Raw genomic sequence first — 144179 nt, 5'->3', positions numbered from 1 at the left:
AGCAAGGGCAATAGTAGTAATCCTGTAAAGTGGACAGAGATAGATCACTTTTGCTCAATATAACACAGGTGAAGTCAGCAGTTCAGTGATTGAATTGTAGGACTTTGTATCACTTATGAAATCCTTTTGTAAAATCTGAGTGGGCTCTCAGGTGAGTAATCAACACTCATCTCTGCTGCAAAATCACAGCTAATAGTTGAGAGTTAGTCTGTGTATATTTACATGAACTGAAGGGGAACAGCACAGAAATCTGGTCCAAACTTTGTAATAATGTGTACAATATTATTTTAAATTACATGAAGAAATCTGAAATAGATTTTCAAAGCTGCTTTGAATTTGATGCAACTCAAACTATCTCTCCTACTAGACAGTGCACAAGAACAACCCATGTTAAAACTAACAGATCTCAGATTTCACAGTAATGGTACACCAAACTCTCTCCACAACAGTGCTTATAAAAGAGGACTCACTTTTCTCTGACATATCACCACTGACTCTTTCTCTTCCACCTCTTCTTTTAGTTATATTGGCAAGGTCTTTAAACTGGGAAGAGTCAACTAGCTGCAGCTCCCAGGGAGCTGTTACATATTCTCGCAATTCGTTGGTGGAGTCTGTGATTTCTTTTCTCCATATCCACTAAATATTTGGACTTCTGCTGTTGTTGATTGTTTTTTCTTGGTTCTTGCCTCCAAATGCTGTTAACTACTTGCGCCTTCATGTAGTTGCTTGGATGTTTTGGAAAAGGATTAGTTTTTCTCTGGGGTGGTTTGAGTGCTTTGGTACTCCAATGTATTTGGAGTGAATTTGAGGAAGAGCTTTTCCCCAAGCATTGTTTGGCCTCTGCTACCCTGAAGCCTTTCTTGGAGGTAGGAGGGACTGTCCTTCTGACCTGTACATGTATCACTGTTCTTCTCAGAGGGGTTGGATGTTTTCTCTTTATTTTATTTTGTGTATAATTTCTTGGGTTAAAGCAAATTCCATTTTAGCCCATGATCCTTCCTGTGGAGGGCCTATATTTCACTGCTCACCGGCCTCTATGTGACTTCCTGTAAGTTCAAAATAAGGACATAAACTATATCATTCTAAAGAAGTAAATACTTAGCAAATTCTGTAGAAGCACTTACAGTCTAATCATAGCCTGGTGGCTGAATATTTGTGATTTAACTCTGTTGGTGCTACACAAAATAGTAGCATTAAATGAGATGTGTTTGATAACGATTCTTTTCTTCTATTGACTGTATCTCCTTAGTATTTTCTCTTTCAGTTTAGTAGGGGTCACCAGGTTGGCTTGGATCTAATTGCCAAGTTTTGTCTTGATCTGGCAGGTTCTCATTTATTGTCCTAATATAATACTGATAGTGCTTGGTTTTGTTACTTTGTTACTGTAATATATACAATATAACCAGTCAGAAGGATGTAGAAAAGAGAGCCAGCAACATGGGCAGTAATAGATACAAAAATGACCTGTATTTTTCCAGTGCAAAAGGCACAGGAAAAGGCTACTTTGTAAATCTTCTAGTAAAAGACTCTATAACTAGGGTGGGGGTTTTTCTGAAATCCAATGTAAATTTCTTTCTGAATCTAGCCTAAATCTTAATTTTCAAAACATATATAAGTAGGAATCTTAGTTGGCAGAGTTATACTTATTACCCTACAAGAGGCCTAGTTATTGTCTTTTTTAATGGAGGATTATATATTTATTAAGACATTACAAATAATTGGGAAGTGTCAGAAGAATTGATTTAAATTCCACAGTCAGTTTAATCTAGCATGTGTTTGTGCTGCTGCTGGAAAGGTAATTTCTACTCTTGCCTTTGTGCTGCAGCTGATCTTTGTGTGGCTTCAGCATAGCTAAGCAGGGGGAAGCTTGTTCAGGATGAGCAGTGGTTCCTGGAGAAGATTGACAGTGTGGCTGCATGAATGCCAGCCCTGGCACATAGGAACACAGAGAAGGAGCTGCCAGACACGATGGCTGTGACAGCTTCTTTAGGCACTAGCCTTTGCCAGATTTAATCCTGAACCTCTGAAAGACAGACATCTATTTCCATGGCCTATGTTGTGTTCTGCATTGATTCTACTGCCTCAGAGATGTGACTAAGTTTGTTTCCTTGTACTGATCCACCTAATGTGAAAACAAACAGCACTTAGCCAAGAAGCAATTTCTCTTGTGGAGAAATAAAATGGAAATCTTGATGTAGCACACTGGTTTTGCTTGTGACCTAGAAGACAGTGTTCTATGTAATGTCATTAATTTAAGTGATTTCTGACCATGTCAGTTTTGTTTCATGGTAAACCAAACATAAAATTTAACAGTCCCAGTAAAGGGAGGGTCTGCAGAAGCACAGCTAATGTTACTGTAAATCTTCATGAAAAAATTGCAATTATGTGTCCTAATGTATTTGGGATTCTATTTTAAGATAACACCGCCTGTTTCCACTGTGTTTATTCTTCTCAAAATGAGCATAACAGAATTTTAGCTTTAAAGCCTTTTCAAATTACAGACATGTTTCTTTGAAAAACATTTTTGGAGTTTGAATATCTGTTCCTTTTCTAAATCATAATCCCATTCCTCTCTCCAATTTTTGAGGTTTTTTGGTCCCATGATTTTAGAAAAACATAATTTCAAGAACCCTGTAGAAGTATAAAATTGTACTGTTCCATTCATTAAAAAGTTCTCACTTAATTTCCTACTTTGGTGATATATAAGAACAAAGAAAAACATCTGTTCACTACACACGAAAATCCCTGATGAGTTAAATTTTTTCTAGTTATAGTGCTATGTTTGAATGATTTATTGTCTAGGATGCATGGGAGTACACACACAAAATTTAATAGGTCTTTTCCAAAACCCAAACAACATGAGAAGGCCTCTTTATAGATTTAATGTGCTACATATTGTGGTCAGTGTTTAATCTTATGTGTAGCAAGACCATTTCCTTACGACAGTGGCTGATGTCAACACAACATGTCCTGACACACAGAAGTTTTTGTTCCCAGTATTGCAACCAGAGATTTTTACTTTTTTTTTTAAGTCTTGAAGGAAGAACATACTTCTGTCTGTGCTTACAGTGGAGGTGTTGTCAGTATAAACTTTTTTTGATCTGAATTTTGAGTACGGCAGTAAAGGGTGAAATGTGCATAGTTTTACTCTGCGACATTGTCTCCCACCTCACTCTTATTGACATTACAGTGCCTGGTGATGGCTCTAACATTAAAAAGCAGTTCTGTTCCAGCACCCTGTGTGTTTCCCTTGTTAGCCATGGGACAGCCTTCCACAGAATCATAGAATCGTTTAGGTTAGAAAAGACCTCTAAGATCATCCAGTCCAACCATTACTTTCATTTGTTTCTGCAAAACCATAGTAGTAATATCTTATGTGTCTTTTCATAATTTTCATTCTTTATTTACAGCACGTTAAACCATTTTTAATGTTCCTGATTGTCTCTACGTACACATGTACATAAGTACTTCCTTCTCTCATAGTTACTTTATTATTGATGAAATTATAGCATGGAACCAATGAAAGTAAGTAATTTTTCCACTTATAGAAATGGTTATGTTTATATCTATGGTCTAGTTAAAAAGTTAGTATTCTATACTATCTGTATTGCACTGCACACTCTTCTTTTTAATACACCCACACCGAAAAGAAGAGCAGGTAGCACAGTAAATGCATACAGAACCATCGATACTTGAAAGGAGTGAGGCTGGGTCCAAAAAAAAAAAAAAAAGGAAATCTTCATTTCTCATTCAGTTTGAATCAATGTTTCTATTCACAGAAGCACATATAGTAACTTAAAAAGAAACAAATTACTCATGGCTGCTGAATATTAGCATGTTCTCCTAAACTACAGCAAAGAAGATATTCTGTGGTGCTGCAAGGTTAGAATCAGTCAGCACTTTTCAGTCCTCAAATAGGAGGTGCCATACAAAATCAGTGTTTGACCTTAGATGTTACACCTTTGAGGTACCTTCTGACATTGATAATTTTGTGATTCTAGCCCTAGTTTAAGCTATCCATGCTTACAGTTTGTGTCTGTCTATGTCAGCATGCAGACACATTGGATCTAGTAGAAGTGATCTCCTGAAATGTAGTCCTGCAAAATGCTTTAGAGTATGACTGAAGCTGAGGAGACAGAGAGTTCCTATATTGACCCTACGAGCTGAACCTTTAGAAGTATTGCGATTATAAAGTAGCCATTGGTATTTCATTGATGACGAGCAGAAAGCACTTCCACACACGCCCCTCATTTGAAACACTACAGATTGAGAAAGAGAATGAAGTGCCCATAGCTGAACCTTGAATTGATCCCATACTGCTTGTATGTATCATTTGCTTTCATTCTTAGAATATGTTTATCAAATTGCTTTGTATAGATGGGAGCGGTACAAGCATGGGAAAGAATTATCCACTTAATTCTACACTGTGAACATGATCAATATTAATTTAACAGAAAATCACACTCTCATGTAAATGTTCTCTAGGAGATTTAATAGAGCCTGTCTACAAACATTCAGGATTCTGAATTGGGTCCTTTGCTTCATATTATAGCCAGAATATATGATTATGATTATAATTAAAATTTGCTTATTTCAACAATAAAAAAATCCCTTCCCACTCAACATGCTTGTGATAGAGATTTCATACTCAGAAAAACAAGGCTTTTAAAATGCCTTTATACCAGATGTTGCTGTTAACCAAGAATCCCAAGGATCCATGCATTATGAAACAATCACCTGGAAAGGATGTAAACTGAGAAAGGGAATTTCACTGCAGAGTCGTAATTATCTCATTCGGCATAGACTAACTGCTTGTTATTGCTATCTATATAAAACTATGGCTGTAACAGAGGAAGAAAAACAAAAGTAAAACAAATTAACCATAAACACCTGGTCAATGAGGAAAATTGTTGTCAGGGCTAAAGCAAGTAAAACAAAGCTACAGGCAGGTCAAGAAACCTTCCAACAAGACAGGTATGACAAGCCTCAGCCCTGAGTCCCTGTAAACTCATTACAAAGTACTGGCAATACTGTATTACAGGGCTGCCTGGTTATATACGTAAAGTAATCATATTAATGGGTGAAATTTAACAGTGTGTCAGGAGAACGTGTAAGGACCACCGGTTCCTTATTAAATTAAATGAACAGATTAATGTTTTCTAATATGCGATTTTACTTCTTGATGATGGTAAATGTGGAGTCTAAAATTGACACGCATAATTCTGACCCTATAGTTATTCTTACAGTTGATTAACTCCTTAATGCAAGTCATGATCTTAAGTCTCTCTGGATATGATTGAATGGGCTTGTGTTTTAAATTAGCACTACTGAAATGTTTCAGGTGAAACAGAATTCATTCCCATCTGTATTTCAGGGAATAACAAAATAAATACATTGCACTTCTCTGCACTTCACCTTGTTTATACTTTTATATCCCTCAAAGAGAGACTGGTCTTCCATGGCCTTTATAGAGCCAGAGAGCACTGGGAAAGCCAAAAGAAAATCTAAAGAGGATCTCAATGGCAACACTGATTCAAGCTCATTAACCTCTGTAAGCTCAGAGGTCTTTTCATGAGCTTGTCAGCCTTTCTCTTTTCTGTAAAAATGAGTTACATTTCTGTAAGGAAGCTCTATCTCCATACACTGTCTGCTTGTAAAAGGCAGTAGGAAAACTGTCTTTGTATTCTTGTGACTCACCTTGACATGCAGTTTCAGGTTCTTACCCTTCATGGCTGCCAACAAGGAACAATACTACATAAAAGCTCTAAGAAGTGAATTGTTCTTTTCCACTTTTCATTGTGCCTTTCTTTCCCGTGGGTGCTTCACAGTGCCAGTTCATTAGCTTCTAACAGAAAACTCTCCCCTACATTTTGATCACATCTTAAGCTGCCAATAAAGTGCTCTTGTTTTGGTGTTCTGGAGTCTCCTGAAATCTTCCACAGGAATAATTCCAGGTGTTATAGGAACTTAATAAACAGCTAGGTCTTGACCTTCATCTCTCACAGTCTGCTTTTGGGATCCTTTTTAAACCTTTCACCGTCCCTTCCATTCGGATATTGACTCTCTCCAAATACTTGAAGCCTACTGCTATAGCACTGGCTCCAATTCTTGAGCTTTCTCTTTCCTAGGACTATGTATGAGATAAAAGTCTAAGTTCAGTGTTCCAGCAGTAGTCTCCATAAGTGAGCTTATGCAGAACTCCAGAGCAAAATATGCTGTGTCTTGAGATTTAAGCACTCTTCACTTGGTGCCTTGTGCTCCCCCACTGTGTGGCTTCTGGTGCACTATCTCTGCCCCTTCTTGCTCTGGGTCTCCATAAGCCAGTTAAATGTCTAGCTAGCAGATCTGTCATGCACCAACCAAGTGGGGTTGATTCAAGGACCCTGAAGTAAAGCAGAGAAAGCTGAAAGAATATTTTAAGAGGAAGTTATACTCCCTAAAAGTAGCTTAACACCCAGACTTAGATATGATATATAAACTCATATGATACATAAAATCAGTATACAGCCTTTCTGCAACAAGACATCCATGTCAAGTGTTGAAATTCAAGTCTCACTACTCTTCCAGTAGTTCAAGAGACATTGGCTTCCCTTCAGTCCTATAAATGGAACTGTAGTACCTCTAACTCCATGAGAAATGTATGAGTGCTTCTGTTATGCTTTATGAGACTAATGTAATCTCTTTGGTATGGTGTTAACTCATCTTTTCTCCACAAGAAGCTATTAGGTTTGAAATAGGGAACTGTTACGCAAAATGGAAGTACGCAGAAGGTGGAAACAGGCAGACTGCCAAGGAGCAATATAGAAAAACCACCTAGATAGTGTATACCTTGATTTTATGAAGACCATGGTCTTTCATAGTGTCTCTACAGCCCAAGCGATGAATTTTTACCTGAAGAAGTAGACAATAGGTGGATGGAAAATTGGCTGGACCATCAGGCTCAAAGCATGTTCATTAGTGTCACAAAATTCAGCTGGTGCCCTGTTACAAAGGGATAAATACTGAGGCCAACAACATTTAATGTCTTTCTTAATAACCTGTATAAGTTTTCAATTCTGTGAATGGCAGTAAAATGGGCGAGGGGAGTGTAGGGGGGAGAAGAGGATGGGGTATGCTATGCTGGGGGCAGGATTTTTATTTAAAGGGTCCTCCATAACAACCTATTTGACTTAGTCAAAATACTTCAAGGTCCTTAATTTTTAATTTTCTAAAGCATTTTGACTGAGTCATGATTTTCCAAAATCAGCTCTATGAGAAAGGAAAGTGTGAGGACTTTATGGAGAACAGCAACATGGGAAAATAGCACAACAGTTTGGCAAAAGCTGACTCTAAAGAAGCAACAAAGAAGTTGATCGAGCTGCAGGAGCTGTACCAGCAAGTACTGATTTGGCTGTAGGAGTGAAGAAACTATCCTCTTCTCTTCTTCCCTTGCACACATCTCTTACTATCTTTTCTTCACCTGATGATGAGGGGAACAATAGAGGAGAGAAATAGTTATAAAATTTCTTTAATCTTGAGTCTTGGGTCAATTTCCTCACTTTATCTCATTCTCTATTCTTTTTCTTAGTCTCTGTTTAGGAGATTATCTTGGATTTACAAACGACAAAATCTCAGTTGAAAAATTAGTGGAAAGACCTGATCTACCATTAAGGATAAGTGTAGCACTAAACCTGCATTATATGGGAAAACTTGTTTAAACATGTCTTAAAATGGCTTTTGGTGGTCTCTTTGCAAACACATGCTTCTTCTTCCCAACACCCCCCACGGTAATGTTATCTCAGGAGTGTCCTGGGAAGGTGTCCTTAGGTGTTTCCCATTGGCCTTTGTTAACCCCTTCCTGTGATTGGGTGTTCCTGTAAGCCCCTTGAGACTTCTAATTGGTTACTCTGTGAATCCTCCTAAACCCTATAAATGTAGCATCCCCAACAATAAACTCTCTCTTGCCTCCTCTCCACGCCGGTGTGCTGTCTCTGTGCCTGCCATGGGACCACGTGCGTGGGGGGAGGGGAGGGTACCTCTCCCCTCCAGCCTCAGGGCCAGAAGAAATCCCTGAGAAAACCCCTGGAGTTCCCTTTCCCCATCCTTCAAGACGTCGGAATGGTTCTTCAGATGGAAATGGAACTAGAACTGGGCCACCCCACACTGTGGGTGGAGAAAGGGATCCAGAGATAAGAACTAAATCCCTGAGCTAAGTCTGGGGTGAGAAGACAACCTGTTTGACTACATTTATAGTTTTATGTACGATATCAGCTTTGCTTGGTTTCATCTAAATTCATTTATTTCTGTGTTAATTTATTAATAATGCAGCAGAAATCTTTAAAAACTTTTCCTTTAAAATTGAAGCATTAAACTAGAAGAAAACATAGATGATTTGATCTGTGGACTATGTATCGATCACTGTGCCAGGAGAAGAATGCAAGATCCATTGCAGGATGCTTATGCAGATATGAAACGGTACCATATGCAGCAGTTTTATTGCATTAAATACTTTCAGTTAATTATTATTTACCCATGGAATTTAACAGTCAGCAGAAGGCTCTGAAGGCAGCCTCTGGAGAACTGCTGCCTCTACTCTACTTGTTCAGTGATTGCCTATGTTTAATATAATCAGCTGGTAGCATACGTTGTGGCAGAAACAGCAGTAAAGGATTCATTACATGTAATTGGAAAAAATTCCATCCATGTTTAATGTCAGCAAAGTGATGTATTTGGGTATCAGTGCAGTCTCTGGGTATAGACAACAAAGTCAACAAGTGATTAGGAGGGTAAGTGTGCAAGATCTTGAAGGAAAAGCTTCTAACTGAGAAAAGGATATATCTGTGGGGAAAGGGAAGTTACAGAGACTCTCTGAACTGATAACAGTCTTTGATTTAGAGATGGAGATTATAATTTGAGGAATATCAGCCACAAAGACATTGTAAGCAAAACCCCAAGGGGCAGCGTGGGGGAGTGCATCTCCTAGGTAGCAGACATAATTAACACCATCCTGTCCAGATTGTAAAGGTAGGCACATGTCTCTCAGGAACATCTCAGCAGTGGGTGCAGCAGCACAATGCTCATAGCAGCTGTACTGAATGCAGTGAGCTGCTGGACTCACTAACAGACCCAGTTCTCACAAACCTGCACAAAATGGTACACAGTAAGAAATTATTGAGCTCATGGAGGTAGTAACTCCAAAGCTGTGCAGCCACTTTAACATTGTCTTCAGAGCTGTGACTACGTGTTGCAATGCAGCCTTCAGCATGCGTAAGCACTTCAAGAATGTTAAACACTTTACAACTGGTAGAATCTAGCAATATTCAATTGCACTCTACTTAATCCAATGAGTGGAATATTTGTTTCCTTAATGTGAACATGTTTTGTGGCAGAATATGCTCATATTTCTGTGGTGACTGGGCTTAATGATTCTTTCATGTCAGAAACCATCATCATATTATCTTTTCCGAGATACATACTCCATGCCTCTTGGTCCTTTTCTGGCAACTAGTGCCCACAATGTCATGAAAACTGGCATCAGGCTTGTTGCCAAAGCTGCTGTGGCTTGGAAGCTTCCACATCACACCTGTGTGTCTGTGTGATACTACTTCTGCCTGAAAACCTTCCCAAGTGCCAGAAGCTGCTGCCACATTCCCAGCAGCACACAGTTAACCTGGGGGGAGTTACTGCTGCAAGCTGCAATGTGGAGGGAGTGTTTCCAGTAAGGCTGACTCATTCTGAAGTTGATGAAAGAATTCATTGTTTCATAGGATGAGATTCTCTCTCCAGTGCTATCTTCAGTTTAAGAAGAAGGATGATGGTGTGATGCTGGAAGTGCTAAGCTTAGACTGGGAGTACTTCCTACACCTGTATTGAAAAAGGAATGAACCATCTTTTAGGGCACAGTACTGTCATCCTGCGAAACACACTGTGAGGAAGAGCAAAGGACCTGGAATGGACCTGGTACAAAGGAAGTTATAGTAGGCAGGGCACTGCAAAGGTGGAGCAGAATGGACAATGGCAGGCCACTGGGAGTTAAACTGAAGAGTGTGAAGAGGAAGAAGAAGGGAAGGACGCCCAAACACCAGCTAAACAGATGGAGAATGTAAGTCAGCAGGGAATTTTCCTGGGAAATGCAAGCACCCTTGCATGAGAAACAAGGGAGCAGAGCTGATATGTAAAATGTTAGTCACCATCCTATTTTCACAGATCTCTATGAATCTATTTTTTAAGGATTTAGCCAAACCTTCAAGGACATTAAACAAACTGAGAACAGTTCATAGGATATCCTGACACTGAGCTCAGAGAATAGAAAAATCAGTATTGACAGCAGCTCTACTTCTCACACTCTCTAATACACCACGTTATCTATTCTCCCTCCCACCCCCCAGGCTTTTAATCTACTTCAACACTATCATAATGGGTAGCATTATATCAGAACAAGGAATACATAAAGATTTAAGGCTTTTGGCTTCTGTGGGGGTTTTTGTTATCTTTCTTTAACAAGCCTCTCCTCGTTACTTGAAAATGTCATTCTAGCCAAAGATCTTCTATAATTAAAGAGCAAAACTGTCCAAATAATTAGAAGTTTTCTCTTGCCCTGAGCATAGCTCTGGGCATAAAAACAGGGAGTTTAAGGCAAACTGCACAGCAATAGGAGTAATTGAATTATTTAAAATGAATGTCTACTTTCTAAACCAAGTTTAGAAAAAAATAAACAGTAAGATAATGAACAATGGAAAAATTATAGGGGATTTTCCTTAGGAAAGTAATCAGAGCAAAAGTAACAAAAATCCTCCGTAAATTGCAGTGAAACAGTGGGATTTTGTGAAAGTCACTGACTGTCAGATCCCTAGGGCTTCTGGCCTTGATTATGCAATGGCTGCACAGGCAGGACTGGCTGCCAACAATGGCTTTCACATTCATTTCCTGAAAAAAATACCACAATAAAATACACATTAGGCACTTTTCATTCAGAACACACTGCCTGTGGTAGAAATTCTTGAGTCCATTCTCACTTTCTGATGATGGAGAGAGAGAAGAGTCTTGTCTAATTACGTGTATCCCCTCCAAGATTCCCTCTTGCAAATCTCCCATCTCTGATAATGAGGTGTTCCTGCTTCCTCTGCAGGGGCTAAGTAGGCTGCAGTTGTCAATCAGCTTTTGCATGCCTGAGAACCAGGTGAAGGTACAACCCTGACCACAATGATCCTCTCATTAGTGCTGCGTTGAAAAATTTGTTCAGTTGAATATTTGCGACAAATATTGTTTGGGGTCTTTTATAATTGCCTTTCTCACTGGTGTTCATTTGGTTTTTGCTGTTTTGGTTTTGGGGTTTTTTCAGTGTGATAATGATAAAAAACGTAAGTTATTTTATTTTGTGCTTGTGCTAATTGCATTTTCTGTTTCTCTAGGCTGGTTTTCAGAGTATGGGATGGCATGGCATCCTTCGGGACCAGCAACTTACCCTCTTTTACCGGTGGAACATCAATGCTATTAATGGTGTTTGGTAGAAAGGAGACAGATAACTGTGATAGAAAAGAAGTAATGTGTAAGCATACCTGTGCTAGCTGCAGCAAAAGCTCCTTATAGCAAACTTTGAATAAAACTCTGGCAATGTGCAGTCAAAATTCTGGACCACACCCATGCACTTCAATAGAATTTCGTTCCTTTAATGAAGCTGCACTTCACTTATTTACCTTAAAATACTTATGTGGCTGTCACCCAAGTGTTTTGAAATAGAGGTAACAGCTACTCCCCTTTCTTCTTCCTTGGAGACAGGAGAAATGACATGATTAATTTATTATAGGTTTTTGTTTGGTCTATGTTTGTTTGTATGGATGACTGGACACAATGTGCTAGAGACTGGGTGGGAATAAATTATCAAAGGGGAGCTGTAGCAGAGCTGAAAAAAGGGAAATTTGCGGTTGTTCATTTCACCTCAGGGTGCTTTCCCTAACCTGAAGTCCTTTTCTTAGTGAGTTCTTTTACTAACAGGATGTATTGCTGCATTTGCTAACAATTTTGAATTTTCAAGCTGTCTGGCTCTGTATACTTTGTTTGTTAGCATAAATTCTTTCACCCATCACACATATCTCAGTAGTTTATACTCTTCCTCATAGCCATCTTGACAATTTTTTTGTCACTTGAATTCTTTGACCAACAAATAATGTACATACTCTTAGATGTTGTAGGAAAATAGACTTACAATTAAAATTCTTATTTTTTTCTCATGTAAATACAGTATTCTTAGCATAGAGGATAAAAAGGTATTTTTTCTTGTAACACCTTAGATGTAACAACTGAAAGAGGAAGTTTATTTCGTACTCCCTGCTGTGGGAAAGGAAGAGAAGGCTTCCATGAGAGTATAGAAAGATGTCCATCTGCCCTGGCTCTGGCCAGGACAGGGTTAATCTTTGCAATAGCCAGGAGGGGGCATACCTAGGACCCAGAGGTTATTCTATACCACCTTATGTCATTGCTGGGGGCTGGGGAAAGAGATTCCCTTCTGGGGAGAAGGGGTTCCTTCCAGTTGAGGTAGAGCCGCTGCAGTCAGGTATTGTCTATTTTTGAGGGTTTACATGGTGAACAGTAACATTTCTTTTCTTGTACACTCTGTCATTAGTATTGTTGCTGTTACTGTTCATTTTCTTGTCTCATTGCTGTTTCCAGTAAATTGTTCTTATTTCACTTATCTTGACCTGAGATCTTCACCTTTCGTGCCTCCAATTCTCTCTCCATCCCATTGCAGGTGGGAGAGAAAGGGAGGGGGAGAACGAGGAAGAGGCAGCATGGTTTGGAATTTCAGTGGGAACATTAAATTGGGGAGTACCATTCCTAAACCACAACACCATTTCCTAAGGGAACTTCCAACTGGAAAAGGGCAATGTTAAACGGGTGTATAAATAGTGTTCCACAATTTCTTGGGTTCAAATTGGTGGAATTTAGTTAATGAACTCGGTGAAAACATCATGACTTTGACTTTGAAGAAAGTGTCTTCATCCAAAGCTAATAAATTCCTTTCCAGCAGTGAACAGGCTGTAATGATGAGGTTTAGATTTGATATTAGGAAAAATTTCTTCACTGAAAGGGTTGTCAAGAATTGGAACGGGCTGCCCAGGGAAGTGGAGTCAGACAAATAGGTGTAGCACTGGGGCATATGGTTTAGTGGTGGACTTGGGAGTGCTGGATTAACACCTGGACTCAGTGATCTTGAACATCTTTTCCAATCTAAACCTACGATGCCTCTAGGGTAAAGAAAAGTGTAAACTGGCCAGAGACACCTTATCATGATGAAGTGCAGTGATGGGAAGGAGGGGGCAAGTACCATGACAAACCATACACCATTGCAAAGGGCCTTAACTGCACATAGAAAATTATGTAAATGCTCATTCTTTGCATCGTTGATGTCTCTTTGGAGTATCATATGCAGGTACAGTTATCAGCCCACTGCACACAAGTGGCATGAGACAAAAATGTCTAATCTGGCACCAGGTGGAGCCTGGAAGCAACCTGCTGATAAACACTGTTGAAATCTAATGCCTTTGCCTCTTGGGGTTTTATAACACTTTAAGGTCCCAAACTGCATTCACCTGAATGTCTTCACATATATTACATTGCTATATGCTTTTAATTGTTTCAATATTCTCCTAAAAGCTGAGGCAGGTAACTGCTCAGTGAACATTCTTGCCTGCTTTCCAAGATAGCAAAGATGACTGATTAGTATGAAGTGAAATTGTGTAATCATATTAAACCTAGAGATGTTATAGACTGGCTTATCTTTGCATTACCCTTTGAAACAGTTTGTGATTTCCTTTAGTTAAAAACCAACAAAAAACCTAGTTATAATTTGATGTGAAGAATAGAATAAGGATAGACATTTTCAGGAAAAAAGGACCTTCTGAAAGGTCAGACTTAAATATCTGGATATTTAAACACTAAACAGATCTGAAAATTTCAGGCCACATTTGTATGATATGGTATTATTATCATTTTTGTCTATGCCTTAGTGGATTAGGGAAAACTATTTTGAGACCCAAAAGATTCTGTTTTCATAGTCAGCCTTTTGGAGCCCAGAAACATACCCTAAAATTCAGGATGCTCATTGAAACAGCCATCTAAATTTTCAGTTACTCTCTCAAAGGACTGGAGGTCTGCATTAAACATGTGTTTGAATCCTTTTGTGGAGAATCTAGACACTTATTTCTGATACATCTGTTCTTCCCTTGAGGAGTCAAAAGAGATCTATAGGTCTGTTAGGGAAATGGTTGACTTTATAAATTATTGAGGCATAACTGCAATAATTAGCTGGCTTTTGTCATCATCATACTCCATATATAGCAGAGCTGCTAATCTCTGACTGTTTTTCAGGGCTTTTGTCTCCTCAGTAGATTATATCTGTATGATTGGTTTTGATCACTTTGTAATGAATATTGTATCACAGTCTGCTAAGTAGACTAGTATCAACATGTCACTAACTTCTTTAGGATTAAAATGTATGTGGGAAGTTTTAAAAGGCATTCACATTGACTGGAAAAATCTAGTGTTTTCCAAACAATTTGATTCTGCAGATTAGGACAGTCTTTGCTTGTATTGATACTACTCTGATGTTACTGAGCATAGTAAGTCCACATGAAGCTGTTTCAGTTCTAAATTGGCTCACAAAGACAATTCATCATTGTCTCCATCCTGAGGTGCACACATCCATCATGTGCTTCAGGGGATGGTAGCAAGTATTTTAATCCTGCTTTGCAGATAACAAACCTCAACAATGAGAGCTGAATAGGTTTATCAGACATCACAGCACAGCACAAGTGAAGCAAGAAATGCAGCTATAGAATACTCTGATGTCCTAAGCATTAGAAGTATATGGCCTTCCTAAAAAAACTGGGTAAAGATGGGACTTCATTTTATTTAATTATCTGGACTCAACTTTTGAGAACTTATGGCTGAGAAATTAATCCAATTTACTTCAGCATGCTAATAGCTGCAAATGTCTCAGATGTAGCTCACTACATCCACCCTCCTGGCTTTTCTCCATTGCTCTCTGTATGTATACAGGGTTAGTTTGAGTTGGTTTATAAAAACTCTGAGGGCATGTACAATTCCTCTTCTGTGGCAGATGTTGCTAGGTTTACATGTTGCAGGGTCAATGCTGCAAAGTGATCTTGCTGAGTGTGGCTTTATAACATTCCAGAAGTGTGCTTCCCCAGTCACCATGCTTCAATGAGCCACAGGAAACAGCTTTGGGCAGACTGTTTGCCATCCTACATGCTCTGAAACACAGTAGAGAGTCAAATGTCAGATATGATGTCCTGTAGACCCCTGATGCATCAGACAAAGAAAGATCAGGCCAATGAAACATCTGTCAACATGTGCTGAACTGAGCCTACACCTTCTCTATCTGGTTTGTACTTTCTTTTAGACCTGAGCAGACATTGAAACAGAAACAGAGCCATTTGTCACTCTTCCAACACAGAAGGCCTGTGAAATGAATCAAAATGCTGCACTCAAAGTCTTGAAAGCATTTCACTCACAGAACATTAACATATTTCAAACTACAGTAACTGCTAATAAGAAAAAACCAGTAACAAATAAGAGGATATCACCTCAGACCAACATGCATGACTTACCATGGCAAACACATCCTCACTGAGTAAGGAGAGTGCTCAGCGTCTGTTTCAGGCCTCCTGCTGCAGCCTTTTATGCTTTTTATTTTTATCCCATTTGTCAAAATAACAGTCCTTTATCAGTGCTGATTGCAGAAATTTTGACTCCTCGCCTGCTGGGTTCCCCCTCTGCTCCATAGGAGTTTCCTAATTGAATATTTCCCTAGTGAATAGAAAAGCTTTGAATAAGAATAGGAAAGAAATTATTAACAGTCTTGAAACCATCCCTGAATTTTCCCACACAGTCCTGCACACAAAATCGCTTTCTCTCCCCAAAGTGGAGAACAGTGAGCAGCATCAGCTCTTTTTCTGAAGCTACTCACATTTATTATATGCTGAACATTGTAAATGAACAGTAGTAAGAACCTAACATGAGTAGGAGGGGAAGAAGAGAAGGATATTAATTCAAAATAAGTTATAAAAGGTGTCTGATTCACTGGTGTCTCATTTCTCACACTTGTAAATCAAAAACACAGAATCATTTACTGCCTGCATTGAGACCTGGCATTAACAATTTCTGCCTGTGTCTTGGTGGATGGTGTAGGACTTTGAATACATCAAAAAGTGATTTGTAAACTCTCTTTTCTGGCACTAAGCACCAGCAGGCTGCATGCTGAGGTTCACTCGAGGGAAGACTGAAAATACATATTTTAGCTCTCAATGTGTGTGGGACATGATGTTTTGGCTTGAGACAAACGGGTGTACATTGGCCTGCAAAGCCAGAGCTGGTACAACAAAAAGGGAAGACCCAGAAAGAGCCAGGTCAGCAGCAGATACAGCTCAGGTGTTTTTAAGCAGGTAGGTAACAAAGGATTCTAGTTACAGGGCAGATTCAACCATCACATTAGGAGAAAGAGGATGGGCTGGGCAGGATGACCAAAGCCGAGGGCTCCTACAGCAGCAGGCCAAGACTGCTCTGGACAGTAAGGTTCCAGGGAACACCAGAGCAGATGAGCCTTCTGTGTCTCCTGTCAAGGTGAGGGTCTGAGACAGGTAGTGATTGCTGCTGGGAAGCACTAGAGGAAGGCTGCCATTTTATTCCCCATCTCTGCTTCTGTCCCTTACCTGAGTAAAGCAGGAGTGGCTCTGGCTTTGCAGGGTGTCTGAGTTGCAGGAAGAACAATGTCCTGGGTGTTTAGCTGCTCTTGAGAGCTTATTGCCAGTTCTGACTATACCTGGAAACAGCCCCAGTTGCAGACAAGAAAAAGAAAATAATTCTTTTGTAAAATAAGCATTTTGCTACAGGTAGGTGTAGCAACTAAATGTGGGAGTGGGGCTTTGAATTTCCACAGGTGTTCTTCAGAGTGGTGTGCCTCTTCTTTTGAGGCTCCACCAGGTATGTGGAAGAGCACAGTAAATGCACTGTGTAATTATGTTGAGTAACAGAGAAATGGTAAAAGGCTGTAGCAGAAGGATGTGTAGTGCTGAGTTGCTGCACTTCTTCTGGCTGTTCACAAGCTGCCCGGCAAGCGCAGCACAAGGGAGAGAGCTATTAATAGTTCTGCTCATCATGGCTGCACAGTGAAACAGCATAATCCCAGCACAAGGGAATATAGGAGCCATGAATTCTAGAGCAAAAACTTCAGGCACAGAAGACAGCCTCAAAATTGCAATAATTAACAAAAGAGGGAAAGCATATGTTTAATAGAGATTATTTATGAAGCTACAAAAGAATGCCTCTGTATTAAATAAAATTTAAATGAAGCCTTGCACCTGAGCCTGAGAGCTGAGTGTCCCAGCTCACTCTCACACTCTATAAATATTTTTCTGAACAGATCAATTAAATTGTTTGCTATACAGGTGTCTAATAAATAGTATATGTGCAGGAACATGTTCATCTCATTTTAATACATATCCATTTCTTCCCTAGGGTTCTTGTGTTCTTCTACAGCTATCAGCTACTTCTACAAGTTATATGCTTTTAGAAATTGTTGGCAGAACAGTACAGGCCTAAATTTCTATCAAAGGAAAATTACAGAAATGAATATAAGTTCAGTTTGACAGTGTCCTTGGATAGTTAGCAATTTCCAGTGAAGCCTGTGATAAAACAGTATGTCTTGCTTATTTGTACGTGCCAAACACTTACATAAACACATATCCAATTTTAGTGCATGAAGTGTATTCACAGTTCCCTGAAATTACCAATGCTATGATCATGACTCTCAGGCAAGAAGAAGAAGATCCTATTCATGCATTCCCACAAAGAAAAATGGTATGTTTTGGAATAACAGTAGCTTCGGAAGGCCTTGAAGATAATATACGTAGAACATGATATTTGAGAAAATATCAATATTTGCATGTGCAAATTATTGCACTATTTATGAAGAAACCTTCTCCGTTAAATGCTTGTATCTTGATTAAATCCTGTAAAGAATGCTAAGTGTCCTTCCAGGCATATTTCTATTACCACTTTACAACAATTGGATCGCTTGTATTCAGAAGGTATGCAAATGGCTTTAGCCGGTATTTCTAACAAATATAGTGCCATGAGGTATTCCTCTTGTCAGAACACATTGATTTTATTATCTAGATGATTATGGCTGTATTTTTTCCTTATGTGTTCTACCTTGATGATATGCTGAATTCTCAGATTTTCAAAAAACGCTTACAATGCAGTTACCCTAAATATAATACAGTGTCTCCTACCCTCAGTTTTCACAGAACTTTAAAATTCTTAAGTTTCTATCAAAACTACCAGAGAAAACAAACTGGTTATGGTCCCTCTACATAGGTGTAACCAGCACGGATACAGGGCCAAAATATTGTCATAAATGTTAAAAACATGTACAATAAAGGATGCAAATGCTTACACACAGGTTTTAAGGAAGATAGAGCTGTAGGCTATTTATTTCACTGTTTTCATTTAATTAAGAAAAACAATTCCAGCTTATAGGCAATGTTTTTTGTTAAAGAATTTGTTTTAATTCAAGGTGTGGAACAAAAGGAAAAGGCAATTTATATTTTAAAAACAGGGAGTTGAATGTGAGCTCTCACCCTCTCAGATGTCTTATTAATCAATCCCAAAATCGAGGTGTCTTAACTCCAGGTGAGGTCCTCTCAGTACAGTTGTTGTAGATGTCAGTATGAGAGATGCCCTACTTGGGCAACTTTAGTTCAAAAGAGCTCTTGACCATAAAACCAGATTAGATGGCTTTGGTCTCCTATCTGGCAAACGTAGTATAGCACATACTTAAATGTTGTCATTTTATAGCTATTTTATCAGTTTGCCACACGTAGTATAAAAATACTGGAAAAAGGAAAGTCTGCAATGATACTAGAACCAAATAAAAGTTTCAGAAATGGATCCTGAGTGTCTGGATCTCTACTTCTATTTAATAATGATTGCCAAGCATAAAGGTTGAAACAACGGTACTACAAGAAGGCTACATTTCTAGGGAACCCAGTCTCTGCTCTCTGCTAGTCATAAAACATTTACATAGGCAAGAGGAATTCCTTTGAATGTGTCATGGGCTTTTCCACATTAATAATACTGCAGGCCTAACGCTTCCATCAACGCTGTCTCCATACAATCCTAAACATCCACTGGTCAGATTATGTGACTAACACGTCTGTTCTAGAACAAGCAGCAGTCACAAGTATTGAGGCCATGTTGCTGAGAACACAGCTGCGTTGGGCAGGACACATCTCAAGGATGAAAGATCACCACCTCCATAAGATCTTGCTTTATGGTGAACTTGCCACCAGCTGCTGCAAGAGAGAAGCCCCAAAGAGGAGATACAAGGACTCCCTGAAACAACATCTCAGCCTTGGCCATATTGATCAACGTAACTGGTCTACTCTGGCCTCCAACCGGAAGGTCTAGAGACACACCATCTATAACGCTGCTGATGCCTTTGAGAAAGCACACAGGATCACTCTTGAGGAGAAAAGGCAACACAGAAAGAATTGTGCCTTGCAGAATTTACCACCTAAGGAGTCTTTCTGCTGTGCCTTTTGCAATCGGACATGCCTGTCTCGTATTGGCCTTTTTAGCCACCAGAGTGCTTGTGACAAACGCGGGTAGAGCCTTTCCCAAATCTTCATTCACAAAACCCAGCCATGATAATACTGCAGGCCTTTAACTCCTTAAACACCTACTGCCTTTTGATTGAGAAGGAGCTTAATGGAGGAAAAATGAGGATGAGACTGTATAGGGCAGCACCTCTGAGAGTGGGGGATGATGCTTGTGTCTGCCAGCATCTGTCTTTGTTCAGCTGCCACCCTACCTGTGTGATACAGCACTGCCTTGTGGGTATGGTCCCCTGAGATCAGCAGCAGGAGAGAGGCTGGCACCATTTGGAGAGGAGCAAGGCAACTGGCAAACCCCTTCGATTTTCTTTTGATAGCATAGCATGTTTTCTGCAGAGGAGCACACAAGCACTAACTACACACCTGTTAGCAAAAAATTTAAAAAAAGTTTTCATTAATACTTTCAGTAGTGTAGATATATTAATCCCCACAGCTTACACTGATATCAGTTCTTCACACATTTTTTATACTATCTCTGCTTATCGGGGAAAAAAAAAGAGGGAAAGAAAAAGAAAAGCCGTGAAATAAAGTCATGTGCTATTGAGCTTCAGCAAACCCTTCTATGCAGGACTTGTTGCTGCTTGATGTTAGCCAAAAAGGGAAGAGCAACCACACAGCTGCTTTAAACTATTCACCTAAAACTCCAGATAAACTGACTCTCCAAAGAGAAGGAAATCACTGTGTTCTCTGATACTGGAAAGAGAAATTCTGAGCTTGAAAAAAAATAATGAAAACCTTCATTTGCCTAAGGTTTCTACTGAGAATTCCTCCTGTGACAGTTGGGTATATACATGAAGTGCAAAACAGGGATTCCATTTCTGGCAGGAAAGATACGGCCAGCAGTTCCTCCTGCACGCCAGACTTGGTCTTGTATCACTAAGGGAGAAATTATGTGAGGCCAATGCCTCTGTGCAATAACATGCAATACCATCATCTCTTTGCCCCAACATTCAGGGACAGTCTTCTCTACTGCTAAAGAGGAAAAAAAGTATGAGCGCTGGACTAATCTTATTTCCAAGGGCCTGGAGACTGTTTTCCCAGAAGGCACCTGAAGTCTGGAGAACAGACTACTGTTGTCCTGGAGAACACAAGAGGCCAGCAGAACACACTGCTAAGTTGCTTAGAGGTAAGAAATCAAAGGTTTCATACCTTTCCTACCCGCACACGCGTCATACTATGGTTTTGCATCTCCTTTATACTAATGCAAAAAACTTTGCAGGAAACTCTCCTTTCCTGCACAGAGTAGCTGTGCAGCAATTACCTGTTGATGGAGACAGGTAAGACATCATCAGACAAGGCAAAAGAGAAATGAAACGGCAAGAAGACATTTACCTACTGAAAGTCAAACTGCAAAGGGAGTTAATTGCTGCTAATTAAGGGAAGGAGTTAATTGCTGCTGAAGTTGTTTATGGTAAGTGGTGTGGTTTATTTTTCATATAACTAGTCCCTGTGTTTCTGCAAGTTGAGGCTGCATTTTCCATAACAGATTATTCTTTGACACTCCAGAAACTAATTAGGAATTAATTTCAAAGACAAAAAACAAGATGTAGAGAGCTAAAATTGTGAAATCCTGCTTTTCTAAAATATTAATCAACAAGACTCAGCCTTTGAGTATAAATTTTTCAATTTACTTTTTCCATCAGAAGATGCTAGAAAGCACATGTCCCCTTTTGGAAATATTTAAAGTACATCACAAGAAAAGCAAAATCAAAATCAAGTCAGAGTGAATTCTGAAACTGGGCTGAGGAGTAATGCAAGACCAACCACTGAAGCCTACACAAGCCCCTTTGGCCCAAAGGATCTGACAGACAGTCTTCTAGGCTGTAAAATAAAGCTGAAAAGAAAGTTGCATCGTTGACTTTTTGAGTTCTGTGAGAACAGAAGTAATTTTCTCGTACTTGACAAAACAAACACAAAAGAGAAAGTGACAGTATAGCAAAAGTAGGGAAGCATGTTTCTGTGTTCATATTCTCAGGGTATGTGGCAGCTGGTCAGTCACAGATGGTTGCCCTGGGCTGGCAGGTCAGCCATGACAGCTGTTGCTTTAAACCTTGGCTTGCTTCCCTGATTTGCAGCATTATCAGGATCAATCTCTTTCCTTCCCTCATTCCTTGCAGGCTAGGCCCAAGTGAAGAGGTTGCTCTGTGTTATAGCAGTATAGTACAGCCCACTTCCAGCTCAGGAAGAATGACAAGAGAGGGAACAGAACAAGGTGGGGGCTGGTGAAGAACGACATACAGCCCTGGGATGATAGAAAAAGAGCTCATGCAGCTCAGAGCATCCAAGCTGCATAGCCCAAGAGCTGAGGCTTATGCATAAAGATCAGAATTACAGAACCCTGCTAGCCTTATGCCAGTGCATCCTGCAGCAACTCACCACCTTTGTTTTGGTCTCTAGTGTTGAGTTACCCTTTGACTGTGTATATATAAAGCTCCTCAGCCTCTAAATAATAGAGCTATTTTTTGTCATTCACTTAAAGGTATTGATAATACCATAGCCCTTGAAAATTAATAGCTTATTATGTTTGAATTTGTCTTCTCTTTGTATTCCTTCTGTCAATAGCCATTAGAAACTATTTAATGACTATTAACTACTGCCATAGGTAATGACATATGATGAGCTTTCATCAGTTTCCTCCAGGTGAACTAACAGACCAGTGGCCTCAGTTAATATCAGTATCTTTTTCTATTACACACAATTGCAGAATCAACCATTTGTTCATATGACTGCCATCACAAAATGAAGAAATAAGAAAAATATAACTGATAGCTCTGTGTTCTTCGCCAGATGGCCCCAGAGACAGTTACAGACCAAACATCTATAAATGTCCTTTTCATCTTTTGAATGCTTGCAAAATTACTCCCTGAGGTCACCAGGCAGGACTAGCTAACTATCAGCATTTTTAAGTCTCAGCTTAAGCCTTCCTAAGCCCTAAGACCTATGGTACACACCTTTGCAGTGAGGCATGCTATATGTGGGATGTCTGATGATAGAAATGATAGAAATATCAGCTAGCTGTGTTTCCTGGGTAGGAAGTCCCATGAGGAGAAACTTCCTTCCTTGTATGCAGAGCTGTAATTTCTTTATTGCCTGGGAACCATAAGAGCAACTGTAAGAATCTGTGGAAGGGAAGGGGAAATATAAGTCAGGGACAGTTAAAGGAACACTATGTTCACGGTATAGGACATAGCCTCAAGATGCACCAGGGGCGGTTTAGATTAGATATTAGGAAAATTTGTCCACCGAAAGAGTGGTTAGGCTCTGGAACAGGCTACCCTGGGAAGTGATGGAATCACCATCCCCGAAAGGGATCAAGTCTTGTGGATGTGGCACTTGGGGACACGGTTTAGTGGTGAACACAGTGGTGCTGTAACACTTGGACTCAATGATATTAGAGGTCTTTTCCAACGGTAATGATTCTATGATTCATATATTGAACACTGCTGAACAGAGTTGGGAAATATATGTGTACTCTGAGCTTGCATCTTCCAAGAGAGAAATCCTTTATTCCTAATTTCTAGTAAAGTCTGAGAGCACAAGCTGTAGAACTGGGTGAGGTCCATTGTCTCCCGGAAATTTAAACAAAGTTTTGGATTTGGGTGAAATATGACTGGGAAGTCTTAAAAGAGATTTGCTTCCATATGCTGTACCAGGGGACAAATGTAACTGTAGTGTGCTTATTTTCACCACCTAAAATGTCATCTCTCTCAGTGTTCTGATAGTAATTGATGGAATATAGGTACAATCACAATTAATGTTTTCTAAAACAGATTACACAGATGTCAATCTACATACATAAATACAGCTACAACGTAGCTAGTTTTGAATAAAATAATTTTCAAGTCTTATGTTAGTCTGAAATTGGGACATATTTATTCACTTGTATTATTTAAAACTTTTTTTTCCACAAAAGCACTGACTAGAGAAAGAATGCTCTGTATGACTAAAGAAAGGATCTTAATAATTAATCTTAAAAATTTTATATATATATATGTGTCTCTAATGCATGTATTCATAATATTTATGTATGTAGAAAATTCTATTATATGTGCAGATTTTTAATATGGAAATTCAGGAATAACGCAGTGTTTTCAGTTCAAATAGCATGAGCATATTAAATTTGAAAGCACAAACAAGAGTAAAATATAGCATTTGGTTTTCCAAACATGAGAGAATATTCTAGTTAAGTAAAATGGAGGCCAAAGCATTTCAGCACTTGGAGAATGCAAATCATCTTGTACCTTATTTACCCTGGCCAAATGAGCCACTGTAATGGGTTTGTTATACTCCCTGAGAGGGAAAAACGGAAATAGGATAAGTCCTTTGATATGTATTTTGCCAATAAGATATTCCATACCATGTTATGTCAGCCCAGCTATTTAAACAGCTGGGAATACTGCCAAGAAAAATTGTTTATAAAACAACTGCCTCACTTATCTGTTTGTTTTTGCTAAGTCGGGAACATATAACAAAAACATGGCAATTTGCCCAGTTCTTGTGGGGATACCTGTAATTTTACTAACAGTTCTGATGGGGTGTAGAACGTACTCCTTAAAAGACACAGAAGGGAAAGAAATCAACTTTTTTTTCTCTTACGTTTGCGGAGCAAGGCAATTTCAGAAAGAAAGTGTCAGTTGTTTGGAAAGTATCTTTATTTTTAGCTCTTCTTTGTATACATATTGCTTATAGTCTTTCCTATCTTCGTGTAATATAAATTCTTAGCAGTTCCAATTCTAGTAGGTTTTTTCCTTTCCACCCCCCCCCACCCCTTCCTCTGGAGGGACTTGGGTGTAGGCCCAGTGGATACCTGGTGTTCACCCAAAGTAAACAATAACAGCCACATTTTCTAAAGGGTAGGTCTTCTCTCTAGACTAAAACCCATGCAAATTAGATCAAGTTTAGATTTATGAGAAGGAAAAGGTAAATTTGTTTACAAAAACTTTATTTTCTTTCCTTGTATAAAAAAGGCAAAACTGTGCTTCTTACAGTGTTTTCGTTAACTGAATTTTCGCATGTGCACTATACAAGTATGTCTTCTGATTTCGTTGTGCATGTTCTTTGCTATGCTGGGAGCCAGGAGCTAAGCAGTGCTTTTCTCTGCTCCTCTAGGCCCAAGACACACGAGGAAATTGTTGGCACCTTTCAGCTCCTCAGGGACCACTGTGGAGATGCTGGCCAGTCTGCCTGTTTAGTACCAAAGATAGACGAAAAATATAAAGACAAACTGGGATTCCTGGAAGAGCAAGTCTGATACCCCAGCTGTGATGACAGCAGAGGAGAAATTTAGGTCTCTGCCACACATTGCAGCCAGGCTGTCCTGCAAGATGCAGGAAGAGGGAGATGTACACTACACCAAAAGCTGTGTGAACTACACCACAGAGCAGTGCTCTGTCCAGCAGAACAAAAAGAGGTAAACACAGCTTCTCCGTCAGTGACTTCAGAGCCCTGCTGACAAGCAAAATAAGTTGTCAGTGCTTCAGTTTAACAAACCTTTGGCTAGACATCAGGAGAGCAATGTTTTCCACAAAGCAAGGCTTCCTTTGCTGTCTTTCTGCAGGTTTTGTGTGGCAAATTTGCTGGGGAGGCAGGGAGTAAAAGCAAATCTAGATTAATTTCTCTGTAGAGAACAAGATTACACAGGGTTAATTTCTATTTCAGAGAGGAAGATGAACTGAAAAATGCTGAAAGTGAATACATGTATAAGAATTTCTTTGGGGTATATATTCCTCCACAGCAGATTGTGCAACCAGGCTGTGTGTAAGACTTTGCCTGCTGAGGCTGTGCTTATTTTTTCAGTTTTATTTTAGGTAGCATCCATAGAAATCTTGCCAAGCAAGATTTTATGCCAACTCATATGCTGCATATGGCCTGAGGTGCTGGGCTGTTTGGGGGTTTTTTTGGACATGGGGAGGAGAACAACATTGTTTTGGTTCACACACACAATCCCCAAGTCCTCCCATTTCACTGAGTTTTCAGGAAATGAGCATATGGCTTTGAAAAATCCAATTCTTATTCTTGGGCTATGTCAGCTGTAATGAGCAGAGGAGCAGCACAGAACAGAGGTAAGTCTAGCATGGGAAGAGTACCTTCAAAAAAAGCTGAAGGAGTTGGATATTCCATTTGGGAAGACAGCACTTGGATTTGGGTACTAAAAACCATCATCATCTTTTTGGAAGTCATAGCCAGCCGTATGCTTTCAAAATGTGCTGCAGAAGATGCTCTATTGATCTGTTGTGCAACATTAGCAAGCAATTCTCACAAACTACTAATTCTCAAGGTAAAAATTGGTCTTCAGTAGAAATAAAAATGTTCACTTTTATGAGGCCACAATTGTGACTTCAAGCCACAATTTGTCTGTGACACTGCTCAAAAAAAGGGCACAATTTTTGTTTTTAGCATAAAACACTAGGCTTTCCACCTCTCACCCACCAGTGGCTGAAATTTTTATATTTTCAGACTTCAGAAGGCAAGAAGTATAGATAAACAATTGAAAATCCAGGGATTTTCTACATGATAGCTAGAAATTTTAGCAAGTTATGTAAAGAAAGTAGTATTACTTCATGTGCCTGTGCACTGCAAAAGTGAAGGGGAGCTTTGTTGTTTGCTGTAATGGGTACAGATCAGGCCATCCATTAAAGATCACTAGCCCTGCTGTTGCATGCTGTATTAAGAGAGCAGAAGTCTTCAAATAATAAGAGAGAATAAAATTATTGTCTACCTAAGTTAACTTTGGTAATTATTTCATTTCTGCTTTTCTTCCAAACTCCCTGACTGAAAACTCATCACAAACATCAGGAAAATAAGCATTTCCTCCCCAGGGACTTCTAAGGTTACCATAAGTGGGAAGTACTGTATTGTAAAATCCATTGTCATTAAGTTAAAACTCAATAACTGATAAGTCCCACTATTACGCAAATTTTTGACCCCAGTATTGGAGGAAAATAGTTAGTACTTGGTTACTCTGCTTCAAGCCTTCAAATGGCTATAACTTCTTGTCCCATGCATAGAACACAACTTCTACCCAGTGAATTTACAGGGTGGGCACCTGAAATGAAAATGTAAATGAATTAAGTCAAGTTCCCAGCACCAGCTAGGCAGTAAAAGACAGCTGCAGTTCTGAGGACTACAAACCAAGATCAATGACATTTCAAAAGCATCCTGAAATTGTTTACTGCCATTAAAGCACAAATGCCTTTGCCTGGATATAAAGCTAGAGTATTAGATGTCTGCTCTTGTCCCAATGTCTGTTAAATGAACAAGCTTTAAATACATTGCTTTTTATATGCTTCGCTTTTGTTTCCTTTTATGTAATGGATTATTCAGAACACTTTCTTTGGGATAGAGTTTGTCAGTCAGATGGAAGTTATTTGATTTTGCAAACACATTCACATAGCAAGATGCGTGCCTTTTATACTGAACATTAATGCAAATACATGCACTCTACCTAATTCAAGGAGACACCATTCTGTTAGAACTCCCATGCTAATCTGCAGCTTTGCTCTGACCTCTTTACACAAAATCAAAGTGAAAAAAGGTATGAAGATGTTCAAAAGTCCCTGACAATAGCAACAGGGGGACTTTTCTGACCAGGCACAGCAGACAGCAGTCATGAAATTGCTCTTTGAGTACTTCTTGCAAGCTTAAACATGGAAATGATAATTGCAGGACTTGAGAGACAGGTATCAAAGATTATAGAGAGTTTTAGGGTGAATCTGGTTTAGATGGGACAGCCTCAGGGAGGTGACTGGACTTCAAACATTCCCAGCCTCCAAGGTAGACTAAAATGCACAAGTATTTATGCCCTATTTTAATGACCTGATATCAGTTTCAGAGCCCTGTTGGTCTGCCTACCTGTGGACAGCAGAATGAAGCTCACTATGATTTTTTTTTTCTCCCCATAGGGATTTTCTGGCCAGGAAGAGGAAAAAATCAAAACTGCTGCAGTGTGTTACATAACTTTTTTTTTTTTTTTCTTCAGATGAAAAAGTGTTGATCCTTTCCTTTTTCACAGGCTGGCTTCCCAGCAGCTGGCTTCCTCACTTTATTACTAAGCTCTACCATGTTAATCTGATCCTTTCTCTCTGTTACATCATTCTCTCACTTTAGCCTGAGAAGTTTGTTCCAAGTGGACTTCATTCATTTTAAATGAATTGACTGTTTTCAATTTTAAACAGACTGAATTTGTGATTGTGTGTTGATTACCCATAGTATGAATGGGGAAAACTCTTCTTGCTTGGGAGAGATCAGAGGAGATCACTTAGCCTGAACCGCCTCCACTCCTAGGACTGAGACTTCCTTAGGTAAGCTTGCTGACATGTGGAATATTACTTTCTTTACTCATCTGCATTTTTTCCTCTGTCATTGTAATGTTATACCCACAACTCTCTACCTAGGTTATACACTACTATCCTGAGATATGGTTTATTTGCTGCTGCAAACAGGTAAAGATCTGTTTCTTTGTTCATTGAAGGCACAAGGTAGTATATTTTCAAACAGTTTCACTGCTTATAGCCGAGAGATTTCCATCAACACAGCTGCTTTCTATGTAGCTACAAACATTTGAAATGTAAGGCTTATGCACAGCAGCCAGAGTCACTTGTAAGAGGTGCTTCATGGCCCATTAACGAAACAGTCATATACGGCTTGCCTTTAATTAAATATTGACAGGAATTTAGTCTTGGTACAACATTTCAGACTAATATGGAGAAATCTTTTTTAATCTGCATAACAGATCAACATGTCACTACACGGCTCCCCCCTGTGCTTCTGACTGGGTGAACCTGAGGTGTGCAAAATGTGAAGGTTGTTACACTTTTGGTGCCAGTTGAGTCCCTACTATCTTTTCTAGCACTATAATTAAAGATGCCAGTTAATGTCAGTGATGGTTTATGTGAATGGTGGTTTATTTAATCTCCAAACTGTTTCTTAACAGTTTATCAATAGTTTTTTCATGGGTTTGAAAAAAAAGAAACTCATGAAAAATTGAGGTCTGTAAAAGTTTCCCAGTTCAGTATCAGCCATAAGCAATTCAATAAATAAACAGTTTTCCAATTGGATGGTTCTCATCCCTAGAAGAATTTCACTACATGCTGTTCACTCCTTTGTGCGTGGCAGGTATCCCTGAAGATCACACACCTCTTTGCAACACTTGCCTGTAAGTGAGATTCTTTCACTTTTAGGCCTGCCCTTTTTCATTAGTTGTTTAATAAGTACTTGTGGCTAGTGAGCTCTAAGCATTTTTTTTTATTGCTTGGAAAAAAAAGATAATGGCTGTCTGTCAATCAGAGTGCAGCATTGAAGACTTCTTTTCATTTCTTTAAGAACACATTTCAGGCTCAGGAGACAATCCACAGAATCAGCACATTCTGACAAGTATGAATGATTCGCTTATGCTGTATTTTTCTACTATGTGGTGCTCATTTCTTCTGATGCTCAATTTTACTGGCAAAGTTGTCCTTGAACAGTACAAACAAACTACTACCTGGGTGTACAATGTGTTGCATTGCAACTTTGCATGAATGGATCAGTCTACTTCGAACATTGACTTCTTCTGAATGTGGTTTACTTACACCCACTTAAATATTTTCCTTTCTGAATTGACACAGGATTCAATGAAAGAAATACATTAGCAAGCTTTCTTCTATCACACAGAGCATTTGATTCTCTTCATATCTCATCCATACAAATGGGATCCTTTTCTCATCGTTACGCTTATAAACATCGGCTACAGCAGAGTAGCACAACGTAAGCCTAAGGAAAAAACAGCTCAAAAAACATTTAACTTTAACAACAGACAATTTCAAGTAAGTTACCTATTGGAGTCCGGTCTGTAAAATCTGGTCCTGGCATTTTGCTTAGTAACTGTTTCAGGCCAGTGGTGCTTGATAGAGGTCCTGTTTGCTGATGCATTTCCAAGTGCTGTTATAACTAGACCATGTAGTTCTACACCTGTCTTCCTTCAGCAAGGAAACTAGTTTTTTTAAATGGGAGATCTCCAATGCCATGGTCAACAGATTCTATTTCTTAGTGCACTTACTATGTGGTTTTGAGTTGTGCTGAATGAACAAATACTATAGCACCAGGTCTTCATTCAGGGCCTGGCACTGGCTGGAGGAAAATCCAGCTCTTCAGATGTTTTCTTTTGGCAAGGTGCATATTGGAAGAAATAGCACTTTGATTATTGGGAACACCTCTTTCACCTCTCAGATCTGAGTTGTTAGTCTGAGGAACACTGCCCTGAGATATAAAGGGTCCTTATTTTATTGCCAAATGCCTGGGCCATGGGTACTCTTTACAACTGTTGCAAAACCCCTCACATTTGTGTTCTTTAGGCCTGCTCTGCATCTGAATACATCAGCATGACCTTACATTATGGAAGTGGAAAAAAAAGCCAAATAAAACAAACAAAAAACCCTTCAAAAACCCCAAGGTACCTCAAGAGGTAAAGACAATGGAGCAATTGAATAAATGCTATTTAAGCATTACTTTGTATTGGGGAGTCACAGAAATGTTAGGCAAAGAGGCACTACATGAGTATATCTAACAATTCTTCAAGGCATAATGGCAATGTTGGTCTATTTAGCAGCTATTACAGAGCAAGGAACCTGCAAGAAATTTATAAGAAGCAAAACAGGTGGTAACAAATTCTTTTCAAGAGTTTAAGAATCATGCTTATTCTGTAAAATCAAATTTTATTTAGTGATGAATAGCTCCTGTAAAGTGCCAGAGAGGATGAATAGCACAGCTTCAAGAACATATTGATTACTGCAGTGACGAGACAGGTTGTGCCAGTGAAACTGTGATATGTTCATTCTTCTGAATCCAAATAATGGGACTGTGTATTGTGCCTCTGTGAGAGGTATTTGAGCACATGTAACATTCACTAATGGATCTGAATCATCCTCAAACATGTATGGGATAGATAAACAGTTTCCCTGTGCTGTACTCATAGAATTAAAAGGTAGGCTAGATTAAGCGTCTTGCCCAAGGGCACAGAGGAATACAAATCCAACCATTGCTCTTATCAACTGCTGCAGCATTTATCAGGTTGCTGATTAAGTGGAGGGTCCTACATCCTATTATTGGTGATGCTGGTGTGACAAGGAGTCCTGGTAAGGTGGCATACAAACGAACCATGTTAATTTACGTATCATTAGAAACACAAGACAGAAGGGAGAAAATCAATGCTTTGTTTTATACTAAAGAAAAAATCAATGAGGAAAGAAATGGTGTTTTCTGGGATCTCAGAAAATGTGTTGGACAATGGGGAATAGTTAGAGGGAATTAAAACTATTTAATATAAGTTGCCAGTGTTCTTTTAGAGAACGTTGGTCTAGAGCTATCATCCTGTAAAAAAAATTGAGTAAAATCCTAAAGTTAAATGTTGTGAGAAGGAAGCAATATCAAGTAGAGACAAGTTGCTGGTTTTTTATTTTAAATTAAACTGGCAGCCAGTTGCATTGAATCTGTGAAAATTGAAGAAAATATGTTAATAAATAAAATTTAAAAATAAATACATATAGCAAATGAGAGGCTACATGTAATCTCCAAACCCACAAGATAGGTTTACCTAACAAAACTGCCAGAGGTCCATTTGTAGTTTTGTTTTATTATCTCTTACAGTGGCATATAAGAGATTGCTAGGGAAAAAGTGTAAAAACAGGCCAAAAATGGAATAAAATTTTCATGGTGTTGACTCTTGCTCTTGGCAGTCTGCAGTTTAGAGACACTTTAAACCAGAGGTTGCATTGGACCATCCTATTTAATAGTTTTTGACATAACTTTCATAATTTTAACTGTTCTTTGAAGTCAATACTCTGACAAAAAAAAACAAAACAAAACAAAACAAGCCACCATTTAAGTATGTATAATATTAAAAATCAGGGGTTTTGGTTTGATTATAACTTGTTTACTTTTCATTGGGTACCCCTACTTTCTATAGCACAACAAATGCTGAAAAATTGTTCCCTGAACTCCTTCCTCATATAGTTTCACAGTTCACAGAATCATAGAATCATAGAATATGTTGAGTTGGAAGGAACCCACAAGGATCATCGAAGTCCAAATCCTGGCCCTGAACAGGACGTCCCAAGAATCACACCATGTGCCTGAAAGTGTTGTCCAAATGCTTCTTGAACTCAGACAGGCTTGGTGCTGTGATCACTTCCTTGTGGAGCCTGTTCCAGTGCCTCACCACCCTCTAGGTGAAAAACCTTTTCTTGATATCCAACCTAAACCTGCCCTGACTCAGCTTCCTGCCATTCCCTCAAGTACTGTCACTGGTCACAAGAGTGAAGAGATCGGTATCTGCCCCTCTGCTTCCCCTTGTGACAATGATGAAGACTGCAATGAGGTCTCTCAGTCTCCTCCAGGGTGAACAGACCAAGTGACCTCAGCCACCTTCCCCTCAAGGCCCTTCACTATCTTTGTTGCCCTCCTTCGGACGCTCTCCAATAGCTTTATATCTTTCTTATATTGTGATGCCCAAAGTGCACACAATATTCAAGGTGAGGCCATACCAGTGCAGAGCAGAGTGGGACAATCCCCTCCCTCAACCAGCTGGTGATGCTTTGCCTGATGCCCCCCCGGACACAGTTGGCCCTCCTGGCTGCCAGGGCACTGCTGACTCATATTCAACTTGCCATTGACCAGGACTCCCAGGTTCCTTTCTGTACCGCTGCTCTCCAGCCTCTTGCTCCCCGATCTGTAGGTACACCCAGGGTTGTCTCGTGCCAAGTGCACTTGCCCTTGTTGCACTTCATATGGTTGGTGATTGCCTAGCCCTTTAATTTGCCTAGGTTATCCAACAGATTTCAGCTTCCCCTTGTTCCCTGTGCCCAATAGTAATTTCTCTGTTAAATTTTTGTGGCCTTTGATGTTTATTTTATCTGAAATATAAATCATTCAATAATTCTAAATACAATTTTATCCTTATGATACTTTTGGGTACCATAGTAACATTTGGGATATGAATTTATGCTGTATCATAATGATAGTCTGTATTTGTTTCCTGTTTCATCCTAACAGTTCCTTACATTTCTTTTTCTTTCTTTTGACTGCTAGTGAGTTTTGTAGAGATTTTGAATACCTACTAACAGTGCCTCAGGAGTCTTTCCTAAGTGATAATATACCTCATGTTGAGTCCATCAGTTGTTTGCCCTTTGTTTTAATGTTGCTTGTCACATTATATGAAACTTAGTCACTCCTTTTTTCACCTCTTCTACAGATCTCTCATATTATGGTAAAAAAAATGATCTGGCCCTAGGGAATGGTGCCACTCCTGTCTGCCTGTACTGTTTCCTTCCTTTTAGTTAGTTTTCTACACATGAGCAGATCTTTCTTCTGTACCACAATAGTTTATTTCTTAGCACCTTCTGGTGAAGAACTTTGTCTAAATTTTTATGGAAAACTGCAAGTTAGTCCACTTCCTAGCCGGATCATTCTTTCCAATATGGACTTTTTTTTGGAGAATTTTAGGAAATTTGTGAGGCATGATTTATTCCTCATTATAACACATTTTCCATCTCTTTATACAATCATGTATCTATTATGGTCTCATATAATTTTCATGTCAGAAATATCAAATTGCTGATCCACAAGTACTTTTGGATGCCCTTTAAAATAGGTAACTGTCATTCTAAAAGTATATTCTATTTCTCAGACATCAAGGCCAATATAAGTGATATACAGCCAACAGTACCTAACTGCTACAAACTTCATATCTAAATTCTTCTGGAATTCCTAGAATTCCATAAGAAATCTTAGAAGTCTGTTCTGATGGTTTATTAAGAATTTTATATATTTATTGTAAAGACTTTTTTGCTGATACTTCTTCATGTCTGTCTGGACTACCACGTTCTCATAGGTTCCTTTATAGATTGAAGACTCCTGGTATATAGTCTCTCCTTGTTGGTTGAGTTCCTGGTTTATCCTTGTCACATTTTGCCCTTCCTTTCCTCAGCCAACTGCATTTATTAGGAGATGATGGGAATCAAAACTGTAGGTATGACAGTGCTCTACACTTTTCAAAAGAATGCCTAGCATCTTAGTCTCTCTTTGATTAGCATCAAGATAATATTGTCTTAAATCTACTTATTATAATTAAAAAATCTGTTTCCTAAGTGGTAGCAGCTACTCTGCAGCTCATGATCAGGGACTAGCTGGAATTCTTTTTCTTTTGTTTTTTTCCCTCATGATTTACTTTGCTCTACTGATGCAGAATTTTATCTGCTATTTTATTGATGATTTTTTTCTTTATAAGACATCCTGTCCAATGGCTTTCAATCAGCTTCTGTTTTTACCCTTCTGACTACTTTCTTCCTGTCCAATCCCTTTTCTAGATCATTTCTGAATGCAACAGAGAGAACACATCCCAGTACAAATATCTATTTTTTTCCACTGTGAAAACTAATGCTTTATTGCCTTTTTTTTTCCTATGCTTTAGTCCATTATTAGCTCATGAAAATGCCTTCCCTTTTACCCATCGTAGTTAAAGTCTTTTGGGAAAGACTTTTAAGAGACTTCTCCCCTCCAGATTAGTGTTATCAGCTGGATCACATCAATCTACACCCTTCTCAGTTTCCTCAAACAATGCTAACAGATTTGTGAGGCATAAATATCCTGCCTGACTCTCCCATAACATATTACTTTTTTATATGCCTACTACTTTTATTCTTCAGTATTGTTTTACCCTGTACATTAGTCAGATTTTCTTCTACAGATTTTCACAGTATGTCAGGCTTTTCTGGTAAGTGCTATCTGTGGGACTCCATGAAACCCTTAGAGTTCACATTACAATCTTCTGATACAAAGGCTGATGTGAGAAACTGCACATTGATGTTAAAGTTAAGTATTAGGCTGGAACTCTTGGCTGAATCCTGAGAAATGTTTCCTGTACTTTATATCAACTTTGTTCTGAAACAAAGATACAACCTCTGATGCACCCCTGTGAAGAAAGATTCTTTCACAGTGAACAGATAAGAAAAATTCATTTAGTTTGTCTGTTATGGCCTCACTTCCTCCCAGAGCTTCTCATGTACTTTGCTCCAAAAAGACGCCTAGCTTTCTATTTCCTTTGCAAAACTAAAATATTTTACTCTCCAGTGAGAGGACTCAAGGAATAGAATACACTGCATAATCCTCTTATGGTCGGTACCAAGAACATACATGCAAGCTTGGGTTGTACCTACATTTTGTATACTGTGCAGAAGGGTATATGGTATAAAAGAGGGAGGATTCATTCTCTTCTTATACACACTCTCTCTCTTTATAGACACACAGGAGTAAATCTGCTGAAGCAGCTCAATAAAACCAATATTGCAACTAAGTTGAAGAACAGTGAAGGATAAGAGGTCTATCTTGAGCTAGAAAGCAAGAAACTGAAGAGATTCTTTTCTGCTACAAATTAGGTCTGACACGAGTTCTGCACTGTGCTGGATGGAGACTTTTTAACAAGATGTTTCTCTCAAACAGTTCTGATTGATTGAGTCAGAGTGAATGCAGTCATGGAAGTGTAGCTGCTTCATGGGGTATTTGGGTAGCAGTAGAATAACTATTACATAGGGGTTGGGGCAATTGCACAGGATGCAGGAAATCTTTATGTTTAGTCTTTACTGCCCTTAGAAGTTGCGAGTGAGTCAGTCCCATTGGGTGATCTTTGTATTTCTTTCTCCATACCTAAGCAAATAATCCTTGATTTGGAGAGAGATGTTGGGATCTATAGATTATAGATGCGGGTCTGGACAATATGAAAATGCAGCACTGAGAGTGTTACTGAAGTATGGCTTTTGGGAATGAAAATCAGACGTTCTGGAATGTCATTCAGCCCTTCACCATCGAATACATTTAATAGGAATTATTTAACTTGATCACAATCCAACTATTTCTTAAAAAGAATTGAAAATCACTTTATTTTTTATATGTCAGCAATAAAGAAACACTGCAGAAGTCTTTCTCAGATATATTGTCCCTCCTGAACACATCCTTTCATATTCTACTTTTCATGGTGTGACGATCTCAAACAAAACTGTAAACAGAGAAAGCAAACCAGTAAGACTTTACTGTGTGAAAACAGAAGAGATCAGAGGAAAGAAGAGGATTTTTGTTTCAGTATTTGTGGGGTTTGGGTTTTTTTGTTTTGTTCTAATGTTTAAAATATGTAATTCTGGGGTAATATTTTAAGGTCTATTTCCCAAATTCTTCTTAGATCACTAGAGGTAAAATAATTAATTATTTCCTTATGATAGTTCTGTTTTGAGTATGAAAAATCCAAGTTGTGATGCTCCAAGAAGTTGGGCAAAGCACTCCAGCTTTGCCGGCATTACTACTTCTTTCTCTCCTTGACGCAGCATCAGTGCAGTTGACAAAATATGGCATGTATCTATGCTGGGAGATTTGACCTGAGGCTTGTCATCAGGCTCCTGCAGGCTTGATATAATTGACTGTTTGGCTTTGACAGTCCTTTTCAGCAATTGTATGAATTAACCCTGGGAACTGAGGGGTCCTCACACCAGCATGACACTCAATTTCTCTCCCCTAGACAAGAACTTAATGGATTATGTGATGCAGGTTTCTTCCTGAATCACCTACTGAAACATCTGTTTAAGATGAAGAAGAATTGGGGAACCCATTTTCCATAGTTCAACAACCAAATAAGAAAACATTTCTAATAATTCAATAAGTCTTGATCATGCAGCCACCAGCTGGCAAGTAAAAAGAGTAACATATATATCCACACATCTTCTTTTATCCCGTGGTGTGTTTGGCAATCTTGAGTTGCTAAGAATAAGGGAAAAAAGTTATTCTTTAATTTGAACCCAACTTGCTGGCAAATTAATCTCTGTCAGGTACACATCAAAGCAGAGATGCTCTTTCTTGGATAATCTGAACACTGCAGCACAAAAGAGAACAGAAATTAAATTACAGTTGTGATCTGTGCAAAGACTCTAAAAAGCAATGTAAACACGAAACCTGGAAACCAAATGTATGAGCTAAGGCAGCAAAGGAAGCTGTGAACATATTCTCACTAAATCTTGCTTCTATCAAAAGCCTGAGTCAACCTATCAAAGAAATCCCATTAGTACCAAAGCAAGAGCCTAGATACAGATCCGGTGAACTACTACCGGATTATTTGCCTCTGCTTCAGGGATTTTTCTTCCATCTACAATTCACCATGGATTTGTTTAACAGCAGGAACTGTTTGTTTAAAACCTCAGGTGTGCTTGATATTTTCTTTTTCCAAAACCAGTTATAACCTCTCTTTTTCTAAAGAAAAATTAACCCCAACTGAGAAAAAAAGCATTGGAGATTGAAAAAGGTTTGTTTTTGGGGGTTTTTTTCCCCGTTTATCTCATTCAGTTCTCTTCAATTGAAAACGAAGAAAAGTTCTGATAGCCTGTTCCTGTGTTTACTTCTTACTTAAGGCTTCGCTTGAAAAAAAAATAATTTTAAAATAAACTCAAGCAAAAACTTTTGAGAAATAGAGCTGGAAGTTTGTGCCATAATCAACCATCTCACTTCTGTGAAAAGCATAACAGTGTTTTTCACCAGGCTTTTAGCTAAAGATAGCTAGCTCTTATTAATAACATGTTCATACTCTGGGAGAAATCCAGCCTAGGGGTCTGAGCTATAGAGGCACCGGTCACCTGCAGCTCTCATCAGCTTCAATGGGAAGTAGATGTCTCTGTAGATCAGAATTTACTGGAACAGAATTTCAGCCTCAGGATAAAATGAGACTTTTTAAAGAAATTTAATTTACAGAGAGAAATATGACTGCTTAGGGTGGTTGCGAGCTGCTATGTAAGGATCTCTCCAAAGGCCCGAGCCAGTGTTTGATGGAGTAGTGGCAAGGGCATCTACTATTGTGGCTACAACTCATATCAATCGTTACTCTCCTTAATTTAAAAACATAACCAACCAAAAAAAAGCCCCAAACCAAACAAAACAACCCTCACAATTGGAAGTGATTGATTTCCAACAGATACAGAAGGAAAATTAAACTCGAACAGAGTATAAGGTACAATATGAATGGTATGATAGTTTTAGCACTAGGGAATTACTTAGGTTCCCAATTCTTTGAATGTTCTTTATGTAGAAGTTACTGGTGTAAAACAAACTACTTTTTTGAATAAAACATCAAGAATTCCTTCCAGTCGTACATGAAAATTGTAAATGTGCACACAAATACTTGGTTTTGAATCTGTTGTAAAATGAAATTTAAGTGAAACCTTGTAAGAAAAGGAAGGCAAAAGATGACATGAGGCAAAAAGAATTGTAATTGCCTAGGTTTCAGAAATCAAACAGCTGGTGAAACGAAGCTCATTTTAATGTCAAAACCTAGATTACTTTCTAAGTAGAAAGCTATTTTGGAGAAATAATGATGGGGGCTGAACTGTGGTTAGAAACCAAGAGAAAAACAAGGCCATTTACAAGACATGCTAAGGGCTAAATTTTCAGAAGTCCTGGATATTAATTTATTTCTAGTGTAATATTAATTCCCATATTATTTATGATTTCTCAAGAGGGATATGGACATATTTGTGAAATACTGTTTTCCACTATTTACAGCTTCATTTTTTTCTGTCATGTCCTGAGTTATACACCTTGATTACTTGCAAAATTACGCATCAGATAAGTTACTACTAAGCAAAAATTTTTTTGGAAATATTTTTTTTACATGGAGTTCTGAGACTGTTTTCAAATAAAAGCAAAATTACTTTTAGCCTAAAGTGAAATAAAAGAAGAAAAAAGCAAACCATGATATTTGATTATTTTCTTTCCTCCATGACAGGTGTCCCTTCCCACAGCAGGGAGGGTTGGAACTAGATGATCTTTAAGGTCCCTTCCAACCCAGTCCATCTATGATTCTATGATTTTTCAGAGCAGGCTGCCACTCTGAGGATTGAGTAGACTGAGGACCTTCGACAAGCAAGCTCCTTGTTATTTGTAGTCATTTGCTTGGCCAGTTAGGACTGTGAAAAGTCCTAGCTAGCCAAGTCCTTCCTGAGACTTGAAGGTACCAGATACACTGATCTTTCTTTTCTTCTTCAGTACTGCTGCTGCTATTCTCAGGGAGAAGCTGAGGTATAGCTTTTAGCTTCCTATGAAATTACCACATTGGTTCAGCAGCCTGAATCTGCTTTAGGAAACAGTAATCATGTTAAATCTGCTTTAATTTTAATAATGGTAGAAGGAAGGATGCATTTTGAAAGCCTTTGAAGGCAAGAGTTTAACACTGTGAGGATTACCAAGATAAGGATGGTTGATTCAGGCAAACCAATTTATGGCTGATTCAGTTTAATATCCTTATATGTCTCCAACAACCATTTTACCTTAAAGCAAGATGCGACTTCTCTTTCTTTTCTTTTTTTTAGCCAGAGTTTTTGTCAGTTCTTAGTCTATAGTTTTTGTTCTAAAACCAAGCAGAAGAACAGGCTTTGCAGCAGTAGGGACTGACACCTTAGGGCACAGGGCCCTGTTTATTTGGGTCATGTTTAGAGAATATTTTCTGATTATGGTTAAATTTCATAGACATATTAGAAGAAAACACATAGAATCATAAAGTTTGGAAAAGACCTCTAAGATCACAGCTTGAATCCAATCTGCTTCTAAGCTCTGAGCAAAGCTGTAGACCAGCATTAGATAAGGTTTGCTTACCTCTTCCTGCTGAAGTTGTTTGCATTGACGGTGGTGAAGACTGAGTCTTGGTCTCCTCTCCAAGAAAATATTTCCTACGTATAAAGCAAAACAGTATTAAGTGAGACATTGGTTACCAGTAGCCTGGTGATTAAAGAAGGTAGGACTATGGGGCTAAATGTCCTCAGGTAGGAGAGGGAGAAAATTTGTAGCTCTGTATGGTGTTTGGTCCCTGATTCACTGTCACTAGTGTCACAGGGGAGTTTTTGTGAGCATCTAGGCTGCCACTTTCTTCATTGATTTTGCAAGGACCTAATCTGAAAAGTCAATTACTTACTAGGCCCTCTCTGTAATAACTCTCAAGCAGTACTGTGAGTAGCAAGGGACATTGAGTTGTTCCCTCTTATCTTCTTCCAACAAACAGTAAACTCAACTGGCATGACCAGCTGGCATTTGTTATCACAATTACAGAATACCTCTATTTTTTTCACGTTAAACCTTGTACCATGGTGCTTGAGTACCCTGCTTGCTACTGTCAACCTAAGGACATCAGTACATCAAGACTTGGTGGTAACAAGCAAACAAGGCTCCAGGTGTTTTGCACAAATGAACACCTAAATTTTTGTACATGTATGAGGGACTTAGTATGCCAGCTATGCAGTCAATATTCTACTAGAGAATAGAGTCAACATGGACTAGTAAATGGTGCATTGAAAAGAGGAGAGAGAATCATTAGGTTTACACAACTTCTCAGTCCAGTGACTGACCTTCTGTATGACTTCAGGCCACTCATTTCTGCTCTCCTTTCCCTTCTTTCCTGGTCACTGAAGGATATGCATCTCTAGGGATACCAGCCAATTCATGCAGTGGGCACCTAGTTGCACATGTGGTGTCTCGGTCCTGTGTGCAAACACAGCAAAATAATCCTTCTCCGTTTCCCAACTCAAGTTCTAGCCCAAAGATTGTCTACTCTGACTTTTTTGCTCTGCTCTGACAGCCCAAAGCATAAATCATGATTTCTGAGCCACATAACTTTTTCATTAGAGAGAAAACTCTATCATCAGCCTCTGTGATTGCAGAAGGTCCTGAATGTAATCATCTCCAGTAATTAGATCTAAAGACAGACCACTTGGGATTCCGTAATTCATGAAACTTTCAATATGTTACAAATCATAATTTGCTCAGTTTTTAAAATGATGACACTATCAAATGTATATGAATTATTTTAAAGGCCTCACTGGGCCTTTATTTTAAGAAGACAAACAAAATAATACATCATTTACCTGGTCCTCTATCACAGGTACCTGATAAGGGACATAGGGACTTCTACAGTAGTGTAGGGAAGGGTAATGACAGGAAAGCAAAAGCATTCAAACACCATAATTAGCAGAATTTTCTTATATGTTGGTGCTTTTTTTAATCTCCACTCTACGTGCCTAATGTAGCCTGGGCACTTATATGAGTACTGTCTCATGCAGAGTCACTGGTGGTTAATAAGGCATGAGGTCACAGCACATCTTCAGGGACAGCTATGAGGTTGCTCTTCTCTATTAATCCGCCCTTTTTTGTGAAACTTTCAGAATTCAATTCCTTCATCAAGTTTGGTTGAACTTAGCCAGTAGGTTCAAAAAGTAAGGAGGGCTGCAGGATCAGATGTGTATGCATTATGCAGTAAGTGTCATTGCAAAAGCTTCAGTTTTTGCCAACTGGATAGTAACAATGATAGAAAAAGAAGGTAAATAATAGGAAAAGTTTGAAGATGTGTTCTGGAGAGCATATCTCTAAGGGCTTTCTATCTAGGGGTTTATGCTCACCAACTTTTGGAGAATATCTCTTATGAGGTAAGACGGTTCTCTGAGTCTGCAGACAGTTGGTTTTGGTTTGGTTTTTTTGTTTTTAATATTACAGGATCAGATGTCTGGGGATTATACTCTAATTCTATAAATTGTGGGAAGAAGACAGGCTTTTACACAGATACTGTGAAGTCCTTACCTTTCCAATTCTTGATTTAGCAAACTTAATTTCATTGTTTTTTAAGGAGTTGTCTTTGTAGAAGACAAGAGTTTATAATTATCAACCATATAATAAATGTTTTTACTCCACACTAACATCAACAAGGTATTTGAATAAGAACAATGTGGTTTAAAACACTTTTATTTCATATACATATGTTGTTTTTCAAATAATTTAAAGGAAAACAAATACTAAACAGTACAACTTCTGTTATTGAAGTTTTAAAGAAAGTTAGAGAATGAAAGCAAATATTTGTATAAATTACAGTGCTGAATCAATTTTGACCATAATAACTTTTCCCTATCTTCCTGTAAGGTACATAAGAATTTTTCTTCTTCAATTCCATTTATTCATTAAGTTTAGGTTAATTTTTAATACAATAAAAGTGAAGAAATCCTGTGAGAACTCAAGAGAGAGCAATGCTGTGATTTTGGTTTTACAGGGTTGTTTTTTCTTCAGTAATATTAAAGAGTAATGGAAGGATGAGATCTATTAACTTAAAATGCAGAATAACACAGGAACCAAATTTTTTTAATAAATCTTTTGATAGTTGATATTATCTTTATTGAAAAACTTTAATGTAAGTAAAAATGTATCTAGAGAAACTTAAATATTATAAGTATATAAAACACAAATGTAATTATAAGTAATAAAAGAGAAAGTAATACCGATCTGTACTGTCAACTGAATTTCAGATTCTATGTGAAGAGAGCTAAACACAAGGTTAAGAAATACTTTGTTCACTTTCCCATCACGATGACAAACTAAAAAAATTGGTAATGCATCCCTTGGCTTTGCAAAAAGGAAGAGCAAGGTGTAGTATTAAGACTTGTTTATACAAAAGATTGTGTATTTAAATGTTTCATGTTATTTGTGGATGTCCATGTCTATGTACCTGCAAAAATGTTTTGTTACCTCTTTTTGAGCAAAAAGGCACAAATATCAAAAAACCTTGTCAGCCGTGATTAACATCCATTTTCACCAGGCTACTGAAATTGTAGTAAAAATAGGGGCATCAAAATTCATTTACGAATGTCTCTCATGTTCTGTAATTACAAACACAAAATACTGCGTTGTGAATAGAAAATTATTTTTTCCTCAGAATGAGCCCATATGTACAAGTCCTGAATTGAATCCTCCTCACTCTCCAAAGGTTTCACTGTGCACTTTTTAGTATTATTTAAGTGTTATGATTAAGATGGTAATAACACTTTTCTAGGAAAACCACCATTAGAAATGCCACAGGCATGTAAGAATAGAAAAGTGATTAAAAGTGGTAGAAATTGTAGACATCTCATGTACAAAAAAGAAACCTGTACTTCCCTCTCTCTTTCATGGAGCTAGAAGGAAATGGTTACCGTGGTAAATATGTCCATTAGAGTCTCCGCAGAGCTTGCAGGACAGAGAAATTGATCTTGTCAAAGAGAGAGGTTTTCAGAGTTATTTTTAACAAAGTCAGTCTTCTTTCCAACATTTTGAAACAAGTGTCATTATGGATACCTTTAATTAGGATATTTTACCTTAAATTAAGTATTTTATTTCTATTTGTCATGATTTACCTCCAGATGTCAGTTCAACCCCACACAGTCACTTGTTCACTCTTCCCTGGTGGGATAAGGAAAAGAATCAGAAGAGTAAAAATGATAAAACTCATGGGTTGAGATAAAGACAGTTCAATAGGTAAAGCAAAAGCAGCACACACAAGCAAAGCAAAACTAGGACTAGATTCACCACTTCCAGTGGGCAGGCAGGTGTTCAGCTGTCCCCAGAAAAGCAGGACCCATCACATAATGGTGACTGGGGAAGACAAATGTCATCACTCCAAATCCTCTCCCTACCTTATTCTTCCCCCAGCTTTACATGCTGAGCATGACGCCATATGGTATGGAATATCCCTTGGGTCAGTTGGGATCAGCTGACCCGAGTGTGTCCCCTCCCAGCTTCTTGTGCACCCCATGCCTTCTCACTGGTGGGGTGGGGTTAGGACTAGAAAAGGTCTTGGCTCTGTGTAAGCGTTGTTCAGCTATAAGGAAAACTTCCCTGAATAATCAACACTGTTTTCAGCACAAATCCAAAACATGGTCCCATAGCAGCTACTGTGAAGAAAATTAACTCCACCCAGAAGTCAAAAGCAGCACAGCATTATATTTATATTTTGCTTAATAATAAGACAAATCATAAGCTAAAGGGGGAGTTCCTAGAACATAAATCAGTAGCAGCAAAAATCTGTTTTAAAAGATGTTTCACAACGTTAGGACTTCTAAAGTTCAAATCTCCCCTTGGTCTACAGAGATCTTTTTTTGTATTACAAGGAATAAGGAAAACTTAAAAATCATTATTTATTTCCCAACATGCAAACTGTGATTTACAGAAGTGTAAAGAGTCCTTGTACTGAAGATCCTAAAGTCTAAATGACAGAAGGTTTTTTTAAGTTTTGTTTTCACACATGCAAAGGAAAAAAAAAGTTATATCAGCATTTGTGAAAAACTAAATAATTTAAAAATAATTAATGAAGACAACTGTAACTACAGCTTGTGTAATACTGTGTAATATTTCTTCAATAATTACTTATCAGTCAACTAAAGAGGCATCAGATAAGTGAAAAAAGGGGAACTGTAAAACATCTTCAGCGTCCTTTGACAAGTGGCATAAAGAAAACAGAAGAAATAAGTAAAAATAAAAAAGATAAAAGCTAACCTAGTTTAAAAATAGTTATGGAGGCTTGCTTTTATTGGTTTTTTCCTTTCTTTTAAGAGTTGTTTAAACTGCTTATTTATAACTGAGCCTTTCAAATACACGATTTGTTAGAGTAATATGTACTTCAAGTTTGTCTCTGTCTTCAGACTGACTGTTATTTGAAGGCCTTATTTTATATGGCTGGACTAATACTACTGCACAAATTGCTACCTTTTGAAGGCTGTGATATGAACCTGCCTGAACAACTGCCACTTTAGCACAACAATAAAAAATACCTTTCATATAACAACTCTCTTCCTTTCAGAAGGAATAATGACATGAAGCAAAATAAAAAGGCACAACTAACCCTTTTCCCAGAGGAGTCATGCTTTGGGGACATCTTCTCCCCCCCTCACCTTCCAGAATTTCAGAGGTAACACACCAACATGGGCACATACAGCACACATCTCCTGCAGCACTGCTCACCTTAATCACACCCTGTCCTCTCCATGGACTCTGCAGATACTCGGCAGACACACCAAAGCAAATCTTAGTTATGTGGGGTTTTCTAAATATCCCTGCCCACTCCCTAATTGCACTGGGGCTCCTCTTCTGTTCCCCCTGCCCTGCCCAGCTTTGCAGGGTCCCATGGGGGTTCCTCTTCTTTTCCCTCCCTGTCTCCTCACTGAAGGCAGGGAACACTTCTTTTAATAAAACAGGAAAGATAGGATATGATCCCTGCATGAGATCATGGGAAGGGATGCATGTTAGGTGATTCCCTCGTGTGTGGGGGCTGCCTGCCTGCACTGCGAAGAGTATGTGCGTATCCCAGAACTCAGTTTATCCATATGGTAGGCTAAAAGTGGTTGTCTTCAGTGCTCTTAAATGTCCAGATCAAGTGTCAGCCTAGCTGTGAGGTTTTGAGTTTATGTTGTAATCAATCAGTCAGACAATCAATTTTAACTTGGTAAAAAATCCTACATTTGAGTGCTTGTTGTTCACACCAAGGTCACTCTTAAAAGATATTCATCAAAATTTTAGTCCTCCTAATCTCATGGACTAGATGTTTATTTAAGTATTGCTGACTAATAGCCAGCTATTTTCAGCATGGATGTCCAGTCTCACTGTCTTGAACCCGGCCTAACGAAAATGGTCAACACACCAATTCAACTTAAGTTATTCCTCACCAGAACCATTTTTATTTCAGCTACTGAGTTCCTTTTTGTTTTCCATTCAACTGCTTCCTAGTAAAATTAGGCTAATTCCTAGTAAAAATAAGCTAAAACCCGTGTATATTATTCTGTGTACACAGCAGCTCTTATTTAGCTAATACAAAGTTCTCATCATGCAGATAAGACCCAGTAGAAGGGAAAGAGTCTTGAACAGGATGCAGAATTTGATTCTCACTCAGACACACAGTTGTTCTCTCTACTATTGACTTAGGGGGAGAGCAGAGTGGTGAAACTTGGAGCTGTGTTTTTATGCCATATTTGCCCTGTGCATAAACAGGACTTCAGGACCTCACATTGTATGAGAAGTATACAACTCTCACTAGCAGCTGCCTTCAGATAACAGATTTTCATTATTCTCTCTCCTTCTAGTTCAGAATTCAGACCGAAGATGAAAATCAAACATTTTTTACCTATCTGCTTTTTATCCACTTGGACTATAAAATATTGCAATTTGATACTATGATATTAATGAAGTGGTCAGGTGTCAGTTCTGCAAGGGTCTTAATGTCAGGTACAATGCATCACTTAATATACCTACAAATCTAAATAAACAGAGGCTGAAGTCCAATGAGAAATCTTTTAGAAAACTAAATGAGGATATTTACTTCTTATTTTGCCCAGCGGTCTAGGATGAGCTGCAGTTTGTGGTTACAAAAGTGCTCTGAGGCTTTGCCCTTCTTGCTACAGAGCAGCACCTTGAACCTTCAGCCTCAGCTGATCTGTGTGCTATGTAACCACGGATAGGAGAAGCAGAGTTCCTACAAAGAGGGTCCTGGATGCAGAAGGTCTCATATTTGGTAACAGAGTTTCACCTGGGAACACGTGAAAATGCTAGAACCATAAATTGGCTTCTCTCTGCTCTTTATCGCAGACATAGCATTGCCTTCCTGAGGCCCCTATTTTCTTCTGCCTTGGTCTAGCACAACAAGCTGCTGCTTGACAGCAAAGCTCACAAGCTTGTGAACTCAGCGTAAGGTCTGTCATTCAAGTTGTTCTTCTGGAATTAGTGATGTGGTGTACTGGCTGCTCACCCCCTGTCAGGGTTTAAGCTAATAAGGCATAAAATTACTGGATTTAGACAAGGCAAAGATTCAATTCTTTATTCAGAGGTAACGAGATGATAATTTGAAGGCAAGTACTTCTTAATGATTATTAAGTAATGAAAAATGTCTATCTTAACTCCTTAAGACTTTGTCTAGAAATCCCATAGCAATATGGAATTTCATTTTATTAGTGCACCGTATAGAAAAGTTTTACTTCATATCCTTCAAAACTTTAGTCTTGTATTTTAAAGTTTCAGAGAATTAAAACATTATTTAGCTGATGAACATCTGACTGGAAGACATGAGGTGGTGTCAATAGAAATATTTTTGAAAACTAGACAGGACTCATAATTTTTAATATCAACAACCCAGCAGCCAAAAGAGTTTAGCACCTGCATCCTCCTCTGGAGGAATTTAAGTGTCTGGGTTTGCACAAATAACAGGCGCTCATGAAGGTACTTAACAGTGAAACATTAGTATCGAGCAGATTTTCATTGCTCTCCTGAGTACTGATATTGCAGCGCTACCATTCTAAGAAAAAAAAAAAAAAAAAAAAAAAAAACCCCAAAAAAACCCCAAAAAAACCCCCCAAAAACCCTGAAAATTTTACCTAGCCTAAAAATTTCAGTTATAGTGCCAGGTACATTGGGAAATCCAGCTGCAGTCATGAGTAGGACACAGCCAGCTGCTGAAGAGCTACTGCAGCAGAGGGTTAGCGCAGCTGGGACTGCTATGGAACATCTGTAAAGCAAAACTCAGAGAAGATTATACTGATATATCATCTAATGTGGCTTAAAAATAAATAACTACATAAATAAATAACCTTTTGCGTTCCAAGCCCTTGCTCAGATCCTGAACAAAAGCACCTCTAGGTATTCTTTTGCGTTTCTGTCCCAACAGAGTTTCAGCAGCCATCTTCATAACAGACCATTCCGTCCTTTTTTTTTTTTTTTTTGGTATCAGAAAGTATTAAGGAGAAAAATGCAGCTATATTAGTTACAGAAGTGTCCACCGGCCATCCGAAAGCGTAAGTAAGTATTTCAACTAGTAAGCCACGTACCACTTCACTGCTAGAACAGGCTAGCAGGAGAGCGCTACGGCGGAGTCCTGTGTGACGGCGATGCGGCGGCGCGGGCGGTAACAGGCGGGCACAGCTCACCTGTCCCGACCCAGCGCCGCTCAGCCGCCCGCGCAGCGGCGCCAGCCCGGCCTCGGCAGCGGGGGCGCGCCCCTCACCGCGAGGAGAGCGCCCACCGCCGCCGCACCGCGCAGCCCGAACTGGCGCCCCCAACACCGCCAAAAGTTTCGCCCGCCGGCGTGCGGGGCCGACCCCACACGAGGCCCGCCTTGCCCCGCTTTCCCTCCCGACAGCCGTGGTGGGGCCCCGGCGGCGGCAGGGGCGGGAAGGGGCGCTGCGCTGCCGCCCCCCGGCGAGCGGCGAGTGCCCTCCCCGCGCCGCGCACTGCTCCCGGCCCGCACTGGCGGCTGGCAGGGAGGGAGGGAGGCAGGGAGCGCTCCGTCCTGCCCCGCTGCCGACGGGGGCGCGCGGCCGCCATGTGAGAGCAGCGGGGCTCACGGCAGAGCCCGTCCCCGGCGCGGCGGGGCCGGACCGGCTGTGGCCGCCGCGCCGCGCTGCGGGCTGGGCAGGTCCGCCGAGGCGAGCGGCCAGCAACAAGCCGCCGCCGCTGCCGCCCGCCCGCGCCCGCGGCCCCACCATGGGAGCCGGGCGCGGGGCGAGGGTGGCCGCCCCGAGCCGCCGGCGGGGCTGAGCCCGGCGCTAGCGCAGGTAGGGAGGCAGGGGCCGCGCCGGGCCACGGGGGAGGCGGCCGGGCTGGGGAAGGGGCTGGCCCGCCTCCCTCCCAGCCTCACCGGCAGCGGGTTGGGCGGCGCTGCCCGGCCCTCCGGAAACTTTGGGCGAGCGTCGCGGTGCCCCGGGTCCCCCGCGGGGGCCGGGCAGCGCTGGCGGGCGGGCGGAGCACGGTGCCCCGCGGTGCCGCCGCCGAGGGCCGGGGAGGCGGGCGGGCAGAGAGGGAGGCTTTGACATGGCTTTGGTGAGCGGTACCGCGGAGGTGGGGCCGCGCCGGGAGGCTGGAGCGGCAATGCTGGTCGTGGCCGGAGTAGTGTACGTATTTTGGTGTGGTTTTATTTTTATTTTTTTTTTTCTGATTTGGTGTGCAGCGTTTCAGGGAGAGGAGTCGGGAGCGCTGCCGAACTCCTGGAGGATGTGGGTTAAATGAGCTTGTGCTGCGGAAACTCGGAGCGACTCTGCCTTGCCTTTCAGACACGGGGAGGAAGAGGGGTGTGTGTGCTGGTTTGGGTAGTTCGGAAGGGAGGTGGTTTGTCTCTACTCGCTTTAGTATGCTTGGTTTTAGTTGTCTGTGACAGAAATGTGCTCAGTGGTAGGTATTTAAACAAAACCCAAACCAGGATACTTTAGGCTGAATAAGAGATTAATGAAAATCATCGTGCGTGCAGTCAGGGAATAGCACTCAGTTGGGTAATTTCTGTTCCGGACACTGCTAAGTTATGGGGCGCTCCGTTTAATTCATTGGGCGTCCGTCGTCTTCACGTGTTGCCATTTGAAAGGCAGAATAACCCCCCAGTGCGCCTGGTTTCGCCTGCACCTGTCTTTGCAAATGCTGGCTCTCCAGAGTTCTGCGTGGTGCTCTCTCTCGGAGCCGAAGACGCCCGGTCCGTGTCCAAGAGCCCTGCTATTTATAAGACTCGGCAGAGCGGGGGAGGAGGAGGAATGCAGCACCAGGCTGTTGTTTGCCTTTTGCGTAAACTACCGAGGCAGGTTGCATATTGTTTGAGATGTTGCATCAGTGGAGGCGAGGTGCGGGGGGGGAAGAAGTGCAGAAGCTGAAGTATTCCTAATTCTTTTTTTCCTAGGGACCGTGGATCTGTGAAGCGCTTCCCTCCGATGTGAGTGCAGTGTCCCCTGTGGGATGCAGTAGGTGATGCCCAGCTCTACTGCAATGGCAATTGGAGCTCTCTCTAGTTCTCTTCTTGTAACCTGCTGCCTCATGGTTGCCCTCTGTAGCTCCACCATACCCGTACAAAAACTAGCCAAGGCTCAAGACAAACAGGAGATAAAGGCGAGCCAGGAAAAGAGGGATCACACGTCTACCAGGGACAGCCAGACAGGCCCAGGGAAAATGAATGAGATCGGCAGGAGCGGGAGGGAGGAGGGTAGCAGGGACTGGAAGAGCAAAGGAAACAGGAACTACTCGAACAAGGAGTCATGGACTAAGCAAAAGCAGGCTTGGAACAGCCAGGGGACAGGCAGTAAATCTGGGAGCATTCAAGTGCAAGAGCAAAGGGATGCTGCTCCCGAGGAACCTCAGGTGGCTGAAGACTCGTCTCTCCCAGCATCTGTTGCGAGTGTCACTCCCGAGCCTCCGGAGGAGTACGCCTATCCGGACTACCGTGGGAAAGGCTGCGTGGACGAGAGCGGCTTCGTCTATGCCATTGGGGAGAAGTTTGCGCCGGGCCCCTCTGCCTGCCCCTGCCTCTGCACGGAGGAGGGCCCGCTGTGTATTCAGCCCGAGTGCCCCAGACTCCACCCTCGCTGCATCCATGTGGACACCACGCAGTGTTGCCCGCAGTGCAAGGAGAGGAAGAACTATTGCGAGTTCCGAGGCAAAAACTATCAGACCCTAGAGGAGTTCATGGTAAGGCGAAAAGTAGTTTTATGAATTCTTCTCTTGTTTGAAGTGATATTATGTTCTTTAACTGCTTTCTCAGAGGGTGTTCTGGGTCCTGCCCCTTCCCTTTTTCATTTTTGTGTTAATATTACTTCTGCAGTGCTATAAAATATTCCCCTTAAACATGACCTTTTCTGCTCTCTGACACTAATATTTTTAAATGAGGGGGCTGATCTTTATTAATTCCTTTGGTATTTACAGTAAAAAATGCTACTTGGAAGGATCCTACTCAGTGGTGTTACATATTTTATGAAAATTTTTGGCAATACATTTATTTCCTTATTTAACTGTTAACTGTTAAACTTCTGCCTTGCAGGGATTGAGCAGGGTTTTATGGACTGACTTCTATTTCTAGTAATCATTCTGTGATGATACCTTTTTTTTGTAACAGTTATTTCTCTTTTCCTTTTTAACTGTTTAAATGGTGCTGCCAAGGTTGCGTAATGTTTGCTTTCTGAGAATGACTGTGGGCCTTCTATTAATAAGAGTGTGGTTTGCAGTCTGAATTACAGTGATAGTTTAAAAAAGGACTTGAAAAGCCTTATGTTTAGGGAAATCCTCTTAGACTATGGCCTTTTTAGCATTATTGTGCAAGGTCATTATCAGTGAAAATGCAACTTATGACAGTGCACTCGAAAGTTCTGGAGTTGAGGCCAATTTTCTGTTGCTTACCTTTTTACATTTAGTATTTTATTGTGGTTGAGATCTGTGAGCAGACTCTAAGAAAGACACGTGAATTTACTTATGAATGACTGTTAGATACAGGGCTGGTCCAAACCCCGTTTCTGAACACACCAGAGATTTTTGTGCTGAATATGTTGAGGGGACTATGAAATCCAGTTCAAGGTTCTGGAAGCTGAGCCCCTTCTCAGGATGGAGAAAAAGAAAATGTATTTGTGAAGGCTCTAAAGTTGCCACTGCTCTCTGTGGTATTTGCATGTTCATGGAAACTTAACTTTGGTTCGTAATGTCTTTCCCATGTTCTTCAACGTATGGAAAAATAAATAAATAAAGGAGCAGAACTGCTTTCTTTGGAATAAATCACACTATTTCCTTTTCCAGCAAACTTAATTGTTGAGGGGTGGTCAAAACATGAAGGTTCTTCACACGTTCTCTGTAGATCAGAGTTGTAAAGCCTTCTGACCACCTTTCATTCACGCTCTTCTACAGAGTTCCATTTCCTAGCCTTTTTATATCATGGTGGTGTATTAATGACTGTGAAGCAAGCTTAAAATACTGTGTTAGTGCTCCCTGGTACATTTGGACATGGCTGGCAGCCTTGGTAAAAAGGGAGTGCTGAACAGTAACATAACATTTACAGAAATGTTCTGAAAATACTTTGGCTTTTAGCTTTTTAACCCCATTCACCTTTCAGTCCTTGTCTTCATACCTTCCTCAAATGACACGTCGATTCCCTTATTGCTTGTTTTAGCCAGCTTTGGAAGCACAAGTGAGAAGGGATGTCTGGTCAGGATGAGCAAGGAAAGTTATTGACACAGGCAGTGGAACTGCAGCCTGATTATTTTCATGTGTGAGGATCTTGGTTTTTAGTTGAGCTTCAGCGTTGTTTCAGTATTGTGAGCACAAATTGTAAATGCGGCTGTTTGCCCAGGCCACTGCAATCAGAGGGATTGTCTGGTGACATAAGATACAGATGTAGTCAGTTTGCTGCTGTTCAATGAAAGCAATTGCAAAATGCAAGCAATTGCACACAGTTTCAGAGGTAATTTTGTGAATTTAAAGCTGATGGTTACTAATATGCTATCTCTTGCTTAAGGTCGCGGAAGGAGTTATAAATGGATAGTGATCTGATTTTTCTCTGTGTCTGTACCTACTGTTTGTGCCAAAGAATACCAGACATTGCTGAAGGAAGAAAAAGATGACCTTCTAACTTTGAAGTGACATTATTTGCAAAGCATTTCTGTATAGATGTGTAATTATGCATACAAGTTTGGGAGTTTGCTTGTATAAAATTCCTATATGGCCTGATGTGACAAAAAATTGCCCTGACTGGAGCCAGAAGCTGAGTATGCCAGGGAATGGGAGGTTTGATACATTTCTTTGATTCACAATCAGTCCTACAGGCTTTGCTTGTGTGCACATGTATATATGTACGTTTTTGTGTTTACAAAAAGGACATGGATATCAGCACAAAACACAGCTTGGCTGAGGGGGAAGGATCAGGTCTTGTAAAGCCGTTTCCATCAGCACCAGTCTGGTCCCCTGTGGATATTGTGAGGCAAAATGGCAGAGGAACCACAGCTGGGACTGGTAGCAAAAGCTTTAGTTGGTGAAATACATTGAGGATAAAGTTCTGCACTTGAAGCTGAAGGTTTCTGAGCACGTTGTCCACTAGACATTTTTCATTATTAAAATAAGATTTGAAAATGCAGGCTGATGTAAAAAGTCATGGCCTTACAAGGGCCATAAATTATTTTCCTGAAGTGAAATGTTTGGGAAAGACCTACATATTTGAAAGTTGCTGCTTCATTTGTCTTTTAGAATTTCCTTGCTTCCACAAGTTGTACTTCTTAGTGGGCGAGTTACCTGGAAATCTGAAAGTCAACAAACCCAAATGGATTTTGAAAGATCTGTGGTATTTAGAAGGCACAAAGAAGTAAAAGCAGGGCTGGTATGTTTATTATTGTCAGTGTAACCCCATTCATATTCTCTTGAGTTGTGTAAGTGGCAAAAAAGTATTAATAAAAATTTTAGCACAAAAGAAAGTTGTGGATTATGATTTTTTTTTAATTTAGATATTTTCAAGTCTCAAGGAACCATGTAAAGATTGTATATGCTTTTTTCCAGCCTTTTTGTTGGTTTGGTTTTGGTGTCTTTTTGGTTTTTTATTTGAAGTTAGACTTGTGGAAAAAGAAAGGGGAAAGCTCAAATTACTTTGCAATAGCACTTCAATGAGTACAAAATGATTTACCACTTCTTAATTATGACAATTTACACTGAGTTGCTGGATAAACCTACTACCCTTACTGAGGTACAGTTTTCTTCACTGCCACCAGTGGGAAATTTACCAGTTTACACAATAGTTTGCTCTTTTGCAATGTATACAACTCCGTTTATACCTCTGCTAATAAACTTCCCTTTAAACAGTTCTTAAGAGGTTATTTTTTTTTGCCATCTGTACTCTATTAATCTACAGTTTTTATGGCTGCCTGCCTGGTGAATGCATAAGACTTCTGTGCCTCTTGTCTTCTTGCATTTTTTGCATAGGCAGAACTACAGTTGCTTTAGAGTTAATAATCTGCAGACCACAGAGATGTCGTATTGTTAGTCCTTAGAGAGAGGCTGATACGTGATATTATTTCCAGTCCGGCCTGGTTGTGTCATATGTTCTGAGCGTGACTGCTGCCAGGCTGGTCGTTTCCCAGATGAACAAATGGGATGCTGGTTGCATTGGCTGCCACTAGGAACTGTGCTGCAGGGAATGCACTTACGTTATATGAGTAGAAGAAAGGAAATGAAAGACCAAATGTGTCTTCTCATTCTGATTTATTTAGCTGCTGTTACATATACACACTGTCTTACTGTCTTTCTCTCTAGTGATGATTTTGTCTCCAAGTATTAAGCTGCCATTAAGGTGTGGAAAGGAGTGGGGGTTTTCTACAGTTCCTGCTGCATCCTGATGATGCATAAAAAGCAATGCACTGTTGTTTTGTCCAAAGGTGAACGGATAACTGTTGACACTGATACCATTTTAGCAGCCACTGTTGTTTATATGCCTGAAAAGAGTTTTGTAGAAATAAGCATGTGGAGACCTTCCTTATCGGTGCTACCATTACTTGTATTGCTGGGTTGTAGAGATTACAGTACTTACCAAGGGCATACTGTAAGTATTGCCTTGAAACCTCATGATCTGTTAGACTGGAAGTGTATTCATTACTGCAATATCACAGGAACAGTGTTCGTGAAAGATGTAGTCTTCAGGTGTATGTGCTGTATAGGACAGAAATGTGTATCATGAGTCATCGTTATTAGATCAGGATTAGATCGGTTTTGTTAATCAATAGTATTTTAAGTGCTACATTAAATTGCTTCTTTTTCTAAAAATTTTAGGCTTCTGTCAGATTTGGAATTCTAGTAAAGCTATTTAATTAGAATATGTTTAAATTTTACAGATGAGAGATTTTAGGAATAATATCTGTGTGCTGCCTTGCTTCCTGATGAGATACTCTAGTTTTTACACCACTTTTAATATTGAATGGCATAGCTACTAAGCAGTGTCCTGGGAGAAGAAATATCTGTTGCTGTAATTACTGGTCTCATTGAACTTTGCAGGTTGACAAATTTGCGTCTTTTCCAAGTCATGACAAAAAGCGTTAAAACTGTTCAAAAGTACAGGTTTGCCTTGTTGACCCAGATCCTTGGAATTGAGGTCTGGTGTCTTTGATCGAGTAGGATTCCTTAAAAATAATCCAAAAAAATAAAAATCAATCCTCCCTAAATGGCATGTTTTCATAATTTAGTAAGTATTGTTTCTGGATATAACTCCATAAGGAATGATTCTTATTACTGACTTGGCAATACTTAGGAGCTCAGGTTTGCTGGCACTCAAAACTTCACATGCTCTGCAGTTGATTACCTTGAGTACTTGAGCCTTTCAACTCTGAGCACTGGATTAGAAACCTCCTCATTCGTTGACACTTTAGCTCTGAAAGTGAATGTGGCAGTTTACAAACAATTACAGGACAAAGTTCTTGTCCTGAAGTCTTTAGGAAAGATCTGCAGTACTGGGCTGTCAGACTCCTTGTAGGATTTTATAAATGTGTGTTGTGGTGTCATCCTTGGTGCGGTGTAAAGCAAAGAGAAAACACAAAGTGAGTAGCTAGCAAAGGAAGCCCAAAATAAATAATAGTAATAAAAGCAGAAAGCAACACAGCAAGAGACCCTATTTAAGCTTTCTGAGCAGAGGGGAGTGCATGAAAGATATGCGAGTGCATAAGCAAATGACAGCCCTGGCAGGTGGTAAGGGAAGTAGCAAAGCATGAATGAGCATTTAGTTCGAGATGATGCTGTGCAAGCATCAGCATGTTTGAACTTTGGAAGTGAGAAGGATGTGAGGCAAACAAGCAGAGAATGGATTTGAGGAAAAAATGTCGTGGGCTGCCTAAAAATTAGGGAGAAGAAGCAGATGATCTGCAAGTTAGACATCTGGGTGATTCTTCACAGAGAATAATTGGTTTTTTTCTTTTTTTTTTTTTTTTTTTTTAGATTTGAGGTTTTTTTCTGCTTTTATTGGAGAAATGCAATGGGTGGTTGTTTGCATCAGCTGGAATCTGGAAGGAAAAAGGGTCTATGAAAAGAACAACCTCCTCCTTAAGTAAACCAGTAATCTGCACAGATTATAGATTTAGAGGATCACTAATAATAACATTCAGCTGCATTTTCATCCTGTGTTTCATCTCTGAGCATGGATGCCCATGTGGTTTTACAGAGTACAGCAATGAGGTTTACAGTACACCATTTGTTGCTCTTCAGCATCCTTGCTTCCCTCTGCCTCCAGCTGCTTGTGTGGTATGAGGACGTCAGCAATCCAATGTGCTGTGCCTGCTAAGGAATGCTGAAGAGGGCAGCTGGAATTGTACATGTGGCAAATACAGGGAATTGAAAGACCATTTTTTACTAAATAGAGCCTTGATGCTCTTTTGTTTGGAATTAATTTCTTTGAAGTAGGTCACTCAAGTAATTATCTTGTGGTATTCCTATGCTGTAAGAGTTCTTTAAAACCAGTAACATTTCACTGGGTAAAAAGGATTACCTGTATTTTACTTCACCCCTTTCTTTGAATTGCAGTTTATTTTCAGAAAGTTACAAGTATTAGAATAGCCCAAATACAATTAACTTGTGGGAAATACCTGAATTCAAGAAGGATATTTTTTTCCTGCCTTCTCTTTGAAAAATATAATTTTAAATAAAATACAACTTCCTCCTACCAAAATGCTTTAAAACATGAAAAAAAAAAAGGATTTCATTTTTGTTAAAAGAAGCTTCGTACTTCATTTAGCAAAACTTTTCTTCTTTAATTATAATATTTTTTTCTAATTTATTTTTTGAACCTCTAATAGAAATAAACTAGATTATGAGTTAATTTTCTGGAAGTTCATTAGAAATGCAGTCAGGAAATTTTGGTTTTATTTGTATTAAAAGTCTGCAGTGTTCTTATTTTCAAGATCTCTTTGACTTTCCCACTTGGTGCATAAGTTCAGAGCACAGATCTTTTTCTGCTGTGGTTCTCTAATTTTGCAGGAGCCCAGTCTTGCTATTTGCATTATTCAGACCACAAAACCCATTTGTTTTAAAGTGGGGAGGAAAAAGATGTGAAGGAAACAGCGCAGATGAGAAGGAGTGCATTAAGTGAAGGAGTTAAAAGGTGACTGGATTTGTGTTTCAGGTTTCTCCGTGTGAAAAGTGTCGCTGCGAAGCCAATGGTGAAGTGCTGTGCACTGTTTCAGCCTGTCCCCAGACCGAGTGTGTGGATCCGGTGTATGAGCCTGATCAGTGCTGTCCTATCTGCAAAAATGGTAAGTGATGGCTGGAAAACTGGAAGGAGGCTTCTGTTGGAGAGATCCATGTTATTCTTTTCTGGTTTTGAAAAATAATTCAAATGTTTTTCCTTGAATGGAAATGGAGAAGAATTGTGTGTGGATGGTGTCTTCCTGTTACGAGGACTCAGATCTTCCCTTGGCTGGGATGGACTCAGTTATGACCTAAGGGATTTTTGTTACCCAGGAGACAATTAGGATGTTAATATCATCTATTCATGTGTCTTGTGGATATAAATTTTACATGAACTCGTTGTGGCTATGTTTTATATAGGCACACAAAATGAAACTCAGGTTTGTCATGTTATCCACCTTTCAACATGAGCAGGAAAAGTTACTTTTGTTTAGAATTCTTATTTGTTCCCCTTTCGGAGATTCTTCCCTCCTTCTTTTTCTTTTGTGTTTTTTTTTTTTTCTCAAGGCAAATCAAATGTACCTTATTGAGCTCATTTAATTTTCATAACTAAATGAGTTAAACTCCCAAGTTTAATTGAATATTTTTCATAACTAAATTAGACAGAAAGTCTCTCTACTCCCAGCAAGAGCTTGCATTAGATCAAAGTCTTGGTCTATTTAGAGGAAAAAAATTACATGACATACTAGCTCATCACTTATAAAGAAGAAATGATAATTTATTAATAGAAATAAAAGCTGCAAAATCTCAAATGAAATTATATTTAAAATTAAAAAAGACATTTAAAAATATTCAGATAATGTGCAGACATCTGTTATTTCTCTTGAATAGGTAGGTTTCATTACATTGGCTAAAACAAACTGATTAAAATTGTGAAAAAGTTGGGGGAGGAGAGAGTGTTTGGCATATGATTTCCACAAATTCAAGAGCAGATGATAAGGGATAGTTAATTGCATTGGAGGAGTGTCATTTGTATGGATATAAAAGTAATTGCTTGGCATCCCTTAATTGGTTGTTACAACCCTGAAGGAATTTGTTCTCGGCTGTACATCTTAAGGGCGCGTGTTTTTGGAGATGAGAACAGGCATTTTTTGAGGCATTTAGGGACAGTTCCTGAGAAAGTCTGAATTTGGAAGCTGGTGATGTGATAGCTAGCCAGTCTGGAGGATCCTTTAGCATTTGTTTGATGGTAAGAATCTTTGTGACATGGTCGCAAGCTTTTTGTTTGTGCCATACTCTGCTGCAGTTTCCCAGGTTGAAGTGACTCTCAGCAGGCAAAAGGTCTGTTTTCGGTATCAGGGATGGAGTAACAAGCATAATGCATTAGCTGTCTGTAGTCTTTCCCACTGAGTTTGTCCAGTAGTCTTAATGCTATTTGGAGCTGGATTGACTTTCAATCGGTGCACATTCTCCCACAAGCATCAACATAATGCACAGCAATAGCAATCTCCTGGTGGTGGCTTGCTTTTGGGTTAAGATGGTGGAGCAGTGTGGGGCTTGCCTGTTTGCACAGATTCCCTGACACTTTTCCCAGAAATGAGGCCTTTTTGAAAAATTGTACGTAAAACATATGTTTTGTTGTGAGGAAGCTGCCTTTTCTGAGACTGTTAAAGCTGCATTACCTGAATTCTGCCTGCAAGAAAAGGGTTGTCTTGTACTCAGCCTCTGAATCCCTAATATTACTTGCATATTCCTCGGGTATTACCATGAGCTGGCATCTCTGACCCAGTTTCAGACCAAGGTGACCAAAGCTGCCTTTTTTCACTGAGCTATACTGTCACTTCTCTGCATGTCAGAGAACCAACAGTGGCTTTCCTTGTTAGCTTTTAGATGAAGGAAAAAAACATTAGCAATAACAACAAACCAAGATAGTTCAGAAGCAGATCAATTTTTCTGGTTCAGCAGCTTTAGTAGTGTAGAAACTTCTGAGGAAACCTCTCCACCTGGGAAGTGCCTTTTAAAAAAAAATGGGTTGTTTGCTTTTAGAGCTAATATTAAAGCATGGGACGTGCAGTTCTCAAGGAACTTCAGTGAATTTCTGAATGTTTTTAATTAGATTGGGGAAAAAACCTACTGAGCAGGGTAAACTACCTTGCCTCATCCTCTCATTTTCAAGCCTGCTGGAACAACTGCGCTGTGAATGTGAACTGGGGAAACAGTCATCGTGGTGTGCTTCAGGGTTGATCATTGCAGTGGTGGCATCATGTTAGTGATCTAAAAAGAGCTTTGGGTGATGGACAGGGAGCTCAGCCATATAACTTGAATGGTGGGAAAGGTGGAGCCTTGGAAAGCATACAAGTCAGGTAACTGCTGTCATGATCTGCATCTCAGCCTTGGTAGAGCAAGAAGGGATGGGAGGTGAAGTTTGGGTTCTCTACTAGCATTTGTTTGTTAAAAATGCACACAATCAAACTGATTTCCCTCCCTTTCCTGCCACTTCTTAACATACACCACCTTCCCAACTTGCCTGGTTATGGATTGCTGGCAGTGAACCAACAGTGAGAGCTGAGCAACTACCTCTGTCACTGGTAAGAGCACATACAAATGCCTGATTAAGAATTATGGAGGAAATCTGGTGAAAGCTTGTGATTATTAGAAATAACTGAATTCAGTGTCTTGACAGGTGTGAGACACAGTACCTTACCTCTAGTGGGAAGGAGGGTGTGTAGTTGACTTCTCCAACCTGTTTTCACAAAATTGCTGGCAACTCTTACGAGGAGGGACAGATATGTAACTGCACATCAGGCTTACACGATTTACTTTGAATGTAAGAAGTAGAGAATGGTAAACTTGTGGAGTAAAGAATAGTTGTATGTGTAGGATTTAATGATCTTCTATATCACATCCTGACTCTCAAAAGGGAACGTAGATACTTCCATAGCTGAAGATGTTATTTTCTTCTTTGTGGGCAGGGACAGGGAGTACTTTAAAGAAATATTTGCTCTGAAAAATATTGTATAGAATATAATATAGATTTTCCTCACTAGGAAAATCTAGGGATGAGGGGAATTTTCCTGCTTTTTTTATCTTAAGTCACTGTGACTAAGGGAGCTGTTTTGTCTTTGTCTTATATAATGCTGTGCAAGGAAGCAGAGTGATGACAGAGGGGAATGGAGGAGAGGCTTCCTTCTCATGTGTATTAACATGTTGAGCTTCATGCTTTTGAATCAGCACCATCAGAAAAAACGTCCAGGAAGTTAAATCTAACTTCAGAAAATTGCATTAAGTAACAGGTGCCCAGTTCAGATCTCCATCCTGCTTTACCGTATTAGCATTGTAGTTTCTTCTTTAGAAGCCGTTCCTGTTCACAGAGATATCAATAAGCTTAGAATCAGGTACAGACATTTCCACAGTTCCTACAGGGTTCAGGGTAAAAATAATAGGAATACAATTCCCCTTTCATTGGGAAAAGGCTGTCACTCATGCATTTCGGCAATGGAAGGGGGTGGGGGGAAATACTGGTAGCGAATTACTTTGCTCTAGGTTAAATTACCTTGGTTGTGTGTTTGACTTCTGTTTCCATCAGTAGAGCCCTAATAGGCATACACAGCTGAATGCTGCTTTACCTAAAGCCCACAGCTGTGGAGCAGCCGATGGAATCAAGGATGACCCCGATCTTGTCTTTGCAGGAAGATGAGATTAAACCCACAACCCACATGGAGCCTGGAGGGGGAGCCGTCATTGGTAGACCAAAAAATGTTTTGATGTAAGGTCCCCAAGAGATTTTTATTTCATTATATGGCTGAAAGATTGCCCCAAATAAGATCAAGTGGATCCTATGTCCTTTCTAGCATTTATCTGTCTGTGTGTCAGTGTTGCTTCTCTGTCTACACCAGGGAGAGCTGGGCTTCTCCTTTCGGCAAAGGCTCGTAGCTGCACAGTTGAAAATAAAAACGCTGATGCCCAAGGGTGCTAGTGTGTTCTCAGGGCTGTAACATCTGCAGATGTCTTGTCTGTTCTCACTGGCTGTGCAAGAGGGAGACTTTACTCTGGTTGCAGTCATCTCAAGTGTCTTAGGTGGGATGAGTCAGTACCTCATTTCATATTTGGGTTCATAGTTACGGTTGAAATACATGCACCATTCGGTTGCAATGATTGCTGCTAGTAAGGTGCAGGTCTAACGTGATGTGGCCAGGGACAGTGAGTGGTCATGGTTTTGTATACCTGAGCTGTGAGGTTGACTCACTGAAACTTCAGTACTTTGGTACCTTTACGTACAATTACGGTGTTTAGGCACAAGATGACTTGAGAGTGCTTCTGAATGAGAAGTGAATGAGACCTGTGTCTGTGGGAAGGAGCTCTCAGGGGGGTAGAACCCTGATAACCGCTGACAGAGCTGTCCTCTTCTCTACTGTTTGTACAATTGTTTATCTCACTGTGGGACTCAGATCTGTTAAAAAAAGGTTGCTGGTCGAGGCAGTACTGTTGCCCTGGTAAACAGTGATTCCTCTAAAATCCATGTGGAGAGAGGCTGTGTTGGACTGAGAGAGACCAACGGCAAGACCTCTCTTGCCGTAACAAGGATGAGGATGTTTATTCTGGACGGATAAAGGGAAGCAGCACCTTGGCAGCTCTCATGTGAGCTGGCTGTTTGCTCTTCCCTGCAGCCCCAGCTTTGCTCAAGCACCATGGAGAATCTGACCTGTAAAATTTAATGTCCTTTTGCAGAGTGCTTAAATAAAATATGATATGCCCTTGACAATATATGCGTTAATCTCAGCAGTAAAGAAAATATCATCATGCTGTCTAGGTAGAGGTCAAGTTCAGGTATGTTCAAGGCAGGACTGTTGCAAATATCAGGAATGTAGCTGCTGTGAAGTTTAAGCAATCAGTGCCTCTTTCTCTTTTCATTTTAAATGCCTTTTTCAGTCATTCTTTGACAGCTAATTTATATATAGCAAAGAAGACCCGGAGGTTTTAAAGCTTGAGAGTGGTTCTTAAGCCTACATTATAAGGAGGGGATCAAATCAAATGGTCATGGTGTAATATAAAATGTAGGTATCATAAAATTATTGTAAATTCTAGTTGATAAGTATTTAATTTATTAAAAAAATAGATTGATAGAATGTACATTAAAAAGCAATAACCTAATAAAGAAGAAATCATTTCAAACTGATACCATTTCCAACCCACACTGTCTGCACCACTACGTTTTTATTTCCTTGTAATGTGTAGTTCAGACATTTGAATACATGTGTATGCAGGGTAACATTTGTTTCATGTTTCTGTGTCCACGAGTTGCTTTGCTAAAACTTCTATGTAGATTTCCCACTGTAATAGACTGTATTTCACAACATTATTTATAATACGGGACTCTTAACCAGGAAATATTAATGTTTTAGGGGGAATGAATGTTTCAGGGGGGAAAAATACCATTAAAGTTGCATGAACAGCTGTATGTGATTAAAATTGCCCCGTGAATATGCAGGTAGGTTGAAAAACTGTAGCAGATATTTTGGCAGCCATTTATTGAAAACAAATAACAGACTTGCTTCTTTTTGGCTGCATTGGGCATTTAAAGTGGCTTCCAAATCTGGTAGGTGAATTTGGTAAATTCATTGCAGTAGTTTTTGTTCTTGATTTCTGTTGTTGATGAAGGTGAGAGGAAGTTTGGTCTGTGTTGTCTTAATTCAAGGAATTCCTTTAAACTCATTTCATCTCTATGTTTACCTCTCCCATTTTGTCTCCCTACTGTGGGAAAGTTGATTGCTACGTAATTTGTCTATACTTCCTGTCCAGAAATCTCAGAATTTTATTCTTGTGTCATTTTTTCCACTTAGATCTGAACCTGTTTAAATGTGCATGGATGACCACGGCAAAGTGGGCTGAGCAAAACCTTGTGTCAAAACCACAGAGGCCTTATTGTTTCCAACATAATAACATATATGTGCATGCATGCATATGGGTATATAAGCCACTGTTGACTTTATGTTTTCATGTTCAAGTGGCTAAATGGTGGTAGGTGTTGTTATTTCCTCTAAGGGAATGTAGAAGTTAATGTACAAGTTACGTGGACTTTCACGGTACATGATTATTTTCCTCAATATAGAAACCTATCAGAAGATGAGAAGGATCTGTCTGAAGATATGGCAAAAGTATCCGGTTATACTAAGCCTAGATCAATTACAAGGATAAATCAATTTATATAGAGTATGCATATTTATGTGTACACCTGTATATAAGTGTGAATTATTTTTTTTTTTTACAAAGAGGCCAGAATGCTCTCTGCTGGGAATTCTGCTGTCAAAAGGCAGCAGTAAGTGTCCCTGAATTATCATGTCCCATGATTTTGCTCAGACACGAGGACAATCAGAAGTTATAGTAACCTTGGTATTTAAAGTGGTACTTTATACTTAAGTAGGAAGATGTAGAAGAGCCTATTAAACTATAAAAGCAGTGTATCCTATAAGGTTTTCAGAACTCACTTTGCAATATTTTATCATTACAGACTGCTACAGTGAGCCTGAAAAGCATTTCTTCAGCAGTCAGTTTTTTGTCTCTTACCTGCTACTGCAGGCTCAACTCATATGTCACAGCTAAATTCTGTTGTATCAGTCACTTTCATGGCAACTGCTTGCAGGGGGTGTTGCTTTACTGTGGGTTGAAGCAAAAGTTGAATGATGATGTGCCCCAACAGTTGTTTAATAGTGATGGTTCCAGGTGAGTGTGGGAAACAAGCAGCCAGTTCCCCATGGTGGTCAAAGCTTGTGTGTGTCACAGCTACCAGGGTTCTTAAAAGATGTTTTGCATCAGCCTCAGGAGCAGAAAGATGAATATGCTTACTGTGATATAAAAAAAAGAAACACTCAAATCCTGGGATGGGAGGAGGAAAATAACCTTTCTAGCAACTTCCATGTATTTAAAAAAAAAAAAAATCTGATGTATCCTGTACCGCTCATTACAAGAGTTTCACATGTTTGCTATCCTGCGTTGGATGCTCATTCTGGTTCAGACAGGAAAGTGCCTTTGTGCTAATATCCACCAGTATATTGGAGTAAACAGTGTGCTATGGCTTGATTTGTCTTTCTTGACACCTTCTCTGTCACACAGAGATGCATTTGTGGATTTGCTTGTTTTCTAGTGAAGCAGCTAACCTGTGCTCTCCAAAATGAAGTCATCGGTTGTTTTGGGTTTTTATTCCCTTGTTTGTTTTATATTTTTAAGTTCTTCATATAAGAATTTTCTGAGTTTATATTGCACGTTTATATACCCACACGTGTGGAGATAGTTAAGATGTTAAAAGAAAAAATGGATCCCAGATCTCACATTATGGCCCCCTCCTGCTCCACGCATTGCTCACAGCACTTGCTCTTTGCTGTTTGAGGAAAGTTCAGGAAACATTAAAGGAGTTGCTTTTTTTCCTACACCCAATATTTCTTTTTTTGCTGTTCATTACAGAAAATATTTCCAGTGTTAATTTTGCTCCCGCATTCTGCTATTGGATGTCTGTTTTAATTTTCTATCTGTCACTAGCTGAAATTGTGGCATACATTTGGGGGGCAGGTAGGATTCCAAGGTCTGAAACACTTGTGTGCATCTTGCTGTGTGCTACATGCTTGGAGTAATATTCCCTATCAGTAGAATGCTATACTGTTTGATTAAATCGTGAGCTCTTGGATTCTGAAACTCTGTCTTGCTCCAGATTGAATTACCGTAGGTTAATTCATTATCCAGTGTTAGCTGAGCCACTGTCAGTGTCCATGTGAGCTCTTAGTTGTGTTCTTTGCAGATAATCCTGTTTGTAAATAGAAACTATTTACTAGCTAGGTGCTACAGTGATGCAGTAATAGGACTATATGGCTGATTAGTATTTTGCAGCATGATCAAAAGGAGCAATAAAGAAAGATACCTTGTGTGTGTTGCTTTATATTCTTTTGCATTTTTTCATTGGTATTTCATTATGTTAAGTGAGGCATCCAAGAGTTTGCTTGGCTTTGAGGGGAGATGGAGGCTTATATTAAAATGTATATCTCTCTGATATAATAATGGTTGCCCTCTGATGATAAATTATATAATCAAAATGTCCTTTTAATTCTAAGTGCAGTGTAATTTTCTCTGCTTATTTTTTTTCATAGGAAGTTGAGGTTTAGGCATTAAGGAAGATGTGAATTGGTCCGAGTGACTTACTGATTGATGGAAGCAGGGAATTAGCTGATTTCGTTAAACTTCATTTCCTTAACACTTTGCTTTTCTATGGTTGTGCTTTGCAATCGCAATAGCATTTCCAAGCAGTGCGGGATTGCTAATACAAGGTTTGTCTTAATTTGACGTGATTCCTCTTTTTTTAGAGTTTGTTGTAGGTCTTGCATGAGCATGGCAGCAGCTGTCTCAGAAGTTTTCTTCATCCTGTTTGAGCTGTATCTGTAAATAAGTCAAGATCTGATGAAGAACAGGAAAACCTGTTTCCTTTCCTGACATCGGTTTGACCATGGGCTGACTTGGACACATCTGCCAGTGTTTGGAAAAGGGTTCTAAAGGAAAAGCAGTTCTTAGGGGAGAGGCTAAAAGCTTCTGATATTTTTTATTAATATTCATAAAATTGCAGTGCTTGTCTTCCTTGTTGCTCTAAGTAGTATCTTACTGTTTCAAACTACTGCTGTGGGGATCTCCCCTACATTGTGTGCTGTGAGAGTCCCAAATTAAGTCCCTGGCGATTACCTTTGCCCAGCAGGTCAAACATCTTTATCAGCTGGAGACTTAAGTACTTGCCTAATTTAAAACCTTGATCTTTAAGGTGGAAGGAGCTTTTACTTTGTGAACCTTTGGATTGCTTCCATGGGGGTAATTATCCATGCAGGTTTGCTTCCTTGAGCATGTTCAGCTGTACAGCATCAGTGATTAAAAAAACCAACAAAAAACAGAACCGAAGATAGAAAATAACACATTATAAGTAATTCCTTACCTTCCCCAGCATAGTTACCATAATGATTAACATTTGAAAGCTGATAGGCAATCAGAAACTTTGATTGCTATTTTCATTTGGGAAAGCTCTGTAATTTTTTTTTTTTTTTTTGCTGCCTACACTAGTGCTCATTAAATTTTCATTAGAGGAATGACTTCCTACTGGTAAACATCACTTTCTTCTAAATGCCCTGTTCTTTTGCTGAGTCTTCACCTCTCTTTGCTTATTTCTGTGCCCATAGCCCTTGGATAGGGGCCCATTAAAAAACTACATGCATAAATTCAGCTTACTTTACAGTCTTGTAGATGATGAGTGGTTTTTCTCCTACGTCATTTCTTCTCACATTGCAACACACTGCCATTGCACGTTGGTTACTGACCACTTTCTTTTAAGTACTTCGAAGCAGCAAGTCACACACTGTTTATTACCCATGGATAAGTATCTTCACCGTGTGCTCACCCAACATGTGATTTAATTTTTTTTTTTGGTGTTTTTTTACTTGGTGAATAGCATTGAATAAAGAAGATCTATATCCAAGCAATTGCTTTTGTGTCTCCTCTGTTTTAAATACTTGCAGTGTTATCTCCTTTCTCAAAGGTAGTTTCACTGAAGTGTGGTGTTAATTGCTTTTCCAGAAAAAAATAAAGCTGTTACTTGCTGTGCTCCAAAATAGTTTCTATTCCTTTCTGATAATATGATGCTTCTCGAGCATTTTGAATTCAAAAGGGAAATCACTGGTTAAACTGGGCAGTTTTGGGGGAGATACACAGTTAATGAGTCCTGTTAAAGACAGAAGAGGAAGCAGAAGTAGTGACCATTAATAATTTCTTATGAAACCAAGCAACAAGGCAGCACAATGGTAAATGAAGTTCAGTAAAACTGTATGTCACGTAGTGAAGGAAGTTGCTTGGGTATTTTGATGACCTTTTGTTAAGATTTCTACTAAGTGGGTTTAGTTAAGTATCACTGTGAAATGTCGTATGTAAGCACCTGTCAGGCTTCATTAAGAAAGGCTTGCATTTATTAGAAGTACGCTATTATATAAAGACTGGTTCCTCCCACCCGGTTTGTATAATCTTCCGTATTTGCTGAGCACTCAGCAAGAGGAGGTTGCAGAAGTACAGAAAGAGCAGCAAGAAAGCTCAGTATTTCCCTGTGAGAACAGATGAGGTCTCTAGTAGTGATAGGACATGAATTAAAAATCATGCGATAAACTGTGGTACCGGGGGAGAGGGATAGTACCAATGAAAATCATCCCTGTGCTCACATTGCAAAGTCAAGAGAGCAGCAAGAAAATCAAAAAGCATCATACGTAGCGTTTTTAATGCACCATGTAATTAACCCATGAACACTTTGCAGAAGATAGTGCTGATACACAGTTTCCTAGGATTAAAATAAAGATCATATCTTTGTGAGAAGGACTAAAATATTTTAACCTAGCTACAGCAAAACTGCCTAGAATGACATGCCGTAGAGCCTCGTAGAAAACTGTTCATTTTCACAAGAGCAGAAACATAACATTATTGTTTTCTACTGTCCATGTCCTAGAGTTTCCTTTTTGAACTGCCTCTTTTTAAAGCCCTTTGCAGAAAAGCAACTAGTCTGTGTTCACTTTAGTCCAGCCAAACCCATCCTGGAAGTATGTATACTTTCTTTTTAAGGCAAGAAGACAGACTAATGAAGAGATTTTAAAACAGCAGCAATCGTTTTCCGACGCAACCATTGTACAATCACTGTGTTGTGTGCTGGGCCACAATAGCACATTACTCAGTACATATAGATGATGGAGATGAGACCTAATGAGGATACCTTTTAGCATGGTTTGCTTTCAGCTATTCTATCAAACCTTTATTTAAATGACCTAAAGGCAGGTCACCCATAGACTGCTTGTGTAGTAGGTATCCATGCCATCTTAAGACTTCTGAGATTGTCAAAGGACTCTGTATTTGTAGTTTGTGTGTGTTTAATACAATCTACTGAAGAACTAATTGAGAAAAAAAAAGGCTCAGAAGCAAATAAATTATAGCAGTTTATGGAGTTATTTGTTATGTCAATATAATAGAGAGTGTGCCACCCCACAATGGAAAACTAATTATTTTCCGGCCATGACAGCATGCTAACCTGATATATTGTTAATGAACGGATTAGATGGAGGTTTGGCAGCTACTAACATGAGCGAATGATTGTTTTTAAGAACATTTCATGCTGATGTCCAAGCTGGGTGGTGATGATGACAACTTATAGGCAATTCTGCATTCATTATTTAGCCTCTGACCCTCCTCACCCCTTTCTCTCTCTCTCCCCCCTCCACTCTCTCTTCCTGCCCCCCTCCACCTCCTTAGATAATTAAATCTAATTATACATGCTCATCTCTAAGCACTCATACATAACCTGGAATACATGAGGAAGCCTCATTTACCTTGTTTGTAGCCTAAACATTAAACATGCAAGTTGGGTTTTGATTTCGGTGTGTTTGAATAAGGTATGTTTTCCTTCTCACGTGGCTGTCGTTTTTTGCTGTGATTAGATAAGCTGCTAAGACATGGAAGAATTGTCAGGTCCAAGTGTTGGGGGAAGCAAGGTCCAGGTTTGCTGCCAAAGGCTGCCAGGCTTGCTGGCGAGCAGGTGTTCAACGAGTGTACTGTTTATATGCCTGTGGTGCTGAAAAATAAACGCTTCCTTCGATTTTCTTGCTGGCAGCTTGTTCAGCAGAGAAGTTTTCACCGTTGTGAAGTTTTCATTATGAGCAGGTGATGTATTTGTCAGTATGAGAGGACTTTTTAATTTCACATCAGCTGAGTGTTTAATCTTCACTCTTCTTAGTTAAGTTTGTTGTGACAGGTGATTCTTTCCAGTCAAAATGACTAGAGAGTCAAGTCAATTATCTTTAAATACATGGGGTTTGTATTTGTGCCTAGGTATGACTGATTAGGCTTTGGCTCCAAGGTCTTCTGCAGTGCACGCTCCCTCAGGGCTCTGGTGCTCTCTCCCTGGCTATACTGCTGTCTATGCTGTCACCTGGCTATGGCTGTACACCAGAAGACGCTTCCATAAAAATCCCTGTGGTATCAGCTAATTGGGGAAACAGTCTGAAAACTTTTATGGACCTGAAAGCAAGTTTTGGGGAAGGCAAAAATTTTCTAGACTCTGGTTTTGAGCACTGCTACCAGATAAAAATATTCAGGGCTGTGGTGGGTTGACCTTGGTTGGATGCCAGGTGCCCACCCAGCTGCTCTATCACTCCCCTTCCCAGCTGGATGGGGGAGCAAGTAAGATGGAAAATAGCTTGTGGGCTGGGATAGGGCAGTTTATTAAAGCAGAGGCAAAGTGAAAGCTTGTGTGTGCGAAAGCAAAGCAAAAGATAACAAGGTTTATTCTCTGCTTCCCACTCTACTTCGGCCACCTCCAAGAGGCAGGGCTTCAGCACACGTGACAGTTCCTCAGCAGGCAGCCATTGGAGACAGTGAATGCCTGCCTTCCTGCTCCTTGCCTTAGCTTTTATATCTGAGCTGACATCGTATGGTATGGAATATCCCTTTGGTCAGTTTGGGTCAGCTGGCCTACTTGTGTCCCCTCCCAGGATCTTACCCTCGATTGAGGAAGGAATATTGCAGTGCTGATGCTGTGCTCAGCAGTAGCCAAAACACCGGTGTGTTATCAGCACCCTTCTGACTACCAATGCAAAGCACAGCATTGTGAAGGCTACTGTGGCAAAATGAGCTCCAGCTCAGCCAGACACAGTACAAGGCCTAACAGTTGAAAGAAGGTGGAAATCTCCCCTGACACCGGTCATGTCGGGGGAATGACATACATGGGTTGCAACATCTGGACAGTGCAAAAGGAACTTTACGGATTCAGATGACATAAAGCCCACTTATGTTTACCCCAACCTGGGATCAGCTCCAAAGGAGGTTCTCACCCTTTGAGGTCCACCTGGCAGATTTCTAGCCTCCTGGCTAAGCATGTTCTTTAAATATGTGTGCGTATACACACACACATAAGTATGTGTGTATATATTTATGTATGTATATATATATATATATATACATATGGTATAGAGGTCATCAAACACCATTTTTAGTGAAAGCCATTCCCACTTTTCAGGCTATCTCAAAACACTTACATGGCAGTGGGCCACTGTCATCAGCCTCTTACCTTGCCTCCCAGACATTGGGGACAAATTTTTAGTAGGACCTGTTGTGATAGGACAAGGGTAATGGTTTTAAACTAAAAGAGGATAGTTTTAGACTAGATATAAGGAAAAAAAAATTTATGGTGACGGTGATAAAACTCTAGAACAGGTTGCCTAGAGAAACTGTTGATTCTTCATCACTGGAAGCATTCAAGGTCAGGTTGCATGGGATAGTGAGCAACCTGCTCTAGTTGAAGATGCCCGTGTCCATGGCAGGTGAGCTTTAAAGGTCCCTTCCAACCCAAACTGTTCTATGATTGTGCATGCAAAGACAATAAGGTGGGCTGCCAGTCCACTGGCAGCTGTAATTTCCTTTCTGCTTTCCTGAGGTGGTTGGTAACTCTCTGTAACATTCTTATCCTTCCATCTGGACTATATCACCATATGTGTGGGTGAAATACCTGCTCCCGTGGGCCCACAGATCATTGCACGCTTGTTTTTCAGAGAAAGCTTCAGGAGTACTGCTCAAGCTGCAGGGCATCTTTTGCTGCAGAGCATTAGAGGATAAGAGGTTGCCTCAATATTACAGTCCCTGAGATGAAAGATGACATTTTGGTTGGCTGCCTGAAGATGTGGGCAGTTGTCATTAGATGTGCCTAGTTTATACTGTAATGCATTTGTTACAGTTAGGAGGCTTGAAACCTAGTATTTGTATTTCTTTTTTGTTGCCTTTTCCTTTTTTTAATAAGTGAAAACAAAGGTTTGGATTTAATCATAACATTTCTACAGATTGTGGCGAATCACCCGTAATTCACTTATGACTGTAACTAATCCACGTGAGTTGGAGGTCCCTCCTTGGCTGCATGCTTGTTGCAGTGAGGGTAGCTGTGCATTGAAAATACAAGAGAAAGCTCTGTAATTATAAAGAAGCCTGAAGATGCATTCCCAAATGGGCAGGCCCATAGAAAGGTAAATTCACATCAGTCACTAGAGGTTAGCATTAAAGTAATTGTAAGGTCAAATCTCTTCTTACTATGTAGTGAATTGTCGGTAAGTTCAGGCTGTGACAGAGGTGAGACTTGCATACAATGAGTAAGATACGGAGCTTAAATAGTTGTGTTGGGTCACTTCTTACATCCTTGTTACCTCTTGTTTTGATAGATTTACTGCTGATTTACCTCCAGATAAATGACAGGATGATTTCATCTGTTGTCTTCTGTTTTCCCTTCCTTGCTTACTTGCCTGCTTTATAATTAAAAATCTCATTTCCTTTTCAAATTTGTGGGTTATTTCTTTAGCAGAGTTCATATTGAATAGGTGTTAACACAATTTTTAGTTGAGAGTTGGGATCAGAATTTAGGTATACATATACTGTTATGATTCTGTTGCAATTCACTGTTTTTTGTAAATAAGCCACTGAATATATAGGAAGGGGTGTCCATGTGTACGAGTGCATCTTGCATGGAATCAGAGACATAAAACTTGCTCACCAAAGCCTTTCATGTAACTTTGGTGTAAATCCCTTCAATCACCTTTGAATACTCCAGCCAAAGAAGCACTGTTTGTAAAAGGCAGATCTTGCTGTGAGTTGAATTAGAATATTTAGTTATTTTGATATTTGGAAGATATGTGTTTTATTAAAATAAGGACTGGCCTTTGGTGCCTAATTTTTCCTTGTGGAAGTAGCATAAGTAGATCTAAGTCTCAAACAGAAAGATGGATCTATTCATTCATGAGCATGCAGTGCATGGCCAAGTGGAGCTACTTGTCTGTGTTGAGGTATGTAACGTTTGCTCATAGAAGTCTGCGTAAATTAAATTTTTGGCTGCATGAGAATGCTAGGCCACGGGTCTACAAGAAAAGATGCTGCCAGTTGCTGGAACCCACTGAGGCAGCCTTAATCTTCATGGGTGTGATGGGACTCTTGAGGAGTTGCAGTTATCTTCTGCCTGTGAACTTGCAAAATTGCTTGTCTTTGGAGCTGTGATTTGTGCTTTGTTCATAGCAGATTGTGCTTAGCAATAATTGACACTGTGTCTAATCCTGTCTGGTTTAGGACATGGAAGAGAATTATATGACATGACAATGCCTGGAAAATAACAGTAGCCTTGTGTGAATGTGATTATTCATCAATATGGGTTTGAACATTGTGGTACACGTCAAGGAAGGAAAAACAGAATTGATTGGAAGGGATGGGAACCTCCTAGATTACAGGGAGAGCGTGGTGTCTCATATGGACTTTGAAACTCTAAAATAATGAATTTATTTTCAACCGTTAGATTTTTTTATTATATTTACCTTTCTAATTCCAGCTAAAATGGTGTTATTTAAATGACTGTCATGCCTTCCATTTATGGAAGAAATGGCATTTTTATTTTGTGCTGTTTCAAAGCCTGACATCTCCAGAATTGTTTTAGTGTGACAAACCAGCCTTAATGATAATTAAAGAGAGAATAGCTTAGCATATATGCATATGTATGTGCTTTCATCATTTTCATAGAAAGACAACTGAGTAGTTCCCAGCAGTGAAATTTCAGTGCCCGTTTTCCATAAAGAAAATTCAAGAAATACTTAAGAGTACCCCAAACCCAGTAATTTCTGCCCTAATGAGTTGCATCTGCAGGAATACCAAGCTGCTGAATGAGTCAGTATAGATGGGTTTCCATGCATTGTTCAGGAATTTGATAACATGACATAGATTTATTCAGTCAACCTCTAGTTCTGGTTTGTTTTTATTAGGAAGGTCAGTGATCTGTCTGAGCCTAATTATCCCATCTGGCAAGTGCGCTTGAGGCACACAAGTTTCCTGCAGTTTGTGTACACAAAGAAGTGATGTGGTTAGCACATTATTTATTCAGCTGTGACTCCTCGGATGAACAGAAAGGTATCTGCTGGCAGCTGTGTTGCCCAGGATAGCCTTAGATGTGATTCTGGGAAAGAGTTTGCATCTCCAGTTTTATGGGGAGAGCTTCCTCTAGTACTCTGCTACTGGGACTCTCATATCCATCCCGTTTGTTGTTTTTTTTTTTTTAACACATTCTTTTAATGGTCTCAGGGCACAGTTAAAACCTGTGTGTTGGTTCAGAACTTCTTTTCAATTTTTCAGAAATTTCTTTCATTCTTCTCGTACCACTGAAACATTAGATGGACTTCTCAGAAGGACCCTCAGTTCTTCAAGCTGCAACATCTTACAGCTAGCATTGACTGTTTTGAGTCTTTATACAGACCTCCACAAGTACAATATATAGTCAGCCCAGCCATCTCCAGTGCAGTTTAGCCACACAGTGCCTCTGTAACACACAGAATTAGCGTTGGAGAAGAATGCTTGTGGAGCAAGTACCAAGCACATTGGTCATGTACACACAAGACATGGCCAAAAAAGGAAATTACATGTTAAGTCTTGGGTATTGTCTTGGCATATGAACTACTAAAACCCCCCATTTTTCCCAGGGCATCCATTTAAAATGTCAGCCAAAATTAATATAGATTCTGACTGTCAGTATATTTAAACCTTCACCAAGAATATGTGCAAAACTGAAATCTTTAGAGACGTCTTTATTAATAAAACCACTCAGTCATATGCAGTAATACAGATATATATTTTAAGACATCCATTTCCTTGCTTCGTAATCCTATTTCAGCTCTGAATAGAACGTAATGTAATTCTGACTGGAAAATGTTTTAGATAAATCTAAGAATTCAGTCAAAACTGTATTTTCGTTATCTGCTGCTAAGCTCTTTCATTAGTGACTCTTGACAAAACAGTGCTATGTAAAAGGTGGCAGTGAAACTGATAAAAATCCAATTTTCTTTGTTTAAGCACAAACAGGTGTGCAGTTTGCATATTTTCTCTCTGAGCTTTGAGACCGCTGGCGTTATTGCGATAGGTCTGTAGCTATCAGGTTTGCAGCTTGAATTCTGTCACTAGCCATTTTCCCACTGGTATGAACTATACATATTCGGGGAGGCACAGAGCAAAGCCGTGCCTAACGGTGATAAAGATTACATGCACTAGAATGTTAAAAGGAAACAGAATATTATTGTTTCCCAGGAATGTGCTGATATGTAGAGGTTTTGAAACTCTGTAATAAAGGAGGGAAATCTCAAAGAAAAAATCTTACCTCTTTTTTCTTTTTCCCACCTCTGTTTAGAACAATTTCATAAATGAATAAAATAAGAGTGTGCTGGCCCTTGTTATGTCCTCTTAAACATGCAGACTTGTAGAGAGAGTAAACCCATCCCTTCTGGTGCTGCAGTGAAAAAAACATGGGCACTTTTTCTGGTATCATTGAAAAGTGAAATGTTTCAACAAAAAACTTACCATTCATTTGTTGGAAAATAGATAGAAAAAGTCTGTGACACCTTGGCAATATGGAACAAAGCAATACTGTTTCCTTTCCTGATAAATTTGCTTTGGCACACTGGTCTCTTGTGGATATTTCTTGATCATCTAAACTGGTCTTTAATTTTGCCAGTGTCTTAGTTCAAATACCACTTAAGTGATTTAAGGAAAGGAGATGATGGCTGGTATGGGACTGAGGAAAAAAGGAGAGAGAAGAACGAAGAGGAAGAAAGTGGAAAAGGAGACAAGGAAGATGGGAGAGGGAGAATCAGACAAACACAGTTAAGAAAAAGGTTGTGCACCCATAGCAAGGCAGGCAAGATGCACTTTTACTGCAGTCTGATGTATGTTGTTATCTGTGTTTGGGGGAGAATATACCCAGCCGCATGGTAAAGTCCAAATGTTTGTCAAGTGAAGAATTAGGGAGTGTGAGACATGGAAAGCAGAGCCAAAGGTGGCCATATATTCTGCACAGACCCTACCTGCATCTGCTTGACTGGCTATAACCCTGCAAGGCAGACGGGAGCAAACTGTGTGGTACATGTGTCTCTGTCTTCCCTGAGTCCATTCTGCACTCCTGCAAGCATCAGATTTATTTCATTGTTTTAATCATCCTCAACAAAGTCATCCATCAGCGTCTTAATACTTTCCTCCTACAGTAGGAGCCAAGCAGCCATTTACTGATGAGCTTATTGAGATTTTAGGTGCGTCTGATAGTGTGGCTTTCATCAAAGCACAGTTCTGTTGCTTTGGCAGGAGATTTTTTTTATTTTTATTTTTATTTCTTTTAATGTATGAAGCAAAGAGGGACCTTGGCACAGCTAAATGCTAATTAAAAAGGGGGGGAATGTGGTGGTAGAGAACTGTAGTCAGTATAGTCAGTAGAGGCACTGAAAACTCATAAGGTTTTTATGTTGTTGGTTTGGGTTTTTTAATTAGTTATTGCCTTTAGTCATAATGGATTTTCATGACCTTGGAACTAATTGTGAACAACAGAGGAACTTAAGGAAAGGTTGAATGATTTTACTTCTGAGTTTTTTTCTCTGGGTGAACAGATAAGATGCTTTTCATTGTTGGCAAAAGACTTCACTGCTTTAGGTTGTAAAGATACCATTTTGTCTTTTGCAAGCACAAAAATCACAAGGAAATTGTTTTTAGTTTTTTAAGAAAGGGAAGGAAAGAGGAGAAGGTTCTCCTTTGTTCTAAGGTCAACATCATACACAAATTCTGTGTTATGTCCTTTAGGTACTCTCAGATTTTCCGTGTCTGGGATAAACATCCTGAGCATGAGTAACTCAGGGAATGGGGACCCAAGGGCATCGCATCCTCTCTATAAGTCCATGAAATCGCTGTGCTTTGTTGTTTCAGGGAAGACCATGATGCCCAGTTCTGTTTTTTATCATCAAAGCTGGTGTCAGCTGGAAAAACGGTTGAGGTTTGGGGAATGATTTGCTTTTTCTTCCACTTTCATTTTAAGGCCATGCCTTCTGTTTCAAACAGGAGGTTCTGAAACAAGTATTTCTGATGTCTGGTGATACCTGTAGCTCATGGGACTTTTTTGGCAGTGGTAATGAATTTGTTGGTTGGATAAAATGACTCCCCCTCAGCTGCCTTTGGGTGTTTTTATGTTTGCTTGCATAAGTAACTCAAAAAGGATTTCTAGCATAGGTTTCTTGACCAGATGAAGGAGTGTACCTCAGCATCTCAATGCCACTGTCCTCAAACCACATGATCAAAAAAATCTCTTGCTTAGGGAAACTTCTAGTCTTGGGGCAGCTTTCACTACTTTTGCAATTGGTTTATGTTGGCAATAGCACTGTAGAGTCTGAATCTGTGAACCAGGACTACATTAGTTAGTAAGTAATATATGAGTGGAGAATAAAAATTAAATCTCTGCTTTAACAAGTATGCAGTCTAAATGCACATTTCTCATAAGGAGTGTGTTGTTATTTTCATTAATACAATTCTTAATGCCACAGTCCCCAAACTATCACTTCTGAAACTATCAATTGCCTATTCTGTACACAGTGTGGTTTTCTCACTGTGACACATCTTTTATATATGCACAAAACATAGGGAATTTGGCTAGCACTGAAGGATGTGTATCAAGTATGGATGGAAAAAAATCTGATCATTATTATTATTTGTGAATGGAACAATTCAGTACACTTTGTTGATAATCCAGTGCCAAAGTGAAGTTTGAAAGTATCGAAAAGATCGAAAATAGTGTCAGTCGTTAATCTGGAAGGCTGGCCATTGAAGGAAGCAAGGAACCTTCAGAACACCTTTAAAAGTAATTAATTATTATTCATAAGCATGTTTGTTCCAGTTTAATAGGGTTACTTTTTTAACCCTGACTGCAGTTTCTTTAATTGCTTTCATTAAACCACAAAGAAGGTGTAAATGTTTAAGTAAATGGGGAGCTTTTCACTTCCATGTTCAATCTATTTATTAAGAATATGTGTACAGGCATTTATTAGTGCCATGAATAGATTGCCATGTTGCCTAGCTCATTTGAAAAAAAAAGTGTAAGATGCATTTTTAGATAAGGATTTACATCTGAATGAAGGTGGAGTGTCTCTCTGGTGGTTTTCTTGGGTTAGGATAATTTTAATTGCCAACCTTCAGACTCACTGGTTTGTACCGTAGCCGAGTTACATTTGGGTCATTGCCTGTTTATAGGGTTTTCAAAATAGACAGTGCAGGAGTTGATTTGTGTCTTCCCTTATAAATGTTTCCTATGGGCTTCTGCTACATCTAGTTGTGCAGGAAGGGAGAATTCAGATTGCCATTGCAACAATTTTACAGATTTTATTTAGCACAACTACAAGGAAGGAATTCCTTGTCCAGGATATAGACACATAGGTACAATGGCAGAGCTCTTTGAGTTACCCAGTCTCATTTGGCTGTGTTGCATGGCTTGTGGTCATGCAGTCCAAACAGATTGAAATTAGTATACACTGTTTTCTAACGGTATCTTTGGAGAAAAAGGAAACAAACAAGCAAACTTAACACAAAAAAACAAAGAAGAAAACACCAAGACAATCAGACAACAGCACTTCAGCAGGATCCTGATCTAGGACAAGGTCTTCTGTTGCTACCTGTAATAAACATCAACAGTTGAATTTCACCACAGAAAAAAAAATGAAGTGACCCATGTAACTATGTTGCATCTGCTTAACAGTAAAGACAGAGTTGGGTTATTTTACTTTTTTTTTTAACTGAAAAGCAACTGTGAGATGAGAAAGCAGATGGTCCTTGCTTTGAACAACTCAGATCTTAAATAAATAATTGTGCAAGCATAAGGAGAACAGGAGAAGGAAGAGGGTGAGTTTGTGCACGCACCATCATGGTGTGAAGATGCTCTGTTACCCAGTACTTCTCAGTGCAGAAGGTGTTCAAGGTGCTGAGCTATTCAGAATCTTTTTCCCCTCTGCAGCTTGTGAGTTTAACTCTCTACTGAGCTGTTGACCTCTGTGTCAACAGCTGATTTGGAGTGTGTCTGACTGTAGGAGATGTCCACAGTGTCTCTGTGTCTCCCAAGATGAGATGTGTATGGCTTGGAAAGGTTTAACTGGGGAGAGTTCCCTCCACCCTTCCTTCCAGCAGTGCTTCAGGTTATCTGTGGTGCTGCCTAGTCTTCTCCAAGACATTCAGGCCTCTCTCTGTTTTTCCTATGTTTGGCTAGCAGTTTTCTGGACTTTTCAGGCTCCTGCTTACCCACAAAGGGGCAGAAACCCCTTTCCCTTAAGCTCTTCACATGTGGATTGCTGCTACCTCCTCTTCTGGCTTCCAGATGTCCCAGCAAGCAAAACAGGGTAAACCTCAGTCTCAGCAGCTCGTGTAGCGTGAAACAACTGGCAGTGGAGCGATGGAGGGATTATCTAATGTGACTGCAGAGGGTGCATGATAGAAGTGGATCATCTGTGCTTTTAAAGGATATATATTAGTATGAGCCAGTGTGATAGTCTGGTGTGCCATCATACGGTCAGTGACAGCTCTGCTAAGCGGTGGAAATAAGGACAAAACCAGCAGCGGAGAGTTGGTTCATCAGAGTTGTAGTTCATTTACTCTGCAAGTCATCTTTGGATTACTGATAATTAGAAGATATGTTGATTGGTTTGCCTGTGCTGTGAAGCTGATGATTATTTGAAAAGGAAATAAAGGGACCTCTGAGAGAGGTGGTGCTGGCTGCGCTGAACTGGGGGTTGCCACTGTGGGAATCATGCAGCCAGGCATTTAGGATTGTACCTGTGTTCTTTGCTGTAGGTTTAATGTAATTTAAAATAAATGGGAAAATTGAAAGGCGTAGGACAAAAAAGGAAAGTGCGATGGAAAAACTGGATGTCATTAAAATGAACCCCCCCCATTAGAAAGTGTGCAGTCTTTGATGTCTTGGTTGTTTAGATCACATAGCGTTAAAAATGAGATTAAAAACATGCTCATTTTATACATCATATCTCCACCATTGCCAGCACTTTCAAGTTGCAGTCAGTTAAGGAGCTTTTAATGATAATGATCCAATTATTTTTAAGACTTGGTAGTAAACATATCATGTCGATATTTTAGGGTTTTAAATTAATGATTTCAGTTCTACAATTTGGTAAAAGCTAATGTAAGAAATAGGCACAGCATATGAAATTCCATTGGCCAGGCACCCTTTAATCATACCCTATTCCTGTTACAATACAAAGCATTAAAATTGGAAGCCTGTGAGTAATTATTTCTTTCATTGCAGTTTTCTTTGAATGGCATTATTATGTTCAAATCCTGCATGAAGGTTGTATTTAAAGTGTTTTCAACATCAGTGAATAGTTTTGAGTCTTTCAGAGGTCAGGAACCACACACTGGTGTTTTGCTATACAGTGTGCTGTCACAGTTGCACTACTTTTTATTTTCTTTATTTGATTATTAGAGTTTCTAGTTACTTTCTTAAAAGTGGAGGAGGGAATTAAAATGGATATTATATAATTAGTGTAAAATGAACATGGACTCCGCTAATAATCTTTTGGGGATGATAGTGATTCTGGACAGATGATATTACAGATATCATCTCTGTAATAATTGCCCATAATTACATGCCCAATATTAATAACGTTCTGAAGTAGTTTATCCCTGGTTTTGAGTTTTAGGAGCAAGTGGCTCTATTCATTGCAGGGATCAGATTCCACTGCTGCTCCTGACTTCCTGGCATGACAGCCTAAGAAAGTCCTGAGCCTCAGTCAGGCCTTTAAGATATTCTCTTGAACCGGTAGATTTGCTGCTCCTTAAAACAGCTGCAGTTTCTCTTTTAGGCAAAGGTTCAAGAGAAGTGGCTGAAGAACTAAGAACGAGTTAATCTGAATTGTCCTCCTGTTCCCTTGTGTGCAGTTGTTTTTTTTTCCAGTATTTTTTTCCAGTTATTTTGTTCTACTGTCAAAACAGAGGCACCTGTCACAGTGTGGGTAAGAGAGGACTATCCTAGCTATGTGGGGAAAGAAGTCTGTGCTTGGGCACTCATTCATTTTGTTTGGCAAGGGAGGCTGAGCTCTGTTGTGGTGTTTTCTGGATAGCATAGTGTTGGTTTTTTAAAAGAAACAAACAATGATTCATGATTAAGGCTATTGCTTTAAATTTCATCTTGCAGAACAAAGACTTTGTCAGTCTTTTCGTGCTTTCCTTTGCACTGAGTTTTCATGCCAGATGAACCAAAGCTGTTTACTCCCAGGATCAAGTATTCAGCTTGCACAGTGGACAGGTGAATGGTGACAGAGATGAGCTCTCTTCAAGACAGCTTTTGAGTGAACCACGCTGAGCTGATGGCCAGAGCACCCTTCCCACAGAGTCTGGCGTTGCTCTTCTGGAGGTAGTTAGAGGGCAGCTAGAGCATGTGCATGTCCCCACAACCTGAATGCCTCTTTGAAGTTAGAAAAAAAATTGAGTTGTTTCTAAAGCAGCATGGTACAGGAAATCCAGGTCTTGTAAAAGCAGAAATTATTGTCATTGGCAATCTTCTGTTTACCATTATATTCTAATATTTATCCATATATGTATAATTTTTTTCTCTGATTTATAATATGAAGTGGAATACTGTCTTTCCCTTTACACTTTCTACAGTGTATAGATGTGGCATAATATATAATAATTATATGTACAGTACATTCTACAATAATGTACTATATACTACACACAACATACAGTTTTATATGTCTGTGTGTGTATACACACGTATATGTGTTCATACACATAGTTTTGAAAACCGTACTCCTCCAGGGGTAGTGGGTTTTGGTGTAATTACAGTACCTCATTGACCAGAAGAAGGTGAAAGTTGTGTATAAAATCATCTACTTACAACAAGTTAATGGCAGAATCACAGCTTAGTCCCCTTAGTAGATGTCCCCTGGTACATATTCTGTAATTGCTTTAATTGGTCTCTCTCCTTGCTTTCCTGAACAGAAAATGCCACTGCAAGGCTGCCCTAATGCATAGTAAATATATTTCAGTCTGTGCTTCCAATAGGGTAGGTGTCCTCCACCAGTCTGTTTTAGCCATTGAGCTGTAATCAGAAATTTCAACTTGTTACAGCCTGTGAACATAAATGCTTCGTTTGTTTTCTGGATTGTGCCTGTTTGTAGGTTCTGGTTTGGTCTTGATGACCATCTCATGGTGTTAACCTAGGAGCGATGAAAACATTCTTACTGATGGCAAACACCTGGAGATATATATATATATCTATCTCATATATATATGGCATATATATATATATATGCATACTAGAGACAGTCTTATTTAAATTAATTATAAAAAAAGTTTAATATAAGTATCTGTGGATGATAGCGTTGAAATACCAGATGGGAACTAAATAATTCTGTGACTGATTTTTTGTTTTTGCAAGGAACTTCATCTGTCTCATCTGTCTATTGCTGTTGTGAGAGCACGATCCAACACAGAGCAGCAATTTGAGCAGTTACAAGCTGGCACGCTGGGGAGACTGAAGAGTGCCAGCTGGGCCTGAGGAGCAGACTGATCCCTGGTTGTGTTTTCCTGAAAGTGCTTGGACGAGTTCCATGTTGTGATCAAGATGGACAAAACTCACACATCCAAGAGCAGTCCTTGAGGCACTTTTAAAGTGTGCTCTCCAGCTGTGTTTAATTACACCTCTAGCTGGGTAAAACTTCCCTCAAGTTTTAAAAGTCCCTGGCCCGTACCTGGACTCATGCAGCTTAAGGGATGTGACACTGTTTCAGATTTCCTACTGTTCATCTTCTAATCCTTCAAAGAATCTTTCTCTTTTAATCCTTCAAACAAACATATTTTCAAAAGACTTTGTTTATAGTCAGCTGCTAAAATGATTTGGCATCTGTGCCTATTTGCATCACCTACGGAGAGAACAGGAACTGAGAAAGGAATGCTAGGTCACCATGTCTAGTGATTAAGTTCTGAGTGATGACTGCTTTTCCCCTAAACTCCCATTCGTCTTTATAGAATTAATGTAATTTCTGCAGGCAGTGTAAAGCTTTGATAGGAAGAAGAGAGTGATTTTTGGGAAGTTTCTTTAAAAAAACAATTTTTTTTTTGCAGAAAATTAATAATAAAAGCAGGGTATCAGAGGTTTACTATCTTCAAACTAGTGAGACAAACATCTCAGATGATTACATGATGAGAATTGTCAGCTGTAGATGGTGGAAGAATTCTTTGCAAATCCTGTCTGCAGCTACTGAGGTCAGGGCTGAGGTTAGCCAGCTTGCAAGATGTACTTGTTTCTGTGGATTGTCCAAATTGTCGGAAAGCTTCACCAAGACTACAATGATTTTGAAGGCTCAGTGTTTGTCCTGTGCTGTTCTTCTGGGCTGTGCAGAAAGATGAGAGAAGTGCAGAAGCTGGTCTATGTGTAGTCTCTGTGTCATCAACTACCCCTTTGCTCTGAGAGAGATGTCTGGGGCTCCTGCATGTTTCCATTTTTTAATTCAGATTCATCTTGCCATGTGCGTACCATGAGTCCCAGTCTGACTCTTTCTTTTCAGGGGCAGTAGTCACTGGGAAGGAGTGGAAAACGTTCTTGGTGCACGTGGGTCCCTAAAGAGTTTGAAGCTGGATCCCATGCAGACTTATGTTAGAGTCCATTTCAGGAGGTGTTCCAGAAGTGTTTTTAATCACCGACCTGGCCACAATGTCTCTCACCCTGATCCATTTCAAAGCCTGATTCAATTGTTCTCCCCGAATTATCTCATAACACAGAAAAAGTGTCTCTGCATTGGACATTTCCTGCTGTGCCAGGCTGTGTGTCTGTGATGCACTCCCTGTACCAGTTAGGCATCTCTGCACCTAGTAGTTTTATCTCACTTAGGCTGGACACAGTTAGCTTTCCTTCTTTTCCGTTTGCAAAGGTACTGGCTACATGCTGACAGTTTAAGCTTGCCTTCAAAAGAAAATACTTAAATTCTTACCCTCATTAATAATCATATTGTTAACTACTATGCAGCAAAAGAGCACTGGTCTGCATTCTCAGCAAGGCCCAGTTAATGCAAGTCATTCAAGCTTGTACTTCAGAATCCATTGAGATAATCTGGTGTATAACAGCCATGGATCTGGCTCATTGTTCACATGCTGGGAACACTGGTAGACACGCTCATACAAACCTCTGCTTTGCCACAGAGTTTCCTCATGACTTTGGAATTAAGATTTTAAAACTTTCTTATGTTTAAAATTGTGAGAATGAAAATCTCTTCCCTCATCTGTTTTTTCTTACTTGAATGTGAATTATAGGAGAAAAAGTTTTATTATACAGTAGTACATTGTATCATGATTAGGGTCTCCGATAGATGTATTATATTTTGTATGATTTTCATTTAAGCAGCTGTTCTTGCTTTTCAGTTGCTGTCCATGCTGGTCCTCTGTCTGTGTTTGTGTGCATAGGTGCTTCATTTTGTATTGCACAGATAAGTAGTATTAAATTTCCGAGTAATTTGAGCATATGTGTCTGTCTGCATGCCAGCTGAACACAGAATGAACAATAGAAGTTACGTGTACTATCTAAAAGTAATTTAGTTAGTTTAGTTAGATTTATTAAACAGAAGTTAGAGGGGAGGAGAGTAATCTTTCTTCTGAGTGGCATGTTTGAATATGACTCCAGTATGTTTTTACCAATGCAAAGCCTTGGTAGAATTTTGTTGACTTACTATGTTCATTGCAAATGCAAGTTTCAAATGCATACAGAAATTATTATACCAAGCAGTATGTGTTCCTATTTGCAGCTGATCAGATTTTGAATTATTATAGCCATATATAACATTTTAGTGAATAAACTTCGATGGGAAGCCAGTTTATTCTGTTCTCTCCTTCTTCCCACATTTGTTAAAAAACCCCTTCCCTCCATCTGTCCTGGGTCCTATTTGGCTGAATGTGCAGATTCATCCTGAGTCTGACATCTTGTTTGGTCTTTGGAATCATCAGCGCTGCTCATGCTGCACCAGGGTCAGCAGGAGGACAGGCTGCTTGAGCCATGAGGTGTTGGATCTCTGACTGACGTACTGACTGTACATTTTGCTTTCTTATGGGCATTAAATCTATGCCAAAAGAAACTTGAAGTATATCTATTAGAAGATGACAGGTCCGTCCCCTCCTTAAAAGTTCACAGGCTGCTGTTAATCCTCTGAAAAGTGCTTTACAGTTTGCTTGGTCTATGATTTCTGCAAGTATCATTTCCTCTAAAAGCATGAACTAGGGAACATCCAAATAAATATATTTATAATATACTAAGAACATAGATTAGCAATGCCCAAATACTCATAACTATTCACTGTGTTTCTTCAGTGTCATTCTTTCTGGGAAAGGAGGTTTGAGTCCTCCTCAGTTCGCTGAACTTCTTTGGAGTTTGTATGAGTGTGCACACAGGCGCATGAAGACAGCCATTTTCAGCAATGTGACATCAAAGTTTTGTTTTGGAGTTGCATGTGCAACCTTTTTCCTTAAAACCTGTGGGGAATCTCTAGGTTTTGGAGGGTTTAGAAAAGTCTATTGAAATGCAGAAGAAAAACCTGTGAGCAAAAATGCGGGTGGTCATCAGCATTTAGTGCCTAAATTAGCAACTAACTCTCAAAAACCGTAATAACCGTAGGGCAAAAAGTCATACAGTGAGGGACCCCCACAACTGTGAAGTGACACAGCATGTCGGATGGAGAAAAATGAATGATTAAAACTTTTTTAAGGTATTCAATATGCTACATATTGGGTAAGTCTTTAAAAGAAAATGTTAATGATAGAAAAGAAACTATATGAAGAAACTCTGTATTACCTCAGTGCTATCAAATGAAGCCAGTGTATAGCCTAAATTAGAAACATGGAAATTTTTGATGAAATGAAAACTGCAGCATCCACAATGAGAAAGCAGTGAGAAAGCATCCCTCACCAGGATGTGGTATTCCTGAAGTGAATGTGCAGCCCAGTATACTTGCAGTGCCTGTCTGTGAGAATATGATACAGTGCACCTTTCTGGTCAGTTCTACTGTGTGTGCTTGAATAGGCAGCATGAAGTGGTGTTACTGCACGACATATGAGGTCCTGCAACTGTCTCAGAAATCAGGAGGGGTTAAGGGGAAGAAAGAAAACAAGGTAAATCTAACTGGATCTAACTGGATCAGGAAGAGACAGAAAGACTAGAGGTGAAGACAGAAAATTAAATGGAATGAAAACTTGGAGCTCTTTGCTTACAGTAATTTTATTTTATAGAACCCAGATATTAAAAGCTAGGAAAATTCCTTACAGATGTTACTTCTTGTGTGTATGTGAAAAGTTAGAGACTTAGGTAATAAGAAAAGTAATGTGCAGAGGGTGATGCTGGGGCTTGCTACACATATGGACTTAGCAATAGGATAGATTTGACAAAACTCGTTTAGATGTGAGATGCTCGTGCCCTGATAGCTGCAGGAAGAAAGTGTGCTTTCAAGTTCTGTTTAACTTGCTTGAGCTCTTTTGAAATATTTTTAACGCCTTGGGCCTTGTTTCCCTAACATGCTGACTTGCACGTTCCTTCATGGAAACCTTGCTTGCTTGTTTCTTGCATTTCTTCACTTTATTTTTTCACAGTTTATTTACCATCCCCATTCCTTCTCTGTTGCAGTGTGATCAAGGTGTTCTCTTCTCCTAAGTGTATGTGGTTGAATGGCCTGCACAATCTTCCTGCAATCTTTTCACAGAACTCACATTTGAAAACAGAACACAGGGCAGAAGAGCATCTTAAGGGGGGGAAATAAATGTGGTGAGGGTGGAAGCTTTTCTTAAAATCTTTCTTTTAACAGAAAGACCAACAGGTAAGTAGAAAAGACATAAAAGGCCTGACCGTAATGGAAGCCAAATGTGGTCAGACATGGCTAGGCAGGCTAGCCCTCTTCTTTAGGCGTTTTTTCTCACTTTTTAACAGCCTGGAAGTGGAACCTCTCTTTTAATCACAAACCTGTGTTAGAAATGGTCTTTTAAAAGCAGTGTCGTCTGCAGGAAGAACTTACGATAAATTAGTTATTGGGAAAAAATAAGTGGCTGAGTGCAGCTCTTAGAAGTTTCGTGTTGAAAAGAAGTGAAGTCTAAGGAGGGGAAGTGCCAAAGAGATAAAAAGCAAAGTTTTTCTTCCTGCCTTCGATTATATCTGTCATTTTATCGTATTTTAAGAGTTTTCTCCTTTCTGACTTCTCAGCATCTGCGTTCAGTTGTAACTTTTGAATACAATTTTATTCAATAAGAATAAATATGCCATAACTAGATGAAATATGTCTAATAACTACAGGTATAGAGGTGTTATATTTGCTAAGACTTTGTGCCCTGAGAAGAAATGACACAACGTGCCAAGGCTTAAAATCTATAATCTAAATTTATCAATCTGATTATTTAACCATAATTAGGGTATTTTGACTTAGTTCCAGTATCCTTTGAAAGTTCTGGTGTTTGCAGCACTAGCCAAAGATGAAGATGTATTTTAACTGTCTTTTTTATTGCTGGCATTTTGAAGAGATGTTGCTTCTATTTGCCTATGATTCCCTCATGGAATCTTGTCTTTGCAACTGGATTACTTTGCCTTGCTACTGGATGTTTTTGCCTGGAAGTGTGTTCCTAGTACAGTAGAAATCAGCTGACAGTCGTGTGAGGGAAGAGACTCCTTGATGTATGTTATTCCTTGATGTAATTTGCCTGGAATGATACAAATTCTGTAGAAAAGTTTCCATTCCAAAGTGCTTTAGTCTGTTTTAAAGCATTTACATGGTTTTATTCATGGTGTTATGGTCAAGACTTCCCTTAAAAACTACTGTGGGTTTAGGTTGGGGGGGGTTTCGTTTGGTTGGTTGGTTGGTTTTTTTGGGGGGGGGGGTGGTGTTTGTGATTGCAGTTTAAAAATAAAATTATCCCTTTTTAGCCTGTAAAATAATAATACCAGGGACATTCTTTCTACATACACTTTCGATTGAGTATATTCAAAAATTGGCTAGTAGCTCTGTACTGCAATTTCATCTGAAGGACTTTGGTGATTTTCCCTTTTTCAAATTATATGGGCGAAAATGTGTTAAAAATATTTTCTGATCTTGTGCTTAAGAAAGTGAACCCCTGGCTGATCCTACAGCATGTGGTTCCCAAGATGTTGTTTGAAATCCTTGACTGAAAGGCATCATAAAAGGGGAAGTTCCTTATTATTGAGAACTGCATCTGTTCATCTTCTGAATAACTGCTTTGGTGTATCTTACATTAAAATAACCGGTCTAGCCCAATGAAATTATTAGGTGAAGGCTCAAAGCAAGCAAAGGGACATAGGTTCTTTTTCATACATGGCAAGATGTGACTCTGGAAGGCATTCCCATAGTTTCCTCTGGCTGTTAAGAGTTTGCATGGATTTGAAAAATGGTTAGATATATTCATGGAAAAGAATTCCAATAAAACAAAATGCAAGGAGCATGGGGTCCAAGGTGTTCTCGTGTTGATTCCTGGAGGAGTCAGCATCTTCATCACTGAACTGGTAACAGGGAGTATGCAGTTGATTTCCACGATTTTGGATGGTATGAAGCTCTCTCAGATAGTCAAGATGCTCTGCTAGTAGCAAACATCTCCAAAACTAGCTCGCAAAATGGAATTCCATGTATGGTGATACACACAGAGTATTTACTCTTGTCTACACAAGAGTAAATAGTGTAGACAGTGTCACTGTGCTAGAGCGGGAAGCAGTGGTTGCAGATCAGGAGTGGTCACAGAGAGGTCTCTGAAATCCTCAGCTCCACATGTGGTAGCAGACAACAAAGTCAATGAAGTATTACTTGTAATCAGAACTATTGTCCATAATCAAGAAGGATAATAAGATAGAAAATGCCATTTTTCCCCATTGATCGCACATGAGCACTATGCAGACCTGGGCTCTGCTGCAGTGGACGTAGAGAAGGTGCAGAGAGGAGCAGCTGACCTGCTGGAGGGAATGAGGCTGGCTGATGGGAAGAGACTGGAAAGGCAGCCACTCTTACTTTTTAGTGTCTTTTTAGTGTTGGAGGGATACAGATACTTGCACAACTCCGTCACTGCAGAACCACCTTGTAACATGTGTGAGTTTGTTTGCGTTACTAATGTTACAGCCCTAGAAACTCTTCATGCTGTTTGCTTCATCTCTAACACACCTTTGAGAGAACTCATTTGTGTTTATCTTTTCCTTACTGTTCAATGCTGTTTGTTACTTCATAGTTTAGTAGCGATGTCAAGTAACTGACACTTAGTATTTGGACTGTCAGGCGAAGCCCTATATGGTTCTATAGAAAGAAAAATATCGATCATAATTATTGTAATAAATCTCCAAATTAGCATTGGGGCTCTAACTTGCAAAAAAATTTGCAAGAAACAGCCTCAGCACTCAAAAGTTTACAATGCAATAAACAAGAAAAGGTACAAATAGGAAGGAAGGGAAATCAGTGAAGATACCATATTGACTCCTAAGCTGTTCGCTGTTTGTGGACTGGATCTTTTGTCCTCCGGTGTTTGTGCATTCACTGTTGGAAATGAGACTACTTAAAACTCCTGTCTTGACCAATTCTCTCTCCTCTCTTAAAAACTCATCCAAAGCTTTTGTTCCACAAAGATTCCTTACAGAATCCATTTTTATGCATGTTAATACAAGGATTTGAATTGCACGTGCATAAATTACACACAGACTTGGAATAAAGAATGAGAAAAGAAATTACTAATCCATTAGTGGTTGTAGACTTTGCAAGTACATATTGTGCTACTAATGGTTCTGGTATCAAGTGCAAAGAGAGTGTTTGCAAATTAAGCCCCAGAACAAAACAGGAATGAACCTCCCCTTCCAAAAGGGAAAGAATTAGAGGAGTTGGTGGTTTCTTCCTCTTGGGCTGATATTCCTCCTTAACTAGGACATCAGTTCTGCAGGAAACATCCCCTTTCCACATCTCTGAGTCCCATGTTTTACAACACTTTGATTTACTCTGTAATTAAGAGCTTCTCAATTTAATTTAGTTTTGTCTTCTAGGGACATAACTAATAACTAACCTAATAACTTACATTCAACACCAACTTGCCAGATCTTCTTTATGCTTATGCTATGTATGTGGCAGGTGAGCAATGATCATTTTTATCACCACAGAGTAGAAGAATACCCCAAAAACAGATTGAATAGTATCACTGTAATCATACATCAAGTGTTTAATTGTTGGTTGTAGGACATTTTTGAGTAATAACTTCATTGCAAAAGTATAATTTAATTTTTAGTTTTGCCACTTTTGTATTATTTTACTACACTTTTTCTAGTGTAGTAATTTGAGTTTTAAGAAAATCAGTTCAAAGTGTCCTGGGAATCATTTACCATTTCTTAAGGCTCTGGTTTTGCCTAGGAAAAAACAAACATAGCTTTCAGATAAACATAAAAGCACCAGCTGTTTTTCCCCAGAATTTTTATTTCCATAATAATTGCCTTTGGAGATAATTTTACAAGCACAAGCATATAATATGTGGAAATATTTAAGAGTAGGTTTACAATAATTCTATTACTGTAAATACAAAGACTAGTTTTCGTGCCTCAGTAACTGCTGTAGAGGTCTGTGTTGGGCAAAAAAAAAAAGGATAAGAAAGTTCCAGGAAGCAGCCCAGTTTCCCGGTGCCACCTTCACCATCTTGGGGCCATTTCTGGAAGCCAGTTTGACTTTTTTCAGGACAGAGTTTTCTGGACTATTAATTTAATGAAAGGCCCAATCTGATTTCTTACTTTTCCCCATGCATCTTTGCAGGACCTTGATGGCTGCTCCTGTGAACAGGAACTTCAGTGATGTTGGTAGTGCCTGCCTCCTCACATGCGTAGTGCTTTGGCTTAGTGGTAGGACATTTAAATAGTTCAGCTCCTGACACGGAATATCCTGTGTCTTCCTTCTTAGATGAGCAGGCAACCATTATACAGATTTTGGCTGCTTAGATTGTGAGTTTGCATTGGCTAAAAACAGAGGTCTCTGCATGAGCCCTGGTGTTTTTTGTATCCTGCCATCTGACTGAGATGAACTGTGGAATCTTCCTAGCCAAAACAGCCCACCCTGTGTCATTAAGGTTGGTGACTAAATAGGCAGACTATATCCATTGATACTTCTTACCAAGTTGCAGTGAGAATGTTGAAGGGAACATTCAGCTTGTCATCCTTACTTAACTTTTTTTTTCACTAGACCCTGGCCCAGCCAACATACATCTATGTACCTGCAGATCTGGCTGCTCTAAGCAGGTTGTGCTCTTTGCTGTGCTCTGCCCAGTTTCACATGCCTGTGTAATGGGAAGAAAGCGCAAGCACTAATAACATTATGGGAGAAGCACACTGTGCTATCAAATGGTGGTCTTTGCTCTGCAGCACGTGGGAAAATAAATACTGATTCAGACACCAAAAGTGAAGAAGTTGAGCAATATTATGTGGAAAATTTATTTTGATAGTGTGTATCCTTTATGTCTGCCCCTGTGAGTGACATGAAATTTCTATGCTGCTGCAGTTTTCTTGGATGAAAGAATTTGTATAACTCTCAGAGGCAATCTTTGCATTGAATGAAGATTCATGTCTCTCTCTTTAAATCACCTCCTTTCCATCTCCACAAAAAGGATTCCTCAAGTTAATTTTGCCAGCCACCTTGCCTGATTGCCTGCCTTTTTCTTTCCTGCTTGAAATCCCACTAACTTCATTTCTTCTAACACCAGTGGCTTCCTAGTCTTTTTCCTTCGCAATGAATCACCCTTCCATCTTCTGGTTTCCCACTCTTCCTACTCCAAAGCACCTCTCTCGGCCAGTTTTTGATTCATAAATTGTGCGAGGGTGATGCAAACAGAAGCAAGAGGAAATTAACTTCTGATAGTGATGGATTATCAGGTTGCAACTTAATATATTTAGATTACATAGTACCTGGTTCATTTCTAAACAGCTGGATTTAGACATGGTCCTAAGTGAAGTATGTGAAGTCTCCTCAGGAATGGTGTCTCAAATTTGCCGCCCTGACTTGTTGACAGTTTCTGATCAACAGAATAATAACTATTATTTGATGCACCCCTTCCTATCCTGAGTATTTCTTTGGTCTAAATGGCTGTGTTGTTGTACCATCTCAGTCTTTATTTCTGCACAAGACCCTGATAAGGTAAGAAAATAATACTATGAGGCAATGTCAGAAATGGGGTTGAAACGTGAGGAGGGTGCCTGTGTGCTGGTGAAGGGAGCAGCCTGCAGACCAGACTAGTGAGCCACTGTGGCAGCATCTCTCTGCAGGATGTACAAGGACTTACACCAGAGGTGCCTCTTCCTTTCCCTCCTTTACATGGGATTCGCAGATGGCTGGCTTGGACCAGATCCCTTGTTTTCAGGTGTCTGGGTTGGGTCCTATGCCCAGGACTGTATCTGTCCAGGAGGAGTGTGCTGCAGCAGGGGCCAATGCTAAACTTTTCCAAGGTCACATCCTGGCCAGCCATGGGAACAGGGTTCCTCAGGGTACCCTGCTTGGGGTACCAGGGCCAAGAAGAGCATGCTCTCACAGCGACATTTTTCTGTTATTTTCTCTTTGGCTTTCTCCATAGGTACAAAATACAGTCTCTCTAAAGCAAGCTGTCTCAGGGCTGTGTTTCATAACCACCAGGGGAAAATCATTAAAGGGGATAAAAAGGTAGAATTATTGATTGAGCAGCATGGAGGGCAAAGCGTAACCTCTCTTTTGCTCATAAAAATACAGTGATTTTTCTCTGTTGTGGAGTAACTTAGGTGCGTCTTAAAGCTGATAAGGAGTTTTTTCTCAGGAAAAGTTAACTCAGTTCTTTACAGGTATATTCACATATAATAGAACCACATTAAAACAACTAGCAATTATAACTGTATATTTTGTAAATTTTCACACCTGAAGATCGTGATCATTCATTAAGACTGGTGAGTAAACAGGTTCTTTGTTTTTCCGTTATGACTCCCATGCATTACACTTGTTTTTTTACAAGGACAGCTTTTTACTTCAGTCAGTGAAGCTAACAATGCACAGCAAAGGATGTTGTTAGAATTCATTGTATTTTAAAACGATGCATGACATGCTGAAAATTACAATTCATACTTTGGCACAGATCCCTGTCACTTCTATTCCTGTAAGAAAAGAGTTCTGGTTTTAGGAAGAAGGTTATTGGAAACATTCTTAATAAGAAAGGTAGACGGGGGAAGGAAGATGATCGGTTTTCAGTATACATTAAAGAAAGTCCTTTGTGGGACAGGGTTTTTTTTTTAATGTTTTAAATAACAGTTGCGCTGGGATTGATCTTGGCCAGGTACTTGCCTTTCGTAACTTAAAGGAAATGGATAAACTGAGCACAAAATCACAGATATGGTCCAGAAACTACCACAGGACCAAAGTGTTCAAGTACGAAGCTGAGCAGCTTAGATGTGATGGACCATTTATTATGTTATTATTTTTTCTGTTACTGCACAAACTTGATTTCCTTTAAAAATCTTAATCTCTGTTCCCTCTTTCTGCAGCTGTCAATGTTGCTCACAGCTTGTCTGTATGAGAGGGTTACACAGGTGCCTGAGACCCCAAAATGCGGCTCCTTCTGTGAGGATGCCTTTTTCTAGGTTGGTGCATATCACTTCAGCAGCAGATTACCTAGAGAGACATGTTAGGTACATCTGTACAACTACAACCAGAGCAAACCAACTCTAGTGAATAGGGGCTAGAAATCTGTCTGAGTAGGCAAGCACCTAAAATCATAACTAAAACAAACAAAAAAACAAAAGATCAGTAATGATGACACAAACTCCAAAATAACAATAAAAAAGCCAAACCAAGCCCTCATAAGCAAGAGGACTGTTTAATTGGGAGAGTTGTCACTATCTACTGTGACAGTCTGTCTGGGCTTGAATGATGCTACATTCAGAATTTTGGTATAAATCATACTCAATAAGAAAGATAACCCCTGGTTTAACTGTATTCAGTGTATTTATTCTAAACTGGGGTGAAAAAATTGCTGATGCTTGACTGGTAATGTTTCATTGGTTTGATTGAATGATTTCTTGTAGTAGTAGGTAGCCACTGTCCATCCTCACATGCCATATTCTCACTACCCAATGTTTTATAGTGACTGGAAAAATATACTGATTTAGATTCACTTCTTTGCTAAAGCAGCATTATACTGTACTTTGGTACCACTTTAGCTTTTGATTTAGTTGAAGTTTTTAGGGATTTTCCAAAAATAATTCTCTAAATCTTTTCCTTCATGCATTTATCCTGCATTTAGTCTGTGTTTCAGGACATATAAAATCCTGCTGTGTGATAGACGCTACAGCCCACCAGTGTACAGTGTTTTTGCTAATTAAAATATGCTTTTAGTTATAGTGTTTGCAGCAAATCTCTGAGGCATTAAATTACCGGCCTGTAGCATGTGCTTGTGGAAGAGCAGAGTCTATTTAAATTTGCTTAACAGTTTTTAGGATAACTTGTTGAGGATCTTTGACAAAGGCATTTCACCCGCCTGGCTTAGTCTGAAGAGTAAGCCGATGTTTCCCAATGCAAAGAAGATGTCTTAGTACTGAGCAGGTCTTTCACCAGGCTCCCAGTAACCCTGCCAAGCCCAGCAGGGTGACTGGGATGAATAAACAGCTTGATAAAGGGAAGGATTAGCCCCGTTAACCTCAGCAGCAGGGCTTTAAGCTCCCATGCTACGAGTGCTGGGGCAGACAGGCATCTTCCCCTGCTGCAGCCCACACAATGTCCCATCACTGTTGCCAGTCCTCACAGTGCCTGGCAATGCTTCTGCAGTTTCTGTAACAGAGGGAAAATTAAGCGACGATTTGGTTTGTTTTCTTAGATGTGACTGCCCTCTCTGGGTTTCAGAGGTAATTTCCAAGTAGCCAATGCTTTTGTTGTGTATTGTGACTCCCACGTAGTCCCTGGGCTCTGCTCCACTGCGAGCATCTCTGCAGGATGCTACACCACAGGTCACGTCCCAGACCTCTCTTCCAGGCTGGCTTTAGCCCAGACTGGTTCACTGTCTAGCCTGGACAGTGCAGGGGGAGCAGAAAGAGAGCTGGGGGGAGCACAGGTAGGCAGCTTTCTGTAAGCATAACATAGATGAAAACGTGCTCCCAGCAGGCAGGGCCAGCAGTAAGCAGGGTGAGGAGCTTCAGCCCTTGAAGATTTCTGTTTCTTCCACAGCACTGTCCTGGAGAAATGGGGTGCTGATGGCTTGGACCAGTGCACTCTTTGCTCAGTAAAAAAATAAGCTGGATGGCTGGACACAGAGAATGATGGTGAATGGAGTTACATACAATTGGTGGCTGGTCACCTGTGGTGTTCCCCAGGGCTCAGGGGCCAGTCCTGTTCAGTATCTTTATTGGTGACCTTGACAGGGTCAAGTGCAGCTGAAGGAGCTGGGGTTGTTTAGCCTGGAGAAAAGGAGTCTCAGGGGAGACCTTACTGCTCTCTAACAGAAAGGAGGTTGTAGCCAAGTGCAAATTGGACTCTTCTCCCAAGTAACAAGCGACAGAATGAGAGGAAATGGCCTCAAGTTGTGTCAGGGGAGATTTAGATTGGATATTAGGAAAAATTTCTTCACTAGAAGGGTGGTCAGGCATTGGAACAGACTACCCATGGAAGTGGTAGAGTCACCATGCCTGACAGTGTTCAGTAGGTGCATGGATGTGACACTGAGGGACAAGGATTTAGCAGTGAACTTGACAATGCTGGGTTAACATACAGACTTCATGATTTTAGAGGTCTTTTCCAACCTAAACAATTCTGTGATTCTGTGTTATCTGAGGCATCTGACATGATTTTTCCCAGTGCATTCAAGCTCAGTGTCTCTAATTTCCTAATTATCTGGGTGGTGACTGATCTGCAAGCAAGCTGAGCGCAAAATCGATGCACGGGTTGCTGGCTTCTAAGTGTTTATATAATTTTCTGTAAGATACACACAATGTTCAGCTCATGTCTAATTGGTGCCATTTCTGGATGGAATGCAATGTCCCTTACAAGTTGTAGGACCTTTGAAAATCATTTTAAGTAGCCTACTCGAGTCTTTCTGTATTTTCTCCAATAAAGGAAGTTGTTTGATGTAGTTTATTTTTATGGCACTGAAGCCTCATGTTTTAATTGGGCACTTTTATGCTCCAAGGCTTTCTGTTTGCGGTATTGGATTGTGCAATGTTCAGTGTTTCTCTGCTTCTTTTTGTTCAGTACACAAACAGCAGATACCTAAATTCTGCTCTCTGAATACACCTGAAAAACTAAGGAGACAGCAGCAGTGGTAGGATTATGGACTGTTCCCTTCCTGTAAACCATTTCTATCTGTGCAAAACTGTGCAGCCCTGGTTTTGGTAGCATTTAGCATTGTCATTCCAGGGATACTAATATCACCACAAAGTGAAAGTCGATGAAGAATCAGAACTGATAAGAAGCAGTGGTGAAAAAGATCAGTCCAGGGGCTGTGGTGGCTTTGTTTCATGTTCTGTGGGACTTTTTGGACACTACTCCAATTTCTAGGACTGGGACCAGAACGAAGTGTTCGTCAGTGGTGCTGTCACACATGATAAATGGAAAAGTAAAACAACAGAACGTGATCGTAAACAGGGCTCGTGAGTCTCATAACCACAATATTAAAACCCAGCTCTTAAGTATTTTATAGCTGATTTTATCTTCTGTATTAAAGCACATGCACACACGTGCGCGCACACAGAGACTACAGCAAGTGCCAGAGTTTTGATACCCACTTTGTCATAGCAGCGCCACTGATGACATGATCACCCCATTTAGTTACAGGAGATATTTACTGGGCTTTCTTCTGTCTGTCCACTCACAGCAGATGCTGCTATACACGTCCTTCTAAATTAGGTGGCAAAATTAATTAGATTTAATTGTTTCTTCCAATCTGTCCATTAGCTGTGCAACTAACAAAGTGTGATGCTACTAGAGGGAGAGGTTTTATTATTCTTAAAAGCACCAAAGCTCTGTCTAGCATGAAAAAAAATGATGCTTTGATGAAAGGTTGCACATTGCATACACTGCCTTTTTGTACTTCCCATAGCAGCTAGGAAGAATCACAAAATGGATTTTCCTTCTCCTTGTCATATATATATATATACACACACACATACACACACACACACACACACACACACACACACTCTTACTGGAAGTCTGTAGGGTGTCTGCCATCGTTCTCTGGCTGCCAGTATCTTAAAGCATTGATAAACTATGAAAATAGTACTTGGTTTTTCAGGCTCTGAGATTGCATTTAAAATTGGGTCTACCTGAATCCTTCTTGTGTAATTGAAAACTCTCTTTTGGACTTGGTTCAATAGCATCCAAAGGTACCTAGGCAAGTAAAAGGTTGCACTGGATTGGTAGAAGTCAGAATCATGACAGCAGCAGGGGTGATGAACTTATTTTTGTGAAAGAATGAGAGTGTGCTGTAATCCTGGTCACAGACTACTTTTGTCTGCTGCTTTTTGTGCTTTATTTTCTGCGCTGATGTTTCAAGGGAGATAGATGTATTTTTTATAAATGTGTATATAGATATGTGTGTGTGTGTGTGTGTGTATACACACGCACATATATATATATATATATATATATATATATATATATATATATATATCTCCATGTGAGAGTGAAACAAAATCAAGCCAGGAAGATACAGACTCCTTAGAAGAGATTAGAGATCAGAAGGAGACAAAGTAGGTACTGATGCCATCTCTGGAGAAAGTGATTATATTTGAGAGGAATGAGGGAGATAATGACCGTGTCTCAAAAATATTGCTGCTGCAGTGTTGCGTGGCACAAAAGCCTTATTTTAATGTCTCATCATGCTGCGTTAGCACGTTTTGAAACCCATATCAAATATCTTAGCAGGTGACAAGGACTTTATGTCCCAGTGTGCTGGGAGATACGCACAGCCAACATCTATCCGTGGTTCAGCACTTAGCTCCCTTAAGAGTCCTTGGTTTTGTACTGTGGCATACTGGGTCATCTGCAGCAGCAGACAGCTTGAAATGCAAGCAGGTATCTAGTTCTACATCTTCCAAGTCAGTGTTTCATTAGTCTCTGTGGCATCTACAATAGATCCTGGAGGAAGACTCAAAACATCAGAAAGAAGAAAGATCTGAGAGGTGGAAGGGAAGGCTTTGCTTTCCCTACCATGTTCCTGAAATTACTGAGCAACAGAAATGCTCTTGCTGTACGTGAAAGACTGTCAAGTAGCATTTCTGAAAAGAAAAACTTCTCTGTAACACAAAAAGGCAGCAGCAGATTTTACTTGAGTGCAATGATATGTTTGTTTCTATAAGATTTCTATCTGGTATAAAATTCATAAGTCATGAAAGCATTAGCTCAACTTTTTCATCAGTGGTCACAACAGAAAGGCAAATGTCAGGAAGTAGGAGAAAAATGAGAAACAAAACAGGGAGTATTGCTGTGCTACTGTACAAGTCCATGCTGTTTCTACAGCTTGTGTGTGGTGTGCAAGGTCTGGTCCTCACAGCCCCAAAAGGAGGTAGCAGAACTGGGAGAGGTCTGTGGAGGTAGCAGGGACAGAGGGGGTGCAGAACTGGCCTCCTCGAGCTGCAGGTGATGGGAGGGAAAGGAAGCATGCTACAGGAAAGTCAGCTCACAAACAGCATGATAAAGGTGGGGATGGTTGTTACTGCCTCTTCCACTATGAAGATTTGGGAATACCAAGTTTAGGTAGTGGGTGGACAACAACAGAAAACTGTCCTGCCCTGCACACAAGAGCTGTGGGCTTCCTTGCCATCAAATGCTGTTTATCTGGGTTCAGCAGGATGTTGGAGAAGTTAATCATAAATCAGTTAACTCCATCCATTAACTCCATTAACTCAGCAAACAGGAGCCATTTACGAAGTCTCTGACTCAGAAAGTGCTGGCAGTTGGGTACGTGTACTCGCTCTGTCCCCATATACTTCCTGGCTGCTGCAGGTGGATGTCTGATCTCACGCAGCACAGCTGCTTCTAGAATAATGTCATGGTTCTCAAGGCTTCCAGTTGTAAACTTTCATGTTGTAACCATTGGAAATATCTCCATGCAAATTGAAAAAAATCTAAATTAAGAAAGGGGGGTAAGCTAAATGTCTAAGTTATATAATTTATAAAGTGCTCCAATACCACAGTGATGCATGCTAGAAAACTGTTAGGGTAGATGGGGCTGCTGTCAGGTACCTTAGAAGTAAGTGGCCTGTTTGCCTGCTGCAGGGAGCTGCTAAAAGGGCATCTGTGAAGAACTTCAGTGCAAACCAGAGCCCAAAGCAGTCTCACATCAAAGTGTTACATTACAGAGGTTGTCACTATAGTTCTGATTGGCAAAAATCTGCCTTGACTCTGGGCAAACACATCATCTTGCAGTTGAACAGATTTCTTTGTCCATTTCTTTGTAATTTTGTTTAACACGATGAAAACAGTAGCTTAAATCATGGTTTACAAAATTGCTGTATCTCATATTTTTTAACTGATCGGAACATGTGCCCTTACAAAAGCAAGGACAGGCAGAAGAGGAAACAGAAACAGCTTCATGCTGTACAGCTGTGGTTTTGTGGAAGGAAAGGAATAGGGGGAGGAGTTTCAGAGAGCCACTTCCGAGGTTGTCAAGGTTACAGGTGCTGTTGCTTCTATAGGTGACTGGCTTGGGCATTCTCTCCTGAGAATTGGCATTAGCTGTTTTCTTCTAAGAGAACAAAATTTGCATTTTAATTAGATTGTTGCCTTTGTCAACACCGAAGCATAACATAAGTAATTGGAAACTTTTCATAGGACCAGTGTAAGGATTTTAAAAACCAAAAAACAATAGCAGCATTTACCCAATAATATGTTGAAGACTTTAGGTTTTTACTGTTTCAGAGATGAGGATCCCATTATAATCTCTCAATGAATTGACCTTGAAATCTGCCTTCCTTGTTTCTTAGATCCCAGTATAAATGTTTCTAGGATTTCTAGGAAGCTAGGATTCACCATTTGAGATGCGTGGAAGCCAAGAGCTTCATGCCAGTTGGGTGCTCAGTGTGAGAACTGAAGATTTGTACTGAACTTGTTGCTTTGAGACATCGCTGCAATGGCAGCAACTGTGCCTTCACCCTGGGAAAGAATGCTGATACCAGCATGGTATGGCTCAAGTGGAGTCTGACAGCACCAGCTGTATACTTTGGGAAAACAAACAATGTCGTGGTTGATTTCAAGCTGCACTCAGAATTGATGCAATACGTCATACTGAATTTTCTGCCAGATTTAAGAGTGATATAGCAAGATCTTCATCTGCTGTGAAGATATGCAGCACCATTGACTACCTTAAAGCTACATAAGTATATACAGTTGGGGATGGGGCCCAGGGGGTTTATACTATACAGCCAGTGCTGCACTGAACGAGTACCAGGTGCTGAAGTTGGGCAGAGTAGTGGTGTTGCCAAGAGGAGTTTAGAAATCAGGCAGCCTCCTTTGTAGACCAAGGAGAAGAAATTCACTACTCCTGCAGCAGCAGCATCTAGTAAGAAAGCCCACCGCTGCTTTGGGATTGGAACAGCCCCAATTTACTTTGAAATGCTTTACATGTGCTGTCAGGTAATTTTGCAAACTTAAAAACTTAAAAATGGCTCACCATTTCTGATGGAAATCTGACATTTTTGCCAAATCAATATAAACTGCCCAGCATTAAGCAGTAGTTTCAGCAACTCCATACCTTCAGGGTAGCTTGGCCACTCTGAATGTGGAGGAAACTCAGTCGATTAGAGCATGGTGCTAATAACACCAAGGTCATGTTTTCAATCCCTATACAGGCCAATCACTTAAGAGGTTGACAAGATCATCCTTGAGGGTCCCTTCCAACTCAGAATATTCTGTGATTCTGTGAAATGTTCTTCTGCCTCCCTCTGCTAAGCTTGAGACTGAGGAAATGGCACTCCTGAGTTCTCAACACCAGTTTTTGTGTGTCTGCCGTATCTCGTGACCCTCCCACTGTCTACTTAAAATCTTCAATTCCTCAGTTTCCCCACTGTCCTTTTAGGCAGGCAGAGGACCATTAGAGGCTTCGTCATCACAGTCCCTGGCAGAAGATCCCCAGGGAAGGGCTGCTGGGGGCTCAAGTGCAGCTAGGGCAGCCCTGCACCGAGGGCCCACTGCTGCTGTCCCACATATACCCTGTCTCTGCAGGCTGGTTGCTTTGGGCCAGTCCAGCCGTGTAAGTCTGGGTTCTGTGACTGCTCCTCAGTGGAAAAGGAAATGGATAGGGATGAGAATTGCCTGCTTGGTGTAGAGGCAGCCACAGGAAATCAAGAGCCAGAACTAACTCATACAGCTTGAAAATTGAATGAGAGTTTTGGGTGAAGCTCAGAGTTTTTTTTTCCCTAGAAGTCAGAGGCTTTGGAGAAATTATAAAAGCAGAGTTGTGGAATTATTTCCCTGTGTTTGGACACTATATTATACTGACATTTATGTGCATGATATTGCAGTAATACAGTCAGTTCAGCCTTTTTATTGATGACCTTTTCTGTAACATTAACCACAATACTGTGCGCACGTGATATTGCAAAGAAAAAGGCGAGGACAAAGATGCCAGTTGACTATTGCCAGTTTAAGTATTATAAGGTTTGAAGTTGCAGTAAGTATGGATGCAAATGCAGAACCGGAAAATAGGCAATTTTCTACAGAAAAGTTTCATGATACTGAAAAAACGTTTGTTGCTGTCATTTATTTTTGTTGGGTCCCTTTCTCAAGTCGATGGGTATTGCTCTTCTGTAAGTTTACCCAAACAATGACTTTCCCCCATATTAAGTAGTTTAACAGTTGAGGTCTGTAACTTGTATCTTTACATTTAATAACTTTCTGATGTAAGGACTCATCACACATGGCATTAAGGTGTTGCTAATTGTGACTGGAGGCATTTGCATTATAAATCCTAGTGAATTATATTATGGATTTTGCACCATTTTTACTTCATTGCCTGGTTGTTTTTTATAACCAAGTATAGCCCGTAACATTTACTTTTCCAGAATGAAATAAATCCTTCATAGGGGATTGACATTGCTTTTGTTTCTCTGGTGCCTTTTACATAGTGTTTAAATTTCAAGTGGTCTTGCAGGTTTCGTACAAATTCTCCATGGAAAGTAGATTCTGCTTTTAGTATTTTAACTTTTTTTAACTCTTTATATCATGTAGCTTTGTAATTCTTAGGGCCGTTACAGGCCAGCATGCAAAACATTCAGGTATCTTTACCTAAAGAGTAGATGAACTTATCTTGGGATGAAACTTTTTTAAGGTGTAAGAAGAATACTATATTTCACTGAAACAGAATTATATAGATTAGCATTCAAGTGTTTTAAACAAAGTTCCACTGAGGACAGCATAGTTAACACTGCTTTGTCTTGGCTGAAAGCTGGGGCATCTCCCAATGTACAGTGGGACCCAGGAGCATAGCTTCCACCCCGAAGTCCTTATTCCTGTGTTGTCCAGCCCAAGATTACTTTGCATGGACAGACTGAGGCGACTGAAAACACAGAAGTATCACAGTAACACTGGGATAGTAAAGCAGTCAATTTTACATGAGATATGCTGTATTTTACTATTCATTCTGCATCTGAAGCCTTGAATGGGCAAGAAGCCACCCAAAACTATGCAAGAAGTCACATGTTAGAGATAATTGTCAACAGTCAATCCTAAAATTGGAATAGGCTGCCCGGGGAAATGGTGGAATCACTATCCCTGGAAGTGCTCAAAAGGCACGTGAATGTGGCACTTGAGAACATGGTGGTGCTGGATTAACAGTTGAATTCAACGACTTTAGAGGTCTTTTCCAACCTTAATGATTCTACGATGCTGTGCTCCTGTGAAAACAAAGTATGACCTTAAATATTCAGGGTATTAATGGATGCAACTTGGGGAAGAAAATTTCTGAAAGTCTTGCAGGGCTCTTCTAGAGGGTGTCTCTTCAGTGAGGAAAGGCCTTCATTATGGCCAATTTGGCTTCTAATTCTCAGGGTGTTTATTAAAACTATTTGGTTTGTGCTTTAAAATGTGAAGTATACATTTCTGTAGAAGTAGTAGTCATGCTCTTTGACATAGGTCTTAAGAATAGACCCCCAGCAAGGGAAAACTGAGCCCATATGGGATATATTTACTTGTATGGCACACAGGTTGGCAGTCAGTAAGTGTTTTGCACGCCCATAGCCTTTAAGAATTTCAGCAGTATCAGATCAATGTATGCTGGCCCCTGCTACACATCCTGCCCTGATGGACAGTGGTACTGAACTGCTGTTGAGTGGCACGGCTCTGCCTGAGCAGCTGCTGTGTGTGCTTATTGAGTGGAAGGGCAGGTTCCACTGAGGACATGAGAGTGTTTAGACAGATGGTTGGAGGGTTTAGTGCTGCTCTACAAGTGTGTGTGGGTTTTCAAGGCAGAAATAGACTTCTTTTTTAACAGAAATGTAGAAAATGCAGCCATTGCAGCTTTCTGCAGGAGAGAGATTTGAGGATGTCTATTGAAATGGATCAGATTTGTCTTGTGAAGATTGCGCTGGTGGATTTTTCTCCTGCCTCATCCTTGGAAATGAAGTTATTTCAGTGTACTATGAAAAGAGGTGTTTGTAGGTGACTTACATAAAATTGAATATTTCTTTTATACATGAAAAGTGCCTTCACTGAGAAGAGGCTGGAGCTATTCCACTCTGTTGGAAAATGACTATATTCTCACAGAATGGAAAATAAACTAATCTGATACTTTGATTACTACACAAACTAAAGCACTTGTTTCCAATGGGAAAAAGCTAATAACATTTATAATCATCTCTCTAGTACCTTACAGCAGCACTGTTGCATTATCAGTAGCTGTCATTTTCTGTAGCTCAAACCTGTATTGATCTGCGCCGTCAGTGTATGTCCAGGTCTCTGTCACAGTTGCATGTTTCACAGAAAGGCTTTATTGCACCTTCGATGGAGGGCAGGACGGTCTGTACCAAAACCAGCCACTTCAAAGGGCAGCATCCTACCATTCTTTGCTTCTTTTGTGCCTTGTGCACGATGCTTCTGTTTGTTTAATGTGCCCAGTGTTCCTCACTTTGCATTAGGTTTTCTGTGTTCCGGCCAAAACTGCACTAGGCTGGATTACAGTGTGCTACTGGTATCGCATAATGATCTCTTTCCTTCTTTTAGGCCCAAACTGCTTTGCAGAAACCCTTGTCATTCCAGCAGGCCGGGAGGTGAAAACTGATGAATGCACTATATGTCACTGTACTTACGAAGAAGGCACGTGGAGAATTGAAAGGCAAGCGATGTGCACTAGACATGAATGCAAGCAAATATAGGAATTCTACAAGTCTACGTACTTTTCGTGGTTTTTATAAAATATCTCACAGCAGTGAGCACCCTAGATGACCCAGGAAAATCTGAATGAGAAGATTCTAGAAAGGAGCAAAGAATAAAACACTGATATTTTGTTTTTCAAAGTAACATAATACTGCAAGCAAAGAAGTGCATATATTTAAAATGTTTGGACATAAGAATACCTGTCTTAAATGTGTTATTTTCACAGTGAGTACACTAAAATACACTCAATAAAATATTCTATGTATTTCTATAATATCATTATAGAGCTTAAAAATAAATGTTTTATATAGACAATGCAGATTGAAGTACTGTATCATTACCTCTCCTGTTGTATACATGCGTCATGACTAAAACATTACATTTCTATTCTAGTTTCACCATATGTGGGTTTTCTTGCCTTTTTTTTTGTTTTGTTTTGGGTTTGGGTTTTTTTGCTGTTGCATATTTTGAGTTTAGTGGGGCAGGAAAGAGCCAGCATATGACAAAACTTTGACATTCTCACTTTTGGAAAAAAATAGAGTAGACTATGCTTTCTGAGAAAGTGTGTTTATTTATGAATATAAATGTGTTGTAATGTAGAGGTAGGTCAGCTCCATTTCTTAATTCTACTGGTGCTCCTGCCTCCTACTCCACAGCCAAGATAACTTGGAGCAGTGGCTAATACAAAACTGGTCTCTCATAGCAGTTGTTATAAAAAATTAATCAGACAAATTCAATTCTTAATATTAATTTCAAGATAAAGAATTTAGCAGCGGGCAAATCTCTCTGTGATATAAACCATGTCGCATCACATAACTGGTGGAAATGATGCTAAGTAACCACACAGCATCGTTAATGTGATGCATAATGGACTTGGGGAAGTGCAGCTTGGAAAGGCTACAGCAGCCAAACAAGCCTTCACTGATGGGGCCACATTGTTAATTTGTGGGAAGGAGAAGGGTTCGTATTGAGGAGAAAGGTTTAGAATTAGGTCTTTGAATCCATCAGAGGACTTTTATTATGGAATCTGAGTCTGACTACATGTGAGGTGAATCACATCTACGTGCTTAAGCCACCAACAGCCTTTGCTTAAATTCATTGTGGTTTTAGTTTAGTTTATCACCAATGTTACATCTGCTTTGAATAGCCATTAAGGCAACGGCTCAAGAAAACACTTAAATATGGCTTTACTTTTAAGCGTTTGATGGAGGGAAGACTTGATGAATCAATATCTAAAATCAGACGACTTGCTTAAATTCCCATGTACCCTTTGCTACTTATTCCCATGGTGTAACCTGGTTACCAGGTTTTCATACATACCAAGTATGATTCTCTAGTACTCCTGAACACCATGGGACTTTTCCCAGTGACATCAGTGGATCCCAGTTATCATGTCATGTCTGTATTTTGAACGTGTTTCTGTCTATCACTGGGCATTGTTTGGGAGTAAAGGAGGTATGTTTTGTCTAAAAATCGTAATAAATTTTTCAGTATACCTGTCTATTTCATAAGAGTCAGGAGTCATATGACAGAAAGCTAGCCCCTAAATCAGTCAGGCCCATGCTTCATGGGCCTCTTCTTACTGAAATCAAGTATCTGTGCAGCTCTGAGAAAGTGCCATGAGTGCCAGTGGTCTTCCATGCACGACTCCTTGAGACAAGTGGAAGTATACCCATGTAGGAAGGAGCTGTGCAGCTTGAGCAGAGAAGGTGGACCGTGTGGAATTGCCTTTTCCAATAGGCTGCTTGATGTCTAAGCGACACATGCTTTTTCAGTGAAATTGTAGAAACTCAGAATTTTTGTCTTTCAAAGTATGGCCATAATATTCAAGTTCTTTGAAATCTTACCTTAGGCTAGTCACAGTTTGCTTCTCCTTCACTGGAGGTTCTTGTTAAGCTATATACCTAGGCTTTGAATTTCTGTTCTTCTGGAGACTTCTGTCTTTGTTGAAGTAGTGCGTGCAAACTTAGAATGTATTTTAGTATGGTTTTCTGGTGTAGCTTTTATAAATATTTTCTATTGCACATTTTTTCCAAAATATTTTTCTGTCTCTTAGTCCTGGTACCAGCATATTTATGTTGTTTTTACGTTGTTACATTACATTTTTACTGTAGTTCCTTTCCATTTTGTATGACACTTCCTGGACTTGTTCGTCTTGACACACAGTGCTGCGGTGATTTCTTTGAGAGATGATATTTTGAGATATAATTGTCTTTCTTTTTGAGAAATGAACTTCAAGTCTTTTTAGGTTTTTTGTTTGTTTGTTTGTTTGTTTTAATGTAGTGAAGTAGAAGTTATAACAAGCTTTTCACCTTCTTTATGCTTAGATCACTGGCCACATCCAGCTTTGGTGTAGTATTACCACACGGGAGCTCTTTGGTTATCCCTGAAATGGAGTGAGTCTAAGTGACTCTTCCTGAGCAGATCCCACTAGCCTTGCCCAGTTGTGGAACCAATCCCAGTTGGCACACAGTGTGCTTTGGGATAACCCTGGTAGCAAGCTAAGCACCATACAGCCTCCCATAGCCATCACTCACTCCCCAGCTGCCCACCCAGAGTGGGACAGGGGAAAAAAAAAGGAAGAGTAAAAGCAAGAAAGCTCATGGGTCAAGGTGAAAATAATGTAATAGAGAAGTGAAAGAAAAAAGAGAAAACAAACCAAAAGAAATGGCACAATGGCCATCACTCACCACCTCCCGCGAGCAAAACAGCGGACAGCCAATTCCCAGCTTTAACTCAACCTCACTCCTCTCCATTTTACTGCTGAGCAGGGACTGTATGGCATGGAATATCTCTTTGTTCAGTTGGTTCAGGTCACCTACCGGGTTGTGTCCCCTCCCAAGCTCTTACGCATCCCCCATTCTACTCACAGGGGATGAGTGAGAAGCAGAGAAGACCTTGACGCTGTTCAGCAGTAGCCAAAACACTGACGTGTTTCAGCATGGCTTTGGTCACAAATCTAAGCCCCAGACATCACTGTATTGCCTACTACAAAGAGTCCCATCACACAGTGGTACTGCCAGTGACCCCAGCACAGAGGCAAACATGCCAGAAGACCCTGAGAGCCAAACTACAGCCGGTAACTGCCCCAAGCACCACGTGGACCTTTGGCAATGGAGCTGGGCAGCTGAGATTTCCAGCCTGCTGTGTAATGTCACTTCACATACACAGGCTTAAATTTTTTTCTTTACAGGAGTAGATAACAAAAATGTGGAAATTAAAAGATTTAAAACTAGCCATTATGGAATGCAGCTGGAAACCATTCACCTTTAAACTGATTTAATCTCAAAACAGAAAACAACCCTGGAACTGCTGTGGTGGCGACATGTACTGATCTAAATGTCACGCTTCGGTTTTGTAATATACCTGTTCAAATGTAACCTCAGAAGTAAGAGGAAGCTGTCTGCATCATTTCCAGTGAACCAAACTCCAAGGAATATTGTCTTCCCTGCTGAAGCCTAGGTGCTCAGCTGGTTTTTGCTTCAGTGCAGACAGGATTATGCATCCTGAACATGAGGAGTTCTTCAGCTGTGCAGGTGGGTTGTGTCTATTAAAGCTGTATTTCCAGACACACTGATAACTCATGAATAATTTTGTATTTGAAGGTCTGTTGCTTGGATATTGCATATTCTTCTCAGATGTTCTCATGTAGCTACATTGGCTTAAATATGAAATTTCTGCTTCTGCTTCACTTGTTTCTGCGTATTTCCCAGTTGAAATCAAGACAAATTAATTCTTGGTGTGTCAGCAGGTGCCTGAAGAGATTATGTTCTGGATGGTTTCAGGTCATTATAAAATTGCACAGTTAGTATGCAATAGGATTCTTTATAGTACTCATTTAAGCCACAAAAACGAAGTGCTGATATTCACTTAAGTACTTACATGAGATTTAAAAAGGAAAAGAGGAAAAAGAGAATATATGAGAGACAGATGAAGTGAGCGTTACAATAGGAATGTTCAAAAAAAGAAAAATAGTATGTCAATTATCAGTTACAGAGAACTGGAAATACTGATATGGAATGTTAATTAACCAGTAGTAGGAAAACACTGACATAATTAGTATCGCAAAAGCTGATGTTTGAAAACAATCAATTCTCAACTTACCAGAAATATTTGTTATGTTGTTCTTGTTAGGTTCACTTGGGGCTATGAGCTACTGGTTAGTGCTCCTTCTGTAACACTTAACAGTTTCCTGCATTTAAAAAGATCACCGCTTTTAACAAATACACAGCATAATTAAAGTTATTGTTGAAAAGAACAGACAGATTATACCAATAGTATATCAAGTTATATAGAATATAGACTATATCAATGGAATATGAGGTTAATCTTGGTGAATATGTGTAATCTATTGATTGTAAATACTGCATTTACCACTTACATTTGTCAGTAGTCTTGTCAGTTTAGTAGAACTTAGGAAAATAGCCTACTTCACATTTCTTTGGCAGAAAGGGGAAAATATCACCTGAAATGGTAAGCATACTCCTTCCAGCGGGATTTAGAGCCCTGTTGCAGACTTCAAGCAAACTGCAGGACCATCTGCAAAAGTGGAGTATGCTGAGTGTTTCGTAGATTTTACCATGTGGAGAAGAGGTGAATTTATGAAAAACGGTGAAAACTGGAATGCAAATATCACTTCACACACAATGCAGAAAAACAGCAAACACATACTAAATGTAACATGACAAAATGAAAGCAAGTTTAACATGTCGCTGTTCTGGGGATAGATAAACAAGGAAAACTTTTATCCGTGGTTTTGTACACAAATTTATTTCTTCTAGTTCCAACCGTACAAGGAAGTAAACCTAAAATATTTTAACAACAAGAGATGTCTATTTGTATATATACAGCATGTACACATTGACAAATGGGAATTCTTTTCTTGGCCAAGCCAGCATAAATCAAGAGGAATTCAGAAGCTCAGGTTAATACTTTTGACTGAAATCAGGATTTCTTCCACAAATTGCATGTATAATAAAGTTTTTGTACTTGACTGCAGTCAGTGAAATCCTGGTGTAAAGTGCTTTTGTTCATAATAGGCAGAATTAAAGACAAACCTTTATAATCACTTAAATTTTTCCAGTAAGCCTTAGAGGGTGTGCGAACTTTGTGAATAAAAGTGAACTTCACCTATCAAGAGGACCAAAACCCACTGTTTCTGTACGCTGCTAAAATCCATAAATGAATACAGGGAGAAGAAAGTCAATGTTCTGGTGTTTATAATACCCCAGTGAAAAATACATCAGCTTTATTCTCCCTCAAAATATAGATACAATTCCTTAACTGCCTTTAATTGATGACATTGTCTGCCAACCAGAGCTTTCCATTTATGATATAAAGGAAGGCAAATTATAAAAATGTCAAAATGCTGCTTAACTTAAATGGCTATTTCCTTAAAAAGCTGCATCCCTTTCAGAAGGTAATTCTGAAATTAATTTGCTATCCATGCCACAGTAAGGTCCATGTGCTGATATTACTTGTTATCATATTTTTTGAACAAAGTCTATATTTTCACAAAAGCAATACTGCATACTATGCTCTCTCTTTAGCCATTGATAATTCAAATGAATGCTGACTTATTTAGTGCTGTTGTGAGTGGGAAGTCATGGAGATAACATAGACATGCAGTGCTTTAGCCTGATGTAATGCCCCAGTGGTCTGTTTAGTTCTAGTTACTACAAGAAAATAAGGAATAGGTGGCCTTTAGTCATTCTAAGGATTACAGTAAAAGAGACTTCAATTTTGTAACTGCTAAACATTTTGTAACATGTTCTTTACCAGCTATTTATTTTCAAATGACATTTCATAAAAAGAGCTATTTTCAAATGGTATTTCATAAAAAGAGCTACTTTATATATCGTGCTAGTTACACTGTTTATACTAATGTATAAGCAATAAAGTGTCACTCTGTAGAATGCTAAAAATGCTTGCTTTCCATTTTTTTCCAAGTGCCTCAGTTACATATGTTTTATATACAAATTACTTTATTCAAAGTGGAAAGGCTTAATAATAAATACAGTCTTAGTATTTACTTTCAAAGGTGCTGTTTTCAGTTTTGTGTCTTCAAATCAAAATATAATATATTTGGAGCTTCAGGTTCTATTATGGTAACAGGGTATTGGTGGGAAACTTACAGCATAGTTTCTTAAGATAATACATCATATTGAGAAATTATTTCTTAGTTGTGTTTAAATAAAAATATTTCTTTTTAGTCTTTTTTTTCAGAGTAGAGTTTCTGAAGACATACATATTTACATCTGTGGTCCATATTTGTGCTTGATAAAACAAATACCTACCACCCTCATTTTCCAGATATGACAAAGAGGTAAAAATGGCCTTCACATCTAGGTCTTTGTTATGCATGAACTAGATAGAAAAAAAGAGCTCAGTGGAAAAAGGGTATAAACTCTGTAATATTTATTAAAAACTGAGCAATTTGCAAATACAAAACAAATAGGATTTTAAACAGAAGTCCATTAGTAAATACCAACTTGAATACAGTTGTTACTGAATGACAAGGAATGCATTGAGCCAACCACTTAGTAATTCTCAGCAGTCTTACAAAAGTAAAGATTGTATCATATGATATTTTATGTGACTGCTTGTTTTCTTCAGGTAAGAGCGGAAGTCTTAATGTGGTGTATCTTAAAAGATGGACAGATGACTGACCCAAGTGGAATTTAACATTTTTTGGGAAGAAGTTACCAACCAGTCAGTAGTGAAATGATAAATAATCTTGAAAGAAAGTTTTTAGAATGTTTTTGCATCTGAGGCTACATGACCTTTCAGTGCTGGATGTATGTCATAAGCTGTTACACTATAGTCCTCTTAACTAACAACTGAATGGACAGGTAGCTGAAAATTACTGTATAGACTCCTTACAGCAGCCCGTGTGGAGAGAAGCTGAGATTTATCAGCCAAGGACTAAGAATACAAAATGCCTCTACTTTTGTATTCAAATAGTTTTGTGATTCAAATAGTTGTCTATTACTATTAACCTAGGAGATATTCAAGACCTTAAGAATTAATTAGTCCCTAGTGACCTAAAACATTTTACCAACATGATGATAAGTCACTATTTCTTAAAAACATATGTATTCTATTTATGTAAACAAAACTGTACACATTTTAAAAATATTAATATTAAATATTAATTAAATTGAATTAATTTAATTAAAATTAAATATTAGTACATTAACATACATAAGAGCTATTGCAAATCTCTCAGATGTTAGCACTTTTTTTTTCTAGATATGAAACTGCTGTCACACCAAATACGGTAAATTCCATTTTACTGCATACAACTAAATGTGGAAAATAAGGGACATTAACAAAAAAATTTACATTTGAAATGTGTAGAATGCATCTTTATCTGTTTGAAAAAGAGGATTTTTTTCACGATTCTGAGTTGACGAAAAAGTTGTATGTATATTTTGCATCTGTTTCATACACCATACTTTTCACTCCGTTTACATACAGGGGACATGTCCATCAGTTATATTTTAATATGACCTATATTCAGTGATGTTTTAAATACACTTCTATGGCTCCTTGTATAAGTAATACAAGACAAAATAAAGCTGAAATCTAAGCTTTGTTAATTATTAAGAAGTAGTGCAAAAATAATACACCACACCAGAAACCAGTGCATGATGCAGAACAAGTGTTCTGAATGTAATACCTTGTTTCTTCTTGGATCGTGTTATGTCGTTTGATGAAGTCTGAACTGTCACTTGCAGGATGAAAAGACTACCAGCGTTATGCTCTTGGCAGAAAAAAAGCAGGATTTGAGCTACTTGGTTATGGCTATCCTGAACCATACTTTGAGTTGGCAATAGTAGCCTTTCTTTAGCATAGATCTTTAATTAACGGCACTAGCGTTCAGTAAGCAAAGGTAACTAAGACCATCCTTCCTTTTGCAGAAGCGGTATTTACCTTGTTACTGGGTTTTGCCTGTCTTAATAATGACTTCTTAGTCACTGCTGCACAAACCTTCAGCAGGATTTTCAGTATTTGGTTTGGTTTATCTTCATTTGTTGGGGCTGGCACAGTACTGTATCCTCAGTGGCTGTTATTAGCTCACCATTTTTTTGCCACTGCTGTTGACTGAAGGAAGTTTTAGGGGTTGTGAAATGTAAGAGAGAAGGAATTCTCTGCAGATGATGTCAAAACCTTGCCTTTTTCTGTACATTAGTACAGGCAGACCAGGATGGCATTATGGGAAAGAGAAAGCTTTACAGGTAACTAAAGGCATTTTTCCAAATTTCTGTTTGGAAAATCCATCATCTTGTGTACCAGAGGAATAATTATACTCTCTTTATTGAAGATTATAGGCACACATTTTTAGTAAATCATTCAGAATTTTCAGTTTATTTAATTGGAGCACAGTAGACTTCTCTTACAATGAGATAAAAAGTCTGTTTGTCAGCAGCATTGCTGTCTAGCAGAAAAATGAAAAAGAGAAAGGAATCTGAAGTAGGGACCTGTAATGTATTTAGCCAGCTGCTGGAAAGTTTCTTCAACTGTTAAACTTTAATTGTTTCAGTCTTTTCACTAATGGAAAACTCCTGTTTCTCTATCTTCAATTTTAGTGTAAAAACATGTTAGCAAAATACTCTTATCTTTACAATGTGTTTTACATACTTGTCATATCACACTCACAAACTGAAATGGACACAACGTCTTAATTTGTTCTTGTGTCCTATAAGCTAACTAGTATTTTGCACTTTCTTATGATTTTTAGGACTATTTCAAAATTCTTTTGAATAATGTATTTCCTTTTGAACTTTGAAGGTTTTATGCTTCTGTAATATAAATAATCGCCATACTGTGAGAAAGAACTGAAGAAAACCAAATTAGAACTGACTATTTTCAGTATCTACTCTACTAAAAATACCACAGAAATCAAGCTCTGCAGAATAGAAATATTTCAGAAAGTTACTATAGGGTATAATATCAAATTGTCTCTCCAGAGAAGCACTAAGAAACATGACATTTTGTACTGTATTAATCTCACAGCTGCATATGATTAAATATATATATATTTATAAAGCATACAATTTATATTTAAAAGTTGTGATGACCTGACAGTGACTCCGTTGCCTATGTTGAGTAAAATTTAATGGTGGATCAAACACGTTACCAAAATATTCAATTAACTTATTCTGGAATAGCATGCTTTTAACATAAAACAGGGCTTTAAAAGCAAAAAACCATTAAAGTTAATGCAAATTCATATGAAATCATTTCTAAGATGTTTGCACTCATCAATTCTGTTTATTCAAGGCTTCTTTACAGAGGCAAAAGACTAAATGGAATGACTAATCATCAGTAATTCCATGTATTTAAGACATCGTCTCTAAAAAATCACTCAGTAAAGGGTTGTGCCCAAGGCTTATCTAGTACCTGATGAACCAAATTTTGATATGTTTTACCACCAATGTTTCTTGCAAAAAAGATTTTTCAAAAGATAGATACAGCACAGAGTGACTAATCAGGATAACATGTTTAACTGACTAATTCAGAAAGAGATCTAGACTAGAAAATGGGAGTAGAAGTTGAGACAGTAGCTCAGTATTTACTGCCATTTTAAAATAAAGGCAGAGGTGGAAAAACAAGTCAGGATAGAGTTTGATACAGAAGAGCATGAGACTGATGCGTGGGGAAGAAAATTAATGCAAGTCGTGATGCAGAGATTTAGATTGGCAGATAATGCAGTACATAAAGGCTTATACCTAGTGCAGAGAGCAGATATTGTGTGATGGCAGTGTGAAATGAATGATGCATTGCTCACAGAGCACTGCACAACAGCATCGAGGAACAGAACTACTAGAGCACTGCCTGAAACTAGATATTCTAAAAATAATAGAGGAAAGAGAACAGGTCTAACTGAACATCCTGCTAATTTGATGTATAAAAAGTAAAAAAAAAAAGAGTAAACTTATTTATGAAACCTGCAGACAGTATGCATAGTTTTTTTTTATTTCTCCATGTTCTTGGGTGTACTCCATAACCTCTTGCATTCTGTCATATACTTATCAAGACCCAAAGACTAGAAACAGATGCACTTTTCAAAATTTAATGTACTTTAGGAAGTCTAAGTAACATCTGTTTGCATGTTCCAAAATAGAACTGGCCCATGAAAGGGTTACACAGATGATAATTTGAAGTTTGCAATGTATCTGTAATGATAGCCTGTGACTGGTGAAAAATGTATTATAAATTTTTCAGAAAAGTAAAAAATAACCCAAGGAACCACAGAACAGCTTATCAGACTTCTGTGCTATGTAAAGATTTCATGAATGAAGGAATGCTGAAAACATGCAGGTAAGCGTAAAGTAATACAATCTGATGTGTTTTTTAAATTATGTAAACGTAATTAATTTGAAAACACCTGGTATGGTAGGACATCCAAATTTAATAAACTAAAAAAGATTGTGATTAGAATGAAATTTAAAAAAGAGTACTGAATGATGCTTAGAAGGGAAATAAGAGAGAACTTGCTAAAGGGATTGCTCATGAGCTTGCTTTTAGACAGACTTTACTAAATATTTCCATGTACAGGATTATCAGGAAAAAATCCCAATGAACTCTGCTGACAATAGACATGTGAGAAGCTGTGAATAAGGGCAACATGTAAATAGACAGGTAGAAATAGAAGAATGAGAAGGGCCTGTATATTTGTTTATTAAAAAGGGCTGTGAGAATGAACAGTCACAATGGAAAGGGGAAGCATGTACTGTTACATCACTTGAGAAAGAGGTTCTTAGGACCAAAAGAAAAACACTAATGATGTAAAAGGCTCTGGTAAGTGCTCATCTGAAATACCATGTTAAATTCTAGTGACTCCTGTGTAGGAATATCAAAACCAAAGCAGGACATACAAGATAATAGGTTTGCTTTCCAATGGTGAGCATATGTAGTACAGAGTTCTATTTCCTTGGGAGTCTTGTGTAGTCTTCTGAGGTTTTAAAGATTACAGAAGGTACATTAGTCAGGAATAATTGAAGCTCAAATCTTACCTTGAGGTAAAATGATAAGCAGAGGGTGATAAGAAATGTGTTTTGAATTCTGGGAAAGGAAATTACTGTTTTTACCAAGAGGTCAACTAGGAAAAAGAGTGTAATTTTGAGCGTCATGACGGAATGATATCAACTGTGGGAAGTAGTCATCAGTCAAGTTTCAGGACTGACAGTTTCAGATTCTTGGGTGCCTCAGATGTGAAAGCTTGCCCTGTATATGCCAACGAGGTGTCTGTTGTGATCCCAGCTGAACAGGGATCAGCTTTTAGGGTTGACACTGGTATAGGGCTATGTAGTGTTCCTGACTAGTGCAGGAGGTAATGGAGCGTGAAAGCTAAGAAAACAGTACTGTTTTTTACTACTTATGTTAAAGAGCCACCAGAGCTAATGTGAAAGTTGCGTTTTGAAGAAAAAATAAATAGAAATTAATTTAGTGTGGAGTAAAATATTCTGAGGAAAAGCCCAAAATAGAACTGCAGTCCATACAAAGCAAATCATCCTTAAGAAAGCCTGCTTTTCTAAACTTGATTTTCATGTATCTTTCCTTGAAATCATCTACAATAATTTTCAGTATTCGAATAAATATAATAAAGTTGTTATTTATATATATCCCTTTCAGATATTTGTCACTTTTGCTGAAAGACATGGGTCAAAATATTTAAGTATCTTCAGATGAAGACAACAAAATAGAAAAAACAATCACATTTGGAAACATTTTTCATGTCCTGCAATTTTTGTCTCTATTTTCTTCCATATTATTATCATTTCTTCCCATAGCATATTCCATTCTGTAAACTGTCGTTCAATATGTAATTTAGTGTTTTCTTTGACCATTTTAGGTCTGTAGGGAATCACGTCTGTAAAAAGCTTAAGCAAAGATTTATTCTCTATGTGTCTTGTCTTCCATTGTTCCTTTGAGATTTCAGGCTCAGTATTTGAGAATCGTATGAATAACTTCTTTTTGGATGACATACAATCTGACAAAACTGCTCTTTCAAACACCAATCTACTCCTTAGCATCTAAGGCTTGTTTTAACATGAGGATTGGAAAAAATAAAATCGCCAGAATTCATTTCCCCCTTTCCTTTTTATTTTAAATGGATTACAAATATTTACAAATTTAGCTTTATTTTGCAAAGCTATACAGAGTAATTATTTTATCTATTATTCTTATTTTACTCAAATTCGGAATGCAGGATTTGAGCTTGCAGTCAGATCAAAGCATTGCATTATCATGCCCCTCTTTAAAAATTTAAGAACAAAAATAATTGTCTTGTTTCTCACACTTTAAAAGAGCATTTGAAACATACCTTGCCAGATTACAGATTTTTTATGTTAATTATAAAAAAACCCCACCCACTGCTATCTGAAGATCTGAACTCAATCTGATTGGTTTTCATTTGAATCAGACATAGAAATTTAGGGTCTGGCTTAAAATCTAAATCAGCAAGGTCTTATGAAAGTTCTACCCCAGTACTAACCTATCTAATACTTCTTAACTTGGCAGGCTTGTCCCAAAACCGTCTGGCATAACAATTTTATAAAGTTAAATAGCAAAGTACTGAGTTCAGAGCAAAAACCATTGTCACAGTATTTAATACTTTGTGTGATAAATGCATTTGCCACTTACCACCATAGTATGGATATATTAGAGCATTCACTCCATGGAAATTCCCTGGGTATTCCTGGGATAGCAGCGATCAACTCTGTCTTTGAAAGCATTCAGGATTATACAAATAGAACTTTAAACACTAATCCATGGCAATTTTGCCTACATTAGGCATCTGTAGCCCCCCATCAATAGACTCACAGCTTTCCCATCTAGTATAGGTGTTTTTATTTAGGTGCACTTACATTTCAGACGTACTTTCCATCTATATTAAATATTTCTGTTCAATAGAAAAATAATGCCAGAAGTCTCCTGAAGCCAAGTTAAATATAGGGGTGATGATGATGATGATGATGATTTATCAAATATAATCATGGAAGACTAATGCCCTTACTCAGAGTTGCGCAAATACAATCCTAGATAGGAAAACCATTCCTTTCAATCAGTGCAGAACCTGCAGCACAGAATCACAGAAATGTTAGGACACTCTATTCCATCATATCTGCTCTATCTCCCTAGCCAAAGTCAATGTTTGTTTTTAAAAATGCTTTATTTTCTCACGAATTTTCAACCATTTTTTATACAGTGGCTCCCCCTGGAATATTAAAGGGTTTATGTCATAACAGTTCAATTTAAAAATGTGACTTTGAGCTAACTAAAATACATCAAATACGTAACAAAAATAGACTCATTAGCAATCTGACAGTCTAACAGTAAAAGGTACCAGTGCTTCATATCCGGACAGTGCTTTTTTGTATAAAGGGATTAATTATATATAGAGAAAGCTAAAAGGAAAAAGCAAAAAAAAAAACCTTTAATAGGCTACAAGGTTCAGTACACACACAAATTGGCAAAAACAAATTTATTCATCCTCTCTTAACTTGATCCCCTTGTCTGTATGGAAAACATGAACTTTGGTCATGAGCTTTTCTCACAAATTTAGAGGTTTTTTTCAGTGGATGAGATGGAAGCTGCTTAATGGGTACAACGTTTCTTTAGACTCTCTCACCTTGTTTTGGGATTCCAAAGTAGGATTTGTATACCTACTGTTTCTTGGTATTACCCCTGTACTTCCCTTCCCCTTTCCCCTTTAAGAACCTTTGAATTAACAATTAACATGGTACACAAGACTGTTCCTTCTGGTTCTCGAGTGTAAAAGCCAAATGCCCTCTAAAATTCTGCCAGATCAAAAATAAAATCACTCTGAAGTGATGGAAAGGCACTCCCATTGCAAAACAGCATGTTTGATATTTGTAAGGTAGCATCTGTTCAGTTTCCCAATTGTCTTGCCACTTTTCATACTCTTCATGTACACTGATAGTGTGATCTGCCTTACCCATAATGGCAATAGAATATTAGCAATTTCAACTGATAAAATTTTATATCCACTAAAACTTTTCTATTGATTTATTATTTTACTAAACAATGTAAGTTTCATTTTTAATGTTCTTTTACTTTATTGTGAGAGTAGCTTATAATGTTAGTTGCCTCTTTATTCTTCCATCTTCTCCACCTTGTTTAGTCTATGACATTTATCACAAGCACTTTGCTGATAAAGGCTGTTGTTCTTTTCTCTAAGGAAGCAATAGTAACAAAACACAATCTGATTATAGAAGAATAATAGAAGAACAAATTCAATGAAATAAAAGTCTATTTATTTGGTTTAAGATTCTAGTCAGTTCTGATGCAAGTATTTAGGAATTTTTTACCTCTTATAGATATCACGTGTCTACATCTAACTTTCAGTATACTTAAATATTTTATGGAAACTGTCATTAATTTGCAAATTCTAATGGCAAGGAAATGTACAATTCTGGGCTCCTCCCAGATTTATAAATATAAGAATCTTTTCAAAAGAAATAAGCTACTCCCTCTCAACTTACATGCTATTGTGGTTTCATAAGAATCAGGGTTTAAAACAGTCATCTAGGAACCCTAGCAGCTCCAGCTTCTGAATTTTTCTGCTATGGACTCAAGTTTTTCCTCAAGAACAATCAATTAGGGCAGTATCTAGTGCTATTAAAGATTTTTGCTGATTCGTCCCCCTGCACAAATATGTCAGTTCTTGAGCCTTACCTGCTCAACCTGTTCTGTTTTCCCAGGAATGTCTCTGATACATAGAGACAAAGGGAGATTTCAAGTACAGACTAAAATAAAAATGAGTTATGTTTTAGTAATCCGTTTCCATGGGTCCACATTCCTTATCAACTGACAAGTACTAACACGTTATGGTGAAGACCTGGGAAATTATTAACTAAGCTACAGGACTGCTCTCCATAACTGACGTTAGAGTAAGCAGCTATATTAAAAATAAAATTACTGTTAACATGTGAATTTACGTCCTTATATTACGCGTTTTGCCTACCTTTGTCATGGAAGTAATTCTGAAAAACTAAATACTAATTAGAAATCAAAAAGTACTTTCTAAGACTTCAAGCCACTTAAGAACACGTAGTTTACCACTGGGTCATATAAAAGTTTACATTCATCTAAATCTCTAACTGAAGAATTTCTCCTACTAATGTTCAGATGTTCTATAAAGCCTGCACGTTGCCTAAATCTCATTTATATAGCCTCACTAACCTTAGATTAACCTTTAGTAAATATATATCGATATATATTTACTTCAGTTACATCAGTGCTATCCACTACAAACACAGTTTTCTGACAAACACAACTGACTAATGGTTTCATTGTTTTTATGAAAAAAGAAATGAAGTCTAATTGGTGTAGAAAGGGATCTTTTCAAATTGCATGGCTTGATACATAGTGGCTAATATAATACAACATATGGAAACTGGCCTTTTTAGAAATAAAATAATTAGAAATAAAGTTCAAGAAAATATTGCAGATGTTCTTATGTACATTCATCTCAACAATTATAAATAGCACCTCTTTGGTCTTTAGATATTTCTTTTAATAACGAAGCACTTCAAGTGAACTGAACATATATTGGGGCTGTTTTACAGGTTCCTTCAGGACTCACTCACAGCATAATTGAGTTGAGACTTTTCATATGGTCTCAGTATTCAGAATGAATGTTTTGAGAACAAGTCTCAAGAAAAAAAAAATCTCCTTTGGATTAACATGACACTGAGATTTCTGACTTCCACAGTTAATGCCTTTAGTGAAAAGCTAGTAATGGAAATATTTTATGAAAACAAACTCATGCTAAAGTGAAAATGTATTTTTTAACAACTAAACTTTATCAAAGGAGAATAAGATCCTAAGACACTGTAGGGTCTTCATTTATGTATAAACATAAAATCATTTATGGACAAATACCTAAATACTTATTTACCTAAAAATCATGTATGAAGTTTTATAATTATTACAATATGTAATCACACTGAGAAAGAATCCTTAAATATCTCATAATTGGGTGACCTCTTCCCAATCCACCTAGTTGTTTGCTTTAAATCAAGTCAACTCAATAGTTCTGGCAACTCAGTTTCACCCAGATCTCCTTCAGGCTCCTTTTGTTTTAAAGAAATGGAAAATTATGAAATCTTCCTCTTCTACTGTTGCCACTTAAAGAAGGAAAAGTATTGAGGTTCATCTCATTTAACTTTTTGAAAATCAGACATCCAGCCTTAGTCTGTAATTTGGAAGCTATGTATAAAGACCAAGGCACATCCGTGGAGTGATTTCTACACCTGTTGTAGGTGACTAGATGAAGGTTGTCAGGGGAATTAAAGAATACACTGTATCACTTTCCTTCCTATGTTACTGTGCAACAAGGGACATTATAATGGTTTACGATCAAAATTAAAAACATCTTGATCTATCCACAGCCATAAAATCTTCTAAAGTTCTTTGAAATAATGTCAAATATGAACTTTTGAGTAGACTATGCTTTTGCTATTGTCATGAATTTAACATATCGCTTTTACAATCAAGAAACTTTGTTATTAAGCTCTTACAATACCTTCTGCATATACACAGCAAATACTATTAACTATTATTTGTGGTCATTTCTAATCATTCTTTTAAAACAAGGCAGATTTTTACCTGAAAACTTAAATTCTGTAGACCTCTTCTCTGCATTTTTGCTGATGGCAGATGGACTTAAGTAATGGACACTCACAAGGTTCAGAAACAATTTTCCTTGGTGTCGAAAGCAGGGCTTCCTCAGAAGAAGTCTTATGAGAACTGCTGCAGGGGGGCTGTTTGATACCAGGTTGTGAACTTACAGCAATTTTTAAGATCAGAATAAGGTGTGAGAAAAAATGTGGAAGATGATGAGGAACATATATGAAGTCAAAAGGAGAAAAGTATTTGTGTATTTGAAAATAAAATTGCCAATTTAAATCCTTAATGTATAGAAAAACACTTTGCACACACAGAGAATTTTTAATGATAAAATAGCACACATTGGGCCTCTTGGAAACACTAAGGAGAGTTTTACAATTCAAGATGCTTATTTATACCCATAGGTAAGTCTTACTCTTTGTTATTGTATTTTTTTAATTTTTAGACCAGCAGAAGATTACAGGATCTTCTGTAATCCCCTTCTGGGATCAGGAATATGAACTCCAAGGTTAAGAAGCATACAAAATACCCTTTAATATGTGGCACAATATTTCATCTCACACTTTATGGCCAATTGCAGTAGTATGTTACATATTTTTAACCAACTACCAAAAAAGTATTTTAAAGGGCTTACAAACCAAATCCTCTTGCCCAGAGATCAATAGAAGATGAACTAATAGAAGATGAACAGGAATTCTGTCTCTGAGCAGAAGCAACTGAAAGAGCCTCCATATAGGTATGAAATTTACTTTTATGGATGGATCAGCTGTTTCATTTTTACTGTGAAACTAAATGCAGACCTGGGCATCTTTTACAAATAAGCCAATATACCATAAAGTGCATGTTTCTAGTTAATTCATAATAACCACTCTGTTTATCCAAAGCTGAAGATAACAGAACACAATGTTAAATAGAAAAGCAGAGTAAAAGAATGAAGAACAGGCGTCATGGTGTGAGTACAATCAGAGAAATGAGAAGGGGGCAGCAAGGAAGAAAGAACAAAGGAACAGAAACCAAACCAGTTGAAATAAGAAGCAGAGCATCCAGAATATGGTACCCAATTAAGACATCTCGTTAGATCCTCTACCTCGATGCTGAATATTCCAGACTTTTTTGTATATATGTATGAAACTTGAATTTTTTATGCTAATATCCAAATTTAATCCTTATTGAAGGACATGAATCTGCACTGCTGAAAATTTTCCATTAAAATTGTTTCAAAGGAACCTTTTCCTTTCCAGTTCTGTGAAGGAAGCTAGCTGATAAAAGTCATGGTTGTTCTGAATGAAGGCTACCATGCCAAAGTAAAATTAATTTCTGTCAGAGGTTAACTTAAGCTATTGTACTTTACCATGTTTCTGAATGAGCACTGGTGTGCATTTTAAGTTCAAGAACATAGTTCCTGCTGAAGGTGATGGGAACTCATGCCTACATCTCCCCAAGAACAAAACAGACTTTAAAGGAAAAAGAAGAGCTAGTAATGAATAAATGATGTTGCCTTTACAATCCTTCACTTTATCAAAGATTTTCTACCGTCTGACAGTAGAAAATGTAATCAGAACTGGAAAGAATAAGCTACAAATATTATATCATTAAATTCTGTATGTATTATATGTTCTGTAAAAAGTCTGTGAAATAAATCCATATGGTTATGCCAAAATTAATCTCATAAAGAATAATTGTTCAAAATTATACTATTTTAATGTTATTAAGGATTACTGCCTATTCTATTTGTTACATTTAATAATGTTTTATCTTCCTTTTATAAAATGAACTGTATCGTAAGTTTCTCAGTCAGTCACTGAGTTTCATTTGAGGCCTTGTAAATGACATTAAATGAACCGCCTGTTAGTAACTAATATTAAAAACCATTTCCAAGAAAGACAGAATGTCCTTATGTCTGCAAATTAAATTCTAAATAAGCCTATCTATTTAAAAATAGCGACATATATTTAAGAAATAAAACCTTTCCAAGGCAACAAGACCACATTTTTGTGGACTGGCAACTTACCATAAGTAAGATACTTTATTATGAGGACTCTATCAGGTTGCACTGGAAACTGCAAACAGTGGGGAAAAAGGCAGACTCCACTCAAAAAAAAAAATCCCAGAAAAAATGGTCAAAGTGGGCAAATAATGTCCTTTTATACTTTTAAAAAGCCAAACAGACTAACAACCTTCAGAACTGCATCATGAATCAGCTGCCACTTGTGTTTTAACATGGAGTAAACATCAAACTAGGCAAGACAGGAAGATCAGGTTAAGGAAGTATTTTATAATGGACCTTCAAAATATTATACATATATGCCAAAGTGAGACTCATGTGTCTAAGACTGTAAAATGACCCTTCTGAATGGAAAGATATGCATTGTTACGGTGGCCAAAGTCTTAACATTACTCCTCAGTTCAAGGCAGAGAGGAAGTAGGATCCTACTTCAAAGAACAAATCATAAGCATGGCTCTTAAGCTAGATTTTTAAAGAGAAAGTAAAGCACTGCTTAAGGTCAGAGCTAGGCACTGAACATGAGCCAAAGAGTCTTTCTGTGTAATCTCCATGTGGGTTACATGATGAGTCCCTTCTTGACCTGAAAAGTCTTCAGGCAGTAGCAATATAGGTGTGGGTTTCTCAAATAATAATATGCAACCCATCTTGCTGTCTAAAAAAATCTTGGGAATCACAATATTAGAGTCAATTATAATGTATTTCAAGGTAAAATACTCACTTTGATAAAATATTTAGACAAAGGATTTTTGTTTCCATTTTCAGATAAAAGAAACCCCCACAACATCAGAACTTTAAACATTCTAAATAATTTAGAACTTTTATGTAAACAGTGCAAGCTTAGACAATTAGTGCGGTGCAAAAGTAGCATATTTTTAGACTGAAAAAAATCAGTGAAAGACCTATGCTACGCACATCTTAGGGCTTTTACTTCAGACCAGTTCTAATCTAGTTTTACAGACTGTACACGTATTTCTGGAAGCAAATTAGCTTCATTTGAAATGAATCCAGTTTGTGCACTCAAGAAATAGACCTTGATCCAAACAAAATGTGGTAAGTGGGTACAATCAAGCAATTCACTTCAAAGTCACATTCCTGTCCAAACCAACATATTACTGTAGATGCATACTGATTTTCCTGGTATGTGATTTTAAGAAAGATATTGAGGGTAATAACATGATTGAAGTGCATCTTTTTACGTGCTTAGCAGAAGGTCATAGGACAACTTTGTTCTACAAGAAACTATTCAAGTTTTTCATTAATTTTTGTCATAAATATGACTGTGTTTAAAAAAATAATTCAAGTGCTGTTAAAAAAAGAGCACTATTAAAAAGACTAAAAGTACGAATTCTTTGACAAGAATGGTTTGGGATTCCATATTGGCCTAGGCCCTCACATTAATGGTACACTATCTTTCATTTTTTGGATGATGAAAAGGTTTTTAGTCTATGAACTAGAAGTAATTTTTTAGTCTATGAACTAGATGTCATTTTCTACTGTATGCTGGAATAGTTAATATATAGATTAATATCGCTAGAAAAACAGCATAGGTTTTAAGAACTGTAGTTCTGATCTTTGGCATATGCAAGTGCTCTGTGTGGGCCAAAAGCAATTACACTTGTTAGTTGACTGGGTGGCTGGAACTCCCTTAAGATGTATCACAGACAATTTTGCTATTCTGCAAAAGACAGAGCTTGGAAATCCAGTGAAGAGGTCTGTTCACAAATATTTTTTGCAAGTAGAGCAGCAGCAACAGAAAAGGGTTCTTCTGTTGGACTGAGTCGCTGACTTTATTATGGAGCTTTATCCTACCTTTAATAATGAATGCTTCATATATCAGAAAAGAACAGAATTTTTACATGATAACCATTAATTATTTCAACGTGATGTCTGTGTGCAAAGAATCTCCTTTTGGATCATGGAATCAAGAACCTGTTATGTTGATGGTTTAGGTGGTTTTTTCCCCCTAGTTTTGTAAAAGAAACCACACTTAAAACACCTTGCTCCATGGGATTATGTAAATGAATAGTGTCTACTCAGATGAGTTTGTGACTGAACTATTCACCCTTCTCTGAAATCTAGTATTTTTTCCATGGTATTTCTCTGCAGCAGGTTTAGTAAGACAAGTGAGTGGGTTTGTGATGTGAATTACATTTTATGATTTAATATGGTCGATGGCAAGCTGAATATGAGCCAGCAGTGCCCTGGCAGCCAGGAGGGCCAACTATGTCCTGGGGCCATCGCCAGCTGGTCGAGGGAGGGGATTGTCCCGCTCTGCTCTGTGCTGGAGTGGCCTCACCTTGAATATTGTGTGCAATTTTGGGCACCACAGTATAAGAAAGATATTAAGCTCTTAGAGAGTGTCTAAAGGAGGGCAACAAAGATGGTGAAGGACCTTGAGGGGAAGCCATATAAGGAGCAGCTGAGGTCACTTGGTCTGTTCAGCCTGGAGAAGAGGAGACTGAGAGGAGACCTCATTGCAGTCTAGAACTTCCTTGTGTGGGGAAGCAGAGGAATAGGCACTGATCTCTTCTCTATGGTGACCAGTGACAGCACCTGAGGGAATGGCCTGAAGTTGTGTTATGGGAGGTTTAGGTTGGATATCAGGAAAAAGTTTTTCACCCAAAGGGTGGTTGAGCATTGGAAAAGACTCCCTAGGGAAGAGGTCACAGGACCAAGCCTGACAAAGTTCAAAAAGTATTTGGACAATGTTCTCAGGCACATGGTATGACTCTTGTCCTGTGCAGGGCCAGGAATTGGACTTCTACGATCCTTTTGGGTCCCTTCCAACTCAGAATATTCTGTGAATATGCCTTTATTACACAGGAGGCTTTTTACATGCATGATGGACCAAAAGCAATATCAGAGGTTCCCTGGAGTCAGTAGAAACTGGCATGTTTTAAAACAGAAGTTCTTTTTAAATGCATGCTAAGAGAGGAAGCTAGACGATTTTCCAGGACCCTCAGGAATTAGAAGGGTGCCAAACAGAGCTATTCCTTTAAGAACTATATTAAAAATTCTAAATCCCTTAATTTTCCAAAGCCTTATATAATTATATTTAAAGCTAAGTGTTCCCATATGTTATTTTCTCTGTTTACTAAACTTAAAACCAACGCTTCCATCAGTGCTTCTTCCATACAATCCTAAACATCCACTGGTCAGATTATGTGACCAATACATCTGTTCTAGAACAAGCAGCAGTCACAAGTATTGAGGCCATGTTGCTGAGAACACAGCTGCGCTGGGCAGGACACGTCTCAAGGATGAAGGACCACCGCCTCCCTAAGATCTTGCTTTATGGTGAACTTGCCACCGGCTGCCGCAAGAGAGGAGCCCCGAAGAAAAGATACAAGGACTCCCTGAAACAACATCTCAGCCTTGGCCATATTGATCAACATAACTGGTCTACTCTAACCTCAAATCGGGAGGTCTGGAGACACACCATCTATAACGCAGCTGTCTCCTTTGAGAACACACGCAGGATCACTCTTGAGGAGAAAAGCAACGCAGAAAGAATCGTGCCTTGCTGAATATACCACCTAAGGAGTCTTTCTGCTGTGCCTTTTGCAATCGGACATGTCTATCTCGTATCGGCCTCATAAGCCACAGCGTGCTTGTAACAAACATGGATAGAGCCTTCCTAAATCTTCGTTCGCAAAGCCCAACCATGATGATGAAATTTAAACCAACAGATGATTCTCCTTCCAATTCTTTCAGTGTAAAAAATGAAGTTACTTCCCGTCCTCTCACCCCGTCTCTTATTCAGACCAGTTTTACAGCAGGGGCAACTTACATATTTTGAAATTATATATTAAGAACAAAACTAAATGACAGCAGAATCAGGGCAATGGGCTTAGCAGAAACAGATTTTTCAGACATTTAGAAGCAGCTATCAATCCAAACCATAAATTCAGATGAAACTACCAAGGATGTTCAAATTTAAATATATAGTATCTAACAATGTCCAGATAGGTAAAGTCAGTGGTCAATTATGCATGTACAGAAACAAAAGCTGGCATATGTAATAGTTTCATAAGCATATATGATACATATATATTTATATATGTATAAGTATATAATAAACTTGAGTTCACTGAAAAGCTTCTTAGGAATGAAACATACTCTGTTTTGTAGGATTCTGACAGTCTTATCAGGAAATATGTGTAAGTCATGTATCAACTATAAGGATTAACATGAAGATACACATAGACACATCTACTAAAAGTAGTTTCATATTTCTTATGACTCTCTTTTTTTTCCTATCCACAGAAGAATGTTTGATAGATCAACAGCAGGTTTTAGAATATCTCGGGGGTTGAGCTTATAGATGAGAGGTTGAACAGATATTTCATTTCTCCCTTGCCTTATTTTACAAAATTATAATACGCACTTTTTTCAGTCCTATGAAAGGACAGTCACAATCTTCCCACACATATATTCCTTCTGTGCATATATTAGGTGGTGGTGTGTAGGAAAAGCGGTTACTTTCCTGTAAATCCAAATTCCTACATTCATTTTCACCCAACTGGAACAGGCCTATTCCAATGTTTCAATTTGAAAATAAAAATTGAAATGCTGTCTCTTTTCTGTTCTATTTAGTTGTTCAGAACACCATCAAAAATGCTGGTTTATGCAGTAAAGCTTTAAGATCCTGAACATAAGAAGCAATTATTTTGAAGAGTTTTTTCCTCCATTTAAAGTATATTTTGAAAACCTCTTATTCTCAACCAGCCCAACAGCTGCTTAAAAACTTCAAAGTACAATTTCCAGATTTCAGTACAAAAGAGTCACTATGCCAACTGAAGAAAAATGACTTGCTAATTTTGAAGTTGTAATGATTTTAAATTACGTTTTGTGCCGTATTTAATTTTTCATTACTCTTTCAACTGAATATAAGTGGACTGGAACAATCTGTGAACAAAGATTCTTGTTCAAAAAAAAACAAGTGGTTTTTAATGCTACAGAAAGGGAAGTGTTTATTGCACTTTGTGGGCTTTTACTGTAACCATGATGTTTGATGCATATAGCTAGACAGAGTTTTGGGGCACAAAACACTTTCTTAGAATATGTATTTGTCAAGAGCTGGTGAGCCTGAAAGAGAATCTGGTTTTTCCAACCCTGATAGATAGCATAATGAAAGATGGGTTCTCTTCCTACAGATTTATGCTTAAATAATTGCATTTATTTTAAAGCGTCTGAAGAAGCAGTATTTTATTAGTGTTTCCTAAAATTTGATTCACAATTCTACATTTCCACTGAAAGTATTCTTTTCTTTCCTACAATCACACTGAAAAAATATGAAATGATGTATCAAGCAAGGTTTATGAATCCTAATTTCCCACTGTTACGGAGATTTGCTATGAGAGATATTGTCATACCAAAACCCCAATATTTTTTACCACTTACAGAGGATTACATCTATTCTAAAAGGAGGCCAAACGATCAAGTTCTTTTACACAGCAAACATTTAATGAGCAACAAACTTCAAATTGCATTTTGTCTGTTTATACTTTTTTGGGGTTGGAAGTCAGTTTAAAGAAGAAGTTCTCTATCAACCTGCACCTCAGGAAATCTTCCATCATCCCCATATCACCATTGGCAAATCAGACCTCAAATCAGTCCAGCAGTTTAATTACCTAGGTAGCCTCATCTCCTCAGATGGTAAGATTGACAGAGAGATAGACAACAGGTTAGCAAAGGCATGTAGTGCCTTTGGAAAGCTTCATAAAAGAGTTTGGCGAAATAAACACCTGAAGAAAAGTACAAAGATCAGTGTTTACAGAGCCACAGTGCTGTCTACTCTCTTACATGGATCTGAATCATGGGTCATCTACCGCCACCACCGCGACTCCTAGAACGTTTCCATCAACGCTGTCTCCGTACAATCCTAAACATCCACTGGTCAGATTATGTGACCAATACATCTGTTCTAGAGCAAGCAGCAGTCACAAGTATTGAGGCCATGTTGATGAGAACACAGCTGTGTTGGGCAGGGCACATCTCCAGGATGAAGGACCACTGCCTCCCTAAGATCTTGCTTTATGGTGAACTTGCCACCGGCTGCCACAAGAGAGGAGCCTCGAAGAGAAGATACAAGGACTCCCTGAAACAACATTTCAGCCTCGGCCATATTGATCACCATAACTGGTCTACTCTGGCCTCCAGTCGGGAGGTCTGGAGACACACTGTCTATAACGCTGCTGCTTCCTTTGAGAATGCATGCAGGATCACTCTTGAGGAGAAAAGACAACACAGAAAGAATCATATCTTGCCAATACCACCTAAGGAATCTTTCTGCTGTGCCTTTTGCAACCAGACTTGTCTATCTCATTGGCCTTTTTAACCACCAGCGCACTTGTAGCAAATGTGGGTAGAGCCCTTCCCAAATCTTCATTCTCAAAGCCTAGCCATGATGACTTTCTTCGAGTAAAAAAAAAAAAATAAAAAAAATTGTTGACAGCTCTAAAATAAGATTTGGTTTTGTGGTATTTACCCAAAACTGTGGTGACTGAAGCCCTTTGATTACCACTTTTTAAAAATATTTTTTCCTAAACCCTATCTCATCACTATACAATTACATCAGGAAATCACAAGTTTTCTTCTCTTACTGAAACGTTTTTACCCATCTACTGCTGATTCTTGTACGCTTGAAGTTTCCACAGACCCAAGAAGCCCTGCCACCATAGCTTTTTTGCTTGGGAACCAAGGTTGGCATAGCAACTATGGATACTACTCAAGCAATCTGCACGAAGGGATTTAACCCTGTCAACTGGAAGAAGTCTGAGGTCTCCATGGTTTTCTGTTCTACATTGATGAAACTGCAGTTTGAGTCAACAGAAGCCAGAGGAGTGAACCGGGCAATTTTTATTAACTGTGAATCAGGAGGTTTTCTTCTGTCAGATCAGATTAAACTCAGTATTTATACACATAACAATATACCCGATACTGTGTCTGTCATTAGTCACAAGATTGGGCATTAAAATATATCAGTTACAATGCAGGACACTCAGATAACCAGAACATATGCATCCAGAGGGAGATTAGTAGCTTAAATTAAAACTACACAGCCCACAGGCTTAAATACAAACAAAACCATCTATATCACTCTGAGGCAAAGAATGCTAAAAATTCTGAGGGCAAATTCCCTTATCAGATTCAGAGCAAAAACACCGATCAGTGTTAGATACATATATAAATGAGAGATGCTCTACTATGAAGGGTGGCATGTAGAATGAAGAATCACTCTTGTATAGATGGTATTTCAGATTCTTTAATAGGCAAATAAAAGACCAAGGACAGAGTTCTGATAGACACTAGTATAGACTAAGAGGAAAGCAAATAGGATTTTTCTTGTGAAAGGATGAATGGTTCACAGTCTAAATTGTAAACTAAAATAAGGGATTAAACAGGTTCATAAATTCATCATAATCTTATTATTCTTTTTAAAAATGAAATTACACTAAAGGGTAATTGAGCCATATACAGAACTCAGAAACAAAAAACAGAACTCAGATTCCTTGCTCAGACTTGGAAGCTGATGAGCCACTCACAATCTCTAAGCAACCCTTATGATGTGAGTAAAATAACAAATGTACAAGTAATTCCACATACTACATGTAGAAACAATGATTTTGGTTTTTCATGCCTTACTACCATATTAGGACAATGACATCATTAGAGGCATCTTTCTGAAAAAGAATGTTTCAATTCTCCGTGAGTGGATTAACCAGAAGTTGAAACTGGGAAGGGATGTGAAGAGGCAAAGAGCTGAGGAAGGGCAATAAAAATGTCATCTCCAGGCAGAATGCGGCTGATAATCTAGTGACAAATGACATAGAAAACACTGAAGTATGCAACATATCCCTTGTTTCACTCAAAGACTGCTTTCCAGCCCTGCCCCAGGCTCTACCAAAGTTTAGGGGAGGTGCTACAGGGATAATCACTTCCATAAGATGCAGGATTTCAGAGTATACATGTTCTTTAACTTTCATTCCCAGTGATATTTTGCAATGGATTTGTCCCCTTCAAAAGGATGGGGTGGTAGATATTTACACTTTAGTAAGGTCTAAGCTTAAATATAGTATGATCTGTATCAGGCTACTTAAATGCCACTGAAAAGCTACAAGTGTAAAACATTACAGCTACTACAATATTTGTGATTTGGAGAGTCTGAGTAATGATTAAAACTGAATCAAATAAATAGATTATCTCAGTGTTCTTTTACCATTGACTATTTCAGATTCCCTGCAAATGGAAAACAGTTCAAGTATTTGTTGCAGGAAAGGATTAATGCACAGAAAAAGTTTCAGGCTTTTTCTCATGGCAACTGGCAGTAATGCCACCACAGTTTTCTCTCCACTCCAAGTACAATTGTTTGCTTTAATTAAAAAAAGAAAAACTTCTTATGTTCGCATTACATATTAGATTGCTTAAGCAGAATAAAGACTTAGATGTAATATTTAATACATAAAAATAACTTAATAATTTTGATACATTTAAGATCAGTAGGTATGTCTATCCCAGCTAATAGTCTGGTTTTCTACAGTACCATATAATGCAGAAAACATCAGAGAACACATTTTTCAATTGTACAATACTATATCATGAACATAAATGTCACTTACATGTGGTGTTTCAGTTTTTAACCTTGAAGCATGACAATTAATATGAATTCTACGTGTTAATGCATTTTCCGATATGATCAGTCATTTTCTATTGCAAATCTTTAATACAGTTCCTCAAAATTTACTAACCAGCTGGCTGTAGTAGTAGTGGTCTGTTGGGGCAAAACTGTATACATTACACCTGTCTCCCTCTTCACATTTTGTTTTTTTATTTCCTCAAGGTCACTTTGTTCTGTCTTGGAGCAATATGCAAAAAGTAAAACTATGCATCCATAATAAAAAGTAACGAAATTAAGGGGTCATTATCATCATAACCTGCCAAGGTGGTAAATTCTGTCACACTGCTGTAAATTCCCATGACAGTTTTGTAAGCATGTATCGTAGGATACAGAAAAGCATCTGACAGAAAATAAAGGCTGAAAAAAATATCTACCATGTATAACCTTTTCTTCTTCCTTCCAAAATAGTCTTACACTTTAATTAAAATTCTTTGCTTACTGTCCTAATTTATTCATATTCTCTCCATTATAAAAATATTTACCTTAGATTAGATAGTGATCCAAAAAAGAACGTGTGTGTCAGGTATTTTAAAACTGCAGGATTTAAAAAGCATAGGGTTGAATTTAACCTAATTTTGGTGGGGAAAAAAGAAAAATGCACCTCGAAGTAGAGATACTGCCCAACATCCCAAAGGAACACTGGAACCACATCTAGTATGCTCACAATGGTCTGTCCTAGAGATACTGAAAACATTCTTAATACTAAATTGTTTAGAAACAAAGTTGGGATAAAACGTTTTAATCTTCCCTTCTAACTTTCAAATTGCACCACCACAAATGGCTTGGCCTTTAATTTAACTTTCAATTTTTCCAATAATTGTTTTCTTTAATTAGAAGAGAAAGTGATAATATTGTATTCTGGTGTTAGATAGATTTAACTTAGAAAACAATTAATTCTTAGCTCTTCTTAATTTTTATTGTGGAATATAACATAAAATTCAAGCTTCAGGTTCTGTGAACATAACCAGTTAGATGAAATTAGAATATCTACAGCAGAAGAAAGCAGCATTTTGGAATAAACATTCTACAGACAGGTGGAAGAGTACAATGTTGTTATTGTTGCAACAATCACAGAAAATAATTGTCTTGGCTTCATAAAAATTATGAGTAAGAAAAAAACCATAAAAAGCAGTCTGTGAGGTGAGCTATTAAGTATATATAAATCAGTACAGATCCCACTATTTTTAAGCTATTTTGTCTTGGCATTGCACTCTAACAAACTCTGTGAGGGTTGAACTGTTAAAACAATGATATTAATACAACTGCTTAATTTATCTGAAAAAGTAAGCAACGTGCTTTAGGTTAATCTACACCCTTTAATAATCTTTTTCTTCAAGGGGTGTTAAGTTTATATCTGCTTAATATCTTATACAACCGTGACTCATTAAAGCAATAAAAAACAATGGCAAAAGCCTGATATCAGAAAAGCATCCTTATTCTAAACAGCACTGAAGTTTAAATTTACCTTTAAATATATTAATTTACAAAAGATCCGTTACATTTTAAATTAAGATTGTCCATAGTGGGGAAAATGGGAATAGGCACTGTCCAAAACGCGGATAAAATTTAGTTGCATTGTTACAATACCCTCAATCAGTCTGTCAATCAGATATATGTCAAATATATGACAAATATATTCACCAGGCATTAATGAAGCAGTCAATTTGGGTTCTGTCATTATTGTGATTTTCTTAATTTCCTCATGAAATGAAATATAAGGTATTTTCTTTCTACTGTAATTTGCTTTTATTTTAAATAGAAAATAAAAACACACATAAAGATTGCGAAGCTTTACAAGACATACAAGACTTCTGGAAGCAAACTGGAGTATCTTTCAGGTGGCATTCTAGTACCAGTCAGATCTGAGTTTCTCATGCAGAGTTTTTGGAGATACAGAATTGAAGCCAGCAGAAAGATAAAGACAGCAATTATCCTCTCTGCGTTTTGTGTTCTTTGTCTCCCCCTCCTGCTTGGAAAGAACGTGGGTTGCACGGAGTTAAGGTATTGTGATTTCTAATTCTTTTGGAGTAATCTGGGAAAGAAAGTAAGTAACAATGGGTGAGGAAGTCTCGAATACACAAGAGAGCAATAAAATACTGAACATATCAGTAGCAATTATTTTATGAAGATGGGCTAAATAATTATGTGGCACCAGATCAGTGCTTTTTGCTAACTTAGATTATATACAAAAATTTAAAGCAACAATGAATAATTCCATAAGTTGGTTATAGATTGAGGTGGGGGCAATGAGAGAGATGAGGTTCCAGTCGCAGCTTTCGATTTATCTTGATTTAAGCAATAATGGGTAATCATCAATTCACCCCTTTTATTACAAAAATGGCAGTTGTACTTCTCTACAGTATTGTTATGGAAAACAGAAGCAATTTTCTATGGAAAACAGAATGCAAATTCTCAAGCTTTAAGGACAAGACAATCAAGGTGAGTTAAAAGAACTACCTGTACTTGTCATTTCAAAATATCAGCAAAGTATGGCATTGAAAATACTTAGAAAGTAGGAAGAAGTAAAACTTTGCTTCAGAAGATAAAAAAAAAGACAGAAGGCAATGAGATAAGAGTATCTCGTATATGGTGGATTTCTGTGATTAACAGTTTCATTTACTTTGCAATATTTTTTCACTAGGTACCACTTCCACAGCTTTTTTGAGGAGTAAAAAATTTCAAATAACTTTATTTTCTCCAAAGATCTCCTGGAATGATTGGAAGTTTTTTACTGAAAAACAAAATGGATTAAAAATTTCTCACTGGAATATTTAAGTCTTTTAGAATTCTGCTGCACTGGGAGAAACAAAATTCTGCTCCCAAAATAATGTGATCAGATTCCCCTTTGACAAAAATCAGCACAAGCTCTGATTTTAATAAAACCATGCTAATTTCTACCAAATAATAAAACCTACATGAAAACCATCCTCTTTTAAAATTCCTTCTGCCACTGTTATCTGTCGTGATCCATAAATATTTTATTAACTGTAAAGCTGATTTATGTATCATTATTGGAAAGGAAAAACAATCCACCAAAACCAAATAAATTATTGAGAGAAGAACTAAACCCAACAATATTATGAAGAAAGTATTCAAAATTTATCAAAAGGCAACTGAACAAATGCATCTAGAAATGTTAAGCACTGCAAACTGACAAGGTATGAACGTAATATAAGATATACATAACTTTATAGTATGTTTAGGCACTACCTAATCAATGCCAAAGGAAAGTAATATTCTTTTACAATAATAGCTTAAACCCGAAGGTGGAGCTCTTGAACTGTTTATTTTAAAAGAACTAGAAAACATGAAGGCAATATAGTTACCAAAGAAAAATAATGTAAAACTTCTGGAATTACTTTCTTACTACCTTCAATGACATTGCATGCTGGACTGTGAGAAAGTCAGCTTAAATGCTCTTTCGTGTCTATACACATTTCACTTGCATAGCAGCCATTTCACTCGGTAAATGTTTCTGTCCGCAATACACTCTTTCCCTAACGTTTGACACCCTCTTTCAAAATGTTTTCAAAACTTTTTGTTTAGATTTCCCACTGGGATTCCTTTGGAATTTAAATGGTACTTTCTCCAGCAGTGTTTAGGACAAATGATCTTCCCATTCTCAGTCTGTGTTTTAAGAGTGGGTGTGACCAGGTTAAAAAGATCCTTTCCACAGGAAAAAAAAAAAAGTATCAAGAGGTCATTAAGTCCCACGGAAAGAGCAACAAAAAATAAATGAAAGGGAACTGCTTAAACCACATTTTAAAGTCATTAATTGTATTATTCCTTCCCTTCAATGTGAACCTGTACCTAAGAAGCACTGTGAAAAGTCTTTTGTTTCAGTAATTTTTGAGCAAAATAAATGAGTTTCTGGATTAATTCCCAAAAATAAGTTTTTTAAGCAGTCAAATACACTAAAAATATGTAGGGTCTGATTCCTCATCGTCTTGTACTTCCTACAGGCATTATACAAGGTGTAAGCAACAGCTCCTTTTGCAGAAGAACACAGATGAAGAAAAATAGTTTACATCCCCATCAGACACACAGAAGTTTGGAGTAATTCATCTCCAAGTCCAGGGTAGTTCAAACCTCCCAGCTGCCTGAAGAGTTATTCCTAAAGACTGGAATGTACCCCAAACAGTACATTTGCCATATAAAGTATCTGTTACTTGAGGATTCATTGGGCAACTTTGAAATCAGACTGAGTTCAATTCGACAGCTTTACTACCAATTTATGCCACTGAAACAGGCCAAAAAGTGAGTTAAATTTAAGTGTAAAATGCTGACATCCTGTTCAATGCATTTAAAATCTACTTGGGCAGCTGTGCAGATTCTATTTAAACACAGAGAATTGAGCTCATGTATTTTAGGTTCTGCATAGAGTGGGAAGAGTTTCAGTTCAAGATGACAATAGCAGGTGGGTTGTACCCGCATGGAAAAACAGCCCCAACAAGTTTTCTCATCAAGTATATTCTACGATTTCATAAAATATTTTATCCTGAATCTTTTAGCCTTAAAATGAGCATTACATTGCAAAAATCAATCATCTTCACAATAACTTATCAAAGAATTAAATTCAGTCAGAAAATTGCATTGGCAGGAAACAGTTTAAAATGAGCCTTAAATAATTAAACAATTAATGCATTAATTAATAAAATTCTGTATTATTGTAACGTTCAGCTGGCATAATTCCAATCCATTTATTTAGAAATGTAAATTCTATAAAGTGATAGGAAAATATTTAAGTTATGGTAACTGCTAAAAGTTTTTTCAAAGTAATTATGTTTTGAGATAATTTTCATAAAGAGATTTCTGCACCAGAGGGTTATATGAATAACGATTCTACTTACTTAAGTCATTTTTGTTCAATCATGCTAATAGTCAGGCAGTTTTCTATATCCAAGTACTTTAATTACAGTTGCCTACTGATGTTGTGTGCACAAATATTACCATTTCTATTACGAGTCATATTAAAGTTATATGGGAGAAGCTGAACTTCAGTCTGTCTCAGTTGAGTATAACCTTTTCGACAGAAAGCCTGCAAGATATGAACTATATTATGATTTCAAGTGAGCCTTCATATTTTCTTTCTGCCAATTACACCACTAATGCATTTCACAAGTTAAAAAGGAGACTTTTTTGCTTATCATATTGCATGCTTAAGTTTACAGGGTTGTATATTTTCAGTAAGATGACTCAGAAAACTTAGATGTAATCAAAGCATTTTAAGAAACACGCTCCACATTGTCCTCAAAAAGTTTAATTATTCACTTAAGGAAAAACACATACACCAGAACTGTCAGCATTAGTAAGTAAAAACTAAAAAAAAAGAAATCATATTTTTTATATCAGTTTGAAATAATATTATATTAATAACACCCAAGTGTTATTAATTGAAGTGTCTCTTCTGAAGCTGACAATGTCTACTATGCCTACTAAAACCAGATACAGAAGAATATTATGACATTTCAGGGAATATATGCTGAAATATTGCATATGGTTTTCCCTTTTTTGTCAGGGAGTAGAACTTTGAACTTCACCTCTGATCTCGCTCCTGGAAAAGACCTTGACTTTCTAAAGGAATTGGTGAAACTCAATCACAACCAAGCCATAGAATAAAATCTGGCACATATGCATACTAATGTAAAAATTAAATAACCTAGTTTAATAGTATCAGAAAGCCTAAGCAACTAACCATGTTGAAATTTCAAAACCTCAGTAGGAAGCAGAGACTGTCATTTCAGGCCCTTCCCAATCTCAGGAGGCTGTATGATGGAATTTCCCCATCCGTAGCTGCTGACAGCTGCAAGTATACACACAGTGGGTACAAAATCAGCACTAGAACACCAGAAATGTACAGTCTTGGTATCCTAACACATAACTATTTCTGTACCTCAGAGCCTTTGACCAAGTGATGCAGCTGCTTCAGCTGGGTACCAACATTACCAGCTACTCACTGCCCACACAACTCACCTGTGGTGTTATGCCCACCCTGTCACACAGGTTCTTTGATACATAGGGAGGAGAAAAACCCCTCCCCACAGCACTGACTGCTCATTTTTTTTTGGGGGGGGGGGGGAAGGTCAAATTAGACAAATTAGATAATTCTTTAGCTTTCCTGCATTAATCTCCAGATATGTGGAAAGGAAGTTTAATCCCGCCGGTAAATATGGTGAATGTATATGGGAAAAGCACTAGCAGGTGTAAAACTAAACCCGCAGGGGTAAAGCTGGATACTAAAGGGCAGAGCTCCTGTATTATGAAAAAGCATGTCCCAGACAGCAACACAACTTTAAAACTACCAGGCTGCAAAGACAGTTCCCCTAAGTAACAAGTGACAGGACCAGAGGAAATGGCCTCAAGCTGCACCAGGGGAGGTTTAGACTGGATATTAGGAAAAATGGCTTCACTGAAAGGCTGGTCAGATATTGGAACAGGCTGTCAGGGAAATAGTGGAGTCCCTCGAAGTGTTCAAAACACGTGTAGATGCAGCACTGAAGGGACACGGGTTAGTGGCGGGCTCTGCAGTGCCGGGTTAATGGTTGGACTCAGATGGGAAGGGGCAGCCTATGGTTCAAACCCCTGGCCCGGCGCTGCGTCACCCAGGATGGTACCTGGGTTGGTTGTCTGGGCAAGATGGGTAGCAGAAGGAGAAGGTGATACAGGAGGAGAAGGAGCAGCCTGAGGAGGGGGAAGAGGCCCCGTGCCCTGCCAGGCCCTTCAGGGCACATCGTTCCCGGCCGTGGATCTGCAGTGGGGAAGGCGGTGGCGGGGCTTTCCAAGCCACAGTGCCAAGCTCTGCATTTCTGGCGAAAGCAGGGAAGGGAAGGCAGGGGAGGGGAGGCTTTCACATCCTCAAACCCCAGGGAAACATCTGCTGCTGCTGGCGCCGCAGCGCCATCCAAAATCATCCCACCTCTGAGATCAGTTACTTAATCCCAATCCCTCACCGCTCCAGGGGCAGCTCCTTTGAAACAGCCAGGCCTGTGGCAGTGCGGAATGCACCCGGCCAGAGACATAAGGAACTGGCCTCGTACTCCTGGCAGTTGTTCCTAAAAAAAAGCAACCAAGGAAGTTTCCACTGCAGATCCAGTCACTGTCATGAGTACCTACAGCTCTGCTGCTCCATCTACATTGCGCTGCTGCAAGAGAGCAATTGAAGTATCTGGAATCCCAGGACACTTGCATGTTCCTGTGGCATATGAGTATTTAATGCGTAGTTTTTTGAAGGGGGGGGGAAGACGCAAGGAGTTTTCTTTCTCAAATAAAGTCTGACAGGAAAACGTCACTTTATTGAAAGATTTGGTATGTTGTTACTGTGCCAGAGAGGGAAACTAGCTGTTTCTTGTCAAAGAAGCAAAAAAGACTGCTCCACAGAAATCCTAAAACAAAGTAAAAGGCAGACATCTAGCAAAGAGGACTAGATTGGACATGTGACCGATTCATCCATGTGCTTCTTTAAAAGCACAGATCACTTCAGAATGTTGACAGAAGAAATAATTCAGCCTTCCTTGGCAAATTTACTTCCCAAGATAAACTGGACAGAATCCCTGTAAACAAAATCTAACGTAAAGTTTAAATTGCATTTCACTCTACAAAATGAATGCAACAAAAAATGAGTCATCCTTGCAATGTCTTCCATCCTATGATTTACCTGGTTCCCATGTCTTTACCTCTCCTGTCATCTCTTTCTAAAGCTTTCCAGGAGGATGTAAGAAGGTATGGAGGAAAAAGTCAATCTGCAACACTGAATGTAGTTTCTAGTGTAAAACTGATTATATTTGGGTATGGAGATTACAGAGTGTCAGTAAATATAGACACCAGTACGGCATTTTAAAGGCTTGTTACTGACGGAAGTCAAATTTTGGAAGTTTCATTTCACTCAGATGAATGTACAACTGTGATAGAAAGCAGGATGTATCAGATAGAGTTCTGTATCTTCAGAGTGTTGGCTTAGCCTTACACTGCCCATACAGCATATAAAATATCCTCAGCTGTCACTTTTTACACATTTTAGTTCTTGTGATCTATATATGAAACCAACCTTGATAAAGAAGGAAGGTGTGTTTATTTATTTCTTTATTCTGCTCCATCAGCAAACTACCCAAAAAAAAAAAGACCCACCATGATTCTGCATTACAGAACACATCTTTTTATTACTATAAACCTGTACTGTAATAAATGTTAGGCTCATTTCTAATTTTGTATTAATCAGCAGCAAGTTAGGATTTCAGAGAAATTACATCTGTGTGAGACTAACATAAACGAAGGAATTATCAGACTCTCTGCCCCAATTTCTCCTGACAAGGCCATAAAATAAAGGCCCCCATAGTCTGAATTAAGCTGTCCAAATAAACATAGTCTGATTTTTCTGAAGAGCCAGACCTTTGCAGTTGACATTGAATTCATTTGGAGAGGACCTTTTTAAATCAGACTGCTTTTGTTTAGAGTTCTAGATGCATACTATCAACCTTGGAATCAGGAAATGAGTGCTGCTTATTCTGAGCTGAGACATTAATGGACTTGTCTACTGATAGAACAACTGGCAAAGCTCTGGAGGTAAGTGAGCTGCATGGAAAACTCTGATGTTAATGTGTTTTACTTATTCCAAGTAATAATTGTAAGTATTCTGGATTTGCATTTCTCTGTGCTTGCATTTGATAATTTTTTTGTGTTAAATCTGTGTTTCAATTTAATTAGTTTGTGATTTCTATAGCAACAGAATAGTTTATTTTAAAATTCTTCAAGGAAAACACCATGTAATTGTCAGTGAGATTGAAAACTTCTTCATTTTGTCTCTACTACATGAGTCAGTAATTTTTAGTGCCATTGCAAGTTGCTATGTATGTCCCTTGAAGGACTGGGTTGCGGTGGTACTTGTGAACCATGTTTCACAGCAGGAGACATTTCATTGTAAGGTGTTTTCCATCATTACCAAGAAACAGAAAAATTCTGCACATTCAATGGCTCTGCTCTTTTTGTACCATACTTGATAAATCTCTTTTCAGGAAAGAATTCAGTACTTAAACGACTGCCATGCTTTTCTATGCACCGATATTCTGGAGAATGACCTCTAGTTTTACAGCGATTTGTTAGCTGGAACTTCAGAAACTTGAAGAAACAGGGGCAAGTTGCATCTTTTAAGTTTACTGCCACATAAGGATGATAGAAGAGAATGACTATTTTCTGATGGACCTGAAAGGCCAACAAGTGCCTTTGAAAAGTCTGCCTTACTAGTTGAACCAGTTTACAAGATGATCACTAACAGCATCCAAGAGTGTTAAGGAAGATGTACATGCCTGTTGTGAGGGGTCTTGAGAGCAATCATGGCTTTTCCAGCTTTGAAGAGAAAAACAGTAATACTTTCCCTAAATTTTATCTACTCACCCCTCCTGTAGGGGTGAATTACCCTTTATTCCCACACCAGGATGTTATGCCTTTAATAGATCCCTGCTCAGGTTCTGTGAGTCCAATAGCAGATGCTGAACAGCAGCCCAGTGTTGGAAGAGCTATTGAATCCCTGGTGGACTACAGTGATATGAAACCTCACCAGTGGTCCCCACAGGAGGCCTTCAGGAGGAAACTAGCCAGAACAGACAGTGGGAGTCAGGATATGATTCAAAGGTAAAGCGAATTACTATTTTTATTTCTTAAACACCAAAGAAATTGGTGATGCTTGACAAATAAATAAAATGTGTATATGAACTCCATTCCCCAGGGTCCTAAAGGAAAAAGCTTATAAAACATATTTGCCCTCGATATTTGAACTGGATATAAAAACTGCAGTAGTGTTTGTATGTTTCATTGTCCCTGCTGTAGCAAAGAAGTACTAGTCAGCAAATTCCAATGGGAATTCAAATGCTAAAAAAAGAAAAAAATCTTTGAAGGTAATTAATGTTTTTTAAAAATCTATTTATGTAAATTGTGAAGCTACATACCATGGTTCTAATGAGCACCTACTTTATTACAAACCAAAATAATAAGTCAATCTGGAGTTGGAAAATCTCCTGGATATTTCTGTGTCTCTTTGTATTTCCTGACAAGTTGCGGTGCAGCACATTTAAAGACCTATTCCAGTGCCTAGCTGATCAGAGAACAGAAGTTCTTCAGGACTGCCATCACATGTTAGTCAAAGTACATATTACTCTCTTATTTTATATCAATGTCTTACACATTGAGTCTGGTTGAGTCTGATCATTTCATATTGATTACAGCATCAAAATGGAAATTTACCACTTATAACATGAAGCAAAATTGGGTTAATGGTTTCAGAATTGTCTTCTAAAAATTGTGGAAAGCAGAAATATCAGCCCAGGGCTTCTAAAGATAGACATAATCAGCAATAAGCAATATGATTGAAGTCAATTTCAGTGATTTTCATAGAGAGATGCTCATTACAGCTAGAACAAAATTTTATGGTGTCTCATGCTACATGCTCATAGATGAGGGGAAACATATCTTAGAACATGGTAAAGAAATGTAAATAAGCTCCTTGTTCCATTTTATTATGCAGTAGTGCAGTTACTTACTGCATAGTTAGAGATGCTTTATATGTATTACTGTCACCAAAAAATCTCTAAGTGTCATAAATTCAGGCAGTGGTTTTGGTTCCTTGTTTCTATCTTCAAACTTTGCATTTTAAATCTCATTATGTTTTCTGCAGTCATATAACAGAACCCTAAAGAACATAAGAAACCACAAAGGATAAAAAATAGAGTACATGATTTGTCTTTTTTTTTTCTTGCCCATCGCATGTAATTTTCACTCTTATTTCTCAGTTACTGTATTCTTCATTAACATATGAAATTAGACCTCAGACATTAGTCAGAACTGTTCAGCTGTTTTTTTCTGCAAAAGTGAAGGGGAAGGAATATTTGAGATATGCAGTTCTATCTGACCATTAAGTATTCCAATGCAGATAAAAGCAGATAGAGACAGAGATATACTCTGTCAGATAGGGACATATCTGAAATGAACACAGACAAAATCTGAAACCGAATGTCATCAAGTCAGTAATCCAGGTTACAGTCAAGAAAGTAGTCTGAAATGGAGAGTAGTTCCAGAACACAGATAGAAACTGTCTGTTGGCTTTGTGGTGAGTTTTTTTTTTTATAAAGTTCACTATTAGAGTGAAATGCCAACTCCACTGAAGCTGTCAGAAAAAGTCAAATTTAACCCTTGGACAAACCTTGAAACAGGCATAGTCCAGTACAAATTTCTTAAGGACAGTCGTGTAAGTGTTCTTCAAACACAGTATGCATTTACTAGTTTTCCTGTGATGCTGAGATATGAACTACAAATGAGTAAATATAGATATAAAAAGTAGATTCGTTTTTAGCTACTATTTTTAATGAGACTGCATAAATGAATTCCAGATTTTAGCTATATAATTCAGGGCCCAACTACCAACCTGCAGGCACTTCGTGTGATGCAAGTTGCTAATCTTTCTAGATATAAGTCCCAAGACATTCCACAGCTAAGTCGTTTGGGGAAGTTGTGCTGAAAGAGAGATCAGTCAGGCATTTTGCAAGCAAATTCTACAGTCACTTTCTCCACTGTGTCTGGGATGAATGTAAAAAAAGGAGACAGAAGCAGTCTTTGATACGGATGAGCTGCGGTTTATAAAACATCTGCAGCAGACAGGAGCTTCTCTGTTGTGAGAAGATGTAGTGCTATGGCTTTGGCAGTCAACAACTTTGAACTTCCCTAGCAGGCGCTTGCACCTGCTGAGTGAAGCAAACGCAGGGAAGCTCTGTAACAGCAAAGCAAATGCAAGAAACTGACAATGAAGGTCATTCTAAGACTGGAGAATCATAACCTGCCAGAGAAAGAGGCAGCTGAAGAACTATCCTTCATGTATTCTGAGTCAGTATAGGGAAGGTGCTCAATGCTAGAAGACAAGGTCTTGACAGTGTTTGCCTGTAGTGTCCCCTTCTCTCACTCATATGACAACAGAATTTTCTACCCTTTTCTCTGTGGTCTAAAGTTTTCTTTGCAGTGTTTGAGAGGACCACAGAATTTGACTATGCAGGTATATTTGTAGCTGGGAACTTGGTGACAAAGCCCCGATATCCAATTTGCACTTTTTATTCTATTTGTAGGGCTTAACACAGAGCTGGGCATGGGGATTGCAGAATGGACCAGGTTGTTCGACAAGTCTGATAAGGAGCAGAGATGACTTCTTGCCCCTGCTGGAAGCTAACACATCTATCTTTCCAGGTCATGAGGCAGCTGAGTTGCTCAGGCAAACCCAGTGGACATGTGTGTTACTGGGCACAGTCAGGCATACAATGGGAGAGACAGGTACCTCGGCAGGGTGGAAGAAAAATGCTATCGGTAGATAGCAAATGCTATCATGGTTTCTTGAATGCTACTCTTTCAAAGAAATATAGACATGGACGGTGACAGTTGCTTGCAGGGAGAGACCAAGAGAGAAATTCAGACCTGATGTTAAGTTGCCCTGTGTTCTCAAGAACTAAATGAGAGAAGTATTACAGTAAGAGAAGCAGTTTATTTTTAAAGAAAACATGCTTATGAAATTTACTGAAGTTCCAGTATCTGAGGAGATTAAAAGGTAAGATTCTCCCTGATGAACTGGTTCATTTAGCATACATGCCAACCTAATTATTTACCACAGTATTTTACCAAATTCACATGAGCACTGCATCATTCCAAGGGCAAAACCTTGACCTACCTTTTAGGACCACATAAATATTCTGTCAGAATGTTCTGTCTGGTGAGAAAAAAGTTATTGCCATTTGGTCTTTAACAGTGTAAACTGAAGCTCTTGAACCTATCATATCCCTTTGTATATGTACAATGTCCCTGGATTGTTTCTACTTTCTACATATTTTATTAGCCCAAGCAGTCCCTCTCTCATTTTCTGAAACAAGTTGTCGATGTTTCCTTGGCTTGTGGGTGTCTCCAGCCTTTTACCAGTAAACTAGAAATCAGAATCTGTTATCTCCTCTTTGTAAGAATATCCCAATCTGATTATCTGCATAGCCAAAAGGAGAGAGATGACACATTTCTATCCTATTTCCATTTTTTTGCCTTCACATATGTAGTAGAGCTGTCATTTGTTGTGTCCTGCAAGTTCAGCAGATGATTGTTTTCATCTTGGGACATGCCAAGCACACTGGGCAGTTCACCTCTGTGGGGTTTTTTTTTCTTGTGGACCATTTTAATAAATAATTAGAATTTTGGAGCATGCAGTATACAGTTCAGCTGCCTCCACCATCTGTCTTATGAATAATGTACATATTTTTGGTTTCATTTCTATCCGAACAGTGCTGGTGCAGTATATTTTGAAGACATTGACAATGCTTGTGTAGACTTAATCCCACTTAACCATGTGCAAACTTCAAAGTCTCGCTATACAAGCACTGCACAGCATGTTTTGTTTATTAGCATGTTTTTGATACTGCCTCTTGAGTTCTTGCTACTTGGAGAAGGGAGAAAAAACAGTTAAAAATCTGATCTTGATGAAAGGAATGGAAAAATTTGGGGTAACACTCTTTATTCTTTTTAATAACATGAATGAAGTAAGCACCACGGGGTTTCAGATTCGAGGCTGAACCTTGAGAGTCCTTTTTAATAATTGAGTCAATAGTAAATGGCCTACAGTGGTAACTCCCTCAAGTGGTCAGTTTAGGTCTGTAAAAATCTAAAGGACCATCCAGAATAGATATATAAAAATACTCAAGGAAGCTAATACAAAATGACCAGAGAGATGTCTACTGAGGTGACGGCATAACAGATTTTATCCATCTACTTGTCTCACAGTAAGCTGAAATGCAACCTGTTTTGATTAAGTATGAATTTGTCATAGAACATTAAGGCCCGATTATTTATTGTATCACATTAATGTTATAGCTTCAGGGAAATTATGCTCCTAAGACCACACATCATGCTTTTCAACAGAAATATTGATTTGGGGTTTTTTTTGTTATCCAGGAGTTGTTCTGTGGCCCAAGTGACCCTGCCATCCATCTTGTACAGAATGGTCATAAAGAGTTGACATTAATTGATCATCAGACCAAAAGCTACCCCTGGTGTGCCCATCCTGGGAAGTAAAAGCTGCCTGTGGTAACACCAGTGCAATATACTGTCATGGTATAATGAACTCTTCATGATCAGCAGGCTCTGACCTAGGCTGAGATGGAAATCAGAGTATCTTTCCTGCTGTTAATCTTGCTAGACTAATTGCACAACCAAGT

At 38.8% G+C, this 144179-nt stretch overlaps 2 protein-coding genes across 6 annotated transcripts in view; both read left to right on the top strand.

Moving 5' to 3' along the window:
- Positions 1-47763: 47763 nt before the first annotated feature.
- VWC2 (von Willebrand factor C domain containing 2) lies at positions 47764-102947 on the top strand. 5 transcript variants are annotated; one of them, XM_032709373.1, is made up of 4 exons: positions 47764-48055; positions 49162-49943; positions 56383-56512; positions 102461-102947. In XM_032709373.1, the coding sequence occupies exons 2-4, from the start codon at positions 49230-49232 to the stop codon at positions 102610-102612; spliced, it is 996 nt and encodes a 331-aa protein (XP_032565264.1). In that variant the 5' UTR covers positions 47764-48055; positions 49162-49229; the 3' UTR covers positions 102613-102947. The 5 variants fall into 5 exon arrangements, with proteins under 5 accessions (XP_032565264.1, XP_032565256.1, XP_032565289.1 ...); XM_032709365.1 differs by lacking the exon at positions 47764-48055 and adding an exon at positions 48297-48391; XM_032709398.1 differs by lacking the exon at positions 47764-48055 and adding an exon at positions 48382-48403.
- Positions 102948-137623: 34676 nt separating this feature from the next.
- The window catches only part of SPATA48 (spermatogenesis associated 48), a 19263-nt gene continuing 12707 nt past the window's right edge, over positions 137624-144179 (top strand). Inside the window, 4 exon segments of the mRNA XM_032682950.1 lie at positions 137624-137679; positions 139163-139212; positions 139215-139584; positions 143251-143352. Coding sequence (XP_032538841.1) covers positions 137624-137679; positions 139163-139212; positions 139215-139584; positions 143251-143352 — 578 coding nt within the window.

This window comes from Chiroxiphia lanceolata, chromosome 1 (assembly GCF_009829145.1).
Source record: "Chiroxiphia lanceolata isolate bChiLan1 chromosome 1, bChiLan1.pri, whole genome shotgun sequence".
Lineage (NCBI taxonomy): Eukaryota > Metazoa > Chordata > Aves > Passeriformes > Pipridae > Chiroxiphia > Chiroxiphia lanceolata.
This window is presented reverse-complemented; position numbering and strand designations above follow the sequence as displayed.

What these genes read in the sequence shown, in the direction of transcription:
- VWC2 (XM_032709373.1), top strand. Translation starts at nt 49,230, where the DNA reads ATGCCCAGCTCTACTGCAATGGCAATTGGAGCTCTCTCTAGTTCTCTT. An exon ending in AGACCCTAGAGGAGTTCATG is followed by an intron (nt 49,944 to 56,382) that starts GTAAGGCGAAAA and finishes TTTGTGTTTCAG; the next exon opens with GTTTCTCCGTGTGAAAAGTG. An exon ending in CTGTCCTATCTGCAAAAATG is followed by an intron (nt 56,513 to 102,460) that starts GTAAGTGATGGC and finishes TCCTTCTTTTAG; the next exon opens with GCCCAAACTGCTTTGCAGAA.